Source organism: Oncorhynchus mykiss, chromosome 20, assembly GCF_057628025.1.
Source record: "Oncorhynchus mykiss isolate SJ-2025 chromosome 20, ASM5762802v1, whole genome shotgun sequence".
Taxonomy (NCBI): Eukaryota; Metazoa; Chordata; class Actinopteri; order Salmoniformes; family Salmonidae; genus Oncorhynchus; species Oncorhynchus mykiss.
The window spans coordinates 25,946,132-26,089,522 of NC_143041.1; the positions used below are offsets into that span (position 1 = coordinate 25,946,132).

A 143,391-nucleotide genomic window follows, 5' to 3' on the forward strand; every position below is an offset into this window, starting at 1 on the left:
GACAGGCTGAGAGCTCTGCTCTGCTGAGCATGCACATGCCTCAGGGAACACACATGTCCCGACAGGAAGCACTGCTATGGGTATGAGTGAGTGAGTGAGTGAGTGAGTGAGTGAGTGAGTGAGTGAGTGAGTGAGTGAGTGAGTGAGTGAGTGAGTGAGTGAGTGAGTGAGTGAGTGAGTGAGTGAGTGAGTGAGTGAAAGATGTGTGCGTGTATGTGTGTGGACGTGTTTAACTATATGAGCATGCACATGCCTCAGGGAACACACATGTCCCGACAGGAAGCACTGCTATGGGTATGAGTGAGTGAGTGAGTGAGTGAGTGAGTGAGTGAGTGAGTGAGTGAGTGAGTGAGTGAGTGAGTGAGTGAGTGAAAGATGTGTGTGTGTATGTGTGTGGACGTGTTTAACTATACTTAAGGTTAGGAAAAATAGGATTTTGAATGGGACTGAATTGTGTGTCCGAAGAAAGTTAATTATACAAGACTGTGTGTGTGCGCGTGTCTGTGAGAGAGCGTAAGGGAGTAAGTGTAAGGGGGAAGAGTTTTTTTGTGGTGCTGACTGTGGCCAGTTAGTTAACATCTGTCTGTCTTTCTGTGTGAGTCTCACTGTCAATCTCTACTGCAGCAGAGCAGTATCAGAGACAGGACATTGCCACATCACTGGCTCAGGCCCAGGTCTCACTACTGTATATCAAGCATCAGACAAGTCAGAACTACTGCAAACAACAACAATTTACTTATGAGTCAGATTCCACATATTTCATTCCATTTTTCACATTTGGATGAGCACATTGATTTGCAGTGCTTTTAATCATTGTCTTTGGTCAAATCTATTTTACTAAGATTCACTAACTTCCATGGCTTAAGTGATTGGAACTAAAATACATAAAAAAATGATAGATGATAATTAAAAAAAACTTTTATTTTATTTTTATTTTTACATATCTCTACACACTGAAATGTTGGTGTTTCGCTGCTGGTGAGAGGGACACTTCGATAATCTTTGAAAATAATGTTTGAGCACTTCTGGGTTTTTTTCTCCAGAAGCAACAACAATGATAAAACATATGTCAACAAACACAAAATGAAATGTCAAGCTAAAACAGTACAATTCTCTCTAGTACATCCGGGATCCATGGATCTGAAAAAGCTGAAAGACAAGCACAGACAGGAGAAACATCAGAGGATGCCCTCTTTGAAGACAGATTCTCAGTGTTGTATTTCAGAGTTGATCGGTTACATGCTCATGTTACATGTTCACATCTCATACTGTGTATCCGCTTTGATTGGGTGACATGTGAAACAATCTAAACACATACAGTAAATGTATGTTATGTTTGATGCTGATGGTGACGATGGGGACAGAATGATAAAGTAATAGTGTTTGTGACATCCAGGACTCCCTTCGTTGTGAATGGAAAAACAACAACATGAGCTTGTATTGTTTCTTTGACACTTCTCGTCACTTGATTAATTGGTGTTTGGATGAACATAAACGTCGCAGCCCCACTGTGCAGTTCTGCCAAAATGTCCCCTTTACACATGTACAAGTAAGATTGTGTGTGTTTGTGTCTTTTTTTCATGTAAAATGTAAAACACACTAATACTACCACTACACAAAATGTCAGGGCTATTCCATGTCATTGCATTGGTAATGAGAGACGTTTAGGTGTCGGGTTGGATCAATGGCAGCACAGCAGCGTCAGCTCATCATTAGTCTGGGAAATCCCAGATCTAGGGCATTGTTAATGTGGGAGGCAACCCGCCTGCCTAGTGAGACTAACTCATCATCAGACCAGCTGGGTTACGCTGCTGAACAGATCATTTTCCAGGCAGGACACAATGTCCCCAGAGCAAATCGAACACTCTGGCATCACACATGGTATTTCAAACAAATAGTAGTTCACTTTTTAAGATGGGGAGCAAAAGTGCAAGGCCTACTTTTTTCTCTCTACATATTTGTAAATCAAAAAAACTTTAATAAAAGTTTCTCCTTGGCCTTTGAATACTGTATGGAGTTTGAGGCAAGGCAATGTAATGCTGTGGAACAGCCCTGGACCCTTTTGATCACACAGTCTCCTACTGCTACTACCCACTACCAGCCAACAACACTAGCATGGATCCTCACCCATTCACGTCTTTGGAACACTGACACAAGACTGTCATTCCCTTATCCACTCATTCGGGGTGGTATTTCTCTCTCTTCCCTCCACCTCATCCTGCGCTCCTTTCTCCTGCTGCACCTCTGAAGCCTTCACTCCAATAAAAGGACGGAGAATAAAAAAAACGAGACAGAACGACAACAAAAAAGAATGAACAGATTGAGTATCTGGGAGAGGGAGAGAGATTGAGAGTGAAAGAGAAAGAGAGAGCGAGAGAGAGGGAGGTGTGGATGATGGAGTGAATGTGAATGCGCTTGTGAATGACATTTGAGAGTTGTGTGTGTGACATTCAGTGTTTGAGTGGAAAATGCCAACACTAAGATCAAAGGATACTCAGATCATCTTGGATGAAGAGAAATGTCACATGGAGACACTCTGTGACAGATCCGTATCCTGCTACTTCAGACCTTTGTGGAAGTGAATGGTGGTGATATGTGAATGGTGTGTGGTGTACGATGTATGAGTATATCCCTAAGACACATCTGCCCATGTACCTGTGTGTGTGTGTGTGTGTGTGTGTGTATATGTTTCCTGTGTGTCAGTCTCACCTTGGTCTTGTGGCTCTGTTCGGTGCCCAGGCCTGAGCCAGGTGTGTGTAGCTCCTTGGACACCACACACAGAAACTCTGCCTGGTCCTCTGTCCCATAGCTATACGACGAACCAATGTTTACCATCTATTAGAGACAGAGAGAAAAAGAGAGATGGAGCAACAAAAAAAAAGAGAAAGAAAGTTGGACAGAGAAAGAGAGGTGGCCCGTATCACAGCAGGTAAAGTCATGGATGCTCATGCAGGGAGGAGGGACAGAGGGTAAGGACAGCCTAGCAGCACTACATGTCTGCTACAACTCTACTGTGGGCAGTGAGACTGAACTGTACACCCTGAAGCACTGACGGCAATGTTTAGCATTACAGTACTACTCAAAACACTTTACTGAACTGGCAATGTGCCAACATATGGTAGCTTCCAATGGAGCTTCCTTGGCTCTGCTTCCTTTTTGCATCTCCTTTCCCTTATGATCACTGGTCTGTGTCTGTTTAGATCAGTCTTCTTCTGAGCGGAAGGAAATGTGAAAAGGAGGCCGTTTTTGTGAGCAGATTGGGACTGGGCCTTGGTCTCGGATTGGTCTGATTGGTCTGACTCTGAGGCTCTGATTGGCTAACAGAGAGCAGGAAAGGGGTTGATTGGTTGGGAGTGTGGTAGAGCAGAGCAGCAGCGTGAGTCCAACCCACAGTCCAGAGCAGTCCGGTGCGGGGCTTTCTGCAGGTGCGCACGCTGACCTGCTCAAACTTCCAGCCGTCTGACATGGTGGAAACCATCTGGGTCAGCTCCTCCTCCTGGCACTGCAGCACCCGGTACACATGTTTAGGAGGCACCTGCTGATGGACGGAGAGAGAGAGAAGAGTGTGGAGAGAGAGAAATGTAAACACTGCAGCACCCGGTACACATGTTTAGGAGGCACATGCTGATGGACAGAGAGAGAGAGGGTGTAAAAGGAGGAGAAGGAGGAGGAAGATAGGGAGGGAATGTACAGATATAGGTAGGTGGGAAAGGTGTATGGATGTAGAATGAGAGAGAGAGAGAGAGGGGGGGGGGGGTCTAGGAAGGGAGAGAACGAGACAGAAGAGAAAACAGAGTGACCAATAGTTGTACAAGGTGAGATGTTTGTAAGGAAAGGAAAGTAAAGGCATTTATTAGCAGAGAGAAAGAGGATTGGGAGAGCAAGAGGTTAGCAAGAGGTAGTGATGTTTGGAAGATGAATGATAGTGAGAGTGAGCGTTAGGGTTGGGTGCTATCACCATACTGGAACATATGATATTACCTAAATATAATATTTCATATTTTATTTTTGTGTACGCATCTAGGAGGGGATTGAAAGGCTGCTGTAACTAAGAGTCTTGATTTTGACATCTAGCCACTAGCCAAATGCATAGCTGGTGCCCTGAGCTTGATATAATTGATTTGACACATTTTACATTTCTTATAGTTATAAGCAGTGATGTAGCACGCACCCCCACAGCCCACAGTGTGTGTGTGCATGAGCGTGTGTCTAGCCGAAGGGTAGAGACGGAGGGTACAGTAAAGTGTATAATACAGAGAGAGTAGGAGGAAGATTGAAAGTTACATAACAGAAATCATAGACATGATGGGTGAAATATACTGAAAAATAACTTTCAAATACAGAAAGAGTGAAACACATGGCTGAACAGTCTTTCTGCTTGGCACATGCACAAGTCTGTTTTTGTTTTAGCAGACCTGTAGCCATCTTGTATTGTGTAAATCCCTGTATCTTATCTACTGTGTGTGTGTGTGTGTGTGTGTGTGTGTGTGTGTGTGTGTGTGTGTGTGTGTGTGTGTGTGTGTGTGTGTGTGTGTGTGTGTGTGTGTGTGTGTGTGTGTGTGTGTGTATTTTTCCTACCTTATCAGGATCACAATGTCCTGACAAGTCACCAGAAAGTCTTGACAAGGTAGGAAAAAAATAACAATCATGGCGTTTCTCATGCCCTGAATTAGGATTAAGAAGAAAAAAAATGTACTCCCCAAAAAGTCCAGAACATTCACAAAAACAAAGCTGAGTGTGTGTGTGTGTTTGACCTGTGTGACTTTACAGTCTCGCTCCAGGATCCTCTCCTTGATCAGTTTTATCAGAGGAGTGATGTTGTAGAACTCAGCCTCCTCTAACACACCTGGGACAGAGCACAACACACACACACACACACACACACACACACACACACACACACACACACACACACACACACACACACACACACACACACACGGTCAATCAAAGTGTTATTACATTCTTATTAACAATCTTACTATACATTATAATAGCATCATAACGCAATATCTAATACCAAATGTAATCTAGTACCTTCTTCAGCCAGCTCCTTGTTGTAGACCAGTTTGCCGTGTCGCAGGTAGTTAAGGATGGGGCCGAAGTAGGTGGGGTCTCTGTCTATCACATAGGCCCCTGTCTCGTCCTACAACAGAGGAAGGGAGAGAACAACCATAAGAATTAATAAAGGTATTAATATGAGATCAATATTAAGTGCTATTCTATTGTGCAATTCTATTGTATTGGGTTTTGGTCGAGATCTATGTTTGGAAACCCACTTGCGATCACTTGTTTCAAACTAACAGCAAAAGTCCTCTTTTCAGAGTGATAAGAGTGGCACTATTAGAGCCTAGTGGTTCTATATTACAGATAGTGCGAAAGAGATTCAGAGAGTGTGGTGGGGGGGGGGGATAGAGATAAGGAGAGAGAGAGGGGATATACACAGAGGGACTGAGAGTGAAGAGAGAGAGAAAGATATGGAGAGATGGGGAGAGAAAGATTGAGAGAGAGCCTGTTACATTCACATGGCGTGGCCCTTTCTTAGCTGACGGCATGCCAGTGCCTTTACAGCATCTCCATAAAGCTCTCCCTGCACGCCAATTACTAAACCAGCCCCAGGCACCCATTTTCAAACACAGAGATGCAGAGACTCTAGACAGAGAGAGGGAGGTAGAGAGAGATGAGAAAGAGGAGGAGAGAGAGGCCAAGGAGTTCAGAAAGAGGAAATTGGGAGAGAGGGATTCAGGAACACAAACAAGTGGCAGAGTGGAGCGAGCTAGATAAGAGAGGAGAAGAAAGACAGAAGTAGCTGATTAAGGAGCAGATGGAGAGCGGGATGGAGAAGAGGGGAGGGATGGAGAGGCTGTGGTAAGAGGGCACAGCTCTGAATCTGAATTGAAGAAGTGCTGCAAAATAATAGGAATGGAGGGAAAGGAATGAGAGCCTGCAGATCAGACAGACAGCGAGAGGGAGAGAGAGAGAGTGTGAATGAGACGGGCAGAGGGATGGAGAGGCTGTGGTAAGAGGGCACAGCTCTGAATCTGAATCGAAGAAGTGCTACAAAATAATAGGAATGGAGGGAAAGGAATGAGAGCCTGCAGATTAGAGCGAGAGCGAGAAGGCAGAGGGATGGAGGGTATGTGAGGCACTCAGCTGAATGAAGAAGGGACTGGGGAGACAGGCAGAGAAGAATCGATTGGAGATGAGAGCTGGCAGACACTGGATAGAGGAGGACTCAGACAGGGGGAGGGAGAGAGAGACAGAGAAACAGAAAGAGAGAGATACAGAGGACAGACAAGGGCACAGGGAGAGTTGCTGGGGGAAAGGGGGCTAGACAGAGGCAGAGAGACAAACAAACCCAGAGCAACTACAGTTGAGGACAGACAGACACCTCCTCATTGACAGTATGTATGATGACGACACCTGTGTGAGGCTTCCAGAATATCTAGGTACCCTCGCTATGAACGATAAACACATGCACTCAGGCATGAACGCACACACTGAGGGCGAAGATGAAAAATTGGCTATATCTGTGATCTCCTGTGATCCTGGCCTGTCTGTTCAGCCACACTGCCGCCAGTCAGCCCGTTAAAAAAAAATCCACGGAAGATTCAATCCTCATCTGGTGTGTTAATGATTTACCCAAGGAACTACACAGTGTGCCTAGCCTAGTCTCTATGGGGGCCTCACTGGGTCCCACAGGAAATATCTGTTAGGCAAACAGAGGTGTTATTTGTCTCAGCACAGAAATAGAGACAGACACAGACACACATACAATCTTTACTTCCTCTCCTGGTGTGAAAACACTGGCTGAGACCAAACTGAACCAGTCTAATGCTAGCCTGGTCAGGTCATTTCCATCTAAAAGGACCCATGTGTACCAACATGTGAAGTTCATAGGAGAATATCAAATTGATTGTCTAATAAAAGCGAAGAGTATTTTATTTATTTATTAAGGCATATATACATTTGTCAACTATTTTCCATCCTAAAAATTAAGAACACACATTGATTTCTGGTCAAACAGATGGAAAAGGGGTCTTGGAAAAGATCTGACAGAAAATGTCTTAAAGGGCATCAGAAATGCATCAAAACACAATAATGTTGAAGTAAAGACTAATATCAAAACATATTTAGTTTTGCCTTCTGAAACTTTAAGAAACACTGCCTTGAAATTCCTTTACCAAAAACCCACCTATCTTTCAGATATTTTCACATTTATTTTCCGCATGAAGAGGGTGGATAATTAAAGTCTGTGTTTTTTTTGTGTGTTTTACATTTTTTGTTACCCCCTTTTCTCCTTTATTTTGTACTATCTAATTGTTAGTAGTTACTATCTTGTCTCATCGCTACAACTCCCGTACGAGCACCTGTACCTGGCGACCTGGTTAGCCCGCCACAGGAGTCGCTAGTGCGCGATGAGACAAGGATATGCCTACCGGCCAAACCCTCCCTAACCCGGACGACGCTAGCTCAATTGTGCGTCGCCCCATGGACCTCCCTGTCGCGGCCGGTTTTCCAATGTCATGTCATTGGTGACACCCCATTTTTTCTGCAGACATTGTTGAAATCTCAGCAGATATTTAACCGTTTTTGGAAAACCTGGACACAAAAAACTGAAGGAGATTTTTACCGAAATTCTGTTACCAAACTTTGCATTTGCACAGTTCTTTCAGTAAATGTGTTTTTTTGTAAAAATGTTCTGTGTAAATTGTTAAAAAGTAGTCTTGTGTATAGAGTTGTAGGGTTTGTTAAACTTTGAAATCAAGTGTTTTAGTGAACTGCCTTTATCATGTATGACAACATAAACGATAAAGTTGGCTGAAGCGCATACAGATCTGCAACTGTGCTACTTCAGTGCTGGGTCTATTTTGGATTGGAGGTCAAATAGTACACACAAGAGCACATAACACCAGCCTCTAACATTGTAAAGTCCTAATCACTCTGCCAACAACAGTGCTGCATATTGCGCAGAAATATGCAGATCCCTTGACTTTTTCCACATTTTCTTGTGTTACATCCGGAATTTAAAATTGATTAAATTTAGAGTTATTTGTCACTGGCCTACACACTATACCCCATAATGTCAAAGTAGAATTATCTCAATCCAAATGGTTACTAATTAGTTAAATGAAAAGCTGATATGTCTTGAGTCAACCATTATTCAGACCCTTTGTTATGGCAAGCCTCAATATATTCAAGAGTAAAAATGTACTTAACAAGTCACATAATCAGTTGCATAGACTCACTCTGTGTGCAATAATAATGTTTTACATTATTTTTGAATGACTGTGTCGTCTCTGTACCCCACACATACAATTATCTGTAAGGTCCCTCAGTCGAGCAGTGCATTTCAAACACAGATTTAACCACAAAGACAAGGGAGGTTTTCCAATGCCTAGCAAAGAAGGGCACCTATTGGTAGATGGGTCAAAATAAAAAAGCAGACATTAAATATCTCTTTGAGCATGGTGGTTATTCTTTACACTTTAGATGGTGTATCAATACACCCAGGCACTACAAAGATACAGGCATTCTTCCTAACTCAGTTGCTGGAGAGGAAGGAAACCGCTCAGGGATTTGGCTAATGGTGACTTTAAAACAGTTAAGAGAGTATAATGGCTGTGATAGTAGAAAAACTGAGCATGGATCAACCACATTGTAGTTACTCCACAATACTAACTTAATTGAAAGAGTGAAAAGAAGGAAGCCTGTACAGAATAAAAATATTCCATAACATGCACCCTGTTTGCAACAAGGCACTAAAGAAATACTGCAAAAAATGTAGCTAAGCAATTAAGTTTTTGTCCTGAATACAAAATGTTACGTTTGGGGTAAATCCAATACAGAGTGCCACTCTCCATATTTTCAAGCATAGAGGTGGCTGCATCATGTTTTGGGTATACTTGTGATCGTTGAGGACTGGGGAGTTTTTAATAATAACCTAAAAATAACCTAAAACACAGGGCCAAATCTACAATGGAGTTGTTTACCAAGAAGACTGTGAATGTTCCAGAGTGGCTGCGTTACAGTTTTTACTTAAATCTACTTGAAAATCTATGGCAATTATCAACTAGGGCTGACCCCAATGAGTCGACTGGTCATTGTTTGGTTGATAGGCTGTTGGTCGACCAATCATTTTTAGTAGAGCAGTATTAAATACACATTTGTGCCCATCTCAGTGAACTAATACATTGCTGAGGTCTAGACTAAAAGCCAATATATGCTTGATCGGAAAATATGGTCGGTGGCTTCAAATAGAGTGTGGACCTTTGTACCGCATCGGCCATGTGCCTCCCAAATATTGTAACAATGTGGAGGGCTCCATATAGCTCCGCATTGATTGGTTGACGGTAGGTGGGGGCGGTACATCCTGTATAAACCCAAACTCACTTCCTTGACAACTTCCTTCACAACAGCTCTGCACTGCTCCACGAAGCGCAAGAAGTATGAATCCCCTGACATCTGCACAGGCTATTACTGTAAATGCTGCATGGCCAATGGATTGACCATGTAGTGCCCAGATGTACAATGCACTTCTCTCTCCAGAATGCGCTCTCTCCCCACCAATTGGGCACATTCATTGTTTTATAACTTAATTATGAGAATTGTTTGTGTTTGATTGTTAGTGTATATCAATTCCCCATTACATACTGTATATCACCAGTAGAACAGGACACACACCCGATTACGCTTAGAAGTAGGCCTAGAGGCTACCTGGCCAGCGCGCCAATGTAGGCCGAAAGAACAGACAACTTTCGGTAGACTATGATCAACAACCAATTTGACAGAGCTTGAAAAATGTGAAAAGAAAAATGGGAATGTTGCACAATCCATGTGTGGAAAGCTATTAGAGACTAACCCAAAAAGACTCACAGCTGTAATCGCTGCCAAAGGTGCTTGTACAAAGTATTGACTCAGGCATGTGAATACTTATGTAAATGAGATATTTCTATATTACATTTTGATACATGTGAAACATTTCTAAAAACATGTTTTCACTTTGTCACTATGGGGTATTGTGTGTAGATGGGTGAAAAAATATATATATTCTGATTTCAGGCCGTAACACAACAAAATGTGGAATAAGTCAAGGGTTATGAATAGTTTCTGAAGGCACTGTATGTAGTACTTTAAAGTATTTTTACTGACTGGACTACACACACAACTTTTTTTTCCAAAATAAAATATTTGTGAAATAGGCAAGACTTTCCTTTCTTTTTCGGCACCAGACCTGCCTAATTTGAACTTTAACTTAACAGACTAAATTACACATCCTGTAAACATCTGACTCCAGAGTGATTTGTTCTTGAAATTTGTAGTTTTCAGATTTAGATATGATCATTTTTCACAAAATAGTTTGAGAAGAAAAATGTATTTAATCGACATCCATGTAATCGGCGCCCGGGGAGCAAAATCAAATCAATTCAAACTTTATATGTCACATGCTCCGAAAATAACATGTGTAGAGCTGACTGTGAAAATAACATGTGTAGAGCTTACCGTGAAAATAACATGTGTAGAGCTTACCGTGAAAATAACATGTGTAGAGCTGACCGTGAAAATAACGTGTGTAGAGCTTACCGTGAAAATAACATGTGTAGAGCTTACCGTGAAAATAACATGTGTAGAGCTGACCGTGAAAATAACATGTGTAGAGCTGACCGTGAAAATAACATGTGTAGAGCTGACCGTGAAAATAACATGTGTAGAGCTGACCGTGAAAATAACATGTGTAGAGCTTACCGTGAAAATAACATGTGTAGAGCTTACCGTGAAAATAACATGTGTAGAGCTGACCGTGACATGCTTACTTACAAGCCCTTAACCAACAGCGCAGTTCAAGAAGAGTTAAGAAAATATTTACCAAATAAACTAAAGTAAAAATGATAAAAAGTAACACAATAAAATACCAATAACGGGGCTATATACACGGGGTACTGGTAAATGTGTGGGGGTACAGGTTAGTCTAGGTCATTGCTAAATGTAGGTAGGGTGAAGTGACTATGCATAGATAATAAACAGCAGGTAGCAGCAGTGTTAAAAAACAAATGGGGGGAGGGGTGGGGGGTCAATGTAAATAATCCAGTGTTCAGCAGTCTTATGGCTTGGGGGTAGAAACGGTTGTTGTGGTGGTTAACTGCCTTGCTCAACGGCAGAACGGCATATTTCTTCACCTTACCGACTCAGGGATTACGAACAAGCAAACTTTCGGTTACTGTCCCAACTCCCTAACCGCTGTATCTTATCACTACCCAGGTTATCAAGATGAGTTTGGGCTTGTGTTGGAATCTGCAGTGACAGAGGGTGGAGGGAGAGGCTTCACAACAATCCTGAACTGTGATAACGGAGAACCTGTAACTACAGCATACATGCTGGTTTCAGCTGGAGTACTGTGAACAGAGCCAGAAGGAGAGCAGGAGGAGTGAAAGAGGAGCAGGAGGAGGAGAGGCGGACAAAAGGAGAATATAATGAGAGAAAGAAGAGCAGGAGGGGGACAGGAAGGGACAGGAGGATGGGAGTGGAAGTCAGGGCAGGGGTGACAGCAGGCACCAGGGATGTATTTTGGGACAGAGAGGGGGGGCAAACCTGTAGGTGCCAGACAGACAATAATCTTATTAAAATAGTAATACACAGTTGGTGTGTGTGTGTCTTTGTGTGTGTGTTCTAAACACTGCGGCAACCCACTGCAGCGGATAACAATAGAGCTCCTGTGAAGATAGAATCACCTGGGTAACAGAAAAATAAAAACACAGCTAGTGGACTAGTACTTGTTCTTCTCTTTCTTCTGTGGATGTAATGTTGGACTTGGGTACTCTGTATTCCTGAGGACTCTATGGGGCCTTTCATCATAAGCCAGGTTACAAGAAGGGACTAACAGTAAATTAGTGGGGAGAAAAATAAGTGGACTGCTAGTACTGTTTTAGAAACAGTTAATTAAGAGGCAATGACATGACAGTAGCCTGAGAGGAATAAGATGACTCAAGTGTGAGAAGAGAATGAAGAGAAAGAGGAGAGAAAGGAGAGAGGGACCATAAAAGGCGTGAGAGATAACAGAGGAGAGGAGGGAGTGTTTAGATGGGGTTTGACTAGAGGCATAGAGAGGGAGAGACAGACAGAGAGAGAGAGAGAGAAAGAGGAGGAATGAAGGTCACACACAAAGATGATGCGACTTATCTATTCACTGTGGCCAGTGGTGCAGGAGGACAGAGACAGATGTGCGCACACACACACACACACACACACACACACACAGAGGGCAAAGATTAAAAATGAGCTACTCTGTCTCTCTATTGCCTGTCATCCTGGCCTCTCTGTTCAGCCACACTGCCTCCGGTCAGGAAAAGTCAACCCTCATCTGGTGTGTTCATGATTTACTCGGAATTTGCACAAGGAACTACACGGTGTGCCGAGCCTAGTGCCAGGTCCCTTAGTAGGTCCCACAGGGAAACAGAGGTGTTATTTACCTCAACAGAGACAGTCGCACATACAATCTCTTTACTTATTCTATGGAAAGAGAGAAAAAGACAGAGGGAGAGAAAGACAGAGAGGGAGAGAAAGAGAGAGTCGGAACGAGACTAATGGACACTAGGGCATTAAAGAAGGTCACACAAAGATGATGCACCTTATCTACTCACCGTAACCAGTGATGCAGGAGGGCAAATCAATTTTAGCAGCCTACTATAGGGCTATGTTTGAAGCCAAGGGACAATACTATCTGTGATCACACATACAGAAAGACAGACACTGAAATAAATCCTATTATAGGCTTACTTCATTAGTGATGTACTGTATTTCACGAACAGATCAGTCACATATTGCCAACCTATCTATAGATATTTGTCTACCCCACCACTCTCCTCCCCCTCTGTGCTGCCAGCATAAACACTCTGCACAGGTCTGAATTCGGCAGCCAGTGCACATCCATCTGACTCACTGGGTATTGGGTAGAGCCATATCTGGTGGTGGGTAGGCGTACCACAGAGCCATATCTACTGGTACCATTCAAATGTAATTGATTCGTCTATCTATCCATCCATCCATCCATCCATCCATTCAATTAATTAATTCCATCAAGTGATCATGAGAGTTCGATGAACATCTTGCCTTATCGCTCTTCTCTGATATGTTATCTTGATCGAAGCCAAGCGCTTGATCAACTCGCCTTACCGTGTCCGAATGTAAGTCCTGGTGTTGACAGAGCCGATAGAGAAAGGACGTTTGTTCTTTGAGTAGGGTATGTCGCGTTGTGAGGAATACTGTGCCGCCGACGTTCAACCGGACCCATTTCCCGTTATTTCCCACTGTAGGGTTGACTCCAGAGCCGTTCCCGATGCTATGAGTTCCTGTCCCGCTCGATGCGGTAGCGCTCGAAGTGGCCGTGGTCGTATTCTCGCTTCCCTCGCTATCTTTGTTATTATTGTTGTTGTTGTTATTATTGTTATTGTAGCCATGAGGTGTCGGTAACGAACCGACTTCTGATTCAGCCTGCGGCACAGATTTCCTTTTATCCTCCGTTGCCATTAGGAAATAGCAATTGATGCAAGCAACGTTAAAAAGCAATAGCTTGCGTACCAACTGCCGTTTCAGCTTCTTCTCCCTTTCAACAACGCCTGTTCCCTCTCTACCACAACCGCGGTAGACTCGAGCTCCGCCTATCTTCCCCCGGTTGAGCAACCGGAGCGTCATGTCCAAGCTGTTGCCGTGCACCGAGAACTGTGGATCTTGTAGTTCCAAAATCTTGCCTAAAGAAAATAATGTCAAAATAAAATGAAAATTGTATGATAGCCTAATATTATTCAATAACTATCTGAGCCAAGACTGCAATTATTTTCAACTGCATTGTTGTGTAAATTGTGGGGAATGAGAAACATACCATTTGTAATAGACAAAGTGTAATACATGTAGTTTAATTACACAGGATTAGGTTGATTGCTATTAGTTCTACACACATCTTTCATCAAAAGGTTCACAAATGACTCACAAACAAATCCCACCTGAGAATATCATTATTAGATTGTACAGACAAAAATATAAACACAACATGCAACAATTTCAAAGATGTTACTGAGGTACAGTTCAGATAAGGAAATCAGTATATTTAAATACATTCATTAGGCCCTAGTCTATGGATTTCACATGACTGGGAATACAGATATGCATCTGTTGGTCACAGATCAGAAAACCAGTCAGTATCTGGTGCGAGCACCACTTGCCTCATGCAGTGCAACACATCTCCTTCACATAGAGTTGATCAGGCTGTTGATTTTGGCCTGTAGAATATTGTCCCACTCCTCTTCAATGGCTGTGTGAAGTTGGTGGATATTGGCAGGAGCTTGAACACGCTGTCGTACACGTCAATCCAGAACATCCCAAACATGCTCAATGGGTGACATGTCTGGTGAGTATGCAGTCCATGGAACAACTGGGACATTTTTAGCTTCCAGAAATGTTCCTTAGGTCCTTGCGATATGGGGTAATCTATTATCATGCTGAAACATGAGCTGATGGCGGTAGATGAATGGCACGACAATGGGGCCTCAGGATCTCGTCTCGGTATCTCTGTGCATTCAAATTGCCATTGATAAAAAGCAATTGTGTTTGCTGTCTGTAGCTTCTACCTGCCCATACCAAAACCCCACCGCCACCATGGGGCACTGTGTTCACAACATTGGCATCAGCAAACCACTCGACCACACATCTGCCATCTGCCTTGTACAGTTGAAACCGGGATTCTTCCCGTGAAGAGCACACTTCTACAGTGTGCCAGTGGCCATCAAAGTGAGCATTTGCCAAATGAAGTCAGTTACGACGCTGAACTGCAGTCAGGTCAAGACCATGGTGAGGACAATGAGCACGCAGATGAGCTTCCCTGAGATGGTTTCTGACAGTTCGTGCAGAAATTCTTTGGTTGTGCAAACCCACAGTTTCATTTGTTGTCCTGGTGGCTGGTCTTAGGTTAAGAAGCCAGATGTGAAGGTCCTGGGCTGGCGTGGCTACACGGTGGTATGCGGATGTGAGGCCGGTTGGACATACTGCCAAGTTCTCTAAAACAGCGTTGGAGGTGGCTTAATGTAGAGAAATTATCATTCAATTATCTGGCAATAGCTCTGGTGGACATTCCTGCAATCAGCATGCCAATTGCACGGTGCCTCAAAACTTAATTTACAAGCTTGGCACACCTGATTTTGGGGAGTTTCTCCCATTCTTTTCTGTAGATCCTCTGAAGCTCTGTCAGGTTGAATGGAAGTGTTGGATGCACAACTATTTTCAGGTCTCTCCAGAGATTTTCAATTGGGTTCAAGTCTGGGCTCTGGCTGGGCCACTCAAGGACATTCAGAGACTAGTTCAATCTTGGTTTCATCAGACCAGAGAATCTTGTTTCTCATGGTCTGAGAGTCCTGTTACAGCTAGATGTTCCGTTAGTGGGACGTTTCGACAACATCCGGTGAAATTGCAGAGCGCGATATTCAAATTAAATTATTAGAAATATTTAACTTTCATAAACTCACAAGTGCCAGCCACCATGTCAGATTTCAAAAAGGCTTTACGGCGAAAGCAAACCATGCGATTATCTGAGGACAGCACGCCATCATACAAACACATGACAATCATATTTCAACCGCCCAGGCGCGACACAAAACTCAGAAATAACGATATAATTCATGCCTTACCTTTGAAGATCTTCTTCTATTGGCACTCCAAAATGTCCCATAAACATCACAAATGATCCTTTTGTTCGATAAATTCCATCATTATATCCCCAAAATGTCAATTTCTTTGGCGCATTTGATTCAGAAAAACACCGATTCCAACTCGCCCAACACGACTACAATTTATCTAAAAAGTTACTTGTAAACTTGGTCCAAACATTTCAAACAACTTTCCTAACACAACTTTAGGTATTTTAAAACGTAAATAATCTATACAATTTAAGACGGAATATACTGTGTTCAATAGCGGATAAAATGAAAGTGGAGCGAGCCCCAGATCGCACGCCCCAAACAAAACAGTTCACTTGGCTCGACACCCAGAAAGGAAAGGGCTACTTCTTCATTACTCAAAAAGAAAAACATCAACCAATTTCTAAAGACTGTTGACATCTAGTGGAAGCCATAGGAACTGCAACCAGATGCCTCAGAAATCTAGATTCCCATAGAAAACCAATTGAAAACACAGTCACCTCAAAAAATAGTTTTCCTGAATGGTTTGTTCTCTGGGTTTCGCCTGCCAAATAAGTTCTCTTACACTCACAGACATAATTTTAACAGTTTTAGAGTGTTTTCTATCCATATCTACCAATTATATGCATACCCTAGCTTCTGGGCCTGAGTAGCGGGCAGTTTACTTTGGGCCTGCTTTTCATCCGGACGTGAAAATAGTGCCCCCTAGCGCGAAGAGGTTTCAAGTGACTTTTGGCAAACTCCAAATGAGCTATTATGGGCCTTTTCCTGAGGAGGGGCTTCCGTCTGGCCACTCTACCATATTGATTGGTGGGGTGCAGAGATGGTTGTCCTTCTGAATGGTTCTCCCATTTCCACAGAGGAACTCAAGAGCTCTGTCAGAGTGACCATTGGGTTCTTGGTCTCCTCCCTGAACAAAGGCCCTTTCCCTCGATTTCTCAGTTTGGCCAGGCGGCCAGCTCTAGGAAGAGTTTTGGTGGTTCCAAACTACTTCAATTTAAGAATGATGGAGGCCACTGTGATCTTGGGGACCTTCAATACTGCAAAAATGTTTTGTGACTCTTCCCCAGATCTGTGCCTCGACACAGTCCTGTCTGCTCTTGGACAATTCCTTCGATCTCATGGTTTGGTTTTTGCTCTGACATGCACTGTCAACTGTGGGACCTTATATAGACAGGTGTGTGCCTTTCCAAATCATGTCCAATCAATTGAATTTACCACAGGTGGATTCCAATCAAGTTGTTGAAACATCTCAAGGATGATCAATGGAAACAGGATGCACCTGAGCTCAATTTCGAGTCACATAGCAAAGGGTCTGAATACTTATGTAAATAAGGTATTTTATTTGTATTTTATTTTATTTGTGGCAAAAAAATCTAAAAACCTGTTTTTGCTTTGTCATTATGGGGTATTGTGTGTAGACTGATGAGGGAAATAATCTATTTTAAATAAAGCCTGTAACAAAACAAAATGTGGGAAAAAATCAAGGGGCCTGAATACTTTCCTAATGCACTGTATATGATTGCGGCAGACCCTGGGGGGCTGTGCTGTTGAAGTGGCTCCAGGAGAACGGAAGCAGGCCCCCAGGAGTGGTGAACGGAAGCAGGCTCCGCTGTTAACTGGGGGCCAGGTGGAAGTCAGTTTACCTAGGAGAGGGAAGGCGAGAGAGAGAATTAAAAGTGCCCATTTGTTTTACTTGAATGTTACTCTTGTATTGTGATGCACTGTACGACTATAAATTGTGCCATCATCTTCCCTTTGATATTCTTATTTTATGAGTGAGTGAATGAATGAATGTCTGGACTGGGCATGGTGATATTTGAACCTTAACCTTTTCAGACTCAGGTTGTTGCAACAGCAGATGGTTTTACAGGAATGGCCCTTTTCCTGTAGTCTGGAGACACAGTTCAAAAGCACTGAGTTCAGAAGTTAGAACAGCAGACATGACAATACAGTACATCCACTCAGCTAAATGATCTATCTTCCTCGAGAGGTTGAATAATTGAATCTCTATCTGAATTCTCATTCTAATTATAGGGATAGTTTGAGCAGACCGGAATGAAAGGCTAGTTTTTTCCAGAGAGATTACAGCTGCAGCAAAAGCCTACAGACACTACAGGCCTGGTGTTGCTTGCATCTGCCTAAGTATAAATGGACTAGCGTCACCAACCCAGTCTGATAAAAAAATAATATACTGTAGCAGCACTCACTGTTGTATCTCATGATGTGCTTGAGGGAGGCGAGGTCTTTAACCCTGGCCTGGTCCCTGGGGAAGATCTTGGCTCATGGACAGAGATCGTAGGAGAGGTCCTCCCCCATGCTTCCTCCACATCACCCCAGGTTGTAGATGTCTTCATGGAAGGGCACATTGTAGGATGGTTAGTAGTCTGGTGGAGGGACCAGGGGAAAGGCAATAATAATGTAGAAATGGTGACGTAGGGACATATCAGATGCTGAAAGACAGATTGATTAATTGACAGATTTATTCATTTATAAGTGTCATACAACTATTGGTACCCAGCTGACATGGGCTTATAGGACACTATTATTTCTTGAAGTAATATGCACACAAAACAAAATGTTATTTTACAATATAAATGCATAGATAGAATCATGGCAAGTACAGCTGCCATTTAATCACATTATACAAACAATACATTTCTCCTACTCCCCAGGCTTAGAAATTAAATTGAGCAAGATATCAGTTTGCCATTCATATAATTACATTTGGGGGAAGCATATGAAGTTCATTCCAATAAGATTTTATTAATCCCAGAGGGTCAATTAGCATGGCATAAAACCCATCAGATACCACTAGTTTAGCTTTGTATGATTCAAAGGACTGACATGACTGTCTTTTACTCTGTCGCAGGGCCTGTGTCTGGTCAGAGTGTAACGTCAGCTCTGGTATCTACTCCAACACTGTCCGAGCCCCGGACCGTGTATTCCCTACCAACCACACCCTGCTCAGGTCAAACACTGGTTGTTATAGGTTCCTGAGGAGGGAGGGAGTGGGGGAGGGCAGGAGGGGAAATGTAATTGTGTTATTAGTTGTGGTAACTTGGTTTGTTGTTTATTATCTACTGGTTATTATAAGTCCTTGAAAGACAGGAGTAACTAGTCACCTCCTTAAATACAGCATGTATTGGCATGGGACTGTGGGGAACACATGCACTACACTGGAGCATGTGGATACCCATAAAAAGTCAAAAGAGGGTATTTTGAATTAGGTACTGATGAGCAGAGTTCGCACATATATGATCATGTGCACATCTCAGGTGTCTGTCAGAGTGTACTTTCTGGTTATTTTAGGTTCCAGAGACAGAGAGGCTATGGCCAGTCAGTCCCCTCAGTGAGAACCGGCTGTACTGTTCCTCCTAAGCAACACGTTATGTTGTCTCCTGCTGCAGTGGCTCTATTAACAGAGACCGATTACAGTACAGCACAGAGGACATGACAGCTCTGTCATCTGTGGTCAGGGCCTTAGGCGATACATCACAAATCTGGCCATTTATCATACTATGCAGCAATCAATTCAAGACAAACTATTTAGAGTTATTACACATAAATCATGTAATCATTAACATGTACAGTAGCACACAAATCACAAGATCTATCCCCACACCTCACCACACCACACCTAAATACAAGCTCATAGGTTATTCATGCATGTACAGGTTGTACATGAGGGGAGAAGAGGGCATGGAGGGGTAGGGGAGGGGAGAGGACATGTGGTCGTAATATAGCCTACCATCCCTTGCACCATAGTGTAGGGAGAAGAGAAGGTGGGCTAATGGCAAGGACATATGTGGGGTGTGTAACATTCCTAGCACCACATTGGAATTAAACATGTCATTACAATGTAGAAGGTTTCAGTCCCTGTGGTAAGCCTGTGCACAGGCTTAGGAAAAGAGGGATTTTATTCCTAGCACCCGGAGTGTATTTTAGTCCTTTTTAATGTAGTGGGTTTCTGCACTGAGAGTGAGATAACATTCCCTGCTTAGCTCTAAAAATAGCACTTTTAAGCCACTTCAGTTTTAATGGTGGTGGGGCCTGAAAGAGAATTTGTATGACAAGGAACATGGACGATGGCAAATCTTCGATAAAGTCATCACTTAACCTCCTTGACTTGAAAATGAGAAACCAGGCTACCAGTTTATGCACCTTCCGGTGCAGTTGCATATACACTTAACAAAAATATAAATGCAACATGTAAAGTGTTGGCCCCATGTTTCATGTGCTGAAATAAAAGAGCCTAGAAATGCTCCATACGCACAAAAAGCTTATTTCTCTCAAATTTTGTGCACAAATTTGTTCCCTGTTACTGAAAATGTCTCCTTTGCCAAAATAATCCATCCACCTGACAGGTGGGACATATCAAGATGCTGATTAAACAGCATGATCATTACATAGGTCCACCTTGTGCTGAGGACAATAAAAGGACACTAAAATGTGCAGTTTTGTTTCACAACACAATGCCACAGATGTCTCTAGTTTTGAGGGAGTGTGCAATTGGCATGCTGACTGCAGGAATGTCCACCAGAGCTGTTCCCAGACCATGTGTATGGTGTTGTGTGAGTGAGCGGTTTGCTGAGGTCAACGTTGTGAACAGAGTGCCCCATGATAGCGTGGGGTTATCGTATGGGTAGGCATAAGCTATGGAAAACAAACACAATTGCATTTTATCAATGGCAATTTGAATGCATCGTGACGAGATCCTGTCTGGCATTGTCGTGCCATTCATCTGCCGCCATCACCTAATGTTTCAGCATGATAATGCATCCTATCTTCAAGGATCTGTACACAATTCCTGGAAGCTGAATATGTCCCAGTTGTTCCATGGTCAGAATAGTTACCAGAAGTCACCCATTGAGCACGTTTGGGATGCTCTGGATCAACGGGTACGACAGCGTGTTCTAGTTTCTGCCAATATCTAGCAACTTCGCACTTCGTCATGCTGAAAGACCCAGCCACGTTTCATCTTCAATGCCCTTGCTGATGGTAGGCTTTGTTACGTTGGTCACAGCTCTCTGCAGGTCATTCTCTAGGTCCCCCCGTGTGGTTCTGGGATTTTTGCTCACCGTTCTTGTGATCATTTTGACCCCACGGGGTGAGATCTTGCGTGGAGCCCCAGATCGAGGGAGATTATCAGTGGTCTTGTATGTCTTCCATTTCCTAATAATTGCTCCCACAGTTGATTTGACAGCTCTTTGGTCTTGGCCATAGTGGAGTTTGGAGTGTGACTGTTTGACGTTGTGGACAGGTGTCTTTTATACTGATAACAAGTTCAAACAGGTGCCATTAATACAGGTAACGAGTGGAGGTCAGAGGAGCCTCTTAAAGAAGAAGTTACAGGTATGTGAGAGACAAATCTTGCTTGTTTGTAGGTGACCAAATACTTATTTTCCACCATAATTGGCAAATAAATTCATAAAAAATCCTACAATGTGATTTTCTGAATTTTTTTTTCTCATTTTGTCTGTCATAGTTGAAGTGTACCTATGATGAAAATTACCTCTCTCACCTTTTTAAGTGGGAGAACTTGCACAATTGGTGGCTGACTAAATACTTTTTTGCCCCACTGTAGGTGAGGTCTCTGCATGTGTGTGAGATAGGACGAAATAGCTATCTAAGGCAATTTGAGGGGGACTGAGGGCTCTACAGTGAAATAAAGCAATTAAAACTAGCCAAGACAGCAGTAGACAAGGCATATTGACATTAGAGAGAGGCATAAAGCAATAAATGGCGAATAAAGGGCAGAGTGGGTCGGTTAGATACATACAGGACCTGAGTTGGTTCAGAGTTTGTTTTGATATTTCAACCTGCATGTCCTGATCCCGTCTGGTGTGTGTGGACAAAATCAACGTGTACACGTGGATTCATGCGTGCATGTGGTCTGTTCAGCATGTTACACCGTACCCAAACCGGCTGTGCGAGATGGGAGAGGCAGGACTTACACCTCAAACTGATTTCTATTTTATCGCTTGCAAAGCAGACGCTCCTTTGCGCGCGCGAGCAGTGATTGAATAAATTGTGTACATTTATTTTGCCACGAGCGGCATGGTCAGCACTGAGGCTACATGAGATTGATCCTTTGTAGGATGACTTTGGCTACACATTTCCAACTATAATCCTTGTCAATTTGATAAGATTCATAATGTGTGTATATATATATATATATATATGTACGCTTTTAAGCTATTTGCTATGTTGATAATAAACATTGTATTTAGTTGTTGACACAGCTTTGAACAATTCAATGGACAAAAATGTTTCACCCCAGATGGGACTCGAACCCACAATCCCTGGCTTAGGAGGCCAGTGCCTTATCCATTAGGCCACTGGGGCTAGTTGTGAAATGGGCGGGGTTAGGCCTTTATCAAATTAATATTCGTGATAACCACGGGAAATGTAGTAACAGTGATGGGAACGACTTTTTGTATCGGCTGATAAATCTGTTAAATCGAGTAATGAATGACACACAGAAAACTATCGGGGAAAATAATTAGATCGAAGCTTTCTGTAAACAACCACAAAGTGACGCTATCACCATGGTGATACATTCACATTGACAGACTATTCCACTTAAACTCAACAGCAGGGGTATTGATCAAATTTTTACATTATTACAAGGATCAAACCTAGACTTTGTCATATTATATAGAATCGAATTGTATGTAGTTAAAGTAAACAATCATTACATTGTAACATTATTTGATATCATCCAACTCAAATGCTGTGCTGCCATTTGCAGATTCTTCCATTATTACCCGGTTGGGGCAAAATGGATCTTGCGCAGTAACCTGCATGTGTGTAAAAAAACAGGTAAAAATAACCTAGCTGGGCGAAAAAGAGAAGGGAAGCCTCTGCTAACCAATGATAAGGAATAAGGTAAATATTAGCGCTGTACAGTAGCAGATTAAGCTAGCTACTTCATCAAAACAGCAAAGATAGTGGTGTAACGTTAGCTGTTGGTAGCCTTGGCTAGCTGGCAATGCTATTAGTCCTAGCTATCGCGTTGCGTAGCTAGTTAACGCTATTTGATTATTTCTAAAGCTGCAAAGTAAAAAGTTATGAATCCAACATTAAACTTCCACAAACTCTGTTTGTCTCACTTCAGAGCTATCTATAACGCCGCTGATTAAGAAGATGCCGTTTTTTGGAAACACCTTCAGTCCAAAGAAAACCCCTCCTCGCAAGTCTGTTTCTCTCTCCAATCTGCACACGGTGAGTTGATCAAATTCCCCTGTAATCAGCAAACACATTCTTGTGTACCAGAGCAGGGTTTCCCACACTTGGTCCTGGGCTGGGGCCACCCCTGGGTGCACGTTTTAGTTTTTTTGCCATAGCTTTATACAGCTGATTCAAATAATCAAAGCTGGATGATAAATTGGTTATTTGAATCAACTATTGGGGGAGGGTCTGAGTTTAGGAAACCCTGCTATAGAGTATTACACCACAGTATGTGTCATAATCCCCATAACCTAGCGATCAAATACGGAAATGGTTCCAATCGTTTTTCCACCATTCAGTTTTCCCATAGGACATTTTTAGAAACATTTAAAATAAGAAAAAAGTGACTTAACAATATATTCGGCTGTATTTACCCCCTCAAATCTGAGAGTAAATGGATTTGAATATATTGATAAAAGTAACTTTGTCCGAGAAAGATTTACAAGGTTATCAAAACCTCATGCCAGGGTAAGCCTACATGAGAAACAGCCCTTATTTTAAGTGTTTCTAAAATCCCCTATGGGAAAAATGAAAGGTGCAAAAACGATTGGATCCATTTCCCTGTTTGATCGATAGATTGTATAAGTATTATGACACCTCCACTGTGGAGCTCTATGTGCATCTGTTGGTTATCTGAAGTTAGTCTGTGTAATCACCCCTTTGTTGGGTCATTTCTTGGGTCTAGTTGGATCGGTCTACGAGGGAAATAGAGTTGGGTCTTGAATATGGAGCCCCTGTAATGAACATCGGGGGGCAGAGCTTGAAATTTGAAGAGGGACAATGGATTGCAGGTAACTGATCTTCACTTAAATGCAGTAGAAAACTGCACTAACTGCACTGTCTGCACTGCTATTGTAAGAAGTCTGATCTATCTGATCCCCACTGATCCTTTTTGTTTTTCTTCATGTGTTTTGTTTCTTGCCCCCAGAGTCTGGAGGGAATGCATCAGGGAAGGAGGTGCAGAGACTAAAAAAGAGGAACTTACAGCTTGAAGAGGAGAACAACCTACTGAGGCTGAAGATTGACCTCCTGTTGGACATGGTGAGTTATCATCAGCCATACAGTTGCAGGTGGAAAAAGGGACTCATTTTTTATCCTCAGTCACTATTCACGTCATAAACAAGTACAACAGACATGTTGGGGGTTAACAACTGCCCTTTACTGTCTGCGCCCATACACCATAGCCCAGATTTACTTAGTTATTACTTTTTTAAAACCTAATTGGTAGTAGTTACAGTCTTGTCTCATCGCTGCAACTCCCGTACGGACTTAGGAGAGGCGACGGTCGAGAGCCATGCATCCTCCGAAACACAACCCAACCTATCCGCACTGCTTCTTGACGCAATGCACATCCAACCTGGAACCCAGCCGCACAAATGTGTCAGAGGAAACACCGTACACCTGGCGACCTGGTCAGCGTGCACTGCACCCGGCCCGCCATAGGAGTTGCTAGTGCGCGATAAGACAAGGATATTCCTGCCGGCCAAACCCTCCCTAACCCGTACGAAGCTGGGCCAATTGTGCGTCGCCTCCCGGTCGCGACCGACAGAGCCTGGGCTCGAACCAAGAATCTGGTGGCGCAGAGGCCACTTAGTTATTACTTAAACATAGTTGGCTTACATTGTTGTTTTGATTAATGCTTGAACAGTCGCTAAGATTATATTTGTTTGTGATTGTTGCGAAATACCTATTTGGATGCAACATTCTATGTTAGAATGCGAACACTCATTGAAATAGACTGTAGCAAAGCTAGCCAAAGAGCCATTTTACTGGTTGAAGTGTTTTTTTAAGTACACTGAACAAAAATCTAAATGCAACATGTAAAGTGTTGGTCCAATGCAGGGCCTAACATTTTGGCATTGGCGGGTAAGATGTCTATTTCACTAGCCACGATTGGAGGGTGGTCAAATCAAATCACCCTGAGCCCGTCTATTTTGTTGTCCAGGGACCGAACATTGGCGAGTAATATAATCGGAAACGGTGGATGGTGTGCATGCCTCTTGAGTCGGACTAGAAGTCCAGTCCGAATACCTTTTCACCGCCGGCAACGTCTTGGAGCAGCTAAAGGGATAAGTTCAATTGGGGGGTATGAACAAAGAATCCAATTTGGGAAAGTCGTATTTCTGGTCGGAATGCTGGTGAGTTACCGCCTCTCTGATATCCAAAAGTTCTTTCCAGCTGTATTTAATAACGCAAAAAAACGTTCTGGGCTAATTATGTAGGAATATATATAATTAAAGTCTACTGAAGTGAGACTTTGTTGGCTTTTTTGGCTATTTACATTGTTTTGTTCACAAGCTAGGTTGTTTTTCCATGTTAGAGTTTAAACTGTTGGGAAGAGAAGACCATGCTTCTCCTAGGTAGATTCAATCTCACCGGCACAAAAATGAAGTCAAGTTAGCACGGTAACACCGCACCCTTAAAGGGACTGATGAACATTTTTGTCTCATCCGTGATATTTTGGTTAAAACTCACAAAACATGAAATTAAACAAAATACCACACTACTTCTTACTAGTAATACATTTGTTTTAGAAACATTACAAAGCATGCTCATCTGTTTTTTTTTGTGTTGGTGTAATTTTAGCAGAACAAAAATATTTGTGCTGGTAAAAAACCTGAGTGGCAGATAGATTTGTTTTTTAATCTACTTGCCACAGTGGCTGGTGGACCAAAAATGACATTTTATGCCCTGGTCCCAAGTTTCATGTGCTGAAATAAAATATCCCAGAAATGGTCCATACACACAAAGCTTATTTCTCTCAAATTTGGTGCACAAATGTGTTTATATTTGTGTTTGTGAGCATTTCTCCTTTGTCAAGATAATCCATCCACCTGACAGGTGTGATCATTGGTGTGCGAGTGTGTAGAGTCACCCACTCACATGCAAGCTGCTGCTACTCTGTTTATCTTATATCCTGATGCCTAGTCATCTTACCCCTATACATATTTACCTCCATCACACCAGCATCCCTGCACATTGTAAATATGGTATTGAAACTGACCCTGTATTTAGTATGCTTGCTTACTTGTTGTGTGTTTCATATTTTTTATTTTATTTCTAGTAATACATTGTTATTGATTATTGCATTGCTGGGTTTTGAGTTTGTAAGGAAGGCATTTCACTGTACTTGTGCATGTGATATTAAACTTAAGACATCTGTGGCATTGTGCTGTGTAACAAAACTGCACATTTTAGAGTGGCCTTTTATTGTTCCAAGCACAAGGTGCATCTGTGTAATGATCACGTTGTTTAATTGGCTTCTTTGACAGTCTATCTACCTGACAGGTGTGGCATATCTTGGCAAAGATTCAGCGCCTCAGTACAAGTAGGCATAGTGGAGCTCCGTGGCCTGGTATGAATGGACGGCTCCTCTGACGAGTAACCAGCTACATCCTTATTTAGTTTGTGGGCAGTTAGACATTGATGGGGGCACAGTTAAGTAGCTTACAATGCGTAGACCTATATTTAAATCATACCTGGCTCGCAAATCTTTAGAAATGGTAGGAGCAATTGTAAATTGGCACTCCACGTGAAAAAGGTTACTGACCCCCTGCTATAAACTACTGTATATGAAGCCACCCTTGGGTTTGCATTATTCACCAGGGAAGAGAAACATTTAGTGAATATTGAAGCGTTGTATCAACAAGCCAGCTCAGACAATATTCATTGTAACAGTATCCAACGAGGGGGCGGCTCGCTCAGATTTTTCCACCTGCCAGCTAGTCTGATAGTGCAAATACTGCGTAGGCAACACAATATTTGGGTGCTGATTTATATATATTTTTAAACTGCCATAAATCCACACTACAGCTAAATAACTTAGCAATGTTTAATGATTTTGCCAGCCGGATTGATCTGTAAGAATATGACATTTTCATTTAGAAAGATGGACGACCAAGATTGATGGAGTGAGCGGTGGGTAGGGATTAGGGATGTAGGATGAGGATGAAGTGGGTCAACAGCAAGAAGTAAAAAAAAAAAGTTAGCCCAAATAAGAAATCATTAATGATTTTCATTATCACAATTAGGCCTATCATTCTGTCACTGCATGACAATGCACATTTATTATAGCAAAGCAAACTGGCAAGGTTTCTGCTTTCTAAAAGTGAGACGAAAGGCGCACAGGCAGCTGCTTTCAAATCAAATGTTATTTGTCACATACACATTAGTTAGCAGATGTTAATGCGAGTGTAGCGCAATGCTTTTCCTTCTAGTTCCGACAGTGCAGTAATACGGTGCCTTGCGAAAGTATTTGGCCCCCTTGAACTTTGCGACCTTTTGCCACATTTCAGGCTTCAAACATAAAGATATAAGTTGATTGCCCAATTTTTCAGTTTTTGATTTGTTAAAAAAGTTTGAAATATCCAATAAATGTCGTTCCACTTCATGATTGTGTCCCACTTGTTGTTGATTCTTCACAAAAAAATACAGTTTTATATCTTTATGTTTGAAGCCTGAAATGTGGCAAAAGGTTGCAAAGTTCAAGGGGGCCGAATACTTTCGCAAGGCACTGTATTTATGTAGTTGGTGCTGTATATGAACTAATATTAAGGGGTCTAAATTCGGAAAGTATTTAGACCCCTTGACTTTTCCCACATTTTGTTACATTACAGCCTTACTCTAAAATGGATGAAATAATGTTTTCCCTCATTAGTCTACACACAATACCCCATATTGACAAAGCGAAAACAAGTTTTTAGAATGTTTTGCAAATGTATACATTTTTTTTTTTAACATTTAAAGTATTCAGACCCTTTGCTATGAGACTCAATTGAGCTCCGGTGCATCCTGTTTCCATAGATCATCCTTGATGTATCTACAACTTGATTGGAGTCCACCTGTGGTAAATTCAATTGATTGGACATTATTTGGAAAGGCACGCACCTGTGTATATACAGTGGGGCAAAAAAGTATTTAGTCAGCCACCAATTGTGCATGTTCTCCCACTTAAAAAGATGAGAGACCTGTAATTTTCATCATAGGTACACTTCAACTATGACAAGCAAAATGAAAAAAAAAAAGTCCAGAAAATCACATTGTAGGATTTTTAATGAATTTATTTGCAAATTATGGTGGAAAATAAGTATTTGGTCACCTACAAACAAGCAAGATTTCTGGCTCTCACAGACCTGTAACTTTTTATTTAAGAGGCTCCTCTGTCCTCCACTCGTTGCCTGTATTAATGGCACCTGTTTGAACTTGTTATCAGTATAAAAGACACCTGTCCACAACCTCAAACAGTCACACTCCAAACTCCACTATGGCCAATACCAAAGAGCTGTCAAAGGACACCAGAAACAAAATTGTAGACCTGCACCAAGCTGGGAAGACTGAATCTGCAATAGGTAAGCAGCTTGGTTTGAAGAAATCAACTGTGGGAGCAATTATTAGGAAATGGAAGACGTACAAGACCACTGATAATCTCCCTCGATCTGGGGCTCCACGCAAGATCTCACCCCATGGGGTCAAAATGATCACAAGAACGGTGAGCAAAAATCCCAGAACCACACGGGGGGACCTAGTGAATGAACTGCAGAGAGCTGGGACCAAAGTAACAAAGCCTACCATCAGTAACACACTACACCGCCAGGGACTCAAATCCTGCAGTGCTAGACGTGTCCCCCTGCTTAAGCCAGTACATGTCCAGGCCCGTCTGAAGTTTGCTAGAGAGCATTTGGATGATCCAGAAGAAGATTGGGAGAATGTCATATGGTCAGATGAAACCAAAATATAACTTTTTGGTAAAAACTCAACCCAAACTCTTGTTTGGAGGACAAAGAATGCTGAGTTGCATCCAAAGAACACCATACCTACTGTGACGCTTGGGGGTGGAAACATCATGCTTTGGGGCTGTTTTTCTGCAAAGGGACCAGGACGACTGATCCATGTAAAGGAAAGAATGAGAACTTTCAACAAAGTACTGAATAAAGGGTCTGAATACTTATGTAAATGGGATTCTTCCGTTTTTATTTGTAATACACGTGCAAACATTTCTATTAACCTGTTTTTGCGTTCTCATTATGGGGTATTGTGTATAGAGTGAGGGGAAAATATTTTTCATAATTTTTTTGAATGTTGTAATGTAATAAAATGTGGAAAAGTCAAGGGGTCTGAATACTTTTTGAATGCACTGTACATGGTAAGCTGTAAGTGGCACTTCACTTTTTAGTATGGAAAACTTTTCGACAATATTCACAACATATTGACTAAATTACAATCTTTATGGAATAAAAATCTAATTTCATAAATTACATGTGGAAATATGTATTTGAGCAAGCCAGCAGCAGATGAAACAGAAAATGAATTCTCTCCTCGCTCTCCCCGGTTTTAGCTTCACATCTAGCTGGCTAGGTTTAGGATATTTACTAGCCCATACCAGTGTCAAACTTAGCTGTGTTATCGACATATTGCAGTACACTAACAATCTAGCTCACTTATTTTGCTAGTGGAAAACAAATGGCCACAAATTCATTCAGAAATGGAGGAAGAGGATAGCTAGCTATAGCAAACTAATGTTAGCAGCTGCCTCTCCAGCAAGAAGTAACCGTGACAACATTAATCCTAAAATAAACAAATTAAAAACTTTCACAATGAGCACAATCCACCCCTCCAGTAAAGGCATGGCTCTGGGGAATCTCCAAAATGTCATTTCGGATGAACCCACAATCGGCAGGCTTTATAGACAACTCTCCTAGAGCCACAAAATGGCCAAATTATCGCAACGTGCAGCCTCCACAATCACCAACACTACTCTTTCCCATAGTACAAGGCAATCTATAGTATGACAGCATCAGCAGTTAGCGACCAACAGCTGGCAGACGTCTACATTTGTTTAGTTTTTATCTTGGCTAAGATGGCACCGACAGAGGGCGCCTCGCCTCGAGCTCCGATAAAACATTGCAGGAGCTCGAAGCCTAAGATTTTCACTGCACCCTGCAATCACATTTACGTCATTTAGCAGACACACTTGTCCAGAGCGACTTACAGGAGCAATGATTGTTATGTGCATTGCGCAAAGGCACGTCGACAGATTGTTCACCTAGTCGGCTTTGGGATTCAAACCAATGACCTTTCAGTTACTGGCTCAACGTTCTTAACCGCTAGGCTACCTGCAACCCTGTACATGTGACTATTAAACAATCTGAATCATTGTTATTTAGATGAAAGCTGTGAGCTAAGTGCAATATAGCAAGCAAACATTAGCATAGAGGTAGCAAGCTAACTCTTTCACTTACCAGGTTGATTTACATGCTCACTGAAGCCCATGATAATGCTTGGGTGCTGCTGGTGGTGCTGGCTGTTTGAGATGCTTTAGAAGCCACATTGATGGTAGGGACAGCATCCACTTTGAGAAGCAACCTCTTGCTGAAGCACTCCTTCCATTGTTTATAGCGGTGGAAGTTTTCAGGGATGAAATGTGCCCTGCAGAGGGACGAGTAGACGCCCAATTTGCCCGCCACATTATAATAATTGATTAAAGAGTTTAATTTGGTAATGTTTTCTTGGCGTTCTCTAAGTTAAAATTATATGCGTTTTTGGCAGTGAGAAATAAGTGCTACACTCCCTTTTAAAATCCTTAAGACTCTATTGATGTACCCGTGCGTCAATCTAATGAACATAATACAAAAATCCCCATCAAAATCGGTCAGTTTGCATTGGCTGAGTCTCAATCCACCGCATCCGCCAATGTCGCCCTTCCACAGCTGCGGTGAAAAGTGGCAGAGCTACGGCGGTGTTTGTCTTTTTTGCCATTTATGAATGTGTTATTCAGTGTGTTTCTTTGGGCCAAATTCAATATTTTATCAAATTATAAAAATAAAACAAATTACCTTAAAGGGTCTTAAAATTCTAAATCCAATAGCTAAAGGATCCATGGTATGACCATTTTAAAACAACTCCATGTGTTAACTTAGTTAAAAATATAAACAACGGCTTAGAAAATTAGAGGTTAAGTAACCGATTTCCTTTCCCTTAAGTTGTCAGAAACCACTGCAGAGTCTCACCTGATGGAGAAGGAACTGGAGGAGGTGAAAAATCACAGCCGAAGGAAGAAGTGATGAATAGAAAACTGAAGACGGGTTTCCCAGTGACACTTGAAAAGGAATTAATTAAGGGGATAGATGAGGGATGGTGATGGATGGCAGTGTTAGTGACCAACTGTGCTGTAAAATTAGACTTTTATACGTTATATACGTTATATGGATTTTAAATCGTTGAAGGTATGAGAGTTTAAATGTGCCCTATCCTTTTATAAAAATGAATTTCTTTGATTCATTAATTTTGTAAGCATTATCGTATCAGTGCTGAACTATTTTAGAATACAATGATTTATATTCAACGTCCTGTGTGTGTGTGTGTGTATGGGTTTGGCAGCTGTGTGTATTAGAATATTTGTTTTCATATCCTTTCTACTTTATTAAAAGGTTTTAACTACATTTCATAAAGTTATGTTTTGTTTGCATACATGTCTGTATTAGTATGCAAGTGCCCATACTAATGCAAGCTTAGACCAACGTCTGATGTAAACTGGCAAGAATGTGTGGGGTGGGGGGGGGGGCAGAAGGATGCTCTGGATTGTGGAGTTTACAAATTCAACAGGTCTCCATCTTCAGAACTGTATCACTGGATATTTCTACCATCTCTTGGATCCCTGTGGTTTTCTATCACAGGTCAGGTGAGATTGTTATTACAATGTAACTACTAGAATGTTGTTACACCAGATGTTGAATGTGAGGAATGTCATTAGAGGTAGGCTATTTAATTCTGTAGCTGAAAAACAAGCTGGTTTCAGTGATCTCAGCAGATTTCTCCAGCAGTTTACTTCATTATACATACTGCATCCTATTATTCAGCTAAAATTCTTTACTGTAACATTCCTGTAATGTTTTTGCCATGTGTTTAACAATGTCAAATCCAATGTTATTTGTCACGTGCTGAATACAACAGGGTTAGACCTTAGAGTGAAATGCTTACTTACAAGCCCTTAACCAAAAATGCAGTTTTAAGAAAAATACCCCCAAAAATAAAACAAATAATTTAAGCGCAGCAGTAAAATAACAATAGCGAGGCTATATTACAGGGAGTACCAATACAAAGTCAATGTGTGGGGGCACCGGTTAGTCGAGGTAATTGAGGTCATTTGTACATGTAGGTAGAGTTATTAAAGTGACTATGCATAGATAATAAACAGAGAGCAGTAGCGTAAAAGAGGGTACGGGCGGCAATGCAAATAGTCTGGGTAGCCATTTGATTAGATGTTCAGGAGGCTTATGGCTTGGGGGTAGAAGCTGTTTAGGTTCAAGAGGCTTCTAGACTTGGTGCTCCGGTACCGCTTGCTGTGCGGTAGCAGAGAGAACAGTCTATGACTAGGGTGGGTGGAGTCTTTGACAATTTCGAGGGCCTTCCTCTGACACCGCCTGGTATAGAGGTCCTGGATGGCAGGAAGCTTGGCCCCAGTGATGTACTGGGCCGTACACACTACCCTCTAGTCGGAGGCCGAGCAGTTGCCATACCAGGCAGGGATGCAACCAGTCAGGATGCTCTCGATGGTGCAGCTATAGAACCTTTTGAGGATCTGAGGACCCATGCAAGAGAAGGTTTTTATACATTTTCTTAAAGAGGGATAACTGTAGACTCCATTAACTCAAAATGTACTTTTATTGGTGGGGATGCTTGAGATTGTGGTGAAATGGGTCAGTGAATGTGTCAAGATCAGACACCAGCAACTAAGCAGATATTTAATTCAAGGCCTAAACAAACAAGCCCATCCATCAAGTAAATAGAGTTACATCATACTTCTGTGTGGCAAGAGACAATTCTATAGTAACAAGCTGTTATTAACAGCAATCTCAGACACCATATCAGACAAATTCAATCTGATTAGCTTTCTCAAACTGGCCAAGTCACTGTAAACAAATGCAGTAAATACAATCATAATCCAAAGGCTTAGTCAGTCGTTCATTGAGTAAGCATTGCACCAGTGTGTGGGGGAAAACAAAAAGAAAGTGACATTTTCACTGTTTGGTTATGAATTGACCAATTATTACTCAGTGTGAGCCACAGTACCTCCTTCCACAATATACATTCCACATTTGAGACATGGATTGTGTAACACCCCACTCCTGCCTCCTAGCGAGGAACACCCTCTTGATGGACAATGGGAGTCAGTACAACCAAGAGGATGGAGGCTTCATCCCCTGATGATGGCTGGGGGCAGCATAATGCTGCTCAGCTGTTTCGTTGTTACTGGGTTCTCCTACACCTTCCCCAAAGCCATCAGTGTCTACTTCAAAGAGCTGATGAAGGATTTTTTCGTGGGTCACGGCGACACAGCCTGGATATCCTCCATCATACTGGCCATGCTCTATGGCTCAGGTCTGAAGACGACCAAAGAGATGCTTTAGGGGCCTCTGAGGTTGAATCCTATACGAAAAACAAAGCTGTCCGATGTCAACAAAAAGGACTGCAATTTTGAATGGGAGGATCAAAATAGAAAATGTGACCATCTTGGACATGTATTTTGTCTGGAGATGCAAGTTCTCTCGTAGTTCTGAATCATTTCAATAACAAATACACATGCCTTGTCTGTGAACTGTACTGAACAAAAATATAAACGCAACATTTGCTAGTGAAAAAATGACCGCCACAAAAGTTATTATGGCGGTGCTTAGTTAAAGCAACGCACCTATAGATCTGTGTTTATCATTGGCTATTTTTACCTTTCGTACATTGTGCATGTGTTTTCCTGGTGTGAATGGTCTGTTGACAAGTCTGTCAAAATCCCTGTGTAGCGATTGGCTGAATATTGCGTCATTGTACTTTTAACGCCTTCCACTCTTGTTGCTCTCAGGAAGCGGGTAAAATATAGTCTAGCTGGAAGAGGACTGTGTCGCGAAGGCCTTTTCTTTAGAAAATAAACTCTATGTTTAACTGGAAACAGTGAACTTATTTATTTGCGGTCTTAGTCGTTCAAGTTCCTATACCAAATATGCCAAGAGGCGGTGAGTATCCAGCGCCGTTATTTTCGCTAACGTTCCAAGTGTAACTGTTAGCTAAGTTAGCCAGCCAACGTAATATCAACTCAAGAAATATAGCTTGCTAGCTAACTAATTGGTGGATCTGGTCAAATGTATCTTCTACTTGAGTATCAACGTTTCGTGAGAACTGGCGTAACGTTAGTTAACTAGCAAGCTAACTAGTTACAGCTGTTAGCTAACTAATTAGCTAGCTAGTTAGCTTGCAAGCTAGGCTACTGTCACTACAGTAGTTGATCGCTAAACTTGGTCTGGCGAACACCATTTGTACCCAGTTGATTTCAACCAGTTAATTTCATCCCCAGTAGTAATGATATGTAACTAAGTTACATTATGCCACAATATAGTAAGGCATCGAAGAAGCTCAATCACTTTCTGACATCTGTAACCATCCTGCAGAGTGGACGTCATGTCTGACTCGTCTCTGATCTCCTACAACATGCCTTGCTCTCATTTGTCGTTTGTTTGTTTTTTAGGTAAAAAAGGTCACAAGGGCCGGGGAAAGCAGTTCAGCAACCCTGAAGAGATTGATAGACAGATGAAAGCACAGAGAGAGCTGGTGAGTAAAGGACCCATGGCTCTGAGGGGATATCTAGTTTTTGCCCCTTGTGGTTAACAGTTCTAAACAATCCCTGTATTATAGACCACATACAAGGTTCCAGCTTTGCAAGTGCAATGCGTGGGAAATATATTTTCAACCTGCATTTACTTGCTGATATTTCATAAATTCTTGATTTGGAACCCACCAGTGACTTAAACTCCCGTTTCAAATTGCAGGTGTAACTCCAATGAATAAATATACCGAAATATTTTAAATCCAGATTGAGAAATACCTTTAGAATATACTGTGTGATAAATGCCTTTCGAATATGTGTAGGTCTTTTTTTGGGTGAAGCTGTGTAAAGTGCTCATGTTCTTCCACGTGTGGCTGCGTCACTTAGAAAGCTAAGGAACGCTACATGAAGCTTCACCTAGAGGGGAAGACAGACATCTTCTAGTTCCAGCAATGATGTTGGGAAGATAGCGATGTCCTTCAACTAAATTACGAGGGAGCTCCTTACTCTGCAAAAAGTGGATTTAATATTTTTCTCTATTCTGCTTTTTGGTGTTCCACCTGCCCTCGATTGGAGTTATTGTCAAGGATGGTTAAAAATGTGTTTACCTTGCAGTCTATAGCCTGGCTGCTCGACCTCCTGCACCAGTTAATTTAGCTAGTAACATATATCTATATATTCAGAGGTGTGAAATACATTTCAAACAGACATGACGTCTTGAACATGATCTAACCTGTGAATGTGTGATAGGAGGCGAACGGTGGAGTAGAGAAGGAGGAGGAGAAGTCATCAGGATCTGATGACAGCAGCAGTGAAGAGGAGGACGTTGTGAGTGCGGGATCTCCTTTTAATGTCTAGTCTGTCCGCTAAGGAATTAGAAGTGTTGTGGTTTTACTGAAAGGCTTGTCAAGATGCACCTACTCACTTTCAAAGTGTCACCTACCATTTACTTGCCAGCACTACCTCAGTCAGAGCTGCAGTGTTGGCTCTCTGTTCAATGTCTTGATGTTCTGTTACTGCAGAATAAGAAGAAGAGTGGAGTGGAAGGATTGATTGAGATTGAGAATCCCAACCGTATATCGCAGAAAAGTAAGAAGGTGACCGAGCTTGATGTCAACGCACCCAAAGAGCTGTCACGCCGAGAGAGGTGAGGATCTCTCTTTTCCTTCAAGTCTCAGGCCTAATGCCAATGTCTAAAATGAAAGGATTGAAGTCAGTGGATTTAGGAAGAGCCCGTTTTGACTTGTTGGTGAAAGTCTTGGAAGTAGGTGTAGGCAAGGATATGTTATTCTAAAGTCTTGAAAGCAGGACCCTGTTTGACCATCTTGCTTTTTGTCTCAGGGAGGAGATAGAGAAGCAGAAAGCTAAGGAACGCTACATGAAGCTTCACCTAGAGGGGAAGACAGACCAGGCACGGGCCGACCTCGCCAGGCTGGCCATCATCAAGAAGCAGAGAGAGGACGCACAAAAGAAGAGGGACGGCCTCAAAAAAGGTGAGGGATAAGGAATCTCTCATACTGTGCTTGTCCTTTGTGCTATACTGTCTGACAGGAACACAGGGCTTAAATGGTTAGTCAGAAAGTCATACGGGCACTGTTTATTCAGACAGACTGTGGTTGCTCCTTTTAAATTCAGTGGCTGACTGTCTTTATCTGATGATTTCCTAGAAAAAGAAGCTGAAGACTCCAAGTCCAAGCGTTAGGCCTGTCTCCCGAGGACTTGGCCTGGAAAACGATCTGGGGAGGATGGAGATACAAGAAGACTGTAGGAGGGGATCGATATGAGGGTTGTCAGCTCAGGGGTAACATGTGCTTGGGCTCCTGCCCTTCATCTCCGATGAGGGAAGGGTGTGAGCCGGGCGTTATGGAGGAGACGGAAAAGGAGCACTTCAGGTTTGCCTGTTTAGTTCCTCCGTATTCTGTGAGGTCACAGCGGCAGGCGTTCTAGTGTCTTCACTCCTCCCCTGTGTTCTAATTCTAAAGCTGCTGGAGATCATTCTTTGATTATATTTTTTGCATTTTAACACTGTTTACTTATGAATGGGAAGTGTTGTGGGAGGATGAGTAGGGGTTTGTATACTTTCATCTGACCTGTTATTAAGGTGAATCAGGTGGTGGTGGTTGGGACAGAGGAACATGTTATACAGGAAATCTTTATGTATTCTTTATTATGTTCTGTTTCATCTCTACCAGTTGTCTTCATTCACAACCTGACAGTTCAAAGTCATTTGCCTCCAAAGGAAAGAAGAGGTCCCATAGGCAGAAGTGTCTCAGACAGAACATGTATAAAGGAATGTCAGCCTTTATGCAACTTCTATTTAGGTGTTGGAGTTTTTACCCTTTATTCTGTTTGTGTTTCTGCCCAGACATGTTTAGCTCGTTTCAGCTGCCAGCTGGCTCTAATTTCTGATTGAACCACCTTGCAGCGTAAAGTCTTGTAGTCAAAAAGGAGCTCTGTTGGCATAAAAATTAATTGTTAATATTTCATAATTACCTTGAAAAAAGCGTTGCTGGGGCCTCATACTGTAAGTCTCTTTTTCAGTGCTATGGTTTTCTCTTCTATATTTTTTTTGCCTTTTGACAGTTCACACAGGGCAATGTCAATGGTCGCGTTCCCCTGCTCAGAAGTTGGATGCATCAACAATGGTTGCGTGCATCCTCATCGACTGTGGTCAGGCACCAGATTGCTATAACATAATGTGGTTAGCTGATGGGTAAAATACCTTTCTGGGCATTGTAAGATTTGGCATGCATAAGCAACGGCTGGGCAGAGGAACGCGCCCACTCTATTAGTCATAAGGATGCTATGCTATAGTGTGATGGTTGGAACCTGAGATGCCTTTTAACAGGAAAGCAATATTCTATGAATGGAGGTGGCTGAAACTCATTTCTCTCTTGAAAACATACAGTATATACAAAGTGTTTTAATGTTTATAATAATGACTCTCCAGGATTGGTCAACTGTTTGATTTTTGTCTTTGAGTTCATTTGTTGTATAGAAATAAATACATTAATAGATAAATTAATAACTATTGTTTTGGGTATCATTTATCTTTTATTGAATGGACTCGTAATACATTCTTAGCCTACGCTGCACCATACACATCACACAGTGCATTTTGAAAGTATTCAGACCCCTTCCCCTTTTACACATTTTGTTTTGCTCCAGCCTTGTTCTAAATGTATTAAATTAAAAACATTTTCCTCATCAATCTACACACAATACCCAATAATAAAGCAAAAACAGGTTTTTAGAAATGTTTGCAAATGTATTTTTAAACAAGTTATTTACGTAACTATTCAGACCTTTGCTATGACACTCGGCAATGAGCTCAGGTGCATCGTGTTTCCTTTGAACATTGTTTCTACAACTTGATTGGAGTGCAATTGTCATAAATTCAATTGATTGGTCATGATTTGAAAAGGCACACAGCTGTCTATATAAGGTCCCACAGTTGACAGTGCATGTTAGCGCAAAAAGCAAGCCATGTGGTCGACGGAATTGTCCGTAGAGCTCAGACAGGATTGTGTCGGCACAGATCTGAAGGGTACCAAAACATTTCTGCAGTATTGAAGGTCCCTAAGAACACTGTGGCCTTCCATCATTATTAAATGGAAGAAGTTTGGAACCACCAAGACTCATCCTAGAGTCTGCCATACTGAGCAATCGGGGGAGAAGAGCCTTGGTCAGGGAGGTGACCAAGAACCCGATGGCCACTCTGACAGAGCTCCAGAGTTCCTCTATGGAGATCGTAGAACCTTCCAGAAGGACAAACATCTCTGCAGCACTCCACCAATCAGGCCTTTAGGGCAGAGGGGCAGACAGAAGCCACTCCTCAGTAAAAGGCACATGACAGCCCGCTTGAAGTTTGACAATAGGCAACTTAAGGAATCTCAGACCATGACAAGCAAGATTCTCTGGTCTGATGAAACCAAGATTTAACTCTTTGGCCTAAATGCCAAGTGTCACGTCTGGAAGAAACCTGGCACCATCCTTACAGTGAAGCATGGTGGTGGTAGCATCATGCTGTGGGGATGTTTTTCAGCATTAAGGGACTGAATGGAGCTCAGAGAGATCCTTAATAAAAACCCGCTCCAGAGCACTCAGGACCTCAGACTGGGGTGAAGGTTCACCTTCCAACAGGACAACAACCCTAAGCATACAGCCAAGACAATGCAGGAGTGGCTTCGGGACAAGTCTCTGAATGTCCTTGAGTGGCCCAGCAAGAGCCCAGACTTCAACTTGATCGAACATCTCTGGAGAAAGCTGAAAATTTGCTGTGCAGCGATGCTCCGCAGCTATTCTGACAGCATGAGAGAAACTCCCCAAATACAGGTGTGCTAAGCTTGTAGCGTCATACCCAAGAAGGCTCGAGGCTGTAATCGCTGCTAAAGGTGCTTGAACAAAGTACAGAGTAAAAGGTTTGAATACTTACATAAATGTGAGATGTCTTTTTTAAAATTTATTTTATCTCAATTTTGTGATATCCAATTGGTAATTAGTCTTGTCCCATGCAGTAAATCCTGTACGGACTAGGGAAAGGAAACACTGTACAACTGGTGACCGTGTCAGCGTGCATGCGCCCGGCATAGGAGTGGCTAGACCGCGATGGGACAAGGACATCCCAGCCGGCCAAACCCTCCCCTAACCCGGACAACACTGGGCCAATTGTGTGCCGCCTCATGGGTCTCAAGGTCACAGCCGGCTGCGAGTCAGCCTGGGATGGAACCCGGATCTATAGTGATGCCTCAAGCGCTGTGATGCAGTACCTTAGACCTCTGCGCCACTCAGGAGGTCAGTTTTTTTTTACATACTTTTGCAAACATTAAAAACCTGTTTTTGTGTTGCCATTAAGGGTTATTGTGTGTAGATTGATAAGGGGGGAAACAATTTAATCAATTTTAGAATAAGGCTCTGACGTAACAATGTGGAAAAAGTGAAGGGGTCTGAATACTTTCTGAATGCTCTGTATGACATTGCAGAAGCTGTAGGCCTAATTATACGGACTCTTTAATGCCTCATATAGAACATTTTGTTCTTGCACACCCCAAGCTTTTCAGAGCTGGACAAAAGATCTGCTTTGGCTTCAGTAGCTGATGTGAATGCTCTGACAGACGGTGTGTAATACGTTGAGTCACTGCTTGGCTTCCAGGGTGTCGTTGAACAGAGTGATAACACACAAGATTATGATACTGTAGTGGATTTGGGGGACCGCACTGATGGTCGCTACAATGCATATAGGTGAAACCATTTTTTCCCCCCGAGATGGTAGCTGAAGACTATAAGCTTTGGCTATTGCTTATTGCTCATTTTCCACACCGTTCACCAATCTACCCATCACCCCATACCTAGTGACTATCTCTTTGCAATTTCACTGTGACCACCAGGCTGCAGTATTTGATAAGGCCACAGCAGCCAATCTGCCCATGGGCCTACATGCAACTGTATTGATGTTGTAGATAAACTGGACATTTTCAGAAATGTCAACTATAGTATAAGCCTATCAGAAAGCATAGCTAGGATAGATTGCTATTGTGTCACCACTCACATACCATAGTTATTAGACTCAATATGAGAAGTGACGCCCAGACTTCAATAGATTGTGTTTCCCCTTTTCTCTCTCTCTCACATCCTGCTCCTATGAGTGCTGTGGACAGACCGCTTCCATTTACAGAAGCAGAGACTGAACAGAAGCCATGAATGTCAGATCGTCCAGTATTATTCGCCCATAATAGCACCATAGACGTTGTATTTAGATTCTCATGTAAAGTAAAAGTATTGTGCATATCCTCAAGTCATCGGGGGACTGATGTAGACACAGACAGGCCTGTATTCAGTGATGTGTTTTGAAAATAAATGGATAGGTGTGTGTGTGTGTCTTGGTAAATCCTTGTTAGTAGCTACTACAAGATTTACCAAGGTCCCTTGCACAATCTACTATGCATGGTCCATCCTCAACCAGCATACCCGAAATTAAAGTTGCAGAATACTACATCTAGGCAGACATACAGTATACAGCAGGGATCATCAACTAGATTCAGCCATGGGCAGATATTTTCTGGACCAAGGCCCTTCTCCTCCGATTGCTCAGTTTGGGGGGCGGGAACATAATTACAAATAATTTATAGATTTCAAATTAACCACAAGAAGCCAAAACAGATATAATATTTGACTAAAACATAATCATTTCAAACCTTGCTTACATTTGTATACAATCACGTCTCTCTATTATGTTTTGGAATACTTGGGAATATAACTTGGGGCTGATTTCCTGGAGTTTTTACAGTCTATTATGTCCAACAATTAAAATATTTTATTTATGCTCCTAAAACACATAAAACCACCCGTGGGTCACCAGTTAGGGAAACCTGGTATACAGTATACTTTGAGTGTACCAAACAGTAGAAACAACCTTCTAATATTGAGTTGCACACACTTTTGCTCTCAGAACAGCCTCAATTCATCAATGGACTCTACAAGGTGTTAAAAGCGTTCCACAGGGATGCTGGCCCATGTTGACTCCAATGCTTCCCACAGTTGTGTCAAGTTGGCCGGATGTCCTTTGGGTGGTGGACCATTCTTGATACACACGGAAAACTGTCGAGCAGGAAAAACACAGCAGGGTTGCAGTTCTTGACACAAACCGGTCTGCCTGGCACCTACTACCATACCCCGTTCAAAGGCACTTAAACATTTTGTCTTGCCCACTCACCCTCTGAATGGGACACATACATAATCCATGTCTCAGTTGACCCAAGGCTTAAAAATCGTTCTCTAACCTGTCTCTTCCCCTTCATCTCTACACTGCTTGAAGTGGATTTATTAGGTTACATCAATAAGAGATCATAGCTTTCACCTGGATTCACCTGGTCAGTCTATGTCATGGAAAGAGCAGGTGTTGCTAATGTTTTGTATAATCAGTGTATATGACTCAGACCATTCATTAGTTTATATCATCAATCATACATATGGAAGTTTACATCCTATAACTGTATAGTACAGTAATATATTCTATCAAACTGATCATCCTCAATTAAAGGTGAAGATTACGACATCTAGGCAGGTATACAAAGAATTTGAAAAGTATTCAGACCCCTTAACTTTTTCTACATTTTATGATGTTACAGCCTTATTCTAAAATGGATTAAATAAATGTTTTTCCTCATCAATCTACACACAATGAGACATAATGACAAAGAGACAATAGGTTTTTAGACATTTTTGCAAATGCATTAAAAAAATACCCAGAAATACTTTATTGACATAAGTATTCAGACCCTTTGATATGCGACTCAGAACACTTTCCGAATGCACTGTAAGGTTATCTATGACTCAGATACTGTATGTACAGTGCATTCAGAAAGTATTCAGACCCCTTGACTTTTTCCACGTTTTGTTACGTTACAGCCTTATTCTAAAGTGGATGAAATAGTTTCCCCCCCTATTAATCTACACACAATACCCCATAATGACAAAACAAAAACAGTTTTTTATTTTTTATTTTGCAAATTAAAAACTGAAATTTCACATTTATATAAGTACTCAGACCCTTTATTCAGTACTTTGTTGAAGCACCTTTGGCAGCAATTATAACCTCAAGTCTTCGTGGGTATGACGCTACAAGCTTGGTACACCTGTATTTGGGGATTTTCTCCCATTCTTCTCTGCAGATCCTCTCAAACTCTGTGAGGTTGTATGGGGAGCGTTGCTGCACAGCTATTTGCCGGACTCTCCAGAGATGTTTTATCGGGTTCAAGTCTGGGCTCTGGCTGGGCCACTCAATGACATTCAAAGAATTGTCCCGAAGCCACTCCTGCGTTGTCTTGGCTGTGTGCTTAGGGTCGTTGTCCTTTTGGAAGGTGAACCTTCGCCCCAGTCTAAGGTCCTGAGCGCTCTGGAGCAGGTTTTCATCAAGGATCTCTCTGTACTTTGCTCCGTTCATCTTTCCCTCAAACCTGACTAGTCTCCCAGTCCCTGGTCTGAAAAACATCCCCACAGCATGATGCTTCCATCACCGTGCTTCACCGTAGGGATGGTGCGAGGTTTCCTCCAGAAGTGACGCTTGGCATTCGGGCCAAAGAGTTCAATCTTGGTTTCATCAGATCAGAGAATCTTGTTCTTTAGGTGCCTTTTGGCAAACTCCAAGCAGGCTATCGTGCCTTTTACTGAGGAGTGGCTTCCGTTTGGCAACTCTACCCTAAAGGCCTGATTGGTGAAGTGCTGCAGAGATTATTGGGTTTCTGGAAGGTTCTTCCATCTCCACAGAGGAACTCTGGAGCTCTGTCAGAGTGACCATCAGGTTCTTGGTCACATCACTGACCAAGGCCCTTCTCCTCCGATTGTTCAGTTTGGCCAGGTGGCCAGCTCTTGGAAGAGTCTTGGTAGTTCTAAACTTCTTCCATTTAAGAATGTCCGAGGCTACTGTGTTCTTGGGGACCTTCAATGCTATATACAGGTGTGTCTCTTTTCAAATCATGTCCAATCACTTGAATTTACCACAGGTGAACTCCAATCATGTTTTAGAAACATCTCAAGGATGATCAATGTAAACAAGGATGCACCTGAGCTTAAATTCGAGTCCCATAGCAAAGGGTCTGAATACTTACAGTACCAGTCAAAAGTCTGGACACACCGTCTCATTCAAGGGTTTTTCTACATTGTAGAATAATAGCTAATACATCAAAACTATGAAATAACACATGGAATCAGGCAGTAAGCAGTGTTAGACAAATCAAAATACATTTTATTTTTGAGATTCTTTAAAGTAGTCACCCTTTGCCTTGATGACAGCTTTGCACACTCTTGGCATTCTCTCAACCAGCTTCATGAGGAATGCTTTTCCAACAGTCTTGAAGGAGTTCCCACATATGCTGAGCACTTGTTTGCTGCTTTTCCTCCACTCTGCGGTCCAACTTGTCCCAAACCATCTTAATTGGGCTGAGGTCGGGTGATTGTGGAGGCCAGGTCATCTGATGCAGCACTCCATCACTCTCCTTCTTGGTCAAATAGCCCTTACACAGCCTGGAGATGTGTTTTGGGTCATTGTCCTGTTGAAAAACAAACGATAGTCCCACTTTCATTTGGTACTGTCCATACATAGCTCGTTTTGGTCACAGGTCAAGGAATGGCTGAAGAATTTAATAATTTACCTGGAGCTAACACTGTAGATAGCAATACTGGGTGATTTGAAAAGTCATAGTCATACGAACAATAATATAAAACTACTTTTAGCAAAAATGTTTATCTTTAATTTACAATCTGTAGAAGCTATGAGAATACGAAGGTTCAGAACGTTTGTGAAGCATCACAGCACAGTTGAAAAATATATGGCAAATGGAAATTCACTTTGGATGGTGTTAAGAGATAGTGGGAGGGGTTGAATGGAGCTAAAGGGTGGGACTAATAACAACAAGAAAATAAATGTAAAATATACTGTGTCTGTAAAATGTATATATAGGTTCAGAACTTTTGTGAAATAGCACAGTTAAAAATATATAGCAAATAGAAATCCAAATGAATGGACATCAGAAATAGAGGAAGGCCAGGACTAAAAACAAACTAAATATAACTATTGTAAAATAGATTGTGTCTGTGTCTGTAAAATATATATAGTATGTATAAGCTGGAAGTAGAAGCCTAAGTGTTGTTATCTAGTAGGTTTACTCCAATTAGGGGAGTAAGGTTTCAGGGAAATAATAGTAAAATGCATTTTAAAAAGATATGTATGTGTATTTGTATGTATATTTATATATATGTGGGTATGTGTATGTATGTATATAAATATATATACAGTATTTACCCTCAAATGTATGGGGGATGGGAAATTATGCAGACAATTACATTGATGTGGGTTGAGTCACTGATGTGATATTCCTGTCCAGGTTGGCGCCCCCTTGGAGTGATGCCGTGGCAGAGATCTTTGTGGGCTATACTCGGCCTTGTCTCAGGATGGTAAGTCGGTGGTTGAAGATATCCCTGTAATGGTGTGGGGGCTGTGCTTTGGCAAAGTGGGTGGGGTTATTCTTGCCTGTTTGGCCCTGTCCGGGGTTATCGTCGGACGGGGCCACAGTGTCTCCCGACCCCTCCTGTTTCAGCCTCCAGTATTTATGCAGTTTATGTGTCGGGGGGCTAGGGTCAGTCTGTTATATCTAGAGTATTTCTTCTGTCTTATCTGGTGTCCTATGTGAATTTAAGTATGCTCTCTCTAATTCTCTTTCTTTCTTTTTCTCTCTCTTTCTCTCTTTTTTTCTTTCTTTCTTTCTTTTCTTTCTTTCTTTCTTTCTTTCTTTCTTTCTTTCTTTCTCTCTCTGAGGACCTGAGCCCTAGGACCATGCCTCAGGAATACCTGGCCTGATGACTCCTTGCTGTCCCCAGTCCACCTGGCAGTGCTGCTGCTGCTCCAGTTTCAGCTGTTCTGCCTGCGGCTATGGAACCCTGATCTTTTCACCGGATGTGCTACCTGTCCCAGACCTGCTGTTTTCAACTCTCTAGAGACAGCAGGAGCGGTAGAGATACTCTGAATGATCGGCTATAAAAAGTCAACTAACATTTACTCCTGAGGTGCTGACTTACTGCACCCTCGACAACCACTGTGATAATTATTATTTGACCCTGCTGGTCATCTATGAACATTTGAAAATCTTGGCCATGTTCTGTTATAATCTCCACCTGGCACAGCCAGAAGAGGACTGGCCACCCCTCATACCCTGGTTCCTCTCTAGGTTTCTTCCTAGGTTCTGGCCTTTCTAGGGAGTTTTTCCTAGCCACTGTGCTTCTACAACTGCATTGCTTGCTGTTTGGGGTTTTAGGCTGGGTTTCTGTACAGCTCTTTGTGACATCAGCTGATGTAAGAAGGGCTTTATCAATAAATTTGACAAATGTATTGATTGATTGATGAAAGCTACAAGCAGACCACCATAGTCCCTGTGCCCAGGAACAATAAGGTAACCTGCCTAATTGACTACAGACCTGTAGCACTCACGTCCGTAGCCATGAAGTGCTTTGAAAGGCTGGTAGTGGCTCACATTAACAGCATGATCCCAGAAACCCAAGACCCACTCCAATTTGCATACCGCTCAAACAGATCCACAGATGATTCAATCTCTATTGTACTCCACACTGCCCTTTCACACCTGGACAAAAGGAACACCTACGTGAGAATGATATTTATGGACTACAGCTCAGCGTTCAACACAATAGGGAGGAGGTCAGAGACCTGGCCGGGTGGTGCCAGAATAATAACCTATCCCTCAACGTAATCAAGATAGAGGAGAGGATTGTGACTACAGGAAAAGGAGGACCGAGCACGCCCCCATTCTCATCGACAGGGCTGTAGTCGAGCAGGTTGAGAGCTTCAAGTTCCTTGGTCTCCACATCACCAACAAACTAGAAGGGTCCAAAAATACCAAGACAGTCGTGAAGAGGGAACGACATAACCTATTCCCCCTCAGGAGACTGAAAAGATTTGGCATGGGTCCTCAGATCCTCAAAAGGTTCTACAGCTGCAAAATCGAGAGTCTGGTTGCATCACTGCCTGGTGCGGCAACTGCTCGGCCTCCGACCGCAAGGAACTGCAGAGTGTAGTGTGTATGGCCCAGTACATCACTGGGGCCAAGCTGCCTGTCATCCAGGACCTCTACACCAGGCGATGTCAGAGAAAGGCCCTAAAAATTGTCAAAGACCCCAGCCACCCCAGTCATAGACTGTTCTCTCTGCTACTGCACGGCAAGCAGTACCGGAGCGCCAAGTCTAAGACAAAAAGGCTTCTCAACAGCTTTTACACTCAAGCCATAAGACATCTATTTTACGCTGCTGCTACTCTCTGTTTATCATCTATGCTCAGTCCCTTTAACTCTACCTACATGTACATATTACCTCAATTAGCCCAACTAAGCGGGTGCCCCATTGAGTCTGTACTGGTACCACATGTATACAGCCTCGCTACTGTTATTTTCACTGTCATTTTACAGTTTTTTTTATTTCTTTACTTATCTATTGTTTACCTAATACCTACTTTTTACTTAAAAAGTGCACTGTGGGTTAGGGCTTGTAAGTAAGTATTTCACTGAAAGGTCTACACTTGTACTCGGCGCAAGAGACAAATAAACTTTAATTTGGTTTGATATGCCCTCTTACAAAAAAAAGCAAAGCAGATGGGATGGCGTATCACCGTAGAATGCTGTGGTAGCCATGCTGGTTAAGTGTGCCTTGAATTCTAAATAAATCACTGACAGTGTCACCAGCAAAGCACCGTCCCACCTGCTCCTCCGTACTTCACAGTGGGAACCACACATGCGAAGATTATCAGTTCACCCACTCTGTCTCACAAAGGCGCGGTTGGAACAAAAAATCTCAAATTTTGACTCCTCAGACCAAAGGACAGATTTTCACCGGTCTAATGTCCATTGATTGTGTTTTATGGCCCAAGCAAGTCTCTTCTTCTTATTGGTGTCCTTTAGTCTTATTTTATTTGCAGCAATTCGACCATGAAGGCCTGATTCACGCAGTCTCCTCTGAACAGTTGATGTTGAGATATGTCTGTTACTTGAACTCTGTGAAGCGTTTCTTTGGGCTGCAAACTCTAATGAACTTATCCTCTACAGCAGAGGTAACTCTGGGTTTTCCTTTCCTGTGGCGGTCCTCATGAGAGCCAGTTTCATCATAGCGCTTGATGATTTTTGCGACTGCACTTGAAGAAACTTTCAAAGTTCTTGAAATTTTCCGTATTGACTGACCTTCATGTAATGATGGACTGTCATTTCTCTTTACTTACTTATGCTGTTCTTGCCATAATATTGACTTGGTCTTTTTACCAAATAGGCTGTCTTCTGTATACCGCCCTGACCTTGTCACAACAGAACTGATTGGCTCAAACCCATTAAGAAGGAAAGTAATTCAACAAATTAACTTTTAGGAAGGCACACCTGTTAATGTAAATGCATTCCAGGTGACTACCTCATGAAGCTGGTTGAGAGAATACCAAGAGTGGGCAAAGCTGTCATCAAGGCAAAGCGTGGGTACTTTGAAGAATTTCAAATATAAAATATAATTTGATTTGTTTAACACTTTTTTGGTTACTACATGAATCCATATGTGTTATTTCATAGTTTTGATGTCTTCACTATTATTCTACAATGTAGGAAATAGTAAAAATAAAGAAAACATTCACAAAAATGTCTACAAACCTGCTTTCGCTTTGTTATTATGAGTATTGTGTGTAGATTTATGAGGAAATGTTTTTTATTTAATCCATTTTAGAATAAGGCTGTAACATAACAAAATGTGGAAAAAGTAAAGGGTCTGAATGCTTTCCGAATTCACTGTATATATTATTTCACATTGATATTGAAAAACCCCTCTTCCTCTGCTGCTGCTTCATTTGAGGCAACTTCCTCTTCTCTTCGAGCTCTGTGTGACTGAGTGGCGGTTGAACACAGTCACAGAGCACATTTTCAAAACAAGAACGAATACTGCTGGATGACAGAACATCACACCAACAACACACACTGAAGAAAACCACTTGCAGTGGTGTCTGCTCAACGAAATAATACAGACACTGACTTGGCAACACATGACTGAGGACCTGGCTGGAGTCAAGACAGAGGGATAATTTGTAAGAGGCGGGCTGACTCCTATGCAACCATGCTGAAATCTTTCAACCTCTTGAAGCAGCTTGGCTCTGTGGGGAAGTAAGTACTTTCATGTGCCATTTTGGACTTTTTGTTTTTTTGGAGGGGGATATATTTGTGAAAATACAATAGCTTATTTATTTTCAGTTCTAATACAATAGTTATTTTCAAAGAACTTGGAACTAACTGCATAGAATGGAGAATAAATAGTGAGATACTGTACTTCTAACCAATGCTATCAAGTTTTGTGACAATCTAAACTCTAAAGTCTGATTCTACGTTCTAATCTTAGTTATTTTCATCATGAGCATCTGTGGGTGAAAGAAGAACCTTTAGACAAGGTTTTGGTGAGTGGGGAGCCTGTTTGGTAGAGTCCACAGGAGGTTGGTGGCACCTTAATTGGGGAGGATGAGCTCATGGTAATGGCTGGAGCAGAATCAGGGGAATGCTGTCAAATACATCAAACACATGGATGCCATTCCATTTGCTCCGTTCCGGCCATTATTATGAGCCGTCCTCCCCTCAGCAGCTTCCTGTGGTAAAGTCATCTGACTTCTGCAAAGGACAGAGTATCTTTGGTGTCTGAGGACAACCGCAGAGTTCATGATCATCATGCCACCGTTGGTATGAAAGTAGGAGGAAGAGTGAAGCAGACAGGGTTCCATGGTGTAGTGCGAATAGTGGATGACTGTAATGTTTCATCATCTTCAGTGAGAGAACAGTCATAACAATGAATAATTATTTTGAATGGCGTCACGGCAAGATTACGCGCATGTCTTACTTTGAGTGTGGCCTGTGACACAATGACACAGCAGAGCCATATATTTAAGAGAGTTAGGCCAACTTTTAGAATTTAGAATATTCGTCTAATTCTAGACATTTAGTTACATAGCATTGTTTAAATATTTGCCATGTCATGTTAATGGTGAGCTAACATGGCTACCATAGAATGTTGAAATGTCATGTACAATAAATACATTAGCCAGAAAACGACTGGCCACACCTCAGAGCCGGGTCCTCTAGGTTTCTTCCTAGGTTCCTGCCTTTCTAAGGAGTTGTTCCTAGCCAACGTGCCTCTACATCTGCACTGCTTGCTCTCTGGAGTTTTAGGCTCGGTTTCTGTATATGCACTTTGTGACAACTGCTGTTGTAAAAAGGGCTCTATAAATACATTTGATTGATAATGCAGTAACTACATTGGCAAAACTCTCTAAATATATGACTCTGGGGGGGTTCAATTGTTAACTTGAGGGCACATCCCCGCCCACAAGATTCATATCTACCTCAATTACAGTGCCTTGCGAAAGTATTCGGCCCCCTTGAACTTTGCGACCTTTTGCCACATTTCAGGCTTCAAACATAAAGATATAAAACTGTATTTTTTTGTGAAGAATCAAGAACAAGTGGGACACAATCATGAAGTGGAACGACATTTATTGGATATTTCAAACTTTTTTAACAAATCAAACACTGAAAAATTGGGCGTGCAAAATTATTCAACCCCTTTACTTTCAGTGCAGCAAACTCTCTCCAGAAGTTCAGTGAGGATCTCTGAATGATCCAATGTTGACCTAAATGACTAATGATGATAAATACAATCCACCTATGTGTAATCAAGTCTCCGTATAAATGCACCTGCACTGTGATAGTCTCAGAGGTCCGTTAAAAGCGCAGAGAGCATCATGAAGAACAAGGAACACACCAGGCAGGTCCGAGATACTGTTGTGAAGAAGTTTAAAGCCGGATTTGGATACAAAAAGATTTCCCAAGCTTTAAACATCCCAAGGAGCACTGTGCAAGCGATAATATTGAAATGGAAGGAGTATCAGACCACTGCAAATCTACCATGACCTGGCCGTCCCTCTAAACTTTCAGCTCATACAAGGAGAAGACTGATCAGAGATGCAGCCAAGAGGCCCATGATCACTCTGGATGAATTGCAGAGATCTACAGCTGAGGTGGGAGACTCTGTCCATAGGACAACAATCAGTCGTAGATTGCACAAATCTGGCCTTTATGGAAGAGTGGCAAGAAGAAAGACATTTCTTATAGATATCCATAAAAAGTGTTGTTTAAAGTTTGCCACAAGCCACCTGGAGACACACCAAACATGTGGAAGAAGGTGCTCTGGTCAGATGAAACCAAAATTGAACTTTTTGGCAACAATGCAAAACGTTATGTTTGGCGTAAAAGCAACACAACTCATCACCCTGAACACACCATCCCCACTGTCAAACATGGTGGTGGCAGCATCATGGTTTGGGCCTGCTTTTCTTCAGCAGGGACAGGGAAGATGGTTCAAATTGATGGGAAGATGGATGGAGCCAAATACAGGACCATTCTGGAAGAAAACCTGATGGAGTCTCCAAAAGACCTGAGACTGGGACGGAGATTTGTCTTCCAACAAGACAATGATCCAAATCATAAAGCAAAATCTACAATGGAATGGTTCAAAAATAAACATATCCAGGTGTTAGAATGGCCAAGTCAAAGTCCAGACCTGAATCCAATCGAGAATCTGTGGAAAGAACTGAAAACTGCTGTTCACAAATGCTCTCCATCCAACCTCACTGAGCTCGAGCTGTTTTGCAAGGAGGAATGGGAAAAAATTTCAGTCTCTCGATGTGCAAAACTGATAGAGACATACCCCAAGCGACTTACAGCTGTAATCGCAGCAAATGGTGGCGCTACAAAGTATTAACTTAAGGGGGCTGAATAATTTTGCACGCCCAATTTTTCAGTTTTTGATTTGTTAAAGAAGTTTGAAATATCCAATAAATGTCGTTCCACTTCATGATTGTGTCCCACTTGTTGTTGATTCTTCACAAAAAATTACAGTTTTATATCTTTATGTTTGAAGCCTGAAATGTGGCAAAAGGTCGCAAAGTTCAATGGGGCCGAATAATTTCGCAAGGCACTGTACATCGTACCCCTGCACATGGACTCGGTACTGGTACCCTGTGTATATAGCCAAGTTATCGTTAATCATTGTGTATTTATTCCTCATGTTATTCTTTTTCTCTCTTGTTGGGAAGGGCCTGTAAGTAAGCATTTCACTGTTACTCTACACCTGTTGTTTATGAAACTTGTGACAAATACAATTTTATTTGAGATTCCCCTGTACCTTAAAGAGTAAACTGTGCCCCTGAATGTCCTTTGCTCCAGTAATGTCCCATGTACAAAAGCCAATCTGTACATGTGTATGTACGTGTATTATGCTTCAGATCAGAGAAAATATGTAATTGGATGCCCACGTCGGGTTGTTGATACCCACGTCGGGTTGTTGATGCCCACGCTACCCTGGCTGATAGCTGAGCGTTTCTGCAGCAGGTTGCAACAGACCATGGAAGTGGTGTGTTTGCAGGCCTCCATGCCACTGACGTGTTTCAGGCTATTAATAATCCCTGCTAATTAACAGTGCGGCTGCACCAGAACAGAGCTCTAACCACAGTAAAGGAGCCCCTACCTACACTATTCTCACTTTGTTCAGAATAACTGAATGTGACCTTAACTATAAAAAAAAACACACACAGGTAGAAAGACGCCTATGGGCTTTTGTTTAGTTGAAGAAGAAAAAAACTGTTAGAAAATGCTTGGGCTTCACGGCTACACTGCAGCTGTTTCACTGATGTAACACTGCTCTCTATCAGATGCTGCTGAAACTTCATTGCCATTCTTTCATTCTCTCTGTCTCTCTTTCGCTTTCTCGCTGTCTCTTTCTCTCTCTCCCTCTGTTTCTCTCACTCTTTCTCTCTCTCTCTCTGCCTGTCACTCACTCACTCTCTCTCTCTCTCTCTCATCCCACTTGTAAGTCCCCTAAAACAGCCCCTCCCCCATCTCTGGCCTGGTTTCAGCCCACAGCAGTAGCCTCCACTCTCTAACTTTAAAGGATAACTCTCAACCCCAATGTCAGCATTTGCCCAACCGCTATCCAATTTTTATAAAACGCATTCAAGTGAGAAGTTGTGGGTTGGGCGGGTAAACATAGTTGCAATTGATCCCAACATTTTCTCACTAAAGCATACTTACCAGTCCACTGGCACGCTTTTATCATAAAATGATGTGCATTGTGAGCAAATACAGCTCTGGACAGAAAATATAATCTTTCTAATGTAGTATTGTGTTGGTAGGAACAGTGTAATCATCACCTTGAAAATGAATCCAACCTGCTTTGCAGTATTTACGCAGTAGCTCTTTTTCCAATGGTCAAATTAACTCACAGATTGCTCTTGGATACTGTATAAAAACATAGTTACTACCAGGGCAACCTCTCTCACAGGTATACTTTCACTTATCAGAATTAGAAGTATGTGGGCAAGATATGAATATTGTGAATAAAGGATTTGAAAACAAAAAATACCTGCCCCGTGTGGGATTAGAACTCACAACCTTAGCAGACTGCACCACCATAGGAGTTGGGGGAAAAATACACGGAGTCGACATTGACCACTATTGTCATCTACTTGTTTTTACGATGGATGTGGCTATGAATATAAATGTCCTCGTAGCCTAAATGTTTTCTTTCTTCGTAAAAGCACATAGATGTATGAATGAAACGTTAAGCAAAAATGTCGCATTTGATCATATGCGGAAATGTGCCTTACTGTTTATTTTATTTTGTGTAATGTCAGTATTCTAGTCAAAGAAGCATAGTGCAAAATATACTGTATTGGCACACTCCACTTACCAAGAACATTCCTAAGTAAGACTGCAACTGTAACACAAATATTGCCTGAAAGCCTTTTTTAACATTATTAATAGGTCACAGGATGCCACAGATCTTCTCACAGAAGATCTGGTTATGGTGAGTGAAGGCTGATGATAAAGGGTGACAGTGGTGGCTCATTTCACTACGTGAAAATATTTCTCAGTGAATACATTTGTACCTAGCTCAGTGTGAACATAAGATACGCTCTATATCTGTCATTTTCATTGGTCTAAGGTGGAGCAGCGGGTGGAGCCAGCCAAGAAGGCAGCACAGGTTATTCACAAGAAGCTGCTGGGTTGTCTGCAGAGTCAACTAGGGCTGGACACAGAGAGAAGAATGGTAAAGTCTACTCTTTCACCTTTCACCCCTGACCCTTGACTTGAAATGATTCTATTATGATTATCAATATAAAATTATCTCTCTCTCCAGAAAAAACTCCCTCTCATGCTGCTCTCTGTTAGCATGGCTGAGAGCTTTAAAGACTTTGATCCAGACTCTTCTATCAGGTACTTTAAGTAACCAAACCATGTATTCAATCATCCAAATGATCAGTTGAAAATTCATCAATGAATCAATTAGTCTATTTCCTCTCTGATAGGAAAGTATTGGAGATGTGTTGCTTCATGGAGAGTCATCTGGCCGCAACACTGTCTGACTTTGAGCTGAAGCTGGAGAAGGAGGTTTTGGAGCCTCTCAATAAACTCAGTGAGGTAAGGGCTGCATTAGCAAGAGTTATTCAGACACTTTTGGATAACAATTTAAGTTTGTGATTATGTAGTATTACATATGAAAACTTTTAAAAAATATATATATATATTATTATTTAAAAAATGTTATTGCCCCCCCCTCTTCTGAGGACAACAGTAACTTTGTTTTATATTTTAGTTTTTTACACTTTTTTGTTACATATACATTTTACACACATTTGACATACATGGTACTTTTACACACAGTAATTACACAACAAAGATATTGTTTTTTGATTATACACATTACATTTTGGGCTACTCTCAGCCCGTCCCACCTATCTCTGTAGACATCCTCTTTTGATATCCACGTGCCATGTATTTCTCAACTGTGATGTGATGTTTTACATTCATTTTGAACATTTCTAATCGCACAGTATCCACAGATTGTGAGATAAAGAGGAACATTTTTCCTAAGATTATTATTATATTGTTGACTGATTGACTATGGCTTTCCAAATTGCCCAAAACTGCTATTTGTAGGGATCATTTTAAAAGAATGTTGTGATTTTTCAGCCAGAAACAAGCTAGATGGGGACAATACCAGAATAAATGATCTAAGGATTCTGTTTCTTCACAGCAAAATATGCAGAGCTGAGATTGTTGTATGTCCCATATATATAACATTCTGTTGGTGGCAAGAATTTTGTTTAATATTTCAATTGAAAACTCAATGTTGAATGAAGCGCTGTTTTGTATATCAATTCATACACCATGTGCATGGAATCGGTACATCGAAAATCTCTTCCCAGATATTTTTGCAACGTGTATGGCGCAGCTGTCAATGTTTTTGTCCTCAAATGAAACTGGCATATTTTTCGATATATATGCCAACCTTTTTCAGCCACTTTTGGTCTTTAATATACAGTATGGCAGACAGACAATTCCTTACCTTCTCCACCTTCCACTTAACTCATCCATTTTTGAGGTAATGCTGCAATCAGTAAAACTTTGGATTGAGAAAACATTTCCATATATTTTCGATATCTGCATATGTGACATTACTACACCATTCCTATTCATAATATTTGTAATAAATATAATACAATTTTACAAAATCCATAATGTTTTTTTTTATCAATCAGTATATTTGAGTTAAACCATAATATTGGCTATAATATTTTTTCTGTATTTTCTGGTAGATAATATTGGAATTGTAACCAGCTTTGCAGGACTTTTTTTAAGGAAGAGTGATATTTTGAACAAGGTTTCATTTTCAATTGAGAAGTTGTAATCTGTATAAAGGCCAAAAGGCCATTTTTAAACAAAGGATGATCCTTTCTTAGTAATCTACTGGAGCTTTAGTGAGAGATGTAATGACATATGTACACTATCTGTAGGAAGACCTTCCAGAGATTCTCAAAAACAAGAAGCAGTTTGCCAAACTCACAATGGACTGGCACAATGCACGCAACAAGTGGGTCACACATTCTGTGTGTTTGTATTTGACAGATCCTATATGCTCCAGACAGTACACAGTTCATTTATACACATATATATATATATATATAATAACTACCTTTAGTCAGTATCTCCATTGAGTTCTTTCTTTTACTTTTTATGGCTTCTGATCATGAATGACTTTGCCCCTTCAGGTCCCAGGCTAGTACGGGACCTCAGGCAAAGCAGGATGGGCTGAAAGAGGAGGTGGAGGAGGCCTGGAGGAAACTGGAGAGCATCAAGGTGTTGTATGGTGTTGGATGTTACTGTTTCAGACACTTTGTTGTTTAATGCAGTAGTTTCAGCCTCTAACATACAGTATTAACTTTTTGTGTGGCTGTACATTCCCCGCAGGACCAATACTCTGCAGATCTGTATCACTTTGCCACTAAAGAAGATGACTATGCCAACTACTTCATTCGTGTGAGTGTGGCCTACTAATTGTCCTCCCTTTCAAGCTGTACTTCCGTTAATTATCATGTGCTATTAGCTATTAGGAATTATAATTGATAAGTGTCTGGGTTGTGCTCTCTCCTTAGCTGCTGGAACTACAAGCAGAACATCATAAGAATTCCCATGACTTCCTCGAACGAAACATCAGTGAGCTGAAAGACAGTCAAACAGGTGAATAGGGTGTGTGTATGTATGTACTGTGTGTATGTATGTACTGTATGTGTGTGTGTGTGTGTGTGTGTGTGTGTGTGTGTGTGTGTGTGTGTGTGCGTGTGTGTGTTTTTGCAATTACAATACCCAGGCCATACTTAGTGTACATGGGTAACCCCCCCCTATCCAATGTGTAGCACCCACTTGCTTAGGATTTGTCCAGTGTGTCACCAGTATGTGTGTTAACACAGACTCCCAGGAGAATAACTATAAGGGGAAGGTTTACGGGGAGCCCCTGCTGACTCATCTGTACAACAGCGGTAGGGAGATCGCTGTTCCCATCCAGGAGTGTGTTCACATGCTGCTGCACACCGGCATGAGAGAGGAGGTGAGGACTGGGATTATTAATCTACTACATGGTATACATGTGAATGGGATATTATTAATTAACTGAGCAGGTGAAAGGACTGTAGCCAGTCTACGATAATGTTTGCCCTCTTGGATAAAATCTGTCTATCTCTATCTCCCTTCATCTCTCTCCCAGGGTCTGTTTCGTCTGGCAGCAGCAGCCTCGGTAGTGAAGAGACTGAAGAGCAGTCTGGATGGAGGGGTCGTGAACCACAGTGAATTCACTGACCCTCATGCAGTTGCAGGTCAGAGAGACCGTCCCTGTTGACAGTACCCCTTTTCAAGTTTCAGGTTTTCAAGTTTCAAATATCTTTACTTGACAGTTAACAACACATAGGCACTAAGCAGCATTTTCTCTTTTATCCATGTAGGGGCTTTGAAAAGCTACCTGAGAGAGCTGCCTGAACCACTCATGACCTTTGAACTCTACAATGATTGGTTTCAAGCAGCAGGGTAAGGTCCTTGATTGGTCTACATCTTAAAAGCATACAGTACATAGTGTCTTTACATGATTTCGCTCCCCTCTAATTTCTGCTCTTCAAATGTCTGTCTGTTCCCCTCTTTATTTAGGGAGAAAGAATTGACAGACAAACTTGAGCAGTTTAAAATTGTGCTGAAGAAGTTACCATCAGAAAACTACAACAACCTCCGGTATGTCCATATCTCTGTAACCCATAGCTCTCTCGGATCTTGACTGATTCCTGTGTGAAGTTGTAAAAACTCAAGAATGATGCAGGGTGTATGATTGTGAATATCTCCCTAGCCATATTACAACTATGTGTTGTGATAATTGCGTTGCTATGACCTGCTAGTTCATATGCCTTGGCACCGTGATATATAGGCCTAAGGTCAAGACAATAAGAAGACAGAACTAATTCAACCACACATTTGTTTCATTACAAAACCCGGAGAGCAACATCTGTCCGGTGAAGTCCACAAAACATCAGTTACATGACCTAGAGCATGGTCAAGCAAGGTAATGTTTCTGACATTTTCGAACTACTAAACAACTATTGATTTAGAACCACTGAGAGTTGTCGCAAAGAAAACAGGAGCTGTTTTCACTATTCCAGCGTCATTTCAACTTCAACATTTCAGCATCATCTAATAATCTATGCCAAAAATGCCAAAAACTATTTAGTCCAATCAACGTAAGCTAAATATGATGTGGCTGTCCTTAGTACTGATTTCTGTGCTTGCTTGTGTGTGTGCAAGTAGAAAATATGTTGACTCACCCTACTTGTAGAGAAACGCCAATGCAGTCCTCCTCATGTTGTCTAAACGGTCTATGACTCTGTCAATGTCAAGAGAATTTTCAATCCCAATGATAATAACTATCAATCAATAAGCTTTGACCAATCCCCAAGGTTTGTAAGACCCTGGATTTAATAATAATTAGGCAAAGACTCAGCTTATGCAAAAGGTTCGTACAGTTTATTCACGACAGCGCTCTGAAGTCCATAATACAAAGACATCCATTTTATAACTCACTCCCTATTTACGCATATACATACACACGAACAGTAGGTGAGTTGTATCGACTGTTTATCACTACCAAGCCGACAATTTAATTCCCCCGAGATTAGAGGAACCTTGAAAGGATTCCCTGTCCTATCATACGTTTCTCAGAGTTCTAGCCAGGTCGGGTCAAACACAGTTGAATTGTTCTTGGTATTTTCTTGGACACACACACACACACATTTCTCTCCCTCACATGTCTCTACCAAACCTTATTGGACTTACATTTAGTACTTTAATCATTCATTATACATGCTACATAAACGAATAATCACTAATAGTTACGTTTCAGGGTGGAATTCTTTAATCATTACCTTTAAGCATACTTCCCTTATCAGTCAATTAGTACACACTTTTAGTTTTTGTTGTCCTAGGCTACCTGGCAAAAAAATTTGCTCGCTAGCCTAACTTCCTTTCATGGGCAATGATGCGCCAGGCCAGCTAGTTAACATTAGCCTACTACATCTAGCTACATGTTGAACTTCCATCCTCTCAGGCCAGGGGCACAATGTATGAATTTATGGTTGGATCCGAATCGCCATTATAATCATTGGCCAGTACGGAGAATTAAGTAAAACCACAAGTCCAAAACCCTATCTCCATCCATGGCTAATTTAGGAAAGGGACCATTTAAGCTTGCTAGCCACCAGAGGACAATGACACAGAGAGATGCAACAATTAACGTTTTTCTTTGTCAATGAAGTTTGCCTTCTGATGCAATGTGGTTGGTCTGAAGCCAAATCCAAACGGGCTTCCCGTGACACTTTTTTTGGTGTGCCAGGACCATTCACAACTGAGTTCACTCAGTTTAGCTCAACGCTGGTTGGCCATTATCTTTGGGCAGCAACAATGTCATACTCTTTTTGACCAGACAGAATCAGAATTGAAGGAAATGTATTTAACACAGAGAGACAAACGATACATTTTCTTTTTTTCTTTTTTTCTTAGTACATCTTTTTGGGAAGCCTGGCTTGGCATCCATGATAATAATGGCGCCGGAGCGGCTGGCTGCCGTTTTACGGGCTGCTAACCAACTGTGCTATTTTGTTTGTTTTTTCATATTGTTTGTAAATTATTTTCTACATAATGTTGCTACTACCGTCTCTTATGACTTAAAAGAGCTTCTGGACATCAGAACAGCGATTTCTTTCTGTAATGAGTAGGTAAACCACCACTACCCTCCATATTATTGGCCAACGTGCAATCATTGGAAAACATACGATCTACGATTAAGACTATCCGGCCAACGGGATATTAAAAACTGTAATATCTTATGTTTCACCAAGACGTGGCTGAACAATGACAAGGATAACATAGAGCTGGCTGGCTTTTCCGTGCATCGGCAGGACAGAGCAACTACGTCTGGTAAGACGAGGGGTGGGGGTGTGTGTCCTTTTGTCAATAACTGCTGGTGCGCGATGTCTAATATTTAAAAAGTTTTGAGATATTGCTCGCCTGAGGTAGAATACCTCATGATAAGCTGTAGACCACACTATCTACCAAGAGAGTTCTCATTTATATTATTCATAGCCATCTATTTACCACCACAAACCTTTGCTGGCACTAAGACCGCACTCAACCAGCTGTATAAGGCCATATGCAAACAAGAAAATGCTCATCCAGAAGCGGCGCTCCTAGTGGCCGGGGATTTTAATGCAGGCAAAATCCATTTTACCTAATTTCTACATGCATGAGAGCACCAGCTGTTCCGGATGCTTGTGTGATCACGCTTTCGTAGCCAATGTGAGCAAGACCTTCAGACAGGTCAACATTCACAAAGCCGCAGGGTCAGACGGATTACCAGGACGTGTTCTCATAGCATGCGCTAACCAATTGGCAAGTGTCTTTACTGACATTTTCAACTCTCTGACTGAGTCTGTAATACCTACATGTTTCAAACAGACCACCATAGTCCCTATGCCCAAGAAAGCGAAGGTAACCTGTCTAAATGATTACCGCCCCGTAGCATTCACGTCAGTAGCCGTAAAGTGCTTTGAAAAGATTTTGAAAGGCTGATCATGGCTCAAATCAACACCATCATGCCAGAAGTGGAGCGGGTCGAGAGTTTCAAGTTCCTTGGTGTCCACATCACCAATGAACTATCATGGTCCAAACACGCCAAGGCAGTTGTGAAGAGGGCACGACAACACATTTTCCCCCTCAGGAGACTGAAAAGACTTGGCATGGGTCCCCAGAGCCTCAAAAAGTAATACAGCTGCACCATCGAGAGCATCCTGACCGGTTGCATCAACGTCTGGTATGGCAACTGCTCGGCATCTGACCATAAGTCGCAACAGAGGGTAGTGCATACGGCCCAGTACATCAATGGGGCCAAGCTTCCTGACATCCAGGACCTATATACTATGCAGTGTCAGAGGAAGGCCCAAAAAATGGTTAAAGACTCCAGTCACCCAAGTCATAGACTGTGTTCTCTCTGCTACCACGCGGCAAGCGGTACTGGAGCACCAAGTCTAGGACCTAAAGGCTCCTTAACAGCTTCTACCCCCAAGCCATAACACTGCTGAACAATTCATCAACTGGCCACCCCGGACTATTTACATTGACACCCCCCCTCTGTTTTTACACTGCTGCTACTCACTGTTTATTATCTATGCATAGTCACTTTACAAATGACCTCAATTTACCTGTACCCCCACACACGGACTCGGTATCGGTGCCTCCTGTATATAACCATATTATTGTTATGTCATTTTGTGTTACTTTTTCATTTTGATAAAATGTTTTTACTTTAGTTTATTTAGTCAATAGTTTCTTAACTCTATTTCTTGAACTGCATTGTTGGTTAAGGGATTGTAAGTAAGCACTTCACGGTAATGTTGTGTTCGGCGCATGTGACAAATAAAATTTTATTTTATTTGATGAATACACGCCACTGTATGTGCTTCTCCCTCCCTCCCTCCCTCCCTCCCTCCCTCCCTCCCTCCCTCCCTCCCTCCCTCCCTCCCTCCCTCCCTCCCTCCCTCGCTCTCTGTCTCTGTCTCTCTCTCTCTCTCTCTCTCTCTCTCTCTCTCTCTCTCTCTCTCTCCCCCCCCCTATTAGGTACCTGGTACAGTTCCTGTCGTGCCTGTCAGAGCAGCAGTCGATTAACAGGATGAGTCCCAGTAACATTGCCATAGTACTGGGTCCCAACCTGCTGTGGCCTCGCATTGAGGGGTGGGTACTACTGACATACTGACAGAGAGATGAAACTGAACCACTCTATTGGTCTGTCATAATCGCCCTGTCTCAATGTTGTTCCTGGTGTCACTTTCTATTGTTACATGATTGTTATTAATCTGATTATGTCTGTTTAGCTATGTCTCTGTGCTTTTTAGTACTTGACTTGAACCTATGTGTGTTTCTTTCTTTCTCTCTCTCCCTCTCTTTCTGTCTCACTTTCTCATCTCTCACCCCTCATCCCGCTTCTCTTTCTTCCTTTCAATCTCCCTCTCCCCCGTCCAATTCTGTACCATCATACATTTTTCTCTTCACATCTCTCCATCAACCTCTCTCCCTCTCTTTCAGGGAGGCAGCGCTGTTGGACATGGCATCTGCCTCCTCCGTCCAGGTGGTGGCGGTGGTTGAGCCTCTCATACAACACTCCAGCAGCCTGTTTCATGAAGGTACAGTACCACATTCAATGTGATGTTTGTGTGTTCGAGGGAGGAGCAGTGGGAGTTTTTTTAGGGATGAGTTGCATGAAATGTGTGGAAGTTAGCTACTAGATAACTGAGAGGGCTTCTTGAACCCCTTATGACCTTTGGATAGTATTTTTATTCATTCACTTATTTTTGTCTCACTATGTTGAACTGTATGTTAAGTAGGTCTATGTATTTTGTATGGAACACGGTTTCTCAAAGTAGGCCTGTGTTGTGTTCCTTTCCAGAGGTGGACTTTGAGATTCCTGAGCTTCCTGGGGTCCCACATTTGAAAATGTTAGAACCTCAAACTTCAGAGTCTGGGAAAGCGAACCTTGCCAGAATGACCTCCTCCTCTTCATCATGCGCTTCCTCTTCCTCTTCTCATGCTTCTCTCTGTAAAACAATCAGGTACCACAGGCACAGACTGAACAGGATGTATGTTCACTTTCTATTATAACAGTGTGTTATCTAACACCGACCGTCTCCTCCACAGCTCAGCATCTCAGGACAGTGGAGGTTTTTTCATCATTAAGTCAGGCTCCATTGGTCGTAGAACCACCACCTGGGGGAACCCTGCCTCAGACCCACCATGCTCAACCCCACTTAACCGTACCCCAGTCCATACCCAGAGCCCGTCCCCTGTCCCAAGCCCGACACTGGTCCACAACCCATCCCCACTACCCAGCCCCAAACTGGCACCTGGCCCAACCCTGGTTCCCTCCCCACCACCAGTGTCTGTCTGCAGTCCGACCCAGAAGCAGAGCCCTGAATCGGGCTCACTAGAACCCATCCTAGAGGCCCCACCGGACTCCCCCAGAGCTACACTGAAGATCACCTCACCATACAAACGTAGGTGGCCGTCCACGACGGAGTTGTGTTTTCTATTCCCACGGAGGACTAGTATGAAAAAGTATTCAAATGTATGCACTCACTACTGTAAGTCCCTCTGAATAAGAGCATCTGCTAAATTACTCAAATGTAAAGCACATAACTCGGGCTAGCTAGCTAACGACATCTAATGCTTAGACAGTAGTGAAGACAATACTTACTCAGACAGTACTAAAGTCCTTCAGAGCACTCACGTTGTGTTATAGACCACCCAGCAGAAGTGACAAACCACTGCCCCATTTTAGTACAAGGAAGCCACGATCCCCGGCAGCAGTGGCTAAAATAACCAACATCTTCTAATGACAAAACTGTCCTGATAAAAAACTGTTGCACTACCACAACTCACACTTCTAGTTTCAAGTAGATATACAGTGCCTTTGGAAAGTAATCAGACCCCTTGACCTTTTCCACATTTTGTTTGGGTACAGTCCCATTATAAAATTGATTAAATTGTTTTTTTTCGTCATCAATCTACACACAATAACCCATAATGACAAAGCAAAAACAGGTTTTTAGACATTTTGCAAATGTATAAAAAAAATAATGACCTGAAATATCACATTTACATAAGTATTCAGACGCATTAATCAGTACTTTGTTGAAGCACCTTTGGCAGCGATTACAGCCTCAAGTCTTGTTGGGTATGATGCTACAAGCTTGGCACACCTGTATTTGGGGAGTTAATCCCATTCTTCTCTGCAGATTCTCTCAAGCTCTGTCTTTTGGATGGGGAGAGTTACTGCACAGCTATTTTCTGGTCTCTCCAGAGATGTTAGATCGGGTTCAAGCCCAGACTCTGGCTGGGCCACTCAAGGACATTGAGAGACTTGTCCCGAAGCCAATCCTGCATTTCTTGGCTGTGTGCTTAGAGTCGTTGTCCTGTTGGAAGGTGAACCTATGCCCCAGTCTGAAATCCTGAGCACTCTGGAACAGGTTCTTATCAAGGATCTCTCTGTACTTCGCTCTGTTCATCTTTGCCTCGATCCTGACTAGTCTCCCAGTCCTGCTGCTAATAAACATCCCCACAGCATGATGCCACCACCATGCTTCACCATAGGGATGGTGCCAGCTTTCCTATAGACGTAACGCTTGGCATTCAGGCCAAAGAGTTCAATCTTGGTTTCCAGAGAATCTTGTTTCTCATGGTCTGAGAACCCTTTAGGTGCCAGCAGGTTGTCATGTGCCTGGAGGGGCTCCCGAGTGGCACAGCGGTCTAAGGTACTTCATCTCAGTGTAAGCGGTGTCACTGCAGTCCCTGGTTCAAATCCAGCCTGCATCACATCTGGCCGTGACTGGGAGTCCAATAGAGCGGTGCACAATTGGCCCAGCATTGGCTGGGGTAGGCCGTCATTGTAAATAAGAATTTGTTCTTAACTGACTTGCCTAGTAAAATAAAGGTTAACAATTTTTTTTTTTGCATTTTACTGAGGAGTGGCTTCTGTCTGCCCACTCTACCATAAAGCCCTGATTGGGGGAGTGCTGCAGAGATGGTTGTCCTTTTGGAAGGTTCTCCCATCTCCACAGAGGAACCCTTCTCCTCCGATTCCTCAGTTTGGACAAGCGGCCAGCTCTAAAAAGAGTCTTGGTGTATCCAAACTTCTTCTTCCATTTAAGAATGATGGAATGTTTTGGTACCCTTCACCAGATCTGTGCCTCGACACAATCTTGTCTCTGAGCTCTATGGACAATTCCTTTGACCTCATGGCTTGGTTTTTGCTCTGACATGCACTGTCAAGTGTGAGACCTTATATAGACAGGTGTGTGCCTTTCCAAATCATGTCCAATCAATTGAATTTACCACAGGTGGACTCCAATCAAGTTGAACAAAAATCACCCGAGCTCAATTTCGAGTCTCATAACAAAGAGTCTGAATACTTATGCAAATAAGGTATTTGAGTTTTTTGTTTGTAATACATTTGCAAAAATGTCTACAAACCTGTTTTGTTATTATGTGGTATTGTGTGTAGATTTATGAGGAAATGTTTTTATTTAATCCATTTTAGAATAAGGCTGTAACATAACAAAATGTGCAAAATGTCAAGGGGTCTAAATACTTTCCAAAGGCACTGTAAATACATACCCCAAATACTCTAATATAATAATACACATCTATAGTCCCAAAAATACGTATTCTAAATGTATCCTCAACACCACTTTCTCCTTTTTCTCTTTTCACAGCGAGAAAATCCTTCCTTCAACACATGCCGCCCATCCAGAGTAAAGAGCAGGTGGCCGTTACATACTCCAAACCCAGGGCCCCAGCACCTCTAGCACCAGCAGAGACACCCAAAACCCAGCTACAACCTGCACCCAAGCCCCTTGCTCCAGTCCTGAAGAAGACCCTAAGCAAAAAGGGTGCAATTAGGCCACCCCAAATCCCACCTCCCAAGCCCCCAGTACTGGAAAGCAAACAGGTGACCTCTATAGCGCAGTGAGGGGGTAGAGATACACTATATACTGTATACAAAAGTATGTGAACCCCTTCAAATTAGTGGATTTGGATATTTCAGCCACACCCATTTGTTTATGTGTAACTCTGTGTTGTTTTTGTTGCACTGCTTTGCTTTATCTTGGCCAGGTCGCAGTTGTAAATGAGAACTTGTTCTCAACTGGCCTACCTGGTTAAATAAAGGTGAAATCAAATAAAAATACTGACAGGGTGTATACAATCAGGCACACAGCCATGCAATCTCCATTGTCAAACATTGTCAGTAAAATGGCCTTACTGAAGAGCTCAGTGACTTTCAACATGGCCTCGGATTCCACCTTTTCAACAAGCCAGTTCATCAAATTTCTGCCCTGCTAGAGCTGCCCGGTCAACTGTAAGTGATGTTATTGCGAAGTGGAAACATCTAGGAGCAACAACGGCTCAGCCACGAATTGGTAGGCCACACAAGCTCACAGAATGTGACCGCTGAGTGCGGAAGCACGTAAGGCGTCAAAATCGTCTGTCCTTGGTTGCAACACTCACTACAGAGTTACAAACTTCCTCTGGAAGCAACGTCAGCACAATAACTGATTGTCGGGAGCTTCATGAAATGGGTTTCAATGGCCGAGCAGCCACACACAAGTCTAAGACTACCATGTGCAATGCCAAGTGTCGACTAGAGTGATGTAAGGCTCGCCGCCATTGGACTCTGGAGCAGTGGAAACGCTTTCTCTGGAGTGATGAATCACTCTTCGCCATTTGTTAGTCCAACAGACAAATCTGGGTTTGGCGGATGCCAGGAGAATGCTACCTGCCCCAATGCATAGTGCCAACTGTAAAGTTTGGTGGAGGAGGAATAATAGTCTTGGGCTGTTTTTCATGGTTCGGGCTATGCCCCTTAGTTCCAGTGAAGGGAATTCTTAATGCTGCTGCATACAATGACATTCTAGACGATTCTGTGCTTCCAACTTTGTGGCAACAGTTTGGGGAATGTTCTTTCCTGTTTCAGCATGACAATTTCCCCGTGCACAAAGCGAGGACCATACAGAAATGGTATGTCGAGATCGGTGTGGAAGACCTTGACTGGCCGGCACAGAGTCCTGACCTCATCCCCATCGAACACCTTTGGGATGAATTGGAACGCCGACTGCAAGCCAGGCCTAATCACCCAACATCGGTGCCTGACCTCACTAACGCTCTTGTGGCTGAGTGGAAGCAAGTCCCTGCAGCAATGTTCCAACATCTAGTGGAAAGCCTTCCCAGAAGAGTGGAGGTTGTTATAGCAGCAAAGGGGGGACCAACTCCATATTAATGCCCTTGATTTTGGAATGAGATGTTTGACGAGCAGGTGTCCACATACTTTTGGTCATGTAGTGTATAGTGTATTATCTAAAGAAGTGTTCTTACGCTTTATGTACAAATGTTGACTGTAACCTGACATTTGGAGTAACCTGCTTTGGGTTGCATATCAAGGCCAGAGATGTATTGTGCTTTTGCAGCCAGTTCAACTCTTAGAGAAAAAGTGCTTTGTAGTTTGAGAGCTACCATACATGCATTATATGTTGTGATTTCTTTAGTGCATGTTTTGTATCACAGTTGTATGAATGTTTTCAGACATGTAAATAAAATATTAATGCCCATGCTTATTAAAAACATTTTATTTCATTTATCATTATAGAAATATCATTGGTATCAATAGCAGCACATTGATGCGGATGGGGGACACTGTTTTTCTTAATATAGTCTAAAAATAGGATTCAACCATTGGTTGACAGAATAGCAGACAAGCAGGTGACTATCCTATCGAAAAGCAAGATGAGAGTTAGCTAGACCCATAATGAATTTGGGAAACATGTCTAAATGCTGTATGATGTAAATATGTGAATTAACAAACATACTGTAACAACATTATACTTGTGATTATTACATTGTACAAAATTATCTTCAATTTCATTTCTGAGTGAATTTCTCATGGTTTGTGCTTCATACTGTATCGGTAGAATAAGCAAAAATGAAGTGTTTGTCTTGGGTGTAATCTTCAGGCAAAAGAGTATTGTTTTCCTGAAGTTAACATCACGTGCTAAGAGTTAAGATCTCTCTCTTGGCGTAGTTAATTTCCATGGGACTGGTTGGTGGTGAGGGAAAGATGAAGTTGGGTTGAAACCGCTACTACTTTGTCTTCGTGTCCTGCCTTTTGCCTTGAATAGTTATATGAAGTCACACTGAGCATTTTTCTCAGGAAGTCCACATATATTTAACCAGCTGTTAACAGACTTACACACTGTTGAGCAATGTCTTTAGTGTTTACATCACAGGAGGCTGCTGAGGGGAGAACAGCTAATAATAATGGCCGGGAACGGCACAAATGGATGGCATGGATGGCAAATAAATGTGTTTAATGTATTTGATACTATTCCACTTCAGTCATTACCACGAGCCCGTTCTCCCCAATTAATGTGCCACCAACCTCCTATGGTTTCCATGGTAACTCCTCTGTGTCCAACCACTTTCTCTGGTACATTCTCACACTTTCTACCCCATCTCTTTATTTCTTTGTTCTCCACTGGTTCCAGTGACCTCTTTTAAAAGGACATGTAGTTTGCTATTATTAGCCTGTTCTAGCGCCTTCCATACAGCATGTTTGCTTGGGGAACTTTCAGCATCCATAATCTTTCAATGAGTCTTTCAACAAACATACTTTCCATTACATTTGGGTGAATTTGGGAACAATTTGGGAACAATCAAAGTCTTTAAGTGAGTCTCCTGACGACATAACATTACATTTCTGAAAGGAATATTTGAAAATTATGAAGAAGGGTTCAAAGCTGAGTCAGGTCAATAGAGCCAGTTTCTTAAAACAAGACTTTACAAAGAATTAACCAAGAATCACAACCCACTGGGCACAGACGTCAATTCAACGTCTATTTCATGTTGGTTCAACGTAATTTAATTGAAATGACATGGAAACAACGTTGATTCAACCAGTGTGTGCCCAGTGGGACATCTGTTGTAGGTAATTCTAGTTAAACACAATTGAGGCTGTCATTGTAGTTCAGACTTTGATTTCCTCCTCCTCCTCCTCATCAGGTGTAATGCAGATGTAAGGGGTTTTCTTCATGGTCTGGCACATGGTCACCTTTCCCTCCAGATCCATCCTCTGCTGCCCCTTCAGGAGCCCTCCAACCCCATAGAGCACCCCCAGCACATCAGTGGAACCCTGGAACCTCTCACTCTCCATAGCAGGCCTCTGTCTAGAGGGGGAGCCCATAACTAAATCAGGCACTGCCCCTTTAAGATGCTGCTCACCTCCATTCACCTCCATTCTCCTAGCCTCCTCTTCCTCCTCTTCCCACTCCATCCCATATGGACTCTTCCTGCTGCTACTACAGTCCTCTCGAAGCAGAGAATCCACCAATGAGGCAGTGGTGGCATCCATCTCCGAGTCCATCTCCGAGCCTTCATTGGTCGCAAACCCAATCGCAGAGCCGCTTGGCTCTTCTGCCTCTTCTGCCTCCCAGGCGTGGCTGGGCTCTGGGTGGCCATTAGGGCTGTCAATCAAACCGAACACCTCGCTCATGAGGGAGGGACCCAGGTCGAATGTGAAGGATGCCATGGAGGACAAGGAGTCGAACCGGGTCATGTGACTGGGGCCAGAGGTCAGGGTCGGGTCAGCGGAGGAGGGCAGGAGGGCAGAGACGTCGGTGAGCGAGCCACAGTGGGTGTTGGGGGTACAGGAGTTAGAGCCTCCCTGCTGCGACTGACGCTCCGCTGAGCGGGAGAGGCGGGGCAGAGTGACGAAACCTGACTCCAGACCTGAGGTGGAGTAGAGAGAGGGAGATTAGGCATAACATTCTGTATTGTGATTTACATTTCGACAGAAACTTAAAAATGTAAAATAATAAATGGAATTTCAGTTGGCACCATAGTTTTAACATTAAATAAACATGTGTCATATAATAATTTCCATGGACTCACTGTGTTCAATAATAGTTAACATTATTTTTTAATCTTTGTACCCCACTCATCTGTAAGGTCCCTCAGTCGAGCAGTGAATTTCAAACAAAGATTCAACCACAAAGTTTTCAAATGCTTTGCAAAGAAGGCCACCTATTGGTAGATTTAATTACACATTGGATTGTGTATCAATACAACCAGTCACTACAAAGTTACAGGTGTCCTTCTTAACTCAGTTCCCGGAGAGGAAGGAAACCGCTCAGGTATTTCACCATAAGGCCAATGGTGACTTTAAAACTGTTACAGAGTTGAATGGCTACGATAGGAGAAAAATGAGGATGGATCAACAACCTTGTAGTTACTCCACAATACTAACCTAATTGATAGAGTGAAAAGTAGGAAGCCTGTACAGAACACAAATATTCCAAAACCTGTTTGCAACAAGGCACTAAATACAGCAGAAAATGTATCAAAGCAATTAACTATTTATCCTGAATACAAAGTGTTATGTTTGGGGCAACTCCAATAAAACACATTACTGAGTACCACACTCCATATGTTCAAGCACATCATTTTATGGGTGTGCTTGTAATTGTTAAGGACTGGGGAGTTTTTCAGGATAAAAAAGAAATGGAATGTAGCTAAGCACAGGATCCTATAGAAAGAAAAGTTATAGAAAGAGAGTTGGCGAGTTACATTTTTGACTTAAATCTGCTTGAAAATCTATGGCAAGACCTGAAAATGGTTGTCTGACAATGATCAACAACCAATTTGACAGAGTGTGAAAAAATACATTGAGAATAATGGGAAAATGTTGCACAATCCAGGTTTGGAAAGCTCTTAGAGGCTTACCCAGAAAGACTCACAGCTGTAATCACTGCCAAAGGTGATTGTAACATGTATTGACTCAGGAGGTTGAATACTTATTATAATCAAGATATTAGTGTTTGTTTAAAAAAAAAAGTTTTTTAAAAATGTTAGCACTTTTTTCCACTTTGACATTGCAGAGTATTTTGTGTAGACCGTTGACCAAAAATTACAATTACATCAATTTTAATCCCACTTAGTTACACAACAAAATGTGGGGAAAGTCAAAGGGTGTGAATACTTTCTGAATGCACTGTAGATGCTCTCCCATCACCAACAGAGGGCAGTGAAAACTATGTCATAAAATAGTGAGTCCTGCCAGTTTCAAAATGCTGAAAAATTCAAACTCTTTCTCTATCTCTGAGTTAGACATCACCTCTCAGGCACGTTGTTCCCAGGACAGATGACTCACAATACATGTCACACACCAGTGCCCTCATGACTTACTGCTTCCATAGCTGAAACAAGACCTGGGATAACTATAGTTTTAACTATGCTTTGTGGAAAGTAAAATATTATTCCGGGGGAACAAATAGTTACTTTGGAGGTGACAACAACTATTTGAATCCCCATAAATAACTACTTTTTAAAACTAGTAGAATACAGATTTCAGAAAGTGACTACTTTTAAAAACTACACTGAAAAAATATAAATGTAACATGCAACAATTTCAAAGATTTTACTGAGTCACAGTTCAAATAAGGAAATCAGTCAATTGAAATAAATAAATGAGGTCCTAATCTATGCATTTCACATGACTGATAATATAGATATGCATCTGTTGGTCACAGATACCTTAAAAAAGGGATAGGGACATGGATCAGAAAACCTGTCAGTATCTGGTGTGACCACAATTTTCCTCATGCAGTGCTGAGGAATAGAATGCTCCTTTGCATAGAGTTGATCAGGCTGTTGATTGTGGACTGTGGAATGTTGTCTCACTCCTCTTTAATGGCTGTGCGAAGTTGCTGGATATTGACAGGAACTGGAACAGGTGGTCGTACACGTCGATCCAGAGCATCCCTAACATGCTCAATGGTTGACCTGTCTGGTGGGTATGCAGGCCATGGGAGAACTGGGACATTTTCAGCTTCCAGGAATTGTGTACAGATCCTTGTGACATGGGGCAATGCATTATCGTGCTGAAACATGAGGGGAGGGCGCCGGGATGAATGGCAAGAGAATGGGCCTCAGGATCTCGGCTGTGGAGGTCCTGGGCTGATGTAGTTACCCGTGGTCTGCGGTTGTGAGGCCGGTTGGACGTACTGCCAAATTCTCTGAAAAAACATTGGAGACGGCTTAGGGTAAAGAAATTTACATTCAATTCTCTGGCAACAGCTCTGGTGGACATTCTTGCAGTTAGCATGCCAATTGCACACTCCCTCAAAACTAGAGACATCTGTGGCATTGACAAAACTGCACATTTTAGAGTGGCCTTTTATTGTCTCCAGCACAAGGTGCACGTCTGCAATGGTCATGCTGTTTAATCAGCTTCTTGATATGCCACACCTGTCAGGTGGATGGATTTTCTTGGCAAAGAGAAATGCTCACTAACAGGGATGTAAACTAAATTCTGCACAACATTTGAAAGAAATAAGCTTTTTGTGTATATGGGAAATTTCTGGGATCTTTTATTTCAGATCATGAAACATGGGACCAACACATTATATGTTGCATTTATATTTTTTTCAGTATATTTGAATAAAGTTCACAGAAAGTAACTACTTTTGTAAAATACTTGAATACAGATCTCAGGAAGTGACTACTTTTCTGAAACTATCAGATTGGCTGCGTTCAACTAATAGCAGGGCTGCATCTGGAACTGCATGTTGAAGATCGAATGAATAGAGCAATCACAATCTCCTATACTATTGCAATCAGTCTGACAGTCATATTTTAACCGTTTTGTTCCAAAACACTATATACATTATCCATTTAAAATGATATGTTTATAAAAACATGTATCCATAGGCTGCCACAAGTACATACAGAGTTTAAGTGATGAATTCAATACAAGCAGAAAAAAAAGAGAAAAAGAAGTGTGCCTCCAGCCCCAACCTCCCCCACTCCTGGAAACCATGTTTCCCACCCCTTCCCACTCCACCTAGCAACTAGGGTTGCTAATCAGTCTCCCGCCTCCTGTGCATTTCACGCACGACAGTTTCTAGGGTTTATCAAGAATGGTGTGACAAGCACAAAACATCTTGTCAGCGGCAGTCCTGTGGGCGAAAACAGCTCGTGGATGAGAGGTCGAGGGAGAATGGCAATAATCGTGCAAGATAACCATCATGCCACTAACAGCCAAATAACGACGCAGTACAACGGCATCTGTGAATGAACAACTCGTCGGTGCTTGTCATGGATGTGCTATTGCAGCAGATGACCACTCCAATCAACCAAACGCAAGAAGAAGCAGCTTCTGTGGGTACGCGATCACCAACACTGGACAATTAAGGAGTGGATAATAATAGGAGTGCACAATTGTGAGCAATAATGGTACCAAAGACTAGTTACATTGTTTAATGGATAAATCAGTTCACCAGGGTGCACTATAGCTTACCTTGCCATATGCAGTAGGCCTACCAGTCAAAAGTTTGGACAAACCTGCTCATTCAAGGGTTTATCTTTATTTATAATATTTTCTACATTGTAGAATAATAGTGAAGACATCAAAACTATGAAATAACACATATGGAATCATGTAGTAACCAAGGGTGTTATACAAAATAGATTTTATATTTGAGATTCTTCAAAGTAGCCACCCTTTGCCTTGATGACAGCTTTGCACGATCTTGGCATTCTCTCAACCAGCTTCATGAGGTAGTCACCTGGAATGCATTTCAATTAACAGGTGTCCCTTGTTAAAAGTTAGTTTGTGGAATTCCTTTCCTTCTTAATGCGTTTGAGCCAATCAGTTGTGTTGTGACAAAGTAGGGGTGGTATACAGAATATAGCCCTATTTTGTGAAAGACCAAGTCCGTATTATGGCAATAGCAGCAAAAATAAGCCAAGAGAAACGGCAGTCCATCATTACTTTAAAACATGAAGGTCAGTCAATCTGTAAAATTTCAAGAACTTTGAAAGTTTCTTCAAGTGCAGTTGCAAAAACCATCAAGAGCTATGATTAAACTGGCTCTCAGGAGGACCGCCACAGGAAAGGAAGACCCAGAGTTACTTCTGCTGCAGAGGATAAGTTCATTAGAGTTACCAGCCTCAGAAATTGCAGCCCAAATAAATGCAGAGTAGGTGAACCGATGATCTGTGATTTATTTCGAATTCAAGCCACACTTAACCAGCATGGCTACCACAGCATTCTGCAGCGATACACCATCTCATTTGCTTTGCACTTAGTGGAACTATAATTTGTTTTTCAACAGGACAATAACCCAACACACCTCCAGACTGTGTAAGGGATATATGACCAAGAAGGATGGAGTGCTGCATCAGATGACCTGGCCTCCACAATCACCCGACCTCAACCAAATTGAGATGGTTTGGGATGAGTTGGACCGCAGCGTGAAGAAAAAGCAGCCAAGAGTGAAGCTGGTTGAGGTGAAGCTGGTTGAGAGAATGCCAAGAGTGTGCAAAGCTGTCATCAAGGCAAAGGGTGGCTACTTTGAAGAATCTCAAATATAAAATATATTTTGATTTGATTAACACTTTTTTGGTTACAACATGATTCCATGTGTTATTTCATAGTTTTGATGTCTTCACTATTATTCTACAATGTAGAAAATAGTGAAAATAAAGAAAAACCCTTGAATGAGTAGGTGTGTACAAACTTTTGACTGGTACTGTATGTTTTGAAACCACACTATGGATTTTATCCCAAAAGCCAGAAGAGGAAGACAAGAGAAGTATTGAACTACACACATTAATTAAGCTGTGGCAATATATTCATTTTGACAATAGATATTCTGCAGGTTAAAGCAACTGGGATATTAGTCCATCTACTGAGGTTGGATTGAATTGATTTGAGCGTTCTGTTAAAGTTTTTGGCAATGGTTTTATCTAAGGATGGAAATATATCTATTCCCAAATATTCAAACATGTAGTGACGGTTCGGGATCTTGATAGGCAGTAGAGCAGATTTTGTTCAATTTATTTTATAACTTGAATTTTATAACTTTATTTTATGGACCTGAATTTGTCTATGAAGCTTTTGGGAGGGATTGTCTCAATAAACGTAATATCTCGTTGTCGTATAATGAGATCACATGATCTGTAGGATTGAGAGATATTTGTGTAATTTCTTTCTATTGTTGAATTGCCTGAGCCAGGGGCCTGCCACTTCTAGTTATTCTGAACATAACAGAGCAGTTATTGTCTGTTATTAATATGGCTGAAGGATTGGCATATAGTATCTTAAACATATTAATGAAATTGGAGCCAAGTCCCATATGTTCCAAAACCGACCAAAGATATAACCATTCTAGTCAATCAAAAGCATTTTCTGCATCGAGGGATAGAACTGCCCAAGGAGCTTTGGTTCTGATGAAGCATGTAAGATATGTAATAGGCAACGGAGGATAATAGTTTTTTAACAAACCCGCTTTGCTCCAGATACCAATTTGGGTAAGTAAGTTTAGAGACTGGGCGACAGAAGTTTTGAATATAGTTTAATATCTGTGTTTATCAAAGCTAGAGGGCGATAATGAGAGCACTAGATGGCGTCCTTAACTTTTTTATAAAAGCTAAATTAGTGCGATTCATTTTATTGCGTTTCTGACTTTCGTGACCAATCTACTTGGCTGCTAGCTGTTTGTAATGTTTTGTCTGCTGAGAGAGATGTCCTTACATAAACGCTTGGTATGCTTTCTCCTAAAAGCTTTTTGAAATCTGACACGCCAGGTGGATTAACAACAAGCTAAGCTGTGTTTTGCAATATTGCACTTATATTTTTAGTAATTTCATTTAAATTTGGTGCTCTGCAATTCAGCGGATGTTGACGAAAATGATCCCGCTAACGGGATGGGTGCATCAAGAAGTTAAACAGGTCCACATTCACAAAGCAGCTGGACCAGACGGATTATCAGGACGTGTACTCAAAGCATGTGCGGACCAACTGTCAAGTGTCTTCACTGACATTTTCAACCTCTCCCTAGCCGGGTCTGTAATACCTACATGTTTCAAGAAGACCACCATAATCCCTGTGCCCAAGGAAGCAAAGGTAACCTGCCTAAATGATTACCGCCCCATGTCACTCACGTCGGTAGCCATGAAGTGCTTTGAAAGGCTGGTCATGGATCACATCAACAGCATCCTCCCGGACACCCTAGACCCACTCCAATTCGCAAAACGCCCCAACAGATCCACAGATGACACAATCGCAATCGCACTCCACACTCTCCCTTTCTAACCTGGACAGAAGGAACACCTATGTGAGAATGCTGTTCATCAACTACAGCTCAGAAATCAACACCATAGTCCCCACGTATCTAATCAGTAAGCTAAGGATTCTGGAACTAAACACCTCTCTCTCCAACTGGATCCTGGACATCCTGACTGGCCGCCCCCAGGTGATAAGAGAAGACAACAATACGTCTGCCACGCTGATCCTTAACTTCATATGGCTGCAGGGGCAGTATTGAGGAGCTTGGATGAAAAGGTGCCCATTGTAAACGGCCAGCTCCTCAGTCTCAGTTGCTAATATATGCATATTATTATTAGTTTTGGATAGAAAACACTCTAAAGTTTCCAAAACTGTCAAAATATTGTCTGTGAGTATAACAGAACTGATATTGCAGGCGAAACCCTGAGGAAAATCAAAACAGGAAGTGGCTTCTATTTTGAAAACTCCATGTTCCATAGCCTCCCTTTGCTGGATTTAAAGGGATATGAACCAGATTCCTTTTCCTATCGCTTCCTCAAGGTGTCAACAGTCTTCAGACATAGTTTCAGGCTTTTATTTTGAAAAATGAGCCAGAACGATAACATCGCGTCAGGTGGTCACATGAGATTTGCTTGCGCAACAGAATTTGGACAGCCATTGTTTTCACCTCTCCTACTGTGAAAGACATTTGCGGTTGATATATTATCGATTATACATCGATTTAAAAACAGCCTGAGGATTGATTATAAAAAACGTTTGACATGTTTCTGTGGACATTATGGAAACTATTTGGAATTTTCGTCTGCGTTGTCGTGACCGCTCTTTCCTGTGGATTTCTGAACATAACGCGACAAACAAACTGAGGTATTTTGGATATAAAATCATCTTATGGAACAAACGGAACATTTGTTGTGTAACTGGGAGTCTCGTGAGTGAAAACAGCCGAAGATCATCAAAGGTAAATTATTAATTTGATTGCTTTTCTGATTTTCGTGACCGAGCTACCTGATGCTAAGTGTACTTAATGTTTTATCGTATAAATATTTATAGTAATATTTATTGTATGTAGCGCTATGCTATTCAGCGGTTGTTGATGACACTTATAAGGGGATTGCAGCCATAACAAGTTAACACTGGGGTCCCTCAGGGTTGTGTACTTAGTCCCCTCCTATCCCCTGTTCACCCACGACTGCGTGGCCAAACACGACTCCAACACCATCATTAAGTTTGATGACGACACAACAGTGGTAGACCTGATCACCGACAACAATGAGACGGCCTACAAGGAGGAGGTCAGAGAACTGGCAGTGTGGTGCCAGGACAACAACCTCTCCCTCAATGTGAGCAAGACAAAGGAGCTGATCGTGGACTTCATGAAAAGGTGGGCCGAACAGGCACCCATTAACATCGACGGGGCTGTAGTGGAGCGGGTCGAGAGATTCAAGTTCCTTGGTGTCCACAACACCAACGAACTATCATGGTCCAAACATACCAAAACAGTCTTGAAGAGGGCACGACAAAACCTTTTCCCCCTCAGGAGACTGAAAAGATTTGGCATGGGCCCCCAGATCCTCAAAAAGTTCTACAGCTGCACCATCGAGAGCATCCTTACCGGTTGCATCACCGCCTGGTATGGCAACTGCTCTGCATCTGACCTTAAGATGCTACAGAGGGTAGTGCGAATGGCCCAGTACAAGCTTTCTGCCATCCAGGACCTGTAAATAGACAGTGTAGGAAAGCCCTTAAAATTGTAAAAGACTCAGTCACCCTTTTGTCTGTTTTCTCTGCTACCACATGGCAAGCGGTACCGGAGCTCCAAGACTAGGGCCAAAAGGCTCCTCAACAGCTTCTACCCCCAAGCCATTAGACTGCCACCGGACAAATTACATTGACACCCCCCGCCCCCCCACCCCCCCCCCGACAGTTGAAGTCGGAAGTTTACATACACTTATGTTGGAGTCATTAAAACTTGTTTTTCAACCACTCCACAAATGTCTTGTTAACAAACTATAGTTTTGGCAAGTCGGTTAGGACATCTACCTTGTGCATGACACAAGTCATTTTTCCAGCCTCATTATTGTTATTCTGTTACATTTTTTTTTTTTTTTGCCTACTTGGTAAATGTTTTCCTCTTATTGAACTGCACTGTTCGTAAGTAAGTAAGTAAGCATTACATGGTAAGGGTCTACACTATAAAGTTTGATTTGATATAGGGCAGGTAATCAAGGAGGTGATGAGTCCAGGTGAGTCTGATGACGGGCAGGTGCGCGTAACGAGGGTGACAGGTGTGCACTATAATGAGCAGCCTAGGTGACCTAGAGGCAGGAGAGGGAGCACACGTGACAGTACCCCCTCCCGACAAGCGGTTCCAGCCGCAGGACTCCGACCAAAATGACGATCCCGGGGTTCAGGAGTGGACCGGTCACCTCCACTGAGGCGCAGAAACCTGATGAACCTGCTGAGGCGTGAGAGTCTGATGAGCCAGCTGAGACCTCCCCAGTTGCCTTGTCGAGGCACGGGAACCTGTTGAGGCATTGGATCCTGTCGAGCCAGCTGAGGTTTGGGAGTCTATCGATCCCGCTGAGGTATGGAAACCCGTCGATCCAGCTGAGGCAGGGGAACCCGACAAACCGGCTGAGGCCTCCCAGGTAGCTCCGGTTCGGACACCCGGACCAGACATCACCTCCAACACAAAACAAATATTACCCCCTGGTGCTTCCCTTTGGTGAGGCGTCGTTCTGTAACGTGTGCGCTGAGAGTCGGGAAGCAAGTTCAGGGAGTGAGTGTTTTAATAAATAAAACGCAACTAAATACAAAACAAGAAACACAAACATGACACTGGAACAGAAACAATGATGCCTGGGGAACGAACCAAAGGGAGTTATATATATATATATATATATATATATATATATATGGCAGGTAATCAAGGAGGTGATTGAGTCCGGATGAGTCTGATGACGCGCAGATGCGCTTAACGATGGTGACAGGTGTGTGCCATAACGAGCAACCTGGTGACCTAGAGGCCAGAGAGAGAGAGCAAACATGACAAGTATTGATAATCCCATAGATCTAAAATAAAAAGCAGGACCCACAGGAAAACCCACCCACTGGTCACTACCCACCCAGAAGACACTCTATAAATCGTTCCCACTTCCCTGCCCCCTTTTCCCCAGCCCTCCCTCCCCGGTTCCCAGACCTGCACTATAATTACAGAGTTTTGGCATAATGGCAGCCTTACATATGAAATAAATTAAGCAAAAAAAATTAAGCAAACAAAATAAGTAACCAATTCAGACCTTTACAATTAGGTTAGCAGATTTTACGAGTAAGGGTGGGTATTGAAGAAGCAAGAACGAGAATGAAAACAAAAAGATGATAACAGATATGCAACCCTTAATGCATAAACAGTAAAAAAAAATGGGATAGCTATGTCGTGTCTTTGGCAATGCCGGATTAAGTGATATGACATGCGATTCTATAAAATAATTTATCCGTAATTAATATTACCTGATTGAGCTAATCATGTAAATGTAATTAACTAGAGAGTCGGGCACCACAAAATAATATTTATAGAGCTGTTATCTTCCGAATAAACTCTTAAAGACCTAGTAATATTTTACATCCAATAGCAGTCAATATTAATGGTCATCTTACTTCAGTCTCATCTGAAAGTTGTAAATTCTTGGTTATCTGCATGAACCCTGGCTAACAATTTGAATCAGCAATACAAAATTGGGTTTAATCATTTATTTACTAAATACCTAACTAATCACACAGAATTACACATACACATAATTAAATCATAACTTGATTACAAATTACGTCATAAAGGAAAACGTCCCTAGCGGGCGGAACAGATATGACAGTTGGTTACACAAAAGAAAAGGGGCTGGGTTTGAGTGAAGGAGCGGGAAGACTGAGGAAGAAAGGCCGAAGCTGTGCTATCGTAAATACAGTATCTTATGCATTCTAATTACCACCCATTTGGAAAAGGAAAATGCAATAAATATTTACTCTGAGCTGCGCTTCGGTAGGTTGGTGGTAGATAGAAGGCCGTGTCGCCCAACCGAGTCCTTTGAAGAATGTCTCTGGTTGTCAATTGGATACGTTGTAGTAACGTCGTAGTGTGATAGACGGGCTACTCTGTCTGTTCCTTCCCAACCCTCGTTTGCATCTGCTGTTGCTAACTAAACGGCTAGGAGGTATCACTTCTGTAGTGAATAAGAGTTCAAAGTTCATACCATTCGCAACCAAAGCTCACGCTGATGTTGGCTTCATTCTGTAGTTATTATCTGAACCATTCTGACATCGGACCGTCGTCCTACATCCTCGGAACAGGAGGTTATATTGTCGTCAAGGGCTTATATAGGAAGGGAGAGGAGGGCGTGTTTGAAAAGTTTTATAGCCCATGTCCCTTCACAGGGGCGGGCCACTGATTGAGCGCAGCCCTATTTTATATAACTCTGATGTATAGACTTTCCACTGTAGAGTTTATGTCATTTTATCATTGATGAGAATGTCTCAGATGACAACCGAACTGACATCATATTCATTAAGTACCACCGCATATGTTCAATGGGTCAGATTAACAGAATATAGTTAATTTCCCCCAACCTTCTGATGTTCCCAGAATCTCTATGTTAACCAAGGGTTTTGCAAATGTAACCTCAGTAGGATAGAGAGAGGAAAAAGGGGGGAAGAGGTATTTATGACTGTCATAAACCTATCCCCCAGGCCAATGTCATGACAGGTGTATGATCCATATATTGTCCATTGTTCATTAATTGACATGGTGTCATCACTATGTAAATGTCCTGGACGAAAGGCAATATAAAAATTATAACAAGTTCAATGCTTAGCAATACTAGTAATATCGTTCCTTGAACCCAAACATGAGGGGTATCCTCATAATTTTCTTATGCTGAAATAACCGGATGTTCGTGCCTGACGTGGTCCGCTCCACGGTCCTGGACTGGTCTGCCACCCGGGTTCCCGCCGGACCCTGGCTTTTTGCGACAATGCTTTTGGTGGCCTACCATGGTCCCTGACGTCTCCGCATTTGTCGTCGCTTGCACAGTGTGTGCACAAAACAAGACTCCTCAACAAGCTCCAGCTGGTCTCCTCCAACCTCTGCCTGTCACTCACCATCCCTGGTCCCACATCTCCCTGGACTTTGTCACCGGTCTTCCCCCATCTGATGGCAACACCGCCATCCTGACTGTGGTGGATTGGGTTTCCAAAGCCGCCCACATCATTCCTCTCCCCAAACTACCCTCAGCCAAGGAGACGGCCAGCTCATGGTGCAGCACGTCTTCCGGATCCATGGACTGCCGGTCGACATGGTCTCTGACCGGGGCCCTCAGTTCTCATCTCGGTTCTGGAAGGCGTTCTGCACCCTCATTAGCTCATCGACCAGCCTGTCCTACGGATTCCACCCCCAGTCCAACGGCCAGTCGGAGCAAGCCAACCAGGATCTGGTGACTACTCTGCACTGCATGGTCTCTGCCAACCCCACCTCCTGGAGCCAGCAGCTAGTGTGGGTTGAATATGCCCGCAACACCCTTCCCTGCTCTGCCACGGGCCTATCTCCTTTTGAGTGTTCCCTGGGGTATCAGCCCCCGCTCTTCCCCAAGCAGGAGGAAGAGTGCGTCATGCCTTCTGCCCAGATGTTTGTCTGCCGCTGTCATCATACCTGAAGGAGAGCCCGGTCGGCTCCATCGGACCCCGGCTCCCCGGCATCATCTTGGGCAGAAGGTATGGCTATCCACCAGGGAACTGCCCTTCCGGGTAGAATCCCACAAGTTCTCCCCCCGGTTTATTGGCCCATTTCCCATCGCCAAAATGATTAGCCCCTCAGCTGTTTGTCTTCTGTTGCCACATACCCTTCGTATACATCCCACCTTTCATGTGTCCAGAGATAAACCCATGTCTTTGCGATTGTCTCCACCTCCTCCAGATGTCACCCATCTTCCCCATTATCCCCTGTGTATTTATACCTGTGTTCTCTGTTTGTCTGTTGCCAGTTCGTCTTGTTTGTCAAGTCAACCAGCGTTTTTCATCTCAGCTCCTGCTTCTCCCCAGTCTCTCCCCAGTTTCTCACCCTCCTGGTTTTGACCCTTGACAGTCTTGTCCAATTGCTGAAATTCCCGTACGGACTCTCACCCTCCTGGTTTTGACCCTTGACAGTCTTGTCCAATTGCTGAAATTCCCGTACGGACTCGGGAGAGGCAAAGGTCGAGAGCCATGCGTCCTCCGAAACACGACCCCGCCAAGCCGCTCTGCTTCTTGACACACTGCTCGTTTAACCCGGAAGCCGGCCGCACCAATGTGTCAGAGGAAACACCGTACAGCTAGTGACCAAAGTCAGCGTGCATGTGCCCGGCCCGCCACAAGGAGTCGCTAGAGTGCAATGGGACAAGGACATCCCAGCCGGCCTAACCCTCCCCTAACCCAGACGACGCTGGGACAATTGTGCACCGCCTCATGAGTCTCCCAGTCGCGGTTGACTGCGACACAGCCCGGGATCGAACCCGGATCTGTAGTGACGCCTCTAGTGCTGCGATGCAGTGCCGCTGTGCCACTGTGGAGGCAATTTGGGGTTTTAACCCTATCCCGAACCTTAACCCTTACCTTACCATTCAGAAAGAGTGCCTAAACTTACACCTTAACTTCAAAATTTGACATTTGGAGAAATGGAACGATAAAGAGCAGCAGGAGTCAGCCCAGGGTGTGAAAAACACTTTGAAATTTTACATTTTGAGCAATATTGAAATTTAATGTTTGGAGAATGTGGATGAAGTTAGACTGTGAGAGTTTGTTGGTATTACCTTATGACTCAGACATTATGAAAATATATTTGTTAGTAATTTTGAGGCTGCAAAAGTGGTCTAATCTAATGTTGAGGTGATTCCATGTCCCTTGTGTATTTAATTATAGGCTATAGGCTACATTAAGATTAATATCTAAGAGCCCTCAAAACCATGTGCTTATGATCATATATTTCAAATAATTTGCATGTATTCAAATACATTCAAATATTGTTTAGTTTTCTGGTACTGTATTTAAATATCAAAGAAAATAGTTGCCTTTTAGTTTAAACTCCATATAAACTACAGTATATTCGACTACCATAAGTATTTGAAAAGTTGGTATTTTCAAATAAACTACAAAATGCTAAGAAAATGTGCCCAGGTCTGCAGGAAACAAACACGATGCAAGGTAAATTAGTACCACTACACCAATAACATGCTTGCACGCACATAGACAAAAACATGCTTCCAAACACACACACCAAAATAGAGCAGAGAGGTCAGACAGTGAAACATGAGGGTATTAATGTGGGGCAGTCAGTCACATAGGGCCTCAGACCAGACACACAGCAGCACAGTAATGTCTGATGCGCCTCTCTCTTATCATCACATAACAAGCTAAAGAGAGTGTGAGGGTTGTTGTGTGTCAGCCAAGGTGATTCATCATGACAGCTGTGGAAAATTTGTCTGAATTACTGTGGAAATGAGAGTATGTTTTCACAGCATGTCCAACAGCAGCTATTGCGTCTATGCATGCCACAGACAGTGTTAGCTTTCTGAGCTTAAGCTTAGACTTTAGGTCCAGGATATTCCCGCAAGTTTTCACAGGTATGGTTGCATGTTCATTTATTGTGTGGATGCGTGCATATGTTTGTTTTTGTGTGTGTGTGGGTGTACAGTAAGACTCACCATAACCATAAGTGGTCTCATCCAGGGAGGTAGGAGAGGTGTGGAAGAGGTTTTTAATAGGGCAGCCGTCCACATCCAGCCGGGGGAGGGACACTGCATTCTTGATGATGGGGGAGATGGGAGGGGGTGGCGGGGACAGGTCCTTCGACCCCCCCCTGGGATGCTCTGGTGTCTTCCGAACATGCCGGAGGGTCCGGGAGAAGAAAGCCCCGATCTTGTTATCAGGACTTGTGACGGAATCATCATCTTCATTTCCGTTGGCGGCCCCGCCGTGATTGCTAAGGAACGAAGTGTCACCGAACACGTCCCCTCCGCGGCCCACATGCATGGTGTGACGGAAGTCTCCCAGCGGAGGGCTGATCATGTCCAAGGTGAGGTCACCCTTGAAATGACGTTTACCCTGAGAGCCGGCCACCAGGCCCTTCAGCCCAGGGATCTTCCCCAGGTTCATGGTGATGGCCAAGGGTAAGGTTCTCTAACAAAAGTACAAAAATCCCTTTAAATCCACTGAAAGTAGGGATGGAAAAGGAATTTAAATATCTTTGGTGAAAGATTTGCTTCAAAATTCTCCCAGGGGGAAAGTGTGGCTCAAAAGTAATGATCATGTAAGTTTAGGTTTTGAATAGAATTCCACCACCAGGTCTTGTAGGGTCAAACTCGGTAATGGAGACGTCTATTGTATTCTCTTGTTATCATGTGCTGTTTGCAATTTCAGTCCCATTTTCTGCTGTTTGTTGTCATCCATAAGTCGAGAGAAATGGAGGGAAAAAGTATGCAGCTCAGTTCCTGGAATTCACTGCCAGTTTCAGTGTGGTCAGAGACGCTATGCTCTACAGTTGTTTTAGGCTTTGGGTTTTTAAAACATCAGCTCAGGAATAACCCCAGTTCTAGCTGCAAATATCCCTCCTGTGGTTGTACACTGGAACCATTTATTAAAAGAAAGCACAAAAAATGTATTCAATTCTCTGCCTAGAAGAGGCTCAAATGCAGCTATAACAGTCCAGTAATCCTTAAGGGAATTTTTTTGCTAGAGACTGATTTAGTGTATAGATGTAGAACCAGGTAGGATATCTGGCAGAACACATCACAATCTGGAACATTCAGTCATAAAGTAACTGGATCAGGTTTTTCTACAGACCCTTGCCTGCTGTTAGTCGTCAAAGTTCCGGGTTTCAAAGTCCACTGTTCTAGAACCTTCTAAATGTAGACCACAGTGACTCTCCTGTCACTGCCCTCGAGAACAAATTAAATGTAAGTATGTTTTAATTGTCTGAGAGTTTCAGGGTATTTTGTCTCTCTCTCGTCCTGTGTTTTGTTACAACATGAGTGCGTGCTACTTAATCAGATCACATATTTCCCCAAAATACTTTTGCAAAATATCTATAAAAGCAGAGCAGAGACCCTCATTCAACACTTACAACTGATCTGACCAGAAGCCCCAAATCTTGTTTTCAAACATGCAAAGTATGTTCCACTAGAAAAAAAACATACGGTTCTATTTTTAGCCCAAAATTCATAAAATACTGACAAATGTACTGATAAGAAAATCACTTAGCTGACTTTTATTGCACAAAATACCCCAGTAAGTCAACACTGGCAGGAGGTATGCAAATAATGGACTTTTCCTTTGTTATCTTTAGCCAGCAAAGTAATGGATATTGCTTTCTGTAATAATTTGATAGTGTAACGTACACTGACAAGGTGTTCTTGTTCTTTTAAGAGCTTTCCATTGCCGAGGCCCTCCCACGAGCGATAGCCTGTCTTTATTAATGACTTGGAGCAGACGTCTGAATGGGATTGCGTCAGGGTTAAAGCAGCCTTTTAATTTGCTCCTGACCACAGTCCCAGGCCCTCTCCTTTAGGTCTCCACTGGCTGGCGTTTTAAGAGGGGCAGCTGGGAGCAGCACAGAGGGAGGAAGCACACCTCATACCACAGACTGGAAAGAGAGAGAGCGAGGGAGAGGAGTCGAGAGAGAGATAGAGAGCAGTACCAGGGGTCTACTTACCAGACCAACAGACTTATATTAGGTGTGATGTTGAATTTGAGATAGTCTTAACCTCTCGAGAGCATGAACCAGACACTCATAACCAGACTTCATATACTTACAGTTCAAGTCACCACCTCAACATCTCTGACTAACTCTCCTATGTGACTGTGAGCTGCAGAGGCAAAAGCAATCATGCACTGCTCAGCTTGTGTGTGAATGTGAAGCAAAGCAGATTCTCTCTCATGGTTGAAAGAAAGAGAAAGAGAGAGAGAGAGACTTGTTGACCTCTCGTCTGACTCCCGCAGACACAGCTGGAGCCCGAAGGTTTATCCCCACACGTCTTTAAGGAACGCTTCTAGATGTCTCCTACACGTTCCAGCATCCCCCCATGCCCTGCTCTGTCCCCCTCCTCTCCTTCTGATCCTTTGTTTTCAGAGTTACACAAATCCAGCCGCCCACACTCCAGGCATCTGATAGAGCAGGGCTGAAACTGAGCACCAGTTGGTTTCAGAAAAAATAACAAAAACAGAAGTCTCTAATAAAAGGTAATAAGTTTAATACAGTAATCCGGGCGGCTGTCTGAGTTTTCAGAAGGAAAAAGGGGGGTCTCCTCAGGGGATTGGTCGTAGCCTGGATGAGCCCCTAATCCCTGGATCTCTTCTTCCCCTCAATACTTTTTGGGGGCTCTCTCCTCCCTCTTTCTGGGCTCTGTCCTGGCACTGTCGTTCCTCTCTCTGGGTCTGTGCTGGTTCTCTCCACCAGGCCTGCTGGTTATCTGCTGGTTATCTGGGTCTGAGAAGCTACCTTGGCCTCACTCTGAACATGCTGTCTGTTGTGGGAGATAGAGAGGGGGGAGACAGGGAGTTAGAAATGGTGGGTCATGGTTCCGGTACATACAGTTGAAAGTCGGAAGTTTACATACACTTATGGTGGAGTCATTAAAACTTGTTTTTTAAACACTCCACAAATTTCTTGTTAACAAGCTATAGTTTTGGCAAGTCGGTTAGGACATCTACTTTGTGCATGACACAAGTCATTTTTCCAACAATTATTTACAGACAGAATATTTCACTTATAATTCACTGTGTCACAATTCCAGTGGGTCAGAGGTTTACATACACTAAGTTGACTGTGCCTTTTAACAGATTGTGGAATTGCTTTAGAAGCAACTGATAGGCTAATTGACATCATTTGAGTCAATTGGAGGTGTACCTGTATTTCAAGGCCTACCTTCAAACTCAGTGCCTCTTTGCTTGACATCATGGGAAAATCAAAAGAAATCAGTCAAGACCTCAGAAAAAAAATTGTAGACCCCCACAAGTCTGGTTCATCCTTGGGAGCAATTTCCAAATGCCTGAAGGTACCATGTTCATCTGTACAAACAATAGTACGCAAGTATAAACACCATGGGACCATGCAGCCATCATACTGCTCAGGAAGGAGACGCGTTCTGTCTCCTAGAGATGAATGTACTTTGGTGCGAAAAGTGCAAATCAATCCCAGAACAACAGCAAAGGACCCTGTGAAGATGCTGGAGGAAACAGGTACAAAAGTATCTATATCTTCAGTAAAACGAGTCCTATATCAACATAACCTGAAAGGCCCTCAGCAAGGAAGAAGCCAGTGCTCCAAAACCACCATAAAAAAAGCCAGACTACGGTTTGCAACTGCACATGGGGACAAAGATCGTACTTTTTGGAGAAATGTCCTCTGAACTGTTTGGCCATAATGGGCATCGTTATGTTTGGAGGAAAAAGGGGGAGGCTTGCAAGCCGAAGAACACCATCCCAACCATGAAGCACGGGGGTGGCAGCATCATCTTGTGGGGGTGCTTTGCTGCAGGAGGGACTGGTGCACTTCACAAAATAGATGGCATCATGAGGGAAGAAAATTATGTGGATATATTGAAGAAACATCTCAAGACATCAGTCAGGAAGTTAAAGCTTGGTCGCAAATGGGTCTTCCAAATGAACAATGACCCCAAGCACACTTCCAAAGTGGTGGCAAAATGGCTTAAGGACAACAAAGTCAAATTATTGGAGTGTCCATCACAAAGCCCTGACCTCAATCCTATAGAAAGTTTGTGGGCAGAACTGAAAAAGCGTGTGCGAGCAAGGAGGCCTACAAACCTGACTCAGTTACACCAGCTCTGTCAGGAGGAATGGGCCAAAATTCACCCAACCTATTGTGAGAAGTTTGTGGAAGGCTAACCAGAAACATTTAACCCAAGTTAAACAATTTAAAGGCAATGCTACAAAATACTAATTGAGTGTATGTAAACTTCTGACCCACTGGAAATGTGATGAAAGAAATAAAAGCTTAAATAAATTATTCTCTCTACTATTATTCTTACATTTTACATTCTTAAAATAAAGTGGTGATCCTAACTGAACTAAGACAGGGAATGTTTACTAGGATTAAATGACAGGAATTGTGAAAAACTGAGTTTAAATGTATTTGGCTATGGTGTATGTAAACATCCGACTTCAACTGTAGGTAAGACACACAGAAATATAATGAAAGGTAAATCATCTGGCATTCGGAGTGCAGCTAGTACTGACAGTTGTTTTCATAGTGCAGCTGGTACTGACAGTTGTTTTCAAAGTGCAGCTGGTACTGACAGTTGTTTTCATAGTGCAGCTGGTACTGACAGTTGTTTTCAATGTGCAGCTGGTACTGACAGTTGTTTTCAATGTGCAGCTGGTACTGACAGTTGTTTTCAATGTGCAGCTAGTACTGACAGTTGTTTTCATAGTGCAGCTGGTACTGACAGTTGTTTTCAATGTGCAGCTGGTACTGACAGTTGTTTTCAAAGTGCAGCTGGTACTGACAGTTGTTTTCAAAGTGCAGCTAGTACTGACAGTTGTTTTCATAGTGCAGCTGGTACTGACAGTTGTTTTCAATGTGCAGCTGGTACTGACAGTTGTTTTCAAAGTGCAGCTGGTACTGACAGTTGTTTTCATTGTGCAGCTGGTACTGACAGTTGTTTTCATTGTGCAGCTGGTACTGACAGTTGTTTTCAAAGTACAGCTGGTACTGACAGTTGTTTTCATTGTGCAGCTGGTACTGACAGTTGTTTTCAAAGTGCAGCTGGTACTGACAGTTGTTTTCATTGTGCAGCTGGTACTGACAGTTGTTTTCAAAGTGCAGCTGGTACTGACAGTTGTTTTCATAGTGCAGCTGGTACTGACAGTTGTTTTCAAAGTGCAGCTGGTACTGACAGTTGTTTTCATAGTGCAGCTGGTACTGACAGTTGTTTTCAATGTGCAGCTGGTACTGACAGTTGTTTTCATAGTGCAGCTTGTACTGACAGTTGTTTTCATAGTGCAGCTGGTACTGACAGTTGTTTTCATAGTGCAGCTGGTACTGACAGTTGTTTTCAATGTGCAGCTGGTACTGACAGTTGTTTTCAATGTGCAGCTGGTACTGACAGTTGTTTTCATAGTGCAGCTGGTACTGACAGTTGTTTTCAAAGTGCAGCTGGTACTGACAGTTGTTTTCAAAGTGCAGCTGGTACTGACAGTTGTTTTCATTGTGCAGCTGGTACTGACAGTTGTTTTCATAGTGCAGCTGGTACTGACAGTTGTTTTCATAGTGCAGCTGGTACTGACAGTTGTTTTCATAGTGCAGCTGGTACTGACAGTTGTTTTCAAAGTGCAGCTGGTACTGACAGTTGTTTTCAAAGTGCAGCTGGTACTGACAGTTGTTTTCATTGTGCAGCTGGTACTGACAGTTGTTTTCATTGTGCAGCTGGTACTGACAGTTGTTTTCATTGTGCAGCTGGTACTGACAGTTGTTTTCATTGTGCAGCTGGTACTGACAGTTGTTTTTGTTTGTATTCCACATTTTTTCCACTCCTTTTCCTGCCACTACCCAAGTAGTAACTATATAATAGTTTCTGTTTGACTGTAATTCAACTGGCTAAACATAACACAAAACTCCAAAATTACACAAGCTGAGTATTAAAGGGGTTTCCCGAATATCCCTCTGGTAGGCTACATCCCAGAACCATCCATCCAATCCACCCCCTCCACCATGTAGCTGCCATACCTGTGAGCCAAGGTGAGGGATGGTGGATGTTCACTGACTGGTCTGTGAGGTATGGTATGGTAACATTCCAAATGGCACCATATTACTTATATAGGTCATTACTTTTGACAGGGTCAAAAGTAGTGCACTATGTAGTGAATAGGGTTCCATTTGGGACGCACTGTAGATGGAGAAGCCATCTACACTGTAAACCGGAGAAGCCAGGCTCTAATAGGAGCCGTGTGTGTGTGAACACATTCCTGGGAGCAATATCACTGGACTCTCTCTCTGCATTACAACCATCACATCAGAGAGCGAAGAAAAGAACCCAACCACATCCCTGATTAGAAACACCTTAAGGTCTGATCCCGCTTTCCTTCTCTGAGTCTGGCTGTGTTACAGTACTGTATGAAGATCTCATGGTTTGGAGAGATACAGCTGGCACACACACACATGCAAAAAAAACACATGGCTAGATCAATGGACTGGAGAGATCCTGTACTGTACTCTCAATCATATTTTATTGAATCGAATGAGTCAGGAGTTTATACAGAATTATGTTTTGTTGGGTATACCAACCAGCATTTGACCCCTCTCCTCCTTTCCAAACTCCGGTCCTATTGTAAGTCCCTTACTCACTAACTAAGTTAACCAGGTGAACAAACATACAAGATAAGGCTGCATTTTTTCACTCCCCCGCCACATCCAAATAATTTATCTTCCCCTTAGCTGTGCTCTATTTGAATCCAAGGAAAATAGAGCAACACTTCCCCTAAGCCAATCATTTGTTTATGCTTTTTCAACAAACATCCATAGGCTCTTGAAGCATCTATCCTTCCTTCATCCTTTGTCTTCCTTTTCCCTCCTTTCAGCGTTCTCTCCAGTCCCCCTCATTCTCTCTCTACCCCTCTTTCTCTCCATTTGTCATTTGCCATGCTGTTGTCGACAGACTTTGAGGGGGTCAGGAAAGGAATGAGTCAGGCCCATTTGGTGACGTGACAGGTCATGTATCCTCTACTCTTTATGTGTGGCAACCAAGACACCAACAACAAGTAGCCTCAGGTGTTAAAACAGACAGTTCCTCCATACTGGGAGTTCACACCTTCTAAACTAAACTCTTTCCTGGTTGCGTCAATCAAAGATGGTGGATAAATGAAGATAGTTCACTCAGGTCGTTTACCATTGAATTATTTTCTGCCCGCTTAACGGGATGGCTCTCCCATAGACACCAATGCGATAGCATCTGGGTCTGGTCTGATTAGGTCATTGACTTCAATGTAACCAGAACAAAACCTGAGAGTGGGGTGTCTCGCTTCCTCTTCAGACTCTGGCGTCAATGGCACGGGTCACATGGAGGAATGTGGGGCACAGGTACAAATGTCTAGAGTTCAAATGAAGGAATCTCATTGGATGAGGCCAACAGGGAAGGAATGCCCCAACTCTACATTCCAATACCTCATCATCAGGTTCTGATTCTAGGTGTTTGCTTGGTTATTCTGGTACAATATGCATGAGTAAGGCCGGTGGCAGGCCAAAATTGAAAAATAAAAATCAATAGAGGCATGCGATGGTCAAACAGGTCTACTGCAGCCATGCGTGAACAAGAGTAGATCCATCAGACCTGCCTGGTGTTGCAGGCAGAGCGCCAGGAAAACATTGCTATTATCACAGAGCCTGCTCTCTCCATTGATCTGCCTTGTGTGTGAAGCTAACAAGCTCTCCAATCAATTGTATTGGCTGATCTCCCTAATGAGGTCAGAGTAATGAGAGCTCTGTTATGTGGTGTTGCTACCCTTGACATGTGGAGCAGGGGCTGCGTCATTAACTTGTCAATATGTGAGTCAGGGGTTCCCCTACGGTGTTCTGTTAAACAAGTCATTTTATTGAATAGTTGAATCCTCAATGGTAAATGTTCTGATTCCCCCCATAAAACATCCGATGAGCGTAAGCAAGAACGAAGAATACAGGAGAGGATAGATTCATATAATTTGTGGACAATATTTTTGATCTGCTAAGACCTAAGCATAGACCAGTGATATATTGCAACACAAGCAACCCTAAATATAATGCAGGACAGATTATGTTTCATGCCAAATGATCTATGGACAGTCACCCTCAAAACTTTTACCACAATAACAAATGTGCATGTTAGGATACAGCTAGGCTACAGAGCCATAGAACCTTATACATCGGCAGCCTATGGCTCATAATTTCAGTTATCAAATATGATGACTTGATTGTGAATAGACAGCAAGACAACATTAAACAAAAAAGTTTTCCTCCATACTTTACTTTCAGTTGACAGAGTCTATTGATATTTGAGAGATTGCATTTAAATAAGACTAATTAATAGCCTTAATATTTATTCAAATAGTCTAATGAAAGGAGAGGCTACGAGAGGAAAAGAAAAAGTTGAGTGTAAAGAAAAACTTACCTGGGCAAGTAGATTTAGAGCCGTTCACGCGATTAAAAGAGCGTACTTTTTATGATAATCCCAAAAATCCGTAATTATAATGAAGTATCATGATGTATTGTGAGTTCTAGTAGCCGGTCTTGTAACCGGACAGTACGTTTAGCGCGTTCTGCTTCAGCAGAATGCGCTTGAGTAGGCGGTGAAGAATGGTGCGGGCTACTCATAAACTGATGACGAGGCCATCATCGAATCAGCAGAGGCGAAGCTGGCAAGGGGAATTTACTGTATGAAGTAGCTAGTGATACGCGGGTTGACTCATAACCTGCAGTCCCGCAGTTATATGCAGGTTATAGGGTCAAACAGGCTATAATTTCGTTAATTTGGGGTATAATTTATGTTTTCTTTTATGTATTCACAAAAAATCCATTATGTTATTACTTTTTACTTTGTTTTGCTTTAGGCTTATTTAATCATGCTTTAAATTAATTTAATCTAGAAAATGCTCCAATGTGTACACAAATTGAAAACTTAAGTAGTATTTTTCTTTGCTTTTAAAAGATGCCACATAAAAACATACAGACAGAAACAACATTTAAATAATATCCTATAGCATACCTGGAACATCTGCAAATAGACAGGGAGAGATACTGGAAGAAAAAAGAGATGGGAGAAGTTAAATCTATCTCTGAGCTTACAAAGCAAGAACGGAGAAGCAAGAGATGACAATGGAAATGTAACCAATGGAATAGAAGACAGACTTTAAAGAGAACAGTTGCAATGGAAACCTACCTCTCAGGCGACACACCACCTCAGTCACCAGATGACTTGCAGCCAAGAACATGAGGCCAACATACCTGCCCCTAACTTACCTGCCCTTGATGCACGCCCTGATACCCCTTCCTCATCATCTGCAACAGGAATGAGAAGTCAAATACTTGCTGGAAGGAAAAAGGTTGGAAGAGGTCACTTAAAACATACAGATTTCATTTCATGACAAATGTCAAACTTGATCAAACTTACAGAAAGCTGAGAAAAAAAGGTATGATCAACTGATGAAGAAAATGGAGAGACAAGATTCTCCCAAGACAAAGTCAAAACAGCAAATGAAGGGAACGCCGAAGAACTTGAGAAGGATTTTAATTGTTTCAAAATGCCACCATTGCAGAGCTAAAGCAAAAGTATCAAAAAATGCAGAGTGCAAACAAGTGGCTTCAAAAATGCTCACAGGCAACATCCTGAGAAAGTATGGCATGATCAAAGAGCAAATGAAAATAGGCCAACAAGTCTTCAATACTCCAGGGAAAATCAGTGTAACATAATTAGCATAGCCACATAAGAGAAAATCACTAGATTCTATGAACATGATGTCAACAGTAGAGCAACAACAGGGAAAAAGCACATACTAACGAGCAACAAGAAGAAAAAGTAGAAGCGCTTCTTGAATGGCACAATCGGAGTGCCAAGTCTGGGATCAAAAGGCAACTTCTACCCTCAAGCCATAAGACTGCTGAACAGTTAATCAAAGGGCTACCCAGACAATTTACATTGATCCATTTAATTATTTATTTACTTATCTTTATCACTCATCACTGTCAATTTATCACTCATCACTGTCAAACGCTCCCTAAAACACTTCAACGAGCAGGCCTTTCTAATCGACCTGGCCCGGCTATCCTGGAAGAATATTGACCTCATCCCGTCAGTAGAGGATTCCTGGTTATTCTTTTAAAGTGCTTTCCTCACCATCTTAAATAAGCATGACCCATTAAAAAAATGTAGAACTAAGAACAGATATAACCCTTGGTTCACTCCAGACTCGACTGCCCTTGACCAGCACAAAAACATCCTGTGGCATACTGCATTAGCATCGAATAGTCCCCGCGATATGCAACTTTTCAGGGAAGTTAGGAACCAATATGCACAGACAGAAAGCAAAGGCTAGCTTTTTCAAACAGAAATTTGCATCCTGTAGCACAAACTCCAAAAAGTTCTGGGACACCGTAAAGTCCATGGAGACAAAGAGCACCTCCTCCCAGCTGCCCACTGCACTGAGGCTAGAAAACACTGTCACCAAGATACATCTACGATAATCAAGAATTTCAATAAGCATTTTTCCACGGCTGGCAATGCTTTCCACCTGGCTACCCCTACACCGGTCAACAGCTCTGCACCCCCCACAGCAACTTGCCCAAGCCTCCCCTATTTCTCATTCACCCAAATCCAGATAGCTGATGTTTTGAAAGAGCTACAAAAAATCTGGACTTTTCTAGCTGGGCTAGACAATCTGGAACCTCTCTATCTAAAATTATCAGCTGCAATTGTTGCAACCCCTATCACTAGCCTGTTCAACCTCACTTTTGTATTGTCTGAGATCCCTAAAGATTGGAAAGCTGCCGTGGTCATCCCCCTCTTCAAAGGGGGTGACACTCTAGACCCAAACTGTTACAGACATAGAGTGGGGCAAAAAAGTATTTGGTCAGCCACCAATTGTGCAAGTTCCCCCACTTAAAAAGACTAGAGAGTCCTGTAATTTTCATCATAGGTACACTTCAACTATGAGAGACAAAATTAGAAGAAAAAAATCCAGAAAATCACATTGTAGGATTTTTTATGAATTTATTTGCAAATTATGGTGGAAAATAAGTATTTGGTCAATAACAAAAGTTTATCTCAATACTTTGTTATATACCCTTTGTTGGCAATGACATAGGTCAAACGTTTTCAGTAAGTCTTCACAAGGTTTTCACACACTGTTGCTGGTATTTTGGCCCATTCCTCCATGCAGATCTCCTCTAGAGCAGTGATGTTTTGGGGCTGTTGCTGGGCAACACAGACTTTCAACTCCCTCCAAAGATTTTCTATGGGGTTGAGATCTGGAGACTGGCTAGGCCACTCCAGGACCTTGAAATGCTTCTTACGAAGCCACTCCTTCGTTGCCCGGGCGGTGTGTTTGGGATCATTGTCATGCTGAAAGACCACGTTTCATCTTCAATGCCCTTGCTGATGGAAGGAGGTTTTCACTCAAAATCTCACGATACATGGCCCCATTCATTCTTTCCTTTACACGGATCAGTCGTCCTGGTCCCTTTGCAGAAAAACAGCCCCAAAGCATGATGTTTCCACCCCCATGCTTCACAGTAGGTATGGTGTTCTTTGGATGCAACTCAGCATTCTTCGTCCTCCAAACACGACGAGTTGAGTTTTTGCCAAAAAGTTATATTTTGGTTTCATCTGACCATATAACATTCTCCCAATTTGGATCATCCAAATGCTCTCTAGCAAACTTCAGACGGGCCTGGACATGTACTGGCTTAAGCAGGGGGACACGTCTGGCACTGCAGGATTTGAGTCCCTGGCGGCGTAGTGTGTTACTGATGGTAGGCTTTGTTACTTTGGTCCCAGCTCTCTGCAGGTCATTCACTAGGTCCCCCCGTGTGGTTCTGGGATTTTTGCTCACCGTTCTTGTGATCATTTTGACCCCACGGGGTGAGATCTTGCGTGGAGCCCCAGATCGAGGGAGATTATCAGTGATTTCCTAATAATTGCTCGCACAGTTGATTTCTTCAAACCAAGCTGCTTACCTATTGCAGATTCAGTCTTCCCAGCCTGGTGCAGGTCTACAATTTTGTTTCTGGTGTCCTTTGACAGCTCTTTGGTCTTGGCCATAGTGGAGTTTGGAGTGTGACTGTTTGAGGTTGTGGAGGTTGTCTTTTATACTGATAACAAGTTCAAACAGGTGCCATTAATACAGGTAACGAGTGGAGGACAGAGGAGCCTCTTAAAGAATAAGTTACAGGTCTGTGAGAGCCAGAAATCTTGATTGTTTATAGGTGACCAAATACTTATTTTCCACCATAATTTGCAAATAAATTCATTAAAAATCCTACAATGTGATTTTCTGGATTTTTTTTCTCATTTTTTAAGTGGGAGAACTTGCACAATTGGTGGCTGACTAAATACTTTTTTTGCCCCACTGTATAAACAGTAATGAAACCGATTTCCAGTTTCCAATGCTGACATGTTCAACAGGATACTACGTTCTTATCAACAAGAACACAGAAGTATCCTGAAGACGGTCTTCAAAGTATTTTATGTGTCGGCCGCTAAGTAGCAACAACTCCCAGGTGGCCTGAGCTTCTGGCAAGGCTGATCGAGTTTTGATGACACCCACTCTTCATGTTTTACCACTTCCCCAACACACACACACACACCTACACGCACACGCACACGCACACGCACACGCACACACACACACACACACACACACACACACACACAAACACAAACACACCACCTCCGTAGAACTGTAAAAAACAAGTAAACACCCTTCCTCATCTCATCACTTAAATGTAGGACAAAGTTTCCCCTCAGTGCTGATCTATGGTCAGTTTTGCTTTTCACCTCCACATGTTTATGGCTGTAGACCTGTGGAACAATAAGCTGATCCAAATCTGTGCCTAGCAACAATGTCTACCTCAAGCCTTCGCTGAGGTGTCTGCCTGGCCATTTTGGATCACACACTTGTATCAGTATAAACAAGTAGAGTAGGGCATGTGAGGATGGCAGGGCTGTTTATGGTCTGTCCTGTGTCCAGCTGCTGTCACGCCCTGACCATAGTTTACTTTGTATTTTCTATGTTTTGATTGGTCAGGGTGTGATCTGAGTGGGCATTCTATGTTTCATGTCTTGTTTGTCTATTTCTATGTTCGGCCTGATATGGTTCTCAATCAGAGGCAGGTGTTCGTCATTGTCTCTGATTGGGAACCATATTTAGGTAGCCTGGGGTTCACTGTGTGTTGGTGGGTGATTGTTCCTGTCTATGTGTTTTTCACCAGATAGGCTGTTTTAGGTTTTCGTTACGTTCATCACGTTCTTTATTTTTGTAGTGTTTGCATTGATTCGTGTTTTACGTTTGTTCATTAAAACATGGATCGCAATCTACATGCTGCATTTTGGTCCGACTCTCCTTCTCATAAAGAAAACCATTACAGAATCACCCACCACCAACGGACCAAGCAGCGTGTCAACAGGCAGGAGCAGCGCGAGGAGAAGCGCAATAAGGATTTCTGGACATGGGAGGAAATCCTCGACGGGAGAGGACCCTGGGCTAAACCAGGGGAGTGTAGCCGCACTAAGGTGCAGCGGGAGAAGAAACAACAGGAACAGCCCAAGGAGGAGTACAGTATGGAGTATACTACTTGGGAGGAGATCGACAGGTGGGCGGCCGACCCAGGGAGAGTGCCGGAGCCCGCCTGGGATTCGCTGGAGCAATGCGAGGAGGGTTACCGTAGAATGGAGGCGGTGAAAGCAGAGAGGCGCTGGTATGAGAAGGCAGCACGGCGACGCGGATGGAAGCCTGAGAGGCAGCCCCAAAAATTTCTTGGGGGGGGGGCTAACAGGGAGTATGGCTATGCCAGGTAGGAGACCTGGGCAGACTCCCTGTGCTTACCGGGGGGCTGGAGAGACCGGACAGGCACCGTGTTATGCAGTGGTGTGCACGGTGTCTCCAGTGCGGGTGCATAGCCCGGTGCGGTATATTCCAGCTCCGCGTGTCTGCCGGGCTAGATTGAGCGTCGAGCCTAATGCCATGAAGCCGGCTCTACGCAGCTGGTCCCCAGTGCGTCTCCTTGGGCCGGTTTACATGGCACCAGCCTTGCGCTCGGTGTCTCCGGTTCGCCTGCATAGTCCAGTGCGGGCTATTCCACCTCGCCGCACTGGCAGGGCGACCGTGAGCATTCAACCAGGTAAGGTTGGGCAGGCTCGGTGCTCAAGAGCTCCAGTGCGCCTGCACGGTCCGGTTTTTCCAGTACCACCTCCACACCCCAGCCCTCCGGTAGCAGCTCCCCGCACCAGGCTTCCTGTGCGTGTCCTCGGCCCAGTGCCAGCACCACGCATCAGGCCTACAGTGCGCCTCGCCTGTCCAGCGCTGTCGGAGCCCTCCTCCTCTCCAGCGCTGTCGGAGTCTCCCGCCTGTTTAGCGCTGTTAGAGCCTTCCTTCTCTACAGCGCTGCCGGAGTCTCCCGCCTGTTCAGAACTGCCAGTTTGCAAAGAGCTGCCAGTTTGCAAAGAGCTGCCAGTTTGCAAAGAGCTGCCAGTTAGCATAGAGCTGCCAGTTAGCATAGAGCTGCCAGTTAGCATAGAGCTGCCAGTTAGCATAGAGCTGCCAGTTAGCATAGAGCTGCCAGTTAGCATAGAGCTGCCAGTCTGCAAGGAGCTGCCAGTCTGCAAGGAGCTGCCAGTCTGCATAGAGCTGCCAGTCTGCATAGAGCTGCCAGTCTGCATAGAGCTGCCAGTCTGCATAGAGCTGCCAGTCTGCAAGGAGCCGCCAGAGCTGCCTGTCTGCAGGATGCCGCCAAAGCTGCCAGTCTGCAAGGAGCCGCCAGAGCTGCCAGTCTGCAAGGAGCCGCCAGAGCTGCCAGTTAGCATGGAGCAGCCAGGGCCGCCAGTCAGTATGGAGCAGCCAGGGCCGCCAGTCAGCATGGAGCAGCCAGGGCCGCCAGTCAGCATGGAGCAGCCAGGGCCGCCAGTCAGCATGGAGCAGCCAGGGCCGCCAGTCAGCATGGAGCAGCCAGGGCCGCCAGTCAGCATGGAGCAGCCAGGGCCGCCAGTCAGCATGGAGCAGCCAGTCAGCATGGAGCAGCCAGTCAGCATGGAGCAGCCAGAGCAGCCAGTCAGCATGGAGCAGCCAGAGCAGCCAGTCAGCATGGAGCAGCCAGAGCAGCCAGTCAGCATGGAGCAGCCAGAGCAGTCTGTCAGCATGGAGCAGCCAGAGCAGCCAGTCTGTGTCGACCAGTCTCTTCCAGATCTGCCAGTCGTCCAGACTCTTCCAGATCTGCCCGTCGTCCAGACTCGTCCAGATCTGCCCGTCGTCCAGACTCTTCCAGATCTGCCAGTCGTCCAGACTCTTCCAGATCTGCCAGTCGACCAGACTCTTCCAGATCTGCCAGTCGACCAGACTCTTCCAGATCTGCCAGTCGACCAGACTCTTCCAGATCTGCCAGTCGACCAGACTCTTCCAGATCTGCCAGTCGACCAGACTCTTCCAGATCTGCCAGTCGACCAGACTCTTCCAGATCTGCCAGTCGACCAGACTCTTCCAGATCTGCCAGTCGACCAGACTCTTCCAGATCTGCCAGTCGACCAGACTCTTCCAGATCTGCCAGTCGACCAGACTCTTCCAGATCTGCCAGTCGTCCAGACTCTTCCAGATCTGCCAGTCGTCCAGACTCTTCCAGATCTGCCAGTCGTCCAGACTCTTCCAGATCTGCCAGTCGTCCAGACTCTTCCAGATCTGCCAGTCGTCCAGACTCTCCCAGATCCGCCAGTCGACCAGATTCTCCCAGATCCGCCAGTCGACCAGATTCTCCCAGATCCGCCAGTCGACCAGATTCTCCCAGATCCGCCAGTCGACCAGATTCTCCCAGATCCGCCAGTCGACCAGATTCTCCCAGATCCGCCAGTCGACCAGATTCTCCCAGATCCGCCAGTCGACCAGATTCTCCCAGATCCGCCAGTCGACCAGATTCTCCCAGATCCGCCAGTCGACCAGGATCTGCTGAAACCGCCAGTCGACCAGGATCTGCTGAAACCGCCAGCCAGCCAGGTTCTGGTAGTTTCTACTACCTGCCTGGGCTTCCTCTCAGTGCTGAGCTTCCTCTCAGTGCTGAGCTTCCTCTCAGTGCTGAGCTACCCATCTGTCCCGAGTTACCTCTGTCCCGAGCTGTCCCTCTGTCCCATGTTATCATTGTGGTGGGTAACCTATTTAGGGACGTTTAGGAGGGGGATTAAAACTGTCATGGAGTGGGGTCCACGTCCAGCGCCAGAGCCGCCACCGCGGACAGATGCCCACCCAGACCCTCCCCTATAGGTTCAGGTTTTGCGGCCGGAGTCCGCACCTTGGGGGGGGGGTACTGTCACGCCCTGACCATAGTTTACTTTGTATTTTCTATGTTTTGATTGGTCAGGGTGTGATCTGAGTGGGCATTCTATGTTTCATGTCTTGTTTGTCTATTTCTATGTTCGGCCTGATATGGTTCTCAATCAGAGGCAGGTGTTCGTCATTGTCTCTGATTGGGAACCATATTTAGGTAGCCTGGGGTTCACTGTGTGTTGGTGGGTGATTGTTCCTGTCTATGTGTTTTTCACCAGATAGGCTGTTTTAGGTTTTCGTTACGTTCATCACGTTCTTTATTTTTGTAGTGTTTGCATTGATTCGTGTTTTACGTTTGTTCATTAAAACATGGATCGCAATCTACATGCTGCATTTTGGTCCGACTCTCCTTCTCATAAAGAAAACCATTACAGCTGCCACCTCTACCCACGCTTCTCTGATTCAAATGGTGTGGCATGAGACGTTGACAAGGCTGGCACTTATACAAACCACTTGCCGTGCACAGCTCTAGGTGTCTTGAACCAAATGTGACTTTTTTTCACCCACAAACTAGGTTCAATGCCTGATCGATATTGTGATCTATCTTGTGACAAGGAGCATTGTGACATCAGCAATTTGAAGCAAATCGATCCGGCTTTCCAATCTGGTTTAAACCGGGATGGATGAAGGAATAGTATCAGGCTTAGGCCTACTTCTTTTTCTATCTCTCTCATCTTTCTCATCTCTCCCTCTCTGGCTTTCTTTCTTCTGTTGCCTTTGCATAAGCTCATACTCTATCTTCCAATCCATCTATTTGGGTCTGTTTTCTCCTTTTCTCACAGGCTATCCCTGAATCCCTCCGTACTACCTCCCCTCTCCGTCCCAAGATAAACAACCCAGTGCTGAAGCATGCCAGCTATTTGTCCAAAAAAGCCCACAGATTTTGGACACTGTTCAGATATATGGGTCCCCACAGGGAGGCAAGATTACAAATGTAAACCTTTTTATTTTTCTCTCTGTCTCCCTTTGTCTGAGTAGCTCTTTTGTTCCCTCACTCTCTCAGATGAGGTTTAAGTCAATCATTCAAAGGGCCCTGTGGACTCACAATTATCACACCCAGTACCGTAATACTGGCACCCTTACATTTGACCTGCACACCCTCTCCATAGCCCAGCAGTTGTACTGTATCAAGTCCCCTCTCCCTCATTGTTTAACAATCACTGACATGTTTCTATGACTGGCCAGGGGTTTCAACACTCTCCCTAAATGATCATAAGGGGAAAACCTCTGGTTCTCAGGCTTCAAAGCTATGGCTAAACTTCAGTATAGTCCCACAGGAGCTCACACACATAAGCACGCACAGACACACACAGTCACCCACACACACTTTAACGACACAGTTGGCGGTAACACACTACATTCTCTTTTAGGTTTGGATAATTGTCTTGATTGTTGTTTTTTTGGTGGTCTTTGGTAGTTGTCTTGACATTAAACACTCTCTGTCTGTCTGCATCTCTTTACCCTCTGTCTGCCTCTCTATCCTCTCTCCCTCCTTGTGTTACGGCCCATCAGCACTGTGTATCAGCTGTGCGACAGTGTGCGATGACAGCAACCTCCGTCACCCATGCACAGTAACCAGCCGGCGAGGCGAGCTACTGTCAGACCACAGCATCCTACACACATGCACAACACACACGCACACAATCACACACACAAATATGGTATCCCGTGTTTAGACTGGGCCACCATTCCTATATAGAGATACAGATAACAGTTTGGCTTCCTGAGCATGTTGAGGGTGTAATTACACAATAACCAGAGCAACAACAACCGAGAGAGAGAGAAGGGAGATAAAGAGCGAGAGAGAGGTTGAGGTCAAGAACCAAAGAGAGACAAACGTGCCTCACAGGTTTTCATTTTTAGTGGACTGACTGTGTGTTTTGTTTTTGGGTTGTTTGGTAGGGGGAGGTGTGTACATGGCTGTGTGTATGTCTGGTTCATAGTATAAGCCCATGTTGCCTCCTGTTGTCTCCTGAGTTTTGTGTTTGGAAGTGTAAATGTGCCAATCTTTTCCAAACCTTTGCTTGTGATTTGTGTCATTGTAATTGGATAGAAGAACAGTTTGGATATTCTTACATTCTTCAAGGGGCCAGTAAAATGTGATGAGTATATCACAGACAGAACAGGGACGTCTTTCCAGGAAATGACTTTCACACAGTATAGAAAGTCTGCCAGCTATGTTGAAACCCTTTTACCAAATGCCTCCTCACATACTTTCCAGGTCTATACCCAAACAGTTTGAACTTCTAATTTTAAAAATGAACCTCTCCAGAAATAAGTCTCTCTCTGTTGCCGCCTGCTATCGACCCCCCTCCGCTCCCAGCAGTGCCCTGGACACCATTTGTGAATTGATCGCCCCCCATCTAGCTTCAGAGTTCGTTCTGTTAGGTGACCTAAACTGGGATATGCTTAACACCCCGGCAGTCCTACAATCTAAGCTAGATGCCCTCAATCTCACACAAATCATCAAGGAACCCACCAGGTACAACCCTAAATCCGTAAACATGGCCACCCTCATAGACATTATCCTGACCAACTTGCCCTCCAAATACACCTCCGCTGTTCTCAATCAGGATCTCAGCGATCACTGCCTCATTGCCTGTATCCGCTATGGGTCCGCGGTCAAACGACCACCCCTCATCACTGTCAAACGCTCCCTAAAAAAATTCTGCGAGCAGGCCTTTCTAATCGTCCTGCCCCGGGTATCCTGGAAGGATATTGACCTCATCCCGTCAGTCGAGGATGCTTGGTCATTCTTTTAAAGTAATTTCCTCACCATCTTAGATAAGCATGCCCCGTTCAAAAAATGCAGAACTAAGAACAGATATAGCCCTTGGTTCACTCCAGACCTGACTGCCCTTGACCAGCACAAAAACATCCTGTGGTGGACTGCCATAGCATTGAATAGTCCCCACAATATGCAACTGTTCAGGGAAGTCAGGAACCAATACACGCAGTCAGTCAGGAAAGCAAAGGCTAGCTTTTTCAAGCAGAAATTTGCATCCTTAAGCTCTAACTCCAAAAAGTTTTGGGACACTGTAAAGTCCATGGAGAACAAGAGCACCTCCTCCCAGCTACCCACTGCACTGAGGCTAGGTAACACGGGCACCACTGGTAAACCAATGATAATTGAAAATTTCAATAAGCATTTCTCAACGGCTGGCCATGCCTTCCTCCTGGCTACTCCAACCCCGGCCAACAGCTTCTGACGACTGCCTCGCCTGGTTCACCAACTACTTTGCAAACAGAGTTCAGTGTGTCAAATCGGAGGGCATGTTGTCCGGACCTCTGGCGGTCTCTATGGGGGTACCACAGGGTTCAATTCTCGGGCCGACTCTTTTCTTTGTATATATCAATGATGTAGCTCTTGCTGCGGGCGATTCCCTGATCCACCTCTACGCAGACGACACCATTCTGTATACTTCTGGCCCTTCCTTGGACACTGTGCTAACTAACCTCCAAACGAGCTTCAATGCCATACAACACTCCTTCCGTGGCCTCCAACTGCTCTTAAACGCTAGTAAAACCAAATGCATGCTTTTCAACCATTCGCTGCCCGCACACGCCCGCCCGACTAGCATTACCACCCTGGACGGTTCCGAACTAGAATATGTGGACAACTATAAATACCTAGGTGTCTGGCTAGACTGTAAACTCTCCTTCCAGACTCATATTAAACATCTCCAATCCAAAATGAAATCTAGAATCGGCTTTCTATTTCACAATAAAGCCTCCTTCACTCACGCCGCCAAACTTACCCTAGTAAAACTGACTATCCTACCGATCCTCGACTTCGGCGATGTCATCTACAAAATAGCTTCCAACACTCTACTCAGCAAATTGGATGCAGTCTATCACAGTGCCATCCGTTTTGTTACCAAATCACCTTACACCACCCACCACTGCGACCTGTATGCTCTAGTCGGCTGGCCCTCGCTACATATTCGTCGCCAGACCCACTGGCTCCAGGTCATCTATGCTAGGTCCAGGTCAAGTCTATGCTAGGTAAAGCTACGCCTTATCTCAGTTCACTGGTCACGATTGCAACACCCACCCGTAGCACACGTTCCAGCAGGTATATCTCACTGATCATCCCCAAAGCCAATACCTCATTTGGCCACCTTTCCTTCCAGTTCTCTGCTGCCAGTGACTGGAACGAATTGCAAAAATCGCTAAAGTTGGAGACTTTTATTTCCCTCACCAACTTTAAACATCAACTATCTGAGCAGCTGTACATAGCCCATCTGTAAATTACCCACCCAATCTACCTACCTCATCCCCATACTGTTTTTATTTTATTTACTTTTCTGCTCTTTTGCACACCAGTATCTCTACTTGCACATCATCATCTGCTCATTTATCACTCCAGTGTTAATCTGCTAAATTGTAATTATTCGCTCCTATGGCCTATTTATTGCCTACCTCCTCATGCCTTTTGCACACACTGTATATAGACTTTCTTTATTTCTACTGTGTCATTGACTTATTGTGTTATTGGCTTGTTTATTGTTTACTCCATGTGTAACTCTGTGTTGTTGTCTGTGTCACACTGCTTTGCTTTATCTTGGCCAGGTCTCCAGTTGCAAATGAGAACTTGTTCTCAACTAGCCCACCTGGTTAAAAAAAGGTGAAATAAAATAAAAACAATTAAAACTGTATAATTTAAAATGTTCAGGTAATAAGCAACCTCACAAATGTATATGTAATGGTTTGAAAAAAAGTGGCGTTGCAAATGGTCCAGCAACAGTTTGCTAATAACATAGACAGACCGTTTGTGGGAGATCTTGGACTGGGTCTACTACAAATAAGTTCCATGATGAGACTATCTTTTAAATTGCAATTTACACCACAAATGTAACTTAACTTAGTTAAATTCAAATTATACCGCTAACCAATATCTTCCTAGCTTTATTGCAGTGAATGCTTAATTGTGGGCAACTGTTTTCAATTACTCATCTAGAGCTGCAATGAGGTTCCATGTTGAGGTCCAAACTAATTTGACAACTAAAATAACAGCAACTACTGTGTTTTTCAGCCATCTGAGGGAGGGAGAGGTCTGGAGGGACCACAGGTATAGTACATCTTCTCCAGGAGTATGGCACAGGGTTTGATATGTTCTGGAGTGACTTACTGCATTCGCAGTGAAATCTTAGTGGCCAGATGAAAAATCCCCAAACTCTTGTTTTCATGAAGTCTGTTTCCTGACCTACTCTTTCCTTTCCTATACTGCCATGGGCTTAGCGGAGGAAAGGTTTGTGTGTACTTGCGTGTGTGTGCAAGTGTGTGCGTATTTATACGTTTACATTCACATCATGAAAGAAACTTCTCTATATCAACTTTCTGTTTTTCTAGTCTCTGAACAGCAGGGACATCAACAGTTAACATGTTGGGTAATTTTCTCCTTCTTTTGTTTTCCCAGAAAGCAAATATTTATGTAATGGAGCAGTCAGAGCAGCCAAAGCATAGACCCAGAGACCCTTGGCCATGCAGCCGCGGTATTTGAGCTCTATTAGGAGCTGAGAGCAGAGCTGGATTTGGTTATTATAAATCCCAGATGTTGCCTTCAGAAGGGAAGGTGGGAAGTGGAGGGGATGTACAGGAGAGGCCTGTATCCCTGGTACCCAGTCTATATCCCCGAGTCCAATGATCTGCTGTGGAACCTCTCTGGGTGGATGGTGCCTGTACGCACAGATCTAGGATCAGTTTACCTTCCTCAAATCCTTACCTTGGATTAGGACCAAACAAGCTACATGGGCTACTATTGAATATCACAGTCTTGGTTTCATTTTAAAACCCTCATCCGCCCATTTATCTCTATGTACCCAAGCCCAAGGACAATCGCATGTGGCTTTTTCTCAGGTCAGGGTGCGACGTTGATTAGCTTTCTCTGGGGAACAAGACCCCTGTAGGCACACGGTTCCTCTAGCAACGCAGTAGTGAGGTAGGGATGGAGGTGTAGCTGTTGGTATTTGTTTGGACTGTGTCCCTATTTCCGTGAATTCTGACCTGGAAGGAAATGTGGCGGGGACCAGAGACAATGGGCTATTATAAGGTCCAGCTACATGCTCATGCAAGACTAAAACAGGAAAACGGACTGAGACACACACACACTCACACTCTCTCTCTCAAAAGACCCACACACTCACAAACAGAAATCGTCTGACACATACCTCACAGTCTCCAAATAGCTTTGGATCTCTCCCACAATAGATCTTTCATCCTTTCGTACCCATCCTAAACAAATGGATCATCCCAGCCCCAACCCTCCTCTATTTGTTGTAAAGGTGACGTGTCTGAGTTCACAGGACTATGCTGAGACTTTAGGTCCCAGTTATCAGGGATCTTGTGGAAAAAGCCAGTGTTGTCCTCTAAGCCTGTATCTGTCTATGTGATAACAGAGAGAAGGGGAGCTTTGCTACATAAACTGTATGTGTTTATTTAGTTTGAGCCGTATATCCGAGGAGCAGGGGACAGGAGGGGTCAAGTGTGTGTGTCTGTGTCTGGAGTGGAGCGGAGCAGTGTGTGTGTAGCAGACACATAAAGGCTTAGCCTCTCAGGCCAGTGGTCCACTGAATTTTTTATTTTTTATTTAACTTAGGCAAGTTAGTTAAGAACAAGCTCTTATTTACAATGACGGCCTACCTCAGACAACACTGGACCAATTGTGCACCGCCCTATGGGACTCCCAATCACAACCAAATGTGATTCTGCCTGGATTCAAACCAGGGAATGTAGTGTTGCCTCTTGCACTGAGATGCAGTGGCTTAGACCGCCTCGCCACTCAGTAGCCCAAAAGTCGTGATCACAGACATTCCTTATAGCATGCACAGTGGCGCACGCACACACACACACACCAGGCACACTCTTGACTCCTCCTGCGTGTAAAGGACATGCAACATACTGAAATGTAATGTGTGTGTTTGTACGTCAGTCAACATTAGGATAACACTCTCTCCCATTCTGTTTTGGAGACAGTGTCTGTGTGTGTTTGTATTCACCGCAGGGTAATTAGTACTCAACATGTGGTGAAGAGTGGCATCTTAACAGTAGAGTGTGTGTTTGTGACAGTGGGCATTGAAGTGGAAAAAGAGGCATGTGGTCACCCATTCTGTGGTGGGGGTAGAGATTGGCCATTTTTCTATAAAAAAATGAGGGCACTGAAAGGTTCTTGCTCTCCAGAATTTTGTTTTGTTGCCATGAGAAACAAACAGCTGGACTTGTTATCTTCTTCCAATGGGTCCTTGTGGTCTGAGCTTTTCTGTGCTGGTTGGTATGTGTTGCTGTTCACTTTTCTATGCTGGTCTCTGAAGTGGACCGTTCTGGTCTTTGCATCTGGTCTGTCAATTGTGTGAAGATCCATGCTGGTCTTTGCTATTCTAACTAGTCCTCTCTGGTATCTGTACTGGTCTGTGCTGGTATCTCTTCTACTCTGTACTGGTCTTTGTATTGGTGTATTCTCAGAAAGACAGATGGTGGTGTAGAGATGATGCCAGGCCAGGGAGGCAGACAGAGACAGAGACAGGGCCTGATGTGGACTAACCTTGAGAGGAGACTGTGGTAGTCCTACTACTGTGCTGTGACAGCCGGTCTCTGCATGGCTCTCTGCCCAGACCTTCTACCCAGGCCTAGCCACCACTGGGTAGCATTCCTTACTTACCCTGAGGCCAGGTCCAGAGAGAGAATCTGCATCTCAAATGGTACCCTGTTCCCTATATAGTGCACTACTTTTGACCAGGGCCTTATATAGGGAATAGGGTGCCATTTGGGACAGAAACAGAGTGAGGCACAGGAGGACTCCTTATATAGAGACCCAACTCTCTCCACTCTCCACAGAGACACTGGTTTAACTGCATGTAAAATCCACATTGACCCTGCTGAGAGGTTTAAACACATTTTTTTAATGTCTTAAGTAATTTTAAATGTCTTGATAGTGCTTACTTACCATAAATGTTCCTTTCAACAGCTGTTTATAGCTCGTATCTACTCTCCTAAAACAGCCACTCAAAGCACTGCTTGTTACTGTATACACAGATATGCCACATGACCACACAAATGAATGGCAAAAATGCTATGAAAACACACGCAGGGAGGAAAGCACGCATGCATGCACACACAGACAGACACGGAAGGAAGGAATGTTACATCTTAGGTTTGATTTATGATGCACAGGGCAGTTTGGAACTAATTCAATGTAATGCTGAGATTGCAGGAGGGACTCCAACCTGTTATACACTTACCATTCCTTGAGGAACTTTAGTTTGAGTGTGTATGTGCAAGTGTGTGAGATTTTGTGTTTGTGTATGTGTGTATGGTATCTTCATTGGGAGCTGCTGGCATGGGGACAGTCAGACTGTGGATATGGAACTTGGCTTGGTGCTAAAGCCTGACTATAACTGAGGAGCCACGTATGCAGGGCCTTTACTGCCCAGCTAAAGACGATTCTGCCCCTGCCCTCCTCCCCTCTCTCACATACAAACACACACGCACGCACACACACACGTACACACACAAAAGAAGACAATGGCGCCGCAGTGGATAGCTGCCGCCTTCGGACTCCTGACCAATTCTGCTATTTTGTGGGGGTTTTTACGTTGAGCTTCAGCTTCACAAAAATAATAATATCGCCTATGACCGAAAACAGCTTCTGGACATCAGAACAGTGATCACGAACCTCGATTTGGATGAAGATTTATACAACGATTCGGCAGCTGTGGATGTACTGCTCATTGGGTAACCTTGAGCCACAGGACTGTTTTGGTTGCACAAACTGGAATATGTTCTGGTATTCATCCGATAACATTGAGGAGTTTACCACATCAGTCACCAGCTTTATTGATAAGTGCATCGATGAAGTCGTCCCCACAGTGACCGTATGTACAGTACTTATCGCAACCAGAAAACATGGATTACAAGCAACATCCGCACTGAGCTAAAGGCTAGAGCTGCCACTTTCAAGGAGCGGGACACTAATTTGGACGCTTATAAGAAATCGCGCCACGACCCCATCAAACAGTCAAAACGTCAATACAGGACTATGGCAGGGATGTGGCAGGAATTGCAAACTATCGAGGGTTAGAAAGGGAAAACCCAGCTGCGAGCTACCCAGTGACAGAGGCCTACCAGACGAGATAAATTCCTTCTATGCTTGCTTTGAGGCAAGCAAAACTGAACCATTAATTAGAGCACCAGCTGTTCCGGACTACTGTATAATCTCCCTTTAAATAGCCAATGTGAGTAAGACCTTTAAACAGGTTAACATTCACAAGGTCGTGGGGCCAGATGGATTAGCAGGACGCGTACTCAGAGCATACGCTGACCATCAGGCAAGTGTCTTCACTGACATTTTCAACCTCTTACTGACCCAGTCTGTAATACCTACATGTTTCAAGCAGACCACCATAATACCTGTGCCCAAGAATATGTCTAAATAACTGTTGCCCCGTAGCACTCACATCTGTATCCATGAAATGCCTTGAAAGACTGGTCATGGCTCAGATCAACACCATCATCTTCGACATCCTGGACCCACTCCAATTTGCATACCGCCCCAAAGATCCACAGATGATGCAGTCTCTATTGCACTCCACACTGTCCTCTCCCACCTGGACAAGAGAAACACCTATGTTAGAATGCTGTTCATTGACCACAGCTCAGTGTTCCACACTATAGTGCCATCCAAGCTCATCACTAAGTTCAGGACCCTGGGCTTGAACACATCCCTCTGCAACTGGATCCTGGACTTTCTGACGGGCCGCCCCCAGGTGGTGAGGGTAGGCAACAACACATCCACCAAGCTCAACACGGGGGCCCCCCAGGGGTGCATGCTTAGTCCCCTCATGTACTCCCTGTTCACCCACAACTACGTGGCAGCGCATGACTCCAACAACATCATTAAGTTTGCTGACGGGGCTTCCCAAGTGGTCGCAGTGGTCTAAGGCACTAGTACTAGATGTGCCACTAGAGATTCTGGGTTCAAATCCAGGCTCTGTCACAGCCGGAGTTTGCTGATTTATTTATCATTATTTATTTTTTTGACCTCTTTATCTCCCCAATTTCGTGGTATCCAATTGGTAGTTACAGCCTGATCACCCACGACGACGAGACAGCCTAGATTGTGCAAAGCTGTCAAAGGCAAAGAGTGGCTACTTTGAAGAATCTCAGATATAAAATACTGTATATTTTGATTTGTCTAATACTTCTTTGGTTACTATATGATTCCATATGTGTTATTTCATAGTTTTGATGTCGTCGCTATTATTTGACAATGTAGAAAATAGTACAAATAAAGAAAAACCCTGGAATGGGTAAGTGTGTCCAAACTTTTGACTGGTACTGTATGTATAGTTGAAGTCGGAAGTTTACATACACTTAGGAGTCATTAAAACTTGTTTTTCAACCACTCCACAAATGTCTTGTTAACAAACTATAGTTTTGGCAAGTCGGTTAAGACATCTACTTTGTGCATGACACAAGTCATTTTTCCAACAATTGTTTATAGACAGATTGTTTCACTTATAATTCACTGTATCACAATTCCAGTGGGTCAGAAGTTTACATACACTAAGTTGACTGTGCCTTTAAACAACTTGGAAAAATCCAGAAAATGAGGTCATGGCTTTCGAAACTTCTGATAGGCTAATTGACATAATTTGAGTCAATTGGAGGTGTACCTGTGGATGTATTTCAAGGCCAACCTTCAAACTCAGTGCCTCTTTGCTTGACATCATGGAAAGATCTAAAGAAGCAGACTTGTAGACCTCCACAAGTCTGGTTCATCCAAGGGAGAAATTTCCAAACGCCTGAAGGTACCATGTTTATCTGTACAAACAATAGTACGCAAGTATAAACACCATGGGACCACGCAGCCATCATACCGCTCAGGAAGGAGACGCGTTCTGTCTCCTAGAGATAAACGTACTTTGGTGCGAAAAGTGCAAATCAATCCCAGAACAACAGCAAAGGACCTTGTGAAGATGCTGGAGGAAACGGGTACAAAAGTATCTATATCCACAGTAAAACAAGTCCTATATCGACATAACCTGAAGGGCCGCTCAGAAAGGAAGAAGCCACTGCTCCAAAACCGTCATAAAAAAGCCAGACTATGGTTTGCAACTGCACATGGGGACAAAGATCATACTTTTTGGAGAAATGTCCTCTGGTCTGATGAAACAAAAATAGAACTGTTTGGTCATAATGACCATTGTACTGTCATGTTGTCTTGTCTCTGTCCTTTCCCTTCACCCTGTCTCCCTCTGCTGGTCGTTGTTATGTTACCTTTTCTCCCCCTCTTTTCCCCAGCTGTGCCTTGTCTCCTCCTAATTACCCATTCACCCCGTTCCCCACCTGTTCCCTTTTTCCCTCTGATTAGGTCCCTATATCTGTCTCTGTTTCTGCTCCTGTCCTTGTCGGATTCTTGTTTGTTTGTTTATGTGTCTCATGCCTGAACCAGACTATCATCGTGTGTGCTGCAACCTTGTCCTGTCCTGTCGGAATCTACCTGTCCATCTGAGCCCACGTATGTTCGTCATTAAAGTACTCTGTTTGTTAATTCGCTTTTGGGTCCTCATTCACGCACCATAACAGAAGAATCCGACCAAGAATGGACCCAGCGACTTCGGATCCTCTCCACTCAGCCGTCGAGATCCAGGGAGCGATGCTAGGCAGACACAAGCAGGAATTGTCTGCTGCTCGACATGCCGTTGAGACCCTGGCCACCCAAGTCTCCAACCTCACAGAACAGGTTCACCATCTCCGCCTCGATCCACCGGCCACTTCCAGGGCTTTCGAATCTCCGGAGCCCAGAATCAATAACCCGCCGTGTTACTCTGGGGAGCCCACTGAATGCCGCTCGTTCCTCACCCAGTGTGATATTGTGTTTTCTCTCCAGCCCAACACTTACTCCAGGAGCACTGCTCGTGTCGCCTACGTCATATCTCTCCTTATTGGACGGGCTCGTGAGTGGGGCACGGCAATCTGGGAGGCAAGGGCTGAGTGTATTAACCAGTATCAAGACTTTAAGGAGGAGATGATACGGGTTTTTGATCGATCTGTTTTTGGGGAGGAGGCTTCCAGGGCCCTGTCTTCCCTATGTCAAGGCAATCGATCCATAACAGACTACTCTATTGAGTTTCGCACTCTTGCTGTCTCCAGTGGCTGGAACGAGCCGGCCTTGCTCGCTCGTCTTCTGGAGGGTTTCCGCGCAGAGGTAAAGGATGAGATTCTCTCCCGGGAGGTTCCTTCCAGCGTGGATTCCTTGATTGAACTCGCTATTCGCATTGAGCGACGGGTTGATCTTCGTCACCGAGCTCGTGGAAAGGAGCTCGCGCTCTCCGTCGCCTCCCTCTCCGCATCACTACCATCTTCCTCTGCCGGCTCGGGTGCTGAGCCCATGCGGCTGGGAGGTATCCGCATCTCGACTAAGGAGAGGGAACGGAGAATCACCAACCGCCTCTGTCTCTATTGCGGTTCCGCTGGTCATTTTGCCACTTCATGTCCAGTAAAAGGCCAGAGCTCGTCAGTAAGCGGAGGGCTACTGGTGAGCGCTACTACTCCTGTCTCTCCTTCAAGATCCTGCACTACCTTGTCGGTCCATCTACGCTGGACCGGTTCGTCAGCTTCCTGCAGTGCCTTAATAGACTCTGGGGCGGAGGGCTGTTTTATGGACGAGACCTGGGCTCGGGAACATGACATTCCTCTCAGACAGTTAAAGGAGCCCACGGCCTTGTTCGCCCTGGATGGTAGTCCTCTCCCCAGGATTCAGCGTGAGACGCTACCTTTAACCCTCACTGTTTCTGGTAATCATAGTGAAACCATTTCTTTTTTAATTTTTCGTTCACCTTTTACACCTGTTGTTTTGGGCCATCCCTGGCTAGTTTGTCATAATCCTTCCATTAATTGGTCTAGTAATTCTATCCTCTCCTGGAACGTCTCTTGTCATGTGAAATGTTTAATGTCTGCTATCCCTCCTGTTTCCTCTGTCTCTTCTTCACAGGAGGAGCCTGGTGATTTGACAGGGGTGCCGGAGGAATATCACGATCTGCGCACGGTGTTCAGTCGGTCCAGGGCCACCTCTCTTCCTCCACACCGGTCGTATGATTGTAGTATTGATCTCCTTCCGGGAACCACCCCCCCCCGGGGTAGACTATACTCTCTGTCGGCTCCCGAACGTAAGGCTCTCGAAGATTATTTGTCTGTAGCTCTTGACGCCGGTACCATAGTCCCCTCCTCCTCTCCCGCCGGAGCGGGGTTTTTTTTTGTCAAGAAGAAGGACGGGTCTCTGCGCCCCTGCATAGATTATCGAGGGCTGAATGACATAACAGTGAAGAATCGTTATCCGCTTCCTCTTATGTCTTCAGCCTTCGAGATCCTGCAGGGAGCCAGGTTTTTCACTAAGTTGGACCTTCGTAACGCTTACCATCTCGTGCGCATCAGGGAGGGGGACGAGTGGAAGACGGCGTTTAACACTCCGTTAGGGCACTTTGAATACCGGGTTCTTCCTTTCGGCCTCGCTAACGCTCCAGCTGTCTTTCAGGCATTAGTCAATGATGTCCTGAGAGACATGCTGAACATCTTTGTTTTCGTTTACCTTGACGATATCCTGATTTTTTCACCGTCACTCCAGGTTCATGTTCAGCACGTTCGACGTGTCCTCCAGCGCCTTTTAGAGAATTGTCTTTTCGTGAAGGCTGAGAAGTGCACTTTTCATGCCTCCTCCGTCACATTTCTCGGTTCTGTTATTTCCGCTGAAGGCATTAAGATGGATCCCGCTAAGGTCCAAGCTGTCATTGATTGGCCCGTCCCTAAGTCACGCGTCGAGCTGCAGCGCTTTCTCGGCTTCGCGAACTTCTATCGTCGTTTCATCCGTAATTTCGGTCAGGTGGCAGCTCCTCTCACAGCCCTTACTTCTGTCAAGACGTGCTTTAAGTGGTCCGTTTCCGCCCAGGGAGCTTTTGATCTCCTCAAGAATCGTTTTACATCCGCTCCTATCCTTGTTACACCTGACGTCTCTAGACAGTTCGTTGTCGAGGTTGACGCGTCAGAGGTGGGAGTGGGAGCCATCCTTTCTCAGCGCTCCCTCTCTGACGACAAGGTCCACCCATGCGCGTATTTTTCTCATCGCCTGTCGCCGTCGGAACGTAACTATGATGTGGGTAACCGCGAACTGCTCGCCATCCGGTTAGCCCTAGGCGAATGGCGACAGTGGTTGGAGGGGGCGACCGTTCCTTTTGTCGTTTGGACTGACCATAGGAACCTTGAGTACATCCGTTCTGCCAAACGACTTAATGCGCGTCAGGCGCGTTGGGCGCTGTTTTTCGCTCGTTTCGAGTTCGTGATTTCTTATCGTCCGGGCTCTAAGAACACCAAGCCTGATGCTTTGTCTCGTCTCTTCAGTTCTTCAGTAGCCTCCACTGATCCCGAGGGGATTCTCCCTGAGGGGCGTGTTGTCGGGTTGACTGTCTGGGGAATTGAGAGGCAGGTAAAGCAAGCACTCACTCAAACTCCGTCGCCGCGCGCTTGTCCTAGGAACCTTCTTTTCGTTCCCGTTCCTACTCGTCTGGCCGTTCTTCAGTGGGCTCACTCTGCCAAGTTAGCCGGCCACCCTGGCGTTCGGGGTACGCTTGCTTCCATTCGCCAGCGTTTCTGGTGGCCCACCCGGGAGCATGACACGCGTCGTTTCGTGGCTGCTTGTTCGGTCTGCGCGCAGACTAAGTCCGGTAACTCTCCTCCTGCCGGCCGTCTCAGGCCGCTTCCTATTCCCTCTCGACCGTGGTCTCACATCGCCTTAGATTTTGTCACCGGACTGCCTTCGTCAGCGGGGAAGACTGTTATTCTTACGGTTGTCGATAGGTTCTCTAAGGCGGCTCATTTCATTCCCCTTGCTAAGCTTCCTTCTGCTAAAGAGACGGCACAAATCATCATCGAGAATGTTTTCAGAATTCATGGCCTTCCGTCAGACGTCGTTTCGGACAGAGGTCCGCAATTCACGTCTCAATTTTGGAGGGAGTTTTGCCGTTTGATTGGGGCTTCCGTCAGTCTCTCTTCCGGCTTTCACCCCCAGTCTAACGGTCAAGCAGAACGGGCCAATCAGACTATTGGTCGCATCTTACGCAGTCTTTCTTTTCGCAACCCTGCGTCTTGGTCAGAACAGCTCCCCTGGGCAGAATACGCCCACAACTCGCTTCCTTCGTCTGCGACCGGGCTATCTCCTTTTCAGAGTAGCCTCGGGTACCAGCCTCCGTTGTTCTCATCTCAGTTCGCCGAGTCCAGCGTCCCCTCCGCTCAGGCTTTTGTCCAACGTTGCGAGCGCACCTGGAAGAGGGTCAGGTCTGCACTTTGCCGTTATAGGGCGCAGACTGTGAGAGCTGCTAATAAGCGTAGAACGAAGAGCCCTAGATATTGTCGCGGTCAGAGAGTTTGGCTCTCCACTCAGAACCTTCCCCTTAAGACGGCTTCTCGCAAGTTGACCCCGCGGTTCATTGGTCCATTCCGTATCTCTCAGGTCATTAATCCTGTCGCAGTGCGACTTCTTCTTCCGCGATATCTTCGTCGCGTCCACCCGGTCTTCCATGTCTCCTGTGTTAAGCCCGCTCTTCGCGCCCCCGCTCGTCTTCCCCCCCCCCCCCCCATCCTTGTCGAGGGCGCACCCATCTACAGGGTCCGTAGGATTTTGGACATGCGTCCTCGGGGCCGTGGTCATCAGTACCTAGTAGATTGGGAGGGGTACGGTCCTGAGGAGAGGAGTTGGGTTCCCTCTCGGGACGTGCTGGACCGTGCGCTGATCGATGATTTCCTCCGTTGCCGCCAGGCTTCCTCCTCGAGTGCGCCAGGAGGCGCTCGGTGAGTGGGGGGGTACTGTCATGTTGTCTTGTCTCTGTCCTTTCCCTTCACCCTGTCTCCCTCTGCTGGTCGTTGTTATGTTACCTTTTCTCCCCCTCTTTTCCCCAGCTGTGCCTTGTCTCCTCCTAATTACCCATTCACCCCGTTCCCCACCTGTTCCCTTTTTCCCTCTGATTAGGTCCCTATATCTGTCTCTGTTTCTGCTCCTGTCCTTGTCGGATTCTTGTTTGTTTGTTTATGTGTCTCATGCCTGAACCAGACTATCATCGTGTGTGCTGCAACCTTGTCCTGTCCTGTCGGAATCTACCTGTCCATCTGAGCCCACGTATGTTCGTCATTAAAGTACTCTGTTTGTTAATTCGCTTTTGGGTCCTCATTCACGCACCATAACATGTTATGCTTGGAGGGAAAAGAGGGAAGCTTGCAAGCCAAAGAACACCATCTCAACGCAAGGAGGCCTACAAACCTGACTCAGTTACACCAGCTCTGTCAGGAGGAATGGGCCAAAATGTACCCAACTTATTGTGGGAAGCTTGTGGAAGGCTACCTGAAACGTTTGACCCAAGTTAAATAATTTAAAGGCAATGCTACCAAATACTAATTGAGTGTATGTAAACTTCTGACCCACTGGGAATGTGATGAAAGAAATAAAAGCTGAAATAAATCATTCTCTCTACTATTATTCTGACATTTCACATTCTTAAAATAAAGTGGTGATCCTAACTGACCTAAGACAGGGAATTTTTACAAGGACTAAATATCAGGAATTATGAAAAACTGAGCTTAAATGTATTTGGCTAAGGTGTTTGTAAACTTTCGACTTCAACTGTACATACACTATATATTTAGGTATGTGGACACCCCTTCAAATTAGTTGATTCCGCTATTTCAGCCACACCTGTTGCTGACAGGTGATAAAATCGAGCACACCGCCATGCAATCTCCATAGACAAACATTGGCAGTAGAATGGCCTTACAGAAGAGCTCACTGACTTTCAACATGGCACCGTCATAGTATGCCACCTTTCCAACAAGTCAGTTTATCAAATCTCTGCCCTGCTAGAGCTGCCCCGGTCAACTGTAAGTGCTACTTTTGTGAAGTGGAAACGTCTAGGATCAACAACGGCTCAGCCGTTTGGGGAAGGCCCTTTCCTGTTTCAGCATGACAATGCCCCAGTACACAAAGTGAGGTACATACAAAAATTGTTTGTCGAGATTGGTGTAGAATAACGTAAATGTTGAAGTAATAATACTTCATTCTCTGAATTTGAATGATACTTACATTTTAATTGGAGTGTTTCGTCAATGAGATGCAGATGGAAACTGAGTCAAATGACTGATCATCCAATGGTTGGTTAGTCAGAATCCTTTTATTTATTGTCTCAAGTGGTCTTCCACCATGACATTGCATGGTCTAACCAAGAATATCTGGAAGTATTTACAATGTCTTATAATTAGATTGGTGGCTTTAGGCTGCTATGGAAAATACTCTCATCAAAATGTAATGACAGAGAGGGAGGACTACTCACTGAGCTGAACTTGAGCTTCCAAGTATCAGAGGGCACATTCAGCTCAAATACCTCCATGTTTCCAGAGGAAGAAAAGGAGGAATAGGATTTATGAAAGTAGGACAACGTCATGTAGTATCTCTTATGAATTCCTTCACATTTGGACATACACCCTAAACCACCAAGTGGGTCACAATAGAAGAGGATGTGTACCGATATGTGGTTGCGTGTGTATTACTACTGTTCCCCTACCCCCCTCTCCCGGAACATCACACCCAAACTATAAGAATGTAACCCAGCCTAATCTGCCCCCTCACTGGGTCGTACCCGTTGCCCTGCCCTTTCTCACTCCAGCGTTAGTCCTAAATGGTAACCTATTCCTTTTATAGTGCAGTACTTCTGACCAGGGCCCAAACGGATCTGGTCAAAAATACTGCTCTATATAGAGGATAGGGTGTTATTTGTGATGCACTCCAGTCCCCTGTCTAAGGACCTCCAGAAGCCTGTTGATCCAGACGCGCAGCGGAATTGGCATTTCCTGTGGGCGGGGCCAGAGAGGCAGAGACATTCCTGGGCCAGGCACCTCCACTTCCTGTCTCTGTTCACACCCCGCAGAAAGACGCGTTTCCTGCCTCTCCCTCAACGCTCAATGACGCTCTGCAGAATCAGTATAGAAGACAGCTCAGACTGGCTGTAGGTGTAAAGCCTGCTCTAATCAACTGTATTAGGGTGAAAGGAAGTATTCATGATGGAGTGTTTCTAAAGTATCAGGGAGATATTAGATATCCACCCCATACAGCACTGTAATTGTAAAGCCTGCTTCAGAGTTACAGGGCAAGAGGCACTTATATGTTAGCCATTGCCTTCACTGCTCAGGACTTCATTGGTCTTGCCTTTCTCTGACTCAATCATTGCTATCCAGTAGCCTATATACTACTCTTTGTGGAAATGGTTTCACACTGTACATGATAGAGAAATGATGTCCATGGCATATCTCCCATGATGTATAGATGTACATCAAAACATACCTCCCATGCCAGTATGGTGTGTGATGGTGTGTCTCATGGGGGAGGTGTTATGTAATCTGGTGTGACTGTGCTGGACCTCCTGCTATGGGCAGCTGTCTGCACCAAAGGGTGGGTATGTATTCAACAGCTGGCCAGGGGGGGAGGGGGGGACAGAAGAGTACAGTAAGCCAGGGTCTCCCATTTCACATTTTATAATGATGAGAATGGAGAGAGGAAGGGTAGTGGGTGGGAGAGAAAGAAATTGTTAGATGAGGGTAGAATGACTATATCAAACATTAGGCACAGGATCCTATAACAGGTTTTAAAATATTTTTGCCCTGCTAGAGACTGACTGGATCCAAAAGGTCCCACATATAAAAGTTCCTATGCCTAAATAACGAGTATTTATCGCCTTAACCAGCACTCATGTTACAGTAAACAGAATGGTTCAATGGCTTATTGGTCTGGCATAGAGTGTATTTCTGTGTCCATAGCACCCTCTGCTGGTAAAGTTAGCTGTGAAGGAACAACTGACTATTTGAATGATGTAGCATTAAGATTTCCCTTCACTGGAACTAAGGGGCCTCTTTACAGTTGGCACTATGCATTGGAGCAGGTAGCGTTCTCCTGGCATCTGCCAAACCCAGATTTGTCCCTCTGACTGCCAGATGGTGAAACGTGATTCACTGTTTACACTGTTCCAGAGTCCAATGGTGGCGAGCTCCAGCCGATGCTTGGCATTGCACATGGTGATCTTAGGCTTGTGTATGGCTGCTCGGCTCGCAACAAACAGTTATTGTGCTGACAGTGCTTCCAGAAGCAGTTTGGAACTCAGTAGTGAGTGTTGCAAACTAGGACAGGCACATTTTTACGTGCTATGCGCTTCAGCACTCGGCAGTCCAGTTCTGTGAGCTTGTGTGGTCTACCACTTTGCGGCTGAGCAGTTGTTGCTCCTAAACTTTCCACTTCATAATAACAGCACTTACAGTTGAACGGGGCAGCTCTAGCAGGACAGAGTCTTGACGAACTGAATTGTTGGAAAGGTGGCATCCAATGACAGTGCTTTGTTGAAAGTCACTAAGCTTTTCACTAAGGGCCATTCTACTGCCAATGTCTGTCCTTGATGTTATCGTCACAAATAATCCGGATAGGTATCAGTCTGGTGTTTTCTGTAATTACCTTAGTGATCACTGTTTTACAGCTTGTGTTCGTAATGGCTGCTCAGTGAAACAACCTGTCCTGATTTGTCATAGACGCTTGCTAAAAAACTTGAATGAGCAAGCCTTCCTTCATGACCTGGCCTCTGTAAATTGGTATAGAATCAGCTTGATCCCCTCTGTCGAAGAAGCTTGGACCATCTTTTTAAAATATTTTCAGTGGTATAATAGACCCCATAAAGACGAGGAAAAAAACAGGTTCAGCCCGTTTCGACAGTCATCTTGCAGAGTTACTCCAACTCAAGAATTCCATTTGGCGAAAGGCTCGGCACACACATACTCAGGCTGACTGGCTCTCGTTCAGGCAAATGAGAAATAAGTGCACTCAGGCTATCTGGAAGGCCAAAGTTAGTTACTTTAAGGAACAGTTCTCTCTCTGTGGGTCTAACCCCAAAAAGTTCTGGAAAATGGTTAAAGACCTGGAGAATCAACCCTCTTCCTCACAGCTACCCATGTCCCATGATGTGGTTGTTACTGACAAGGAGCACATGGCTGAGCTCTATAATCACAATTTCATTAAGTCAGGATTCCTATTTGACTCAGCCATGCCTCATTGCCCATCCAACATTTCCTTATCTCCCACCCCTTCTAATGCAACTAGCCCTGGTGCTTCTCCCTCTTTTTCCCCTGCCCTGCTACAAAATTTCACAGAGTCTGAGGTGCTAAAGGAGCTCCTTAAATTTGACCCCCCAAAAACATCTGGGTCAGATGGTTTAGATCCTTTAAGGTTGCAGGCCCTATCATTGCTAAGCCTGTCTCTCCTCTCTGGGGTGGTTCCCATTGCTTGGAAGGCAGACACGCTGCATCCTTTATTTAATGGGGGAGATCAAGCTGATCCTAACTGTTACAGGCCAATTTCTATTTTGCCCTGTTTATCAAGTGTTGGAAAAACTTGTCAATAATCAATTGACTGGCTTTCTTGATGTCTATCGTATTCTCTATTCTCAGAGAATGTAATGTCCATTTCTCTACCATAAGCCACCTCTAACATCATTTTAGAGAATTCTGCAGTACGTCCAACCGGCCTCACAACCGCAGACCACGTGTAACCATGCAAGCCCAGGACCTCCAAATCTGGTTTCTTCACCTGCGGGATCGTCTGAGACCAGCCACCCAGGCAACTGATGAAACTGAAGAGTATTTCTGTCTGTAATAAAGACCCTTTGTGGGAAAAAAATAATTCTGATTGGCTAGGCCTGGCTCCCAAGTGGGTGGGTCTATGCCCTCCCAAGCCCAACCATGTTTGCACCCCTGCCCAGTCATATCAAATCCATATATTAAGGCCTAATTAATTATCTAAATTGACTGATTTCGTTAAATTAACTGTAATTCAGTCAAATCGTTTAAATTGTTGCATGTTGCTTTTATATTTTTGTTTTTCCCATGTTCCTGACTTTCCCTGGTCCTTCTTTCCTCTAGCCTGTCTTCTGTTGGTTCACCTGCTCAATCATTTTCTTTGTCCATCACTCCTTATTTCGTTTTCCTTGCTTCTCTCTTTCTTGATAGACCAAAAATAAGTTGAAGACAGCATCCAAGTAATTAAAGAAGACAATTGTACTTGTACATTTGAAATTAAGTTATAATCAGTTCAAATTGGAATTTCACCACTGTTGCAACCAAAATACTGTATCCCTGACAAGTTCAACAAAAAGGAACACAAACGCCTCGCAGACAGACAGCAAACGAGCGGATTATTTGGGGGAGAAAATGAGCAAGAAATTGCGCCACTCTCAGGGTTTAGTCAATACTGCAGCACAAAAAAGTAAATTTACAATCAATGCCTCTAAATAATATGGGAAGGGCGGGGGGCCTCAACGTTTCAATTAGAATACCAAATCCATGAAATTAAAACATTTTTATGGCAGACATTTTTTAAATACGACGTCATTACAAAGACAGCCCTTAACAGCACACAGTGTCCATACTTGATCAACCCATGACATTCATTAAAACTGGTATTTTATTTGACGAAGGAATTATTGTCTAACGGTAATGATGCTGTATGAAACTAACTCCACAGTTGTCTAATTGAAGGACAAAAATCTCCCTCACCCCCACCAGAGAGAGCTTGCTGCTGGCGAGACATTCGATTCATAGCTGCAAAATGGCCGACCGTCAACCAACTGACTTTCCAGCGCTTTAAAAACGAATTCTTCTGCACATTAGCTAGGTTTACATTATCATAGTACTTACTTAGAAATCAAGAGCACCAACAAGTATATTTCTTTGTTAGCCACATAACGTTACTTCATTATTCGTTTAGGGGCTGTTGATTTTCAAGTAGCCTCGAATGACAAAAAAAACCGAGGATTTCGCACTGAAGCACTTTAGCCACAGATGAAAGAGGAAATAATCTTAGCTTTAGTTAGCTAGCTCTATTTCATATGTGATTCCTGAGGTGAGTATATCTTCGTCACTATTTGTAAAGTTGTTGGTTAACTGCATGCATATTTTGCAATAATATGCATATTCCATAGATAAGAGGCTATTGCTAACAGTCTTGCAACGCAGCAATTTTCTGTCGACATCGGTGCTAAAATATGTCTAGCTAGCATGCTACAGAGTTGATGTCGTCGCGCGAGTGAGCCTCTGGAGGAGTTCTCTGGCGCTCACTTCAGTCACGAGCAGACCAATGTAGCAATATAAATCCGGAGTCTGGGTAGTAATCCTGCAGAAAATGCTGGCATACTTGTATTTAAAAAACAAAACAAATTTGGTGTTAGCTTGCTAGCTAGTTTAGCAACTAGTTACAGGGTGTGTAGTTGGTCGACACAGCAGATAGCTAATTTAGCTACATCTCTTTTACCTTGATAGCGTCGGTGCAAGATCTCGCGTACACTAAAATATGAAGATGTTGGTCCATTTACCGTTAGTCAGTGAACTACCTGTGTTGCGTGGATAGATAACGTTAGCTCCTCGGTTTCGTGATCTGAGCCTGTTGTCCTTGTGTGTCCATTTTTAGCCCCCCATAGTTTCAAACGATGGCTAACATCCATCGACATGAAGCGTTTTGGTTGTTAGCCACGGTTGCTGAATGGCCACCATCGGAAGGGTTTAGCATTAGCTAGTTACATTGTAATAATTGTTGCACCTTCATACTTGCAAAGGTAGCTAGCGAACTATGTTGCTTATTCCCATGCACGAAAGGTTACGTGCGTGCATGAAGGATAGCTGTTGCAGCTAACGTAACTAGGCTGACAGTAGTTACCCCGAGCTCCCGAAATCATGACAACTGTGGCTCATAGTGAGCCGCCATAGCCTCTAACGTTAACTATGCCACTGATAAATAAGGGCCAGATAGCTGCACATTCGCATCATGATCAGTTTTGTTGCCTTTACAGGTCATTTTCAGAGCATTGGGTTCGTGGCGATGTGTCACCTTGACTCTTATCAACAATGAGTGTGCTGGCTGTTCATGTATTTTTTGTGATGTAACGTTACATGCCCCGTTTTTTATTTGAATGCTTACTTATGGGTTCCTTAAGAGAAACATCAACCCGTTTAGTATATCTGGCCTTTTAGAAACAGTAACTGCATTTTAATAGGTGTGTCAAGGCAGCCATACTTCAGATCCCTTACAGTGCTGTCATGGCATAGGCTAGCTACTGTTAAGTCATAGTTTAAAAACAAGGCATTAGAAAGTGTGTCCCTGCTTTGTCAACAGGACTGGGCCTTTAGCATTCGAAGCTTAGAACAAGACCTAGACACTCCATCCTTTTACTGGCTAAATCACAAGGCTTGGAGGGGAGGATTAGCCAGAAATTTCCTGCAGGTGTATTATGTGGATAATTACCCTATGAACAGTGAACCTGCCAAGCAATCTTCTGAACCCTAGGCTTGTAAATCATTGTGGCTCAAGCCAGTATACAGATTGTTCTAAGGACAGTTGCACTGGTTTGCTGTTTATAATGTGTTTCTTCTATTTCCTCTCACCCCCAGAAAAGAGTATCAGGACAGGGAACAGTAGTTCATGGAAGACAAGAAAAGGAAGAAAGACGACAAAAGGAAAAGGGAAGCATCTCAGAAGGTAAAGATGTATTTCCACGCCAACATACAACTTTGCCCAGAAGGATGCTCAGTTTAACTTGTTGCAGTCTTATTGTTTTTCTTAGGACTTTTGTTTTGACACAATAGTATTCTGATGAACCAGATTATAGGCTACATGATATCACCAAGTTGCGATGACCTGGCCAGCTGGGGTATATTCAGTATTGCAAAGTTGTATACAATACACACAACACATCTCAATAAATGAAATGTAATAATAGATTGTTGATTAGTGTTGTTATGCCTGGCACTCTGTCCAGACCACAGTACTCCAACCAGCCAGTGCCACTGCCACACATTTGACTCTTTCATTGTCCTACTTTGATGTTCATACAGTTATGTTTGTCTTTCACTTGAATGTCTTTAACAAATTAATTAATATCTCCGTATTTGGCTTTTGATGTACTTTTGTCTTATTTCAGGTTGCAGAGCAAAAAAACAAAGGTGAGTGGTGTCTTTGTGTCCTCTGCTAGATTCACCTGGTTGCAATGTTCACAACGTCGCACCTGTTTCTCTGTCTGCTTATGGCGGTCTTGTCGTTCTCATCGCTAGCATTTTTTTGCGACACCTAATGAGGAACTTAGTACTGTTCCAGTATGCAGATTTTTCGTCACTGATCATTTGTATTAATCACGATTTCGCAAGTGCTTGCATCTTTGGCTCATGGACTTGCCCAAAACTGTCTTGAGTTTCTGTTCGGAGGGGTGGAGACTTTGCAAGAGACTTCGCTTGTCTCATTAGTACCTTTTCTAATATTTCTCCCACCAGAACTTAATCAAGCATCTGATGCAATTACGCATGATTTTGGTTCTGGGTGCCTGAGCTTTGTTTGTTTATGCGGTTGGCTTTGTGCTTTGTATCTCCAGTGACACACTATCCAGCAGATAAAGAGCACAGTTTCTTTCCCTCTTCCATCCTTCTCACAAGTAACTGAATATTGGAATATATTAAATCAAACCGTATTTGTCACCCTGTACACAACGGGTGTAGACCTTAGTCAAATGCTTACAACCTTAACCAACAACGCAGTTAAAAAAAAAAAGAAATAAAAGTAACAAATAATTAAAGAGCAGCAGCAAAATAACAATAGTGTGGCTATATACAAGGGGTACCGGTACAACACATTGGCTCTGTACCAGTATCCCCTGTACATATTAGGGAATGCATTTGGAAAATATTGACATGCATTTGAAAATACTCCTACAAATATTGCAGTACTCCATGCATTTTAACTCCGGTCTGATTTGCTCTTGGGTTATTTGAAATGTGTTTGGAATCCTTGTGCGATCCCAGGATATTTGGTAATACTGGCACTGAACACAAGGGGTGCTATTTTCGAACCCCAAAGGTTAGCAATGCTAACAAGTATATGTAAAATCCCATAGGGAATGCTAGCTAAATGCTCATGAACACATTGAAAACATTTTATGCAGTCTCTGACAAACAATTTGCAGGACAGACATCCCAGCTCTTAAAGTTATACAAGTAACGCAAAATTGCTACTCAGTTTGCTGTACGCACAAAGCAAATATTAGACCGTAAGACTCTAGATCCAGGAGGGGATTCTCTGCTGTTACCAAGACTCTTAATTTTGCAAGAAGCTAGCTAACTAGCCACTAAATGAGCAAACCAAATGTACAACTGCAGAGCAATTAGCACATTTTAGACAGTTAACTTAGTTATAAGATATCTAGCTGGCAAAGTTGTAATTTCCATACTGTAATTAGATTTCCTGACAAGTGCTGCACAACAGTCAACAGTCTCTCGTCGTTATGTGCTTAAAAACATATACCATGTGACTGGGGACTACCAGTAAGCTTCGAAATGAAAAATGTGAAGGGTGAAATGAACAACGCAATCTGCTTTATCTCCTAACTTAGGGCAGAAGTTGACTGCAGTTATTTACTTAAAAAGTAGCTACAGATATTCCGATAGATAAAGAACCTTAAATAGTTTCAACGGTCATCCCGTGGCTATTTCCAAATACCCCTGTTCATGGCCCAAACCAATTTCAAATAACCCAAGCCAATTATTTCAAAATACTTCAAATGAAAGTAGTATATTTGGCTATGTATTTGATGTATTTGAACCAGGTCTGGTCTATTGTTTAGATGCATGTGGCAATTTGACTCTATTTAACTTTATTTAACTAAGCAAGTCAGTTAAGAACAAATTCTTATTTTCAATGACGGCCTAGGAACAGTGGGTTAACTGCCTGTTCAGGGGCAAAATTACAGATTTTTACCTTGTCAGCTCGGGGGTTTGAACTTGCAACCTTCTGGTTACTAGTCCAACCACTAGGCTACCCTGCCGTACGATGATGGCTAGATAAAAGGTTTTATTATCCACTAGGAAATATTATTTTAATTTCATATCACCATTTTTATGCTGAATGTCCTCTATACTCCTTACTAACTTCTCTCTGTCTTCTCCTTCACCATGCAGTGCCAGAATTGACCAAGCCCTTGTCCACCCAGTCTCCTGCTGCCCCCAGCTCTGCTTCCCCCAGCCCTGGACCCACCCCCTCGGCATCCTCCTCCCCTGCCACCGCGGCTGCAGGCGGCACCCCCCCTCAGGGCGGGAACAATGCGAAGCGGCCGGCGGTGGCCAACGGACAGCCCCCCACAGCAGGCACCCAGGCCCCCCAGCGCTACATGCCCCGCGAAGTGCCCCCGCGATTCCGCTGCCAGCAAGACCACAAAGTGCTACTGAAGAGGGGCCAGCCGCCGCTGTCCTCCATGCTACTGGGTGGAGGGGGCGGAGGGGGAGACGGCCTCAACGCAACCATGGCTGCTGCCTCAGGTGGGTGTCTGGCACGAGTCGACATGGGGCATCATGCGAAGTTAGGCTCTGTTTGAATACTTTAGAAGTGCATCCCACTTTACTCGCTTTGTCTTGGTAGACCGTTTTGGGGAAAACTGTTTGTTCTCTCTTTGTCCAAGTCCATAAAAATTGAGCGGCAGTCAATGTGTGTGTCTCTCGTGTCTTTGTTGTTTCCCGTCCAGATTCCAGTCCAGGCTATGTGGGTCCAGCTGCACCCTCACTGCCCCTCACCTCATCATCCTCTTCATCATCAATCGCTGCTTCTTCTACTTCAAATTATGCAAATTCCACGTGGGGGACGGGCTCTGGCAGCCTGCCCTCCTCTCAGGGCAGGGAGAAGGTCATTGTGGACGGCTCGGACCTAGAGGAGTGGCCTAACATCGCCCCTGGCGACGGGAGTGGAGGAGGTGGAGCTTCAGGGCCAGGAAGCGGTAGTGAGTCGTCGGTGGAGGGCGGTGGTGGAATGCCGAACAGCTGTGCCTCATGGAAAGGTGGGGATCCTGGCAGTCCTTCACCCACTTCCTCGTTCTCAATGTCCAATGAATGTATGCTGTCCGGCAGTGTGGTGTGGGGGTCTGCTGCCTCACAGGGTCCTGTAGAAGGGAATGCAGCCCCAGGGACGTCATTGCCACCCATTCCCAAATCCTCCCCTCTGCCAGTGGGCCCTGATGGCTCGCTTGGTAGCAGTGGGGGGATCCCTGGTGCCAACTTCAACCCAAATGCCAACCCTTCTGCCTGGCCTGCCCTAGTGCAGCAGGATGGAGCTGGGGCAGCTTCCTCTGAAGGTGCCCCCCCCTCTTCCTTCCTCCAGAGCCAGGTTGGGTCTCTGTCTGCCAACAACCCTCCCCCGGCCCTGGGGAACCCACCTCTAGCTTTGAATCAATCCGCTCATCAGCACCAACTTCACCAAATGCAATCCAGAGAAAGAGAGCACCCGTCGGACGGGGGCTGGGGTGGAGCGGCGCTGGAGACCGGAGCAGGACCAAAAAATGCGGGGACAGGGGAGGGAGCCAATATAGACTGTGGGGGAGGAGGCAACGGGGGAGACAACCTCTCTGCTTCCCAAACCTCTTCCTCCTGGGGAGGCCAGCCTTTCCCCGCTGCTAACTCCAAAACGGGTGCCTCAAGGACTGATGGTTGGGAAGGCGGGGCTGCTGAGGGTGGTGGAGGCTCGCGGTGGGGGTACAACGCTCAGGGGGGTAATGGAGGGAAAGCCTGGGGCGCTGGAAGTGGGGGTAACACTCAGACCGCCGGGGTATCTCAGGGAGGGTGGGGAGGAGGAGGAGGAGAGCGAGGGTCTTCAGTTGGAGACTGGGGAGGTAATTCAGGTGGGATGGGTGGAAGTGGTGGAGTTGGCAATTCAGGAGGGAAGGCTGGTGGTGTCGGCGGCCGCAGCAGTAGCAGCAGCAGCAGCGGGGGCAGCATCGGCAACCCCCCTGCCGCCGCCTCTTCTCCCAAATCATCCACCACTACAACAAGAGCTTTGGACAATCAGAAGGGAGTTGGAGTGGGGGACGGAGGGACAGAGGGGGACACAGGGGAGTGGGGGGGGGGCCGGGGTGGAAGAGGTCATTCTTCATCCAGCGGTGGAGGAAACTCCAGAGGTGGCGGCAATCACAATCAACACCATGGGTATGGCCACCACCGGTATTCCCATCCCCCACCACCCAACCCTGAAGTGGCCTTACAGGCAATGCTCAGCCGCAATGACCTGGACCCGCGCGTCCTCTCCAACACGGGTTGGGGCCAGACCCAGATCAGACAGAACGTGGCCTGGGACCTAGAACCAGGAAAAGGAGGTTCTGGGTTGTCTGCTTCATCCAAAAACTCTCCACCTCCCATTGGTCCGTCTTCTCAGTACTCCACTGGCTCTGCTACAACTACTGATTCTCCTTCCCTTCTCGCTGGCTCAGCTCCAAACCTGAACTCCAACCCTTCCCTGGGGACCTCTGGTGGCTCTGGGGAGGGCTGGGAGAGTGGTGGTAACAGCAGCAGCGGTTGCAGCAACTCCCTACCCAACCGAGGACCACCTCACCCGGGATCCAACATGAGGAATGTTTCTGGTGTCACACAATCTGCGTCAATGACCACTGGAGCAGGTATGGGAGGAGGAGGAGGCCTTGGACCAGGCCAGGGGAAGCCTACAGGAGGCTGGGGTGGGCTAGGACCAGGGGAGAGCCAAGGAAAAGGATGGGGGAACGAAGGATCAGAGTGGGGTGGAGGGAGGGAACGTAGTAGTAGAGGAGGTGGTGGAGGAGGAGGCTGGGGAGATAATGGACAACAGGGTAACCAAGGTGGAGGAGGAGGTGGTGGCTGGGGAGGCAGCCAGGAGGAGAAGGGGACAGGAGGAGGATGGAAGGAGATGGGGAGGGATGGAGGAGGGTGTGGTGGACAGAGGGAGAGGGGTGGGGGGGACTGGGGAGAGCGAGAGGCCAAATCAAGCAGTGGAGGAGGAGCATGGGGAGAGGAAAGGAAAGGTGGGGGAGACTCAGAAGTCGGTACGTGGGGTAGCTGGGACGAGGGAGCCCCTAGGAGAGCCTGGGGGGCAGGAGGTACATGTGGAGGAGGGGCAGGTGTGGACATGGGGGGCAGCAAACCCCACCAGGGGCGTTGGGGTGGAGGGGGGGGTGGGAAAATGCACCCGTCACAGATGCCAAACAGCCAGACAGCCTCTGTGAAAGGCCCCATGGCACAAAAGCAGCAGCACCAATCACAGCCCCAGCAGCAGCCGCTACCGCAGCAAGCACTGGACCCAGGGGACATGCAAGGAGGAGAGGGCTGGGGGAGACCATCGGGCCCCCAGGCCCAAAACCAAAGCAGCTCAGGCTGGACGGCCGGACCCATCCCCAGCGGTCCTAACGGAGGAGAGGGGCCGCAGTCCAGCGGTTGGGAGGAACCTTCACCACAATTCATTAGCAGGAAGATGGACATTGACGATGGCACGTCGGCTTGGGGAGACCCCAGCCAGTTTAATAACAAGACTGTCAACCTGTGGGAGAAGAACGGCGTTCCCGCTGGTCAGCAGCTGCCAATGCACGGCCAGGGACCAGGACCACCGCCCCAACAGCAGCAGCCTGGGCCTCCAGCTCTACAGCAGCAACCTGGGCCTGGGAGGCAGCCCACTGGGATGGGAGGCAGGGACATCAACCCTGGCCATGGACCTGGACCTGGGAAAGCTCCAGGGATGGGTAAGAGACTAACTGTTAGGCTGATGTGCTGGACCGTTCACATAGATTTTTTAAATATAAGATTTAAGCCTATTACCTAATAGACATGCGGAGTGGAAGGCTTATAGAAATCAGTCTTTCCCATCAACCTATAGAGCACAGTACATAAATCACACCACTGTATCACTGATTGATACATCCCTACCTCTGCCCATGTGTGTAGCTCCATCGTCTGGCTGGGACGGTGGCTCTCCCTCAGACCCCCCGGTGGACAACGGCACTGCAGCCTGGGGGAAGCCCACTGAGACCCCCACCGGCTGGGGAGACCCTGGGGAGGAACCTGGGAAGAACACCTCTGGCTGGGGAAACCCCTCACCCAACCCCATCAAATCTGGTAAGGAAACTAACTACTGTAAAGCCTCAAAAAGACATGACGATGTCTGATTAGGTTCAGTGCATTCGGAAAGTATTCAAACCACTTTACCTTTTCTACATTTTGTTACATTACAGCCTTATTCTAAAATGTAGTATATTGATTTTTCCCTTCATCAATCTACACACAATACCCCATAATGTCAAAAAACGTTTTAAAAATATTTTTTTGCAAATTACAAATAAACTAATTTACACATTTTCATAGTATTCAGACCCTTTACTCAGTACTTTGTTGAAGCACCTTTGGCAGCGACTACAACCTCAACTTCTTGGGTATGACACTACAAGCTTGGCACACCTGTATTTGGGAAGTTTCTCCCATTGCTGCACAGCTATTTAGCAGGTTTTCATCAAGAATCTCTCATCTCCCTCTGCTCTGTTAATATTTCCCTCGATCCTGACGAGTCTCCCAGTCCCTGCCGCTGAAAAACATCCCCACAGCATGATGCTGCCACCACCATGCTTCACCGTAGGGATGTTGCCAGGTTTGCTCCAGACGGGATTCTTGGCATTCGGGCCAAAGAGTTCAATATTGGTTTCATCAGACCAGATAATCTTGTTTCTCATGGTCTGCGTCCTTGAAGTGCCCTTTGGCAAACTACAAGCGGACTGTCATGAAGTTAGTGCCATTCTGCCCACAGAGCAGTGACGAGTTCTAGTGAGCAGCGACCGTTTATGTCCATGGCCGTTATAATATTCTATTCACTCTGATCATGCTAAATTCTCAGAGTAAATCGTCAGTAGTCGTCATAACACACAGCATATTATTGGTGTAATAATGCTACTCATTGTTATTTCCATAGCAGGTTCAAAGTCTATGCAAGAAGGAGGCTGGGGTGAGGGAGACCAGGGCTCGGTGGCGGCCTCGCGTCACCCCAGCTGGGAGGAAGAGGAGGAGGGAGGAGCAGGGGTGTGGAACAGTGTTGGATCCCAGGGCAGCAGCTCGTCCTACAACAGTGGGGGCTGGGGCCAAGGTCACGGGGGCAAGAAGCCCAACAACAAGGTAGGACACCATCCACAATGGGTTAGGTTAGGTTTTCTATGGTGGTTGCCTCATTCAGATACTTCAGAGGAGTTGGATTTTTGATGAGGCCTTTTGGTGGGAAAATGGCATTTGTTTGTGCCAGAAAACCTACTGCCAGAAATGTTATATCTGTATGTTTGTCTCTCAGGCTCCCCTGAAGAGTGGAGGAGGAGACTCCTGGATGAACCCCATGAACAAACAATTCTCCAACATGGGGCTCCTGGTAAGTTTCAGAGAAAAGGCTAAGTTTAGAGCTCACAGGCATCCACTGTGTGTTTGAGATACTGTATGTAGTGAGAAATGTGTTGTTGTATCTATTACAATGAGCGTGACATGCCAATAGGTCTGGTGGGGTTGATTTATGATGGTGGTAGTGATGAGGATATGTGCTGTGTTTGCAGGGTGATGATCCTAGTGGGCGGCCTCTGGACTTGGCCCCTGGTCCTCCTCAGGATAAGAAGATGGAAGGAGAGAAGCGAGGGATGGGCCTGAATGACTACAATGGAGAGATGCGTAAAGGAGGGCAGAGAGCCATGGGAGGAGGAGGGATGGTCTACCGTTCACCTGGTTCCAAAGAGATGGGGCCTGGCGACCCTGGGCCTTACTATGACAAGGTTGGTACCGCAGACCATCGCAACGCTCTGTGGATGTGTCTCAAATGGCATCCTATTCCCTTTATAGTACACTACTTTTGATAAGAGCCCTATAGGTATTGGTCAAAAGTAGTGCACTAAATGGTACATAGTTCCATTTCGGACGCAACCTCTGACTTCTCCAAGTACCACTTGTCTCATTAACACTTTATTCTATGTCTTTTTCTTCCTTCCCCTCCTTCTTTTGGTTACCTTCTTCCTGTTCCCTCCTTATTTTGGTGTCCCTCTTCGTGTGCCCTCCTTCTTTTGGTGTCCCTCTTCCGGTCCCTTCCCTGTCTCGCCTACTTCTTCCCCCATATTGGGAAACTACTTTGATTGGCTGTCACTGTGATCAGCAGACCTTGCCTTTCACCAATCAGGATGGGTGCCTTGGGGAGGAGTACTCTCCACCCTCTGTCTACAAGCCCTCCCCCCTCTACAACCACACTATCCCCCCTAGACAAGTAAGGCTGTGTCCCTCTGTCTCCATTAGACCATCGGCTCATTGCTTCACCACTAAGCTGGTCCCAGATCTGTTTCTGCTTTAGCCAACTGACTATTGTTGTTATTTCATAAGATCTGGGACAGGCTACTTCACCACATCTCCCTGTACATAGAAACGTATCTTACTGTCCATCTCTCATAAATTGTGTTCTTTAAAAATCAATGAATACATATCATTTAATAGAAACAAAATGTATGCAGCAATTGCAGATTTCCCTTTAAGCATCAAGTAAAAAGTCCCCCAAAATCAGTTCCTCTGTGTCAGCGTTGTATCGTCTCATTTCCCACCCTATCTCCCCCATCGTTATGTCTGTCAAAGAGTCAGCCATGTTTGTAACCCACTCCCTCCCTCTGTTTCCTTGTCAGGGTGGTCATAACATGTTTGGCAGCAGCGGTGGTGGGATGCCCCCGTCCAGACACCAGCCCGGTGTGCCACCCATAAACCCGTCCGCAGGGATACGAGCACAAGTGCCTCATCAGTTCCTGTCACCTCAGGTACCCTTTTGTTTATTATTTATATATATTTTTTTACATTTTATCAGGCTCTAGAAGTAGTCAGTTGTTTTTACGTTCACCTTTACAGGGCTTTTTCCAAGGGACTCCCTTATGTAAATCAGTCTCCTATATGCCCAAACAAACCTCTGCTCAGAACAAAATATTTTTGGTCCGTTGGTTTCTTAGTAAGTTCTTTCTGTGAAACGTTGTTTCCAGAGAAGTGATTTATTTCATCAGCCTGCTCTTGATCATAGGCTAATGGGAGTATTTAGGTGACTACACTCAATGGATAAAAAAAAAAAACCTCACCAAATCGATGAGGAGTGCACTCACTGATGTTCTGTTTTGAAATGGAATGTGCTGGACAGAAGATGCTTTATATTCCACGTTCCCATGGTAACACGATGGTTCGTGTTCCAGGTGCCAGGTTCTGTGCTGAAGCAGATGCCGCCTCCCAGCGTGGGTGGAGTCGGAGGTGTGGGTGGGGTGGGGGCTGTAGGAGGGGGCGTGTTCCCCCCTCAGCTGTCCCCCCAGCACATCGCCATGCTGAGCAGCATCTACCCTCCGCACATCCAGTTCCAGCTGGTGAGTAGCTATACTCCTATACAACACTAGAATAATCACAGTAGTGGTCAGAGAACAAAGCCTTGAGGAACACAAAGGCCCATGATGTCAAGCAAAGAGGCAGTGAGTTTGAAGGTAGGCCTTGAAATACATCCACGATGCACCTTCAATTGACTCAAATTATGTCAATTAGCCTACCAGAAGCTTCTAAAGCCATGACATCATTTTCTGGAATTTTCCAAGCTGTTAAAAGGCACAGTCAACTTAGTGTATGTGAACTTCTGACCCACTGGAATTGTGATACAGTGAATTATAAATGAAATAATCTGTCTGTAAACAATTGTTGGAAAAATTATTGTGTCATGCACAAAGTAGATGTCCTAACCGACTTGCCAAAACTATAGTTTGTTAACAAGACATTTGTGGAGTGGTTGAAAAACTAGTTTTAATGACTCAAACCTTAGTGTATGTAAACTTCTGACTTCAAGTGTGTGTGTGTGTGTGTGTGTGTGTGTGTGTGTTTACACTGCTCAAAAAAATAAAGGGAACACTAAAATAACACATCCACTTTTTTCTTTACATACAGTGGGGCAAAAAAGTATTTACTCAGCCACCAATTGTGCAAGTTCTCCCACTTAAAAAGATGAGAGGCCTGTAATTTTCATCATAGGTACTTCAACTATGACAGACCAAATGAGAATAAAAAAAATCCAGAAAATCACATTGTAGGATTTTTAATGAATTTATTTGCAAATTATGGTGGAAAATAAGTATTTGGTCACCTACAAACAAGCAAGATTTTTGGCTCTCACAGACCTGTAACTTCTTTAAGAGGCTCCTCTGTCCTCCACTCGTTACCTGTATTAATGGCACCTGTTTGAACTTGTTATCAGTATAAAAGACACCTGTCCACAACCTCAAACAGTCACACTCCAAACTCCACTATGGCCAAGACCAAAGAGCTCTCAAAGGACACCAGAAACAAAATTGTAGACCTGCACCAGGCTGGGAAGACTGAATCTGCAATAGGTAAGCAGCTTGGTTTGAAGAAATCAACTGTGGGAGCAATTATTAGGAAATGGAAGACATAAAATAAATGTAATAAGGACAATTACAACAATACTGAATGAACACTTATTTGAACTTGATATAAACATCAATAAAATCAATTTAGCCTCAAATAAATAATGAAGCATGTTCAATTTGGTTTAAATAATGCAAAAACAAAGTGTTGGAGAAGAAAGTAAAAGTGCAATATGTGCCATGTAAGAAAGCTAACGTTTAAGTTCCTTGCTCAGAACATGAGAACATATGAAAGCTGGTGGTTCCTTTTAACATGAGTTTTCAACATTCCCAGGTAAGAAGTTTTAGCTTGTAGTTATTATAGGAATTATAGGACTATTTCTCTCTATACGATTTTTATTTCATATACCTTTGACTATTGGATGTTCTTATAGGCACTTTAGTATTGCCAGTGTGTGTAACAGTATAGCTTCCGTACCTTTTCTCGCCGCTACCTGGGCAAGAACCAGGAACACATCGACAACAGCCACCCTCGAAGCAGCGTTACAACTCTCAGAGTCTCAGAGCGAGTCTCAGAGCGAGTGACGTTTGAAACGCTATTAGCCCGCACCCCGCTAACTAGCTAGCCATTTCACATCGGTTACACCAGCCTAATCTCGGGAGTTGATAGGCTTGAAGTCATAAACAGAGCAATGTCAAGCATTGCGAAGAGCTGCTGGAAAAACGCACGAAAGTGCTGTTTGAATGAATGCTTACGAGCCTGCTGGTGCCTGCAATCGCTCAGTCAGACTGCTCTATCAAATCATAGACTTAATTATAACATAATAACACACTGAAATACGAGCCTTAGGTCATTTAATATGGTCAAATCCGGAAACTATCAGTTAGAAAACAAAACGTTTATTATTTCGGTGAAATACGGAACCGTTCCGTATTTTATCTAACGGGTGGCATCCATAAGTCTAAATATTGCTGTTACATTGCACAACCTTCAATGTTATGTCATAATTACGTAAAATTCTGGCAAATTAGTTCGCATTGAGCCATGCAGCCCAAACTGTTGCATATACCCTGACTCTGCGTGCAATGAACGCAAGAGAAGTGACACAATTTCACCTGGTTAATATTACCTGCTAACCTTTCTTTTAGCTAAATATGCAGGTTTAAAAAATATATACTTCTGTGTATTGATTTAAAAGGCATTGATGTTTATGGTTAGGTACACGTTGGAGCAACGACAGTCCTTTTTCACGAATGCGCACCGCATCGATTATATGCAACGCAGGACACGCTAGATAAACTAGTAATATCATCAACCATGTGTAGTTATAACTAGTGATTATGATTGATTAAGTTTAATGCTAGCTAGCAACTTACCTTGGCTTCTTAGTGCATTCGAGTAACAGGCAGGCTCCTCGTAGAGTGCAAAGTAATGCAGTTGGTTAGAGCGTTGGACTAGTTAACCGTAAGTCTGCCAGATTGAATCCTTGAGCTGACAAGGTCGTTCTGCCCCTGAACAAGGCAGTTAACCCACCGTTCCTAGGCCGTCAATGAAAATAAGAATGTGTTCTTTAACTGACTTGCCTTGTTAAATATTGTTGTAAAAAAGAAGAAGAAAAAAAAGGCCAAATCGGTATCCAAAAATACCGATTTTCCGATTGTTGTGAAAACTTGAAATTGGCCCTAATTAATCGGCCATACCGATTTATTCGGTCGACCTCCTAATATAGACAGTGCATTCGGAAAGTATTCAGACCCCTTGACTTTCCACATTTCGTCACTTTACAGCCTTATTCTAAAGTGGATTAAATTGTTTCCCCCCCAATCTACACACAATACCCCATAATGACAAAGCAAAAGCAGGTTTTTAGAAATGTTTGCACATTTATACCATGAAATACTTACTTACAAGCCCTTAACCAACAGTGCAGTTAAAGAAGAAAATATTTACCAAGTAGGCTAATATAAAAAGTAACACAATAAGATTAACGTGGCTATGTACAGGCTAGTTGAGGTAATTTGTACATGTAAGTGGGGGCAAAGTGACTATGCATAGGTAATAAACAAACAGCGAGTAGCAGCAGTGTCAATGTAAATTGTCCGGTGGCAATTTTTATGAATTGTTCATCAGTCTAATGGCTTGGGGGTAGAAGCTGTTGAGGAGCCTTTTGGACCTAGACTTGGCGCTCCGGTACCACTTGCCGTGCGGTAGCAGAAGAAACAGTCTATAACTTGGGTGACTGGAGTCTCTGACAATTTTATGGGCTTTCCTCTGACACCGCCTATTATATAGGTCCTGGATGGTAGGAAGTTTAGCCCCAGTGATGTACTGGGCTGTTCGCACTACCCTCTAGCGCCTTACAGTGAGATGCCAAGCAGTTGCCATACCAGGTGGTGATGCAACCAGTAAGGATGCTCTCGATGGTGCAGCTATAGAACCTTTTGAGGATCTGGGGGCCTATGCCTAATCTTTTCAGTCTCCTGAGGGGAAAAATGTTTTGCTGTGCCCTCTTCATGACTGTCTTGGTATGTTTGGACCATGATAGTTCGTTGGTGATGTGGACACGAAGGAACTTGAGGCTCTCTACCCGCTCCACTACTGCCCCGTCAATGTTAATGGGGGCCTCTTCGGCCCGCCTTTTCCTGAAGTCCACGATCAACTCCTTTGTCTTGCTCACATTGAGGGAGAGGTTGTTGTCCTGGCACCACACTGCCAGTTCTCTGACCACCCTATAGGCCGTCTCATCGTTATCGGTGATCAAGTCTACCACTGTTGTGTCGTCAGCAAACTTAATGATGGCGTTGGAGTCGTGGTTGGAGTCGTGTTTGGCCACACAGTCGTGGGTGAACAGGGAATACAGGAGGGGACTAAGTACACACCCCTGAGGGGCCCCAGTGTTAAGGATCAGCGTGGCAGACATCTTACCACCTGTAGGCGGCCTGTCAGGAAGTCCAGGATCCAGTTGCAGAGGAAGGTGTTTAGTCCCAGAGTCCTTAGCTTGGTGATGAGCTTCGAGGGCACTATGGTGTTGAACGCTGAGCTGTTGTCGATAAACAGCATTCTCACATAGGTTTTCTTTTTCTCCAGGTTAGAAAGGGCGGTGTGGAGTGCGAATGAGATTGTGTCATCTGTGGATCTGTTGGGGCGGTATGCGAATGGAGTGTGTCTAAAGTGTCCAAGGGGATGCTGTTGATGTGAGCCATGACCAGCCTTTCAAAGCGTTTCATGGCTAACGACGTGAGTCCCACGGGGCTGTAATCATTTAGGCAGGTTACCTTCGCTTCCTTGGGCACAAGGACTATTGTGGTCCCTCTAGGTATTAGGGAGAGGTTGAAAATGTCAGTGAAGACAGTTGGTCCTCGCATGCTTTGAGGAATGTCAGTGAAGACAGTTGGTCCTCGCATGCTTTACACGTGCTGGTAATATGTCTGGCCCAGCGTCTTTGTGAATGTTGACCTGTTTTAAAGGTTTTGTTCACATCGGCTACAGAGAGCATTATCACACAGTCATCTAGAACAGCTGGTGCTCTCGTGCATGCTTCAGTGTTGCTTGCCTCGAAGAGAGCATAAAAGGCATTTAGCTTGTTTGGTAGGCACGCGTCACTGAGCAGCTCGCGTCTGGATTTCCCTTTGTAGTCCGTAATAGTTTAAGCCCTGCTACATCTGACGCGCTTTTTAATCCTACTACACCGGCTCTATCTTAATCCTTTATTGACACTTTGCTTGTTTGATGGTTCGTCAGAGGGCATAGCGGATTTCTTACAAGTGTCCGGATTAGTCTCCTGCTCCTTGAAAGCGGCAGCTCTAGCCTTTAGCTCTATTTTCAGGTGTCTCCAGCGATGTTCGATCGGGTTCAAGTCCGGGCTCTGGCCGGGCCACTCAAGGACATTCAGAGACTTCTCCCGAAGCCACTCCTGCTTTGTCTTGGCTGTGTGCTTAGGGTCGTTGTCCTGTTAGACTGGGATGAAGATTCACCTTCCAAGGTCCTGATTGCTCTGGAGCAGGTTTTTGTCATGGATCTCTGTACTTTGCTCCGTTCATCTTTCCCTCGATCCTGACTAGTCTCCCAGTCCCTGCCACGGAAAAACATCCCCTCAGCATGATGCTGCCGCCTCCATGTTTCACCGTAGGGATGGTATTGACCAGGTGATTTTATTTGAACCTTTCTTTAACTAGGCAAGTCGGTTAAGAACACATTCTTATTTACAATGATGGCCAAACCCGGACGATGCTGGGCCAATTGTGCGCCGCCCTATGGGACTCCCAATCACGGCCGGATGTGATACAGCCTGGATTCGAACCAGGGACTGACCGCTTTACCATTCGGGAGTGGTGATGAGCAGTGCCTGGTTTCCCCCAGATGTGACTCTTAGCATTCAAGCCAAATTGCCGATTGCTCAGTTTGGCCGGGCGGCCAGCTCTAGGAAGAATCTTGGTTGTTCAAAGCTTCTTCCATTCAAGAATGATGATAGTCTCTGTGTTCTTGAGGCCCTTCGATGCTGCAGAAACTTTTTTGGTACCCTTCCCTAGATCTGTGCCTCGGAGCTCTACGGACAATTCCTTCAACCTAATGGCTTGGTTTTTGCTCTGACATGCACTCAACTGTGGGACCTTATATAGGCAAGTGTGTGCCTTTTTCAAATCATGTCCAATCAATTGAATTTACTACAGGTGGACTTCAATTAAGTTGTAGAAACATCAAGGATGATCAGTGGAAACAGGGTGCACCTGAGCTCAATTTTGAGTCTCTTAGCAAAGGGTCTGAATATTTATGTAAATAAGGGATTTCTGGCTTTATTTTTAATACATTTGCAAAAATGTCTAAACCTATTTTTGCTTTGTCATTATGGGGTATTGTGTGTAGATTGAGTTATTTTATTTATTTAAATCAATTTTAGAATAAGGCTGTAACTTAACAAAATGTGGAAAAGGGGAAGGGGTCTGAATACTTTCCGACTATACTGTAGGCCCAATTTCTTTTTAAAACATATTTTGAGATCAACTTCTGTCCATACCCCTCTTCACTTTATCTGCTGTGTTCAAACTGCCCTCCTCTTCTTAGGGTGTTGTAACAGGTGTTTACAGTCGTCTATCCCTCTCCCCCAGGCCTGCCAGCTCCTCCTCCAGCAGCAGCAGCAGAACCCCCAGCAGCAACAGCTCACCTCACCACAGCAGCTCCAACAGCTCTTACAGAACCAGAGGAAGTTCCCCCAAAACCCACGCCAGCAGGCCGACCCACAACAGGTACTACTTTTACTGCTACTGTTACTACTACTATTATATTGATTAGGAGATGACAGGTCTAATACAGAATCATCTCTGTCCAATGAAATATATTCCCAAATACACTGAACAAAAATATAAACGCAACATGTAAAGTGTTGGTTTCATGAGATTAAATAAATGATCCCAGAAATCTTACATACGCACAAAAATGTATTTCTCTCAAATTTTGTGCACACATTTGTTTATATCCCTGTTGGTGAGCATTTCTCCTTTGGGAAGATGATCTTTCCACCTGACAGGTGTGGCATATCAAGAAGCTGATTAAACAGCTTGATCATTACACAGGTGCACCTTGTGTTAGGAATAATTAATTCCTCAAATGAGTTTTGTTACACAATACAATGCCACAGATGTCTCATGTTTTGAGGGAGCGTGCAATTGGCATGCTGACTGCAGGAATGTCCACCAGAGCTGTTGCCAGAGAATGTAATGTTCATTTCTCTACCATAACCCTCCTCCAAAGTAATGTTAAAGAATTTGGCTGTACATCCGGCTGGCCTCACAACCGCAGACCACATGTATGGCATCGTGTGGGCTAGCGGTTTGCTGATATCAACTTTAAGAGTGCCCCATGGTGGCGGTGGGATTACGGTATGGGCAGGCATAAACTACGAACACAATTGCATTTTATCGATGGCAATTTGAAAGCACAGAGATACTGTGAAGAGATCCTGAGGCCTATTGACGTTCCATTCAGCATGAAAATGCACAGCCCCATGTCGCAAGGATCTTTATACAATTCCTGGAAGCCTGCATACTCACCAGACATTTTACCCATTGAGCATGTTTGGGATGCTCTGGGTCGATGTGTATGTCCGCGTGTTCCAGTTCCCGCCAATATCCAGCAACTTCGCACAGCCATTGAAGAGTGGGACAACATTCCACAAGCCGCAATCAACAGCCTGACGAACTCTATGCAAAGAAGGTATCATGCTGAATGAGGCAAATGGTGATCACACCTAGGGCTGTTGCGGTGACCGTGTTACCGGCTGTCACCAGTCATGAAGGCAGTCAAATTCCACATGACCGTTTAGTCCCGGTAATTAGGTTTCTCCAAGTTCTGATGCTGCTGCTGGTCATTAGTAGTCTACCAAACTTGCTAACTGCCTGGTACTCAGCACTCTATTGTCCCTCAAATCACTCTGACATCAATGCAAATGTCTTTGAAAATCTAATCAAACACTTCATGAGAGCCCATGAGCTCATGTTGAGCAACATTTCTATAGGCTATGTAGTTACGGGAGAAAACCGAGTGATGGCCGGTAATAAAAATAGGATCCCATCAGCTTTCTATAGGCTAGGCCTACTACATTTATTTCTTAACTTTCTTAATATTAAGTACATTGCTTATATTTACAAAAGGAGAATACCTTACCTGGCTGGCATGAAAATAAACCACGGGGAAAAGTCCTCCGTTCGCTATTTAAGTGATGACATGTGTTTTTTCCTCTGCCCGTTTTGATACAGGTGCTTGATAATGGTCGATTCTAAATCAAAACACATGTCACATATATTACTTAGTATATGTAAAGACGAGATTAAATCAAGAATAGTGTGATGGGTGACAATATTAGCCAATCACTTGTGAATGATGCCCAGCATAAGAAACAATGCCTTTTCTTGTCAACTTGTTTGAATCATAGTCGCTCACCTCATGTAGCCTAGCCCATAGGCCTATATAACTCAGCAAAAAAATAAACGTCCCTTTTTCAGGACCCTGTCTTTCAAAGATAATTCATAAAAATCCAAATAACTTCACAGATCTTCATTGTAAAGGGTTTAAACGCTTGTTCAATGAACCATAAACAATTAATGAACATGCACCTGTGGAACGGTGATTAAGACACTAACAGTATAAGCTGTAGGCAATTAAGGTCACAGTTATAAAAACTTAGGACAGTAAAGAGGCCTTTCTACTGACTCTGAAAAACACCAAAAGGAAGATGCCCAGGGTCCCTGCTCATCTGTGTGAACGTGCCTTAGGCATGCTGCAAGGAGGCATGAGGACTGCAGATGTGGCCAGGGCAATAAATTGCAATGTCCGTACTGTGAGATAGCGCTACAGGGAGACAGGGCGGACAGCTGATCGTCCTCGCAGTGGCAGACCACGTGTAACAACACCTGCACAGGATCGGTACATCCGAACATAACACCTGCGGGACAGATACAGGATGGCAACAACAACTGCCCGAGTTACACCAGGAACGCACAATCTCTCCATCAGTGTTCAAGACTGTCCGCAATAGGCTGAGAGAGGCTGGACTGAGGGCTTGTAGGCCTGTTGTAAAGGCAGGTCCTCACCAAACATCACCAGCAACAACGTCACAACGAGACAAAACCACCGTCGCTGGACCAGACAGGACTGGCAAAAAGTGCTCTTCACTGACAAGTTGCAGTTTTGTCTCACCATGGGCGATGGTCGGATTCGCGTTTATCGTCGAAGGAACGAGTGTTACACCGAAGCCTGTACTCTGGAGTGGGATCGAGGTGCAGGGTCCGTCATGGTCTGGGGTGGTGTGTCACAGCATCATCAGACTGAGCTTGTTCTCAGTGCTATGCATTACAGGGAAGACATCCTCCTCCCTCATGTGGTACCCTTCCTGCAGGCTCATCCTGACATGATCCTCCAGCATGAAAATGACACCAGCCATACTGCTCGTTCTTTGCGTGATTCCCTGCAAGACCGTAAATTCGGTGTTCTGCCATGGCCAGCGAAGAGCCCGGATCTCAATCCCATTGAGCACGTCTGGGACCTGTTGGATCGGAGGGTGAGGGCTAGGGCCATTCCCCCCCCCCCCCAGAAATGTCTGGGAACTTCCAGGTGCCTTGGTGGAAGAGGTGGGGTAATATCTCACAACAAGAACTGGCAAATCTGGAGGAGGAGATGCACTGCAGTATTTAATGCAGCTGGTGTCCACACCAGACACTGGCTGTTACTTTTGATTTTGACCTCCCCCTTTGCTCAGGGACACACTATTCCATTTCTGTTAGTCACGTGTCTGTGGAACTTGTTCAGTTTATGTCTCAGATGTTGAATTTTATGTTCATACAAATATTTACATGTGTTAAGTTTGCTGAAAATAAACGCAGTTAACAGTGAGAGGACACTTTTTTGTTGTTGCTGAGTTTACTTTAAAGTTTGTATGACAACTAAAGTGGCCAAATAACTTCTTAAAATTAAGCACATTAATCTGCTTTACAAGGGGCGTGAGAATTTTCACTATAAAAGGCACCATTTATAATCAAAGCATAACATGCATAATTGCATTTTTGGTCACTTTTGATCATGGTGTTTTCCCGCTAATGGAACATTCGTGCTTATAGCCAACTATGATGTGTGCATTGCTGCGCTTATAATGTGAAGGAAAAGCCTAATCATTTATTACAATTTTTAAGCTAAATGTTCTGATCTGTTGCGTCAGCCACATTGCATCAAAAAGTTTTTTTGATGCTCGTGGTTGTAATTAATTTGAGATCTATCGCATCCCACAACTGTCCCAGAGTATGTTTGGAATATTTATTTTGCACACAGAATTGAATAGGTTGACTTTAGAACAATGTATAGTAGATTGACGTAGGCTAGTGCTTTTGCTGTTCGTTTGGCCGTTTCATCTTGATTGCTGACAAAGTAAATGTAGACAGTTCTTCCAATGTCTTCAATATGTACCTTGGAATTTGTCTGTCTTATCTTGTACCCTGTGAGAAAGACCCGATCACGTGAGCGAGAGAAGCTTCGGCTTGTGCCGCACACTCAGGGAGAAGGCACTCACAACGCAGCACTCCGGGCCGCAAAAGGCATGGATTTTTTTTAGGGTGCATTACAGCCACAAAGGGCATGCTGGTGTTAAATTCGAGGCATTATCAAGTGCTTGTCAAATTGTAAATGAGACTATTGGAGTGTGTACACCATTCGCAAAAAAACAAAGCCGAGCTCTTCCCTTTCAATCAAATTTTTTCAAATCATCATTCGTCTCATCATGCAGCCTTACAATGTATTAAACGACCAAACATATAGCCCAACGTTTATAGAACTAAAGTTACATTAATAACTCTAAATTAAGCATATTGGAGTAGCTGTTTCTTTGTTAACTGCTCAACACAGAATAGCTGCATGTGCGCACTCCCTCAAATCGTTTGGAGAAAATATTTATATTTTATTCAGCTTTGTTCAATTGTTTTCTTCATACTATTAAATAAAATAATGCCACGGAATTATAAGCAAATCATGTCTGCTAAATGAACTGGTGTAGCCCACTGCCATTTGGCATAGCCACATCAGGACCTAACATAAAGAAAGCTCAGAGTATGCTGTTCTTTTCTTCTGAAATGGACTACATTTTCTTCATATCATGCTTCTTTAGACTTGTCTAAAATAAATAATGGATTTATTGTGAAGGTGTAGGCTATATTACATTGATTTATTAGACTTTTTTTAAATGGCTTGTAGGCTGTGTGTGGAAGCAAGGAGATGCTAGATGTGTTTTATGTTTTTGAATGGTCAATTACCGTGAGACCGACCAGTTATTTGCTTCACTGGCTGACAAAATTCTGGGACTTCCACGGCCCTAGTCACACCAGATACTGACTGGTTTTCTGATCCACGGCCCCAATTTTTAAAAATATATATATATATATAAATCTGTGACTAACAGATGCATATCTGTATTCCCAGTCGTGAAATCCATAGTTTTTTTTTTTTAATTGTCTGATTTCCTAATATGAACTCTAACTCAGTAAAATCTTGTTGCGTTTACATTTTTGTTCGGTATAAATATTTTCTCAAATATTTTTATTTTCTGTTAAACTGTGCACTGAACTGACATGTATGAATGGTGGCTGACACGATGTTCAGATGAAGGGAGTGAAATAGTCCGAAGCGCACTACTGCGGTGCTCAACTCAAACAGTGGTGTGTAGCCTACTGTAGCTGCTTGAAAAGTAATTCAATGCCTATACTTTCACTTTGGATGCAACTTTCCAGTGCTACTATTTTTGCCATGTTATGTTGTTATTAAAACAAAATCATAAGCTATAAAAAATTGTCTCACACTATATATATAAACTCCCAGTAATTT

At 43.9% G+C, this 143,391-nt stretch overlaps 6 protein-coding genes and 1 non-coding gene across 20 annotated transcripts in view; 4 read left to right on the forward strand and 3 right to left on the reverse strand.

Annotated features, from left to right (window-relative positions):
- Window positions 1-713: 713 nt before the first annotated feature.
- LOC149974476 (BTB/POZ domain-containing protein KCTD5-like) lies at window positions 714-13,669 on the reverse strand. 8 transcript variants are annotated; one of them, XM_090212721.1, is made up of 7 exons: window positions 13,171-13,669; window positions 5,038-5,146; window positions 4,755-4,846; window positions 3,440-3,538; window positions 2,710-2,835; window positions 2,128-2,251; window positions 714-1,149 (listed from the first exon to the last, which is right to left on the reverse strand). In XM_090212721.1, the coding sequence occupies exons 1-6, from the start codon at window positions 13,522-13,524 to the stop codon at window positions 2,162-2,164; spliced, it is 870 nt and encodes a 289-aa protein (XP_090068847.1). In that variant the 5' UTR covers window positions 13,525-13,669; the 3' UTR covers window positions 714-1,149; window positions 2,128-2,161. The 8 variants fall into 8 exon arrangements, with proteins under 8 accessions (XP_090068847.1, XP_090068848.1, XP_090068846.1 ...); XM_090212722.1 differs by having other exon boundaries at window positions 3,440-3,535; window positions 13,171-13,661; XM_090212720.1 differs by having other exon boundaries at window positions 3,392-3,535; window positions 13,171-13,661.
- Window positions 13,670-21,958: 8,289 nt separating this feature from the next.
- Window positions 21,959-22,031, reverse strand: trnar-ccu (transfer RNA arginine (anticodon CCU)). The gene has a single exon. It is a non-coding gene; the product is annotated as a tRNA-Arg (tRNA).
- Window positions 22,032-22,253: 222 nt separating this feature from the next.
- LOC110499090 (chibby 1, beta catenin antagonist) lies at window positions 22,254-31,354 on the forward strand. Of its 2 annotated transcripts, none has more exons than XM_021575984.3 (5): window positions 22,254-22,574; window positions 22,804-22,910; window positions 23,602-23,707; window positions 23,845-23,957; window positions 30,896-31,354. In XM_021575984.3, exons 2-5 carry the CDS (start codon window positions 22,833-22,835, stop codon window positions 30,974-30,976), a joined length of 378 nt encoding a protein of 125 aa, XP_021431659.1. In that variant the 5' UTR covers window positions 22,254-22,574; window positions 22,804-22,832; the 3' UTR covers window positions 30,977-31,354. The 2 variants fall into 2 exon arrangements, with proteins under 2 accessions (XP_021431659.1, XP_021431660.1); XM_021575985.3 differs by lacking the exon at window positions 30,896-31,354 and adding an exon at window positions 24,862-26,101 and having other exon boundaries at window positions 22,266-22,574.
- Window positions 31,355-33,687: 2,333 nt separating this feature from the next.
- Window positions 33,688-37,531, forward strand: LOC110499089 (28 kDa heat- and acid-stable phosphoprotein). The gene is made up of 6 exons (XM_021575983.3): window positions 33,688-33,919; window positions 34,429-34,511; window positions 35,257-35,334; window positions 35,529-35,653; window positions 35,848-35,999; window positions 36,174-37,531. Exons 1-6 carry the CDS (start codon window positions 33,907-33,909, stop codon window positions 36,206-36,208), a joined length of 486 nt encoding a protein of 161 aa, XP_021431658.1. The 5' UTR covers window positions 33,688-33,906; the 3' UTR covers window positions 36,209-37,531.
- Window positions 37,532-47,874: 10,343 nt separating this feature from the next.
- On the forward strand, window positions 47,875-66,167 carry LOC149974477 (SH3 domain-binding protein 1-like). Its single transcript, XM_090212730.1, has 18 exons — window positions 47,875-48,194; window positions 52,896-52,938; window positions 53,077-53,181; window positions 53,272-53,348; window positions 53,441-53,552; window positions 54,929-55,005; window positions 55,184-55,271; window positions 55,383-55,451; window positions 55,568-55,652; window positions 55,883-56,019; window positions 56,176-56,284; window positions 56,411-56,492; window positions 56,610-56,690; window positions 60,618-60,731; window positions 61,083-61,180; window positions 61,444-61,606; window positions 61,692-62,047; window positions 64,265-66,167. The coding sequence occupies exons 1-18, from the start codon at window positions 48,148-48,150 to the stop codon at window positions 64,519-64,521; spliced, it is 2,100 nt and encodes a 699-aa protein (XP_090068856.1). The 5' UTR covers window positions 47,875-48,147; the 3' UTR covers window positions 64,522-66,167.
- On the reverse strand, window positions 66,155-91,106 carry LOC149974478 (cdc42 effector protein 1-like). The gene is made up of 3 exons (XM_090212731.1): window positions 90,840-91,106; window positions 82,389-85,205; window positions 66,155-68,327 (listed from the first exon to the last, which is right to left on the reverse strand). The coding sequence occupies exons 2-3, from the start codon at window positions 82,837-82,839 to the stop codon at window positions 67,567-67,569; spliced, it is 1,212 nt and encodes a 403-aa protein (XP_090068857.1). The 5' UTR covers window positions 82,840-85,205; window positions 90,840-91,106; the 3' UTR covers window positions 66,155-67,566.
- Window positions 91,107-120,200: 29,094 nt separating this feature from the next.
- Window positions 120,201-143,391, forward strand: part of LOC110498761 (trinucleotide repeat-containing gene 6B protein) — a 40,605-nt gene continuing 17,414 nt past the window's right edge. For 2 of the 6 annotated variants that reach the window (XM_036955978.2, XM_090211915.1), the window contains exons 1-13: window positions 120,201-120,715; window positions 122,257-122,344; window positions 122,787-122,808; window positions 124,810-125,166; window positions 125,370-128,375; window positions 128,578-128,748; window positions 129,593-129,792; window positions 129,962-130,036; window positions 130,215-130,427; window positions 130,802-130,909; window positions 131,316-131,444; window positions 131,865-132,029; window positions 138,138-138,275. In XM_036955978.2, the coding sequence (XP_036811873.2) occupies window positions 122,288-122,344; window positions 122,787-122,808; window positions 124,810-125,166; window positions 125,370-128,375; window positions 128,578-128,748; window positions 129,593-129,792; window positions 129,962-130,036; window positions 130,215-130,427; window positions 130,802-130,909; window positions 131,316-131,444; window positions 131,865-132,029; window positions 138,138-138,275 (4,641 nt within the window). In that variant the 5' untranslated portion in view covers window positions 120,201-120,715; window positions 122,257-122,287. The remainder of the gene's footprint in view (window positions 120,716-122,256; window positions 122,345-122,786; window positions 122,809-124,809; window positions 125,167-125,369; window positions 128,376-128,577; window positions 128,749-129,592; window positions 129,793-129,961; window positions 130,037-130,214; window positions 130,428-130,801; window positions 130,910-131,315; window positions 131,445-131,864; window positions 132,030-138,137; window positions 138,276-143,391) is intronic. The other 4 variants (XM_090211916.1, XM_090211917.1, XM_090211918.1 and 1 more) reach the window with 2 other exon arrangements.

What these genes read in the sequence shown, in the direction of transcription:
- LOC110499090 (XM_021575984.3), top strand. Translation starts at nt 22,833, where the DNA reads ATGCCGTTTTTTGGAAACACCTTCAGTCCAAAGAAAACCCCTCCTCGC. An exon ending in CTCTCTCCAATCTGCACACG is followed by an intron (nt 22,911 to 23,601) that starts GTGAGTTGATCA and finishes TCTTGGGTCTAG; the next exon opens with TTGGATCGGTCTACGAGGGA. An exon ending in TTGACCTCCTGTTGGACATG is followed by an intron (nt 23,958 to 30,895) that starts GTGAGTTATCAT and finishes CTTTCCCTTAAG; the next exon opens with TTGTCAGAAACCACTGCAGA.
- LOC149974478 (XM_090212731.1), bottom strand. Translation starts at nt 82,839, where the DNA reads ATGAACCTGGGGAAGATCCCTGGGCTGAAGGGCCTGGTGGCCGGCTCT. An exon ending in TGAGACCACTTATGGTTATG is followed by an intron (nt 68,328 to 82,388) that starts GTGAGTCTTACT and finishes ACTCCACCTCAG; the next exon opens with GTCTGGAGTCAGGTTTCGTC.
- LOC149974477 (XM_090212730.1), top strand. Translation starts at nt 48,148, where the DNA reads ATGCTGAAATCTTTCAACCTCTTGAAGCAGCTTGGCTCTGTGGGGAA. An exon ending in CAGCTTGGCTCTGTGGGGAA is followed by an intron (nt 48,195 to 52,895) that starts GTAAGTACTTTC and finishes CATTATTAATAG; the next exon opens with GTCACAGGATGCCACAGATC. An exon ending in ATGCCAACTACTTCATTCGT is followed by an intron (nt 55,452 to 55,567) that starts GTGAGTGTGGCC and finishes CTCTCTCCTTAG; the next exon opens with CTGCTGGAACTACAAGCAGA.
- LOC149974476 (XM_090212728.1), bottom strand. Translation starts at nt 13,524, where the DNA reads ATGGCAACGGAGGATAAAAGGAAATCTGTGCCGCAGGCTGAATCAGAA. An exon ending in CAAGGAGCTGGCTGAAGAAG is followed by an intron (nt 4,847 to 5,037) that starts GTACTAGATTAC and finishes GCTCTGTCCCAG; the next exon opens with GTGTGTTAGAGGAGGCTGAG. An exon ending in AACAGAGCCACAAGACCAAG is followed by an intron (nt 2,252 to 2,709) that starts GTGAGACTGACA and finishes ATTGGAGTGAAG; the next exon opens with GCTTCAGAGGTGCAGCAGGA.
- LOC110499089 (XM_021575983.3), top strand. An exon ending in TGAAAGCACAGAGAGAGCTG is followed by an intron (nt 34,512 to 35,256) that starts GTGAGTAAAGGA and finishes AATGTGTGATAG; the next exon opens with GAGGCGAACGGTGGAGTAGA. An exon ending in GAGCTGTCACGCCGAGAGAG is followed by an intron (nt 35,654 to 35,847) that starts GTGAGGATCTCT and finishes TTTTTGTCTCAG; the next exon opens with GGAGGAGATAGAGAAGCAGA.